This window comes from Pleurodeles waltl, chromosome 4_1 (genome assembly GCF_031143425.1).
Source record: "Pleurodeles waltl isolate 20211129_DDA chromosome 4_1, aPleWal1.hap1.20221129, whole genome shotgun sequence".
Taxonomy (NCBI): domain Eukaryota; kingdom Metazoa; phylum Chordata; class Amphibia; order Caudata; family Salamandridae; genus Pleurodeles; species Pleurodeles waltl.
The window spans coordinates 108,354,126-108,498,304 of record NC_090442.1 but is presented as its reverse complement, the minus strand read 5'-3'; the positions used below and the strand labels follow the sequence as shown (position 1 = coordinate 108,498,304).

The following is a 144,179-nucleotide window of genomic DNA, read 5'->3' as shown; positions in this document are numbered from 1 at the left end:
TACCGCAGGGAGAGAACAAGGTCATAATCCCCAAGGCACCGCTGCCCTGGCAGATTAGGACCTCGTCACCTCCAGACCGCCAGGATCCAAGATCCTGGTGGAGCTGGCGGTTACCTGGCAGTCTGACCGCCAGGGTTGTTATGTGCCACTGCGATTGTGGCAGTCTATAGACTGACACCCTCATAATGAGGCCCTTATTCTTTTTTCTTGAAGATTTTTCTCACCAGGACAAAGTCACTAATCCAATCCGAACTCCCTGGAGCCCTCTTCGGATACGCATTGCAAGAGACCTCGGTGAAGAATTCTACCTTCGTACTTGGATGATTTTTTAGGACAGAAATCTTCGTATGGGCAGAAGTTGAGATTGGATCCGATGCCCCTGGAGCTCTCCTCGGATACGCTGCGTGGGATGTCACGGTAAACTTTTTACGTTCTGACTTTGTCAATTTTTTTGAGCTTTTTCTCTCTGACGTCGGATGACCCTCCACAGCAAGCCGATTTTGAGTTGATGCCGTCGGATTGCCTTTCCGGGAGACCCTGTGAAATCCTGGAAGTCTGAGGCTCCGGAGATTTTCAGCGGGACAAACCTACAAGCCGGGCCGGGTCATGGTTGAGGTAAGCCGGCTTGACTCATGACATCGGGTTGGGCCCCTTATGGAGCTTTTTTCCAAAAGTTCTCCAAACTTGTGGATCTTCTCCTAGACGATCTCTGAAGGTCCTTTAGGAGTCCACAACTCAACTCAGAGTTCCAGAAGCTCTGAGTTGCTCTTTGAGGATTAGGACTCCAATTCGCAGAATGCACCTGGCTCAAACTCCAAAATGACCACTGGACAGTGGTCAGCTGTTCAGTTTCTTCAGGATTTGATGCAGAGGACTCTGGTTAGCTATTTTGTACCTGTAGCAAGCAGGGAGTCCCTTCTTGAAGCAGGTGAAGCCCGGCAAAGTCATGTTTGTGGTAAAGCCCAAGCGTGCAGCTGGTGCAGTCCTCCAGATTGCAGTGTCCAGCTGCAGGTCAGGGGCCTAGCAGGGCCGTCCTTCTTCTTCTGTTGTTGTTCCTTGTATGGATCTGAGGTGTGGGTGCAGCTTTGCCTTATTTATTCTTGCTCCTGGGGTAGAACATTAGGGGGTCCAAATGTCCAATCACAGGCAGACCACCACCCTCTTTGATGACCACTTCCTGGAAAGTGTGGCAAAAATCAATTCCAGGGAGCAACATTCTTTAAAAATCCAAAATGGCAGAATCTGAATTGTGGAGGTTAGCTCTAGCTGAGTCCACCCGCCAGTGTGTGCTAAGTTCCCTTAACACACCCCTCACCAGCCCTCTCCTAATTTAATCAGGGGGGCACCTGGCTGCCTGAGTCTGCAGGAAATGGGGGAGGTCCTGAGCTGCTCCAATTGTCCTGCCCTCCTTTTCAGACCAGTTTGGCTGCTTTCCCCAATCCTATGTCACCATCTACGGAGGCAGATATCCTCCCCCAGGGACTTCCTTTGTCTTAAGCCCAGGCCGGTTCACAACTCATCAAGGCAGCCTGGCCAGGCTGCCAGAGGCTGGCCAATCAGAGAAGGGCACTACAGAGCTGAAGCTGGCAACGTTCAGGTAACATTGTAAATCTCTTTTCCTGAACTAGTTATATGAAATTCAGCAATGGCAAGTTGTTGGATTTATTATAACAATAAGTATCAAACTTGACATATTTAGCTCCTTTTGGAACTTTATTAATTTAAAGTGAATTCTCCCCATTTTAGCCTTTGGAGCCGATTTGCTAAAATGAGGGAAAATTAATTTGGCTATTTTTCCTTACCAGGGCTTATAAAACATATTTTACAAGTTCCCTGCTTATAGTTATACTGCACCTAACCCTGGGGGCACCTAGGGAACACCTTAGGGGTGTCCTATATGTAAAAATAAGGTAGTTTAAGATTTCTGAAGTACTTTTAATTCCAAAGTCGAATTTGAAGGTAACTTTAATTTAAAAGCAGTCAGCAAGGCAGGCCTGCCTTTAAAATGACACTGTGCACCTCTGCAGTGCACCTATGGGTGCACCACCTATGCTGGGGTCCCTAAACCTACCTGCCCTACCATATGCTAGGGACATATGGGTAGGTTGATACAGCCAATTATAATTAGACTAATTTGGATTCCCATTTTACACCGAACACAGGCCCTGGGACTGGTCAGCAGTGCCCAGGGCACCATCAGAGTCAGGAAAACACCATCAAAAATTGAAAAATGGGGGCAAAAAGTTAGGTGGCTTCTGCAAGCAGCCCAGTTTTCTCACACACAACATTTCATCTTGTGCACTGTCCAAGACTGTACAATAATTTACAGAGTATTGCCTGTCCGTGAGTACGATATCTACCTTGCACAGAAAAGATGCATTATCATGTCAGGGCAGGTCTCAGAACAAACACATATGGGGCCAGATGCGTCAAACTTGTTTGCATTTGCAAACAGTGCGAATTGCAAAAACCCAACGTTTGCAAATGCAAAAATGGTCCCTACGATGTATGAAAGGAATTCGCAGTGTGAAAATACGGAATCGCAAAAATTGCAAATTTTTGCAAAATGACATGGTTTTGCGTGTCGCAATCAGCATATCGCAAATAGCAACATGAAATACCGAATCGCTATTTGTGAGACGCAAACTGTGACACAGTTTAGCGAATCGAAGATAGCGACCCGCAAAATCATGGCGCAATTTGCGATACTCTGATTGCGACACACAAAACCATGTCACAATGGGATGCATCAAAAATTTGCAAATTGCGAAAATTCGCAGAATGGTCTTTTGCACATGCAATTTACTATGAATTGAAATCAGGTGGTAACCAGGTGCAACCTATATAATGAGGCCCAGAATGCCTCATTCGCCCTTCCACAATGGCTGCACTCTACGTGATGGCGAGGAGGATGAGGATCTTAGCAGGTTTGAGGAGAGGGAGGAGGAGACAGGAGCACATTTTGAGAGTGTGCAGAACCCTTTTTGACCAGACAGAGGAAGAAATCTATGAGAAGTACAGGTTAAGCTCATCCATGATACGTTACCTGATAGCAGATCTACAACCCCTACGGCAGCGCACTACACACAGGACCAATAGCATACCCACCCATGTGCAGGTATTATGCTCTCTGCAACTATTAGCCTCAGGGAGCTATCAAGGAGCCATAGCAGCAGCAGGAGGGGTCTCACAGAGTGCTCTCTCACGATTCTTCAAAGCATTTCTAAATGCCATGCTGAGCAAAATACAGGAGAACATAAGATTCCTCAACACCCCACAGAATTACAACACACAAAAATAAATTTTTATCAGATTGCACAATTCTCACATGTCATAGGTGAAATAGATGGGACACATGTAGCTATCTGTCCACCATCGGCCACCGAGTATGTTTATCGCAACCGTAAAAACCATCATTCCATGAACATATAGGTGTTTAGCAATGCCTCTAATATCATCACCGATCTTGTGGCCAGATACCCAGATAGCACACATGACTCCTACATCTTTCGCCACAGCGGGATTCATACAAGACTGCTAGCTGGGGAGTTTGGTGAAGGATACCTACAGGGTAAAGTAATAGATGACTATGTTGCATTGAAGTAATAGTGACTGCAGACTCCAATAGTACTCATTTTACCCTCTGTTCATTCCAGGAGACAGTACCTACGCAGTGCGCACCTACATAATGCTGCACACAGGGCAACCCTCAGTGTGGTGGAGCGGACATTCGGTCTCCTGAAGAGCCACTTCAGGTGCATCCATAAGAGTGGAGGGGCACTACCGTACAGACCAGAGACGACATGTAAAATTGTGGCCGCATGTGCAATGTTGCACAACATAGCAACGAGTAGTGGCATACCTGTTGAACCAATGGAGCCTGACTCAGAGAAGATGATGATGCCTTACCACCCCATCACCCAGTAGACAGGACCAGTGCAGCAGAGGGCAAGAAAAGACGTGCTGACATCACGCACAACCATTTCTAATGTAAGTAATGACAACACCAGTGCAATTTTATGTCTTTCTGTAGTTAGCAACTTTATTACCTTGACTTCAGGTAACGTATGTGTCAATAGGACATAGCCATGAAGCATAGGCTAACATCTGCAAATAACAGTGTCACACTATTAGCATCATAGTATAAATGTACAGCTACATGTTACGGTAGTCCCCTGTAGGCCTTAACATTACTTCCTATGTCCACGCACTCCACTTGAGTGCTCAGTGGCCTCACTGGCACCTCTTGTAGCGGGTTCACTGGCAGTACTGTGTCTGGTACTGTGACACCTAGGATCCATCACAGGGGCTGTAAGACTGCTGAGGATAGAGGACTCCTCACTATCTCCACCACCCAGTTCGCTGTTTGTAGCACTGCGTGCTGTCTGCATTGCATCCAGGACATTAGTTATTTGCACCAAGCCCTGTGCAATGTCCCGACTGCAATGTGCCATCTCAACCTGTATGCCCACAGCACGTTGTGACATCATGGCAGTTGAGCTAGCAAGCTGATTGACCGATCTGCAGAACCCATCAAACCTTCTCATAAATTGGTGATGGCGCCTACGGTGGCTGACATGCTCCTGCTGAGTCTCAGTGCAGAGGTCCCTAGTGGCATTTGTCAAGTCCTTTGTGTTTTTGGCTGCTGTTTGCTGTCCCTCTTGCAGCAACTCCAAATGCTCGTTCATTGCGGCCATGTTCTGATTGAATGACACCAACTACCTGTGCATTGTCCTCATGTGTTTGCATTGCAGGCGCTGCACTTTCAGCATGGAAGCTTCAAGTCTGCCAAAGATTAATGGGCCCTCTCTCACCTCTGTGTACTGTCTGCCTGCATAGTGATACCTCCTGAGGGGAGTTGACTGACGATGGGGCAGGGAGTTCTGTGTTCCTGTTGATCTATCCTCTGGGGGTGGTGTGGGGAGTTCATCTGGCATCAAGTTGTTTTTAATGTGGTTTATTGACCTTAGGAATTGTGGCCTATTACTCCCATAAGGCATTGTTATGTTGTATGTAAAATGTGGCATGGAAAGAAGTAGAAAATGTGTCACTCTCCTATAGATTTCGTAGACCTACTTAGTCTAAATAAAAGAAGGCCTTAAATGATGTACAAAATCTTTTTTCCTTTTAATAATCAAATCGTACATAGATATGTGTATATATGCATCAGAATTCAATTTTATACAAAATCTTAAATAAGAAACATATAAAAACGCCCCCCTTCACCACACAATAACTCATAACAAATATTCAAATAAACAAACAAGGACCATAGACAACCAATCACACATACAACATACACGTAAACAAAACCCAAACACCGAAATCACAAATGATTTTACATACATACATGTTTAAAAACACAATATATATATCGCAACAACTTTACTCAAAAACTATTACGAATCCTATGTATCAATAGAAGTAAATATATGGGTAATGTGCAGATCGTATCCACATAGTCTCCAATGATAAGTTCTGAAAGAGTCCATACAATAAAATGTTATGATTAGAATCACAGGATTCAATGCTTGTAGTGCCAATGTAGATTCTAGCTGACATGACTCGGTCCAGTACGGCTTTAGAATGATGTTCATTATTAGAGATGTTACTCCATATGTTTATGTGTCATCTTTCCTGCTGACAGCGTCATATTTTCAAATCTAATAGTTGCCAAAGCAAACCGAATCCACTGCCACGAACGATAAGGGACAGGAGCCCAAAATACTAAAACTTACAAGAAGAGAAGAGGAGGATAGTCCGGCATCAAAATGTAGGGAGCTGAATTGCTGTCTCAGTACTATGTGGCATTCACGGCCATTCTACATAGCCGGAAACTGATAGTCGGCAAATGCTTAAGAGAAGAAACAATGAGGACAATCCGGCATGGAGAAGTGAGAAGCTGAACGGCAGCAAATGTGGCATGGACTACTTTTCAGGCTGCATCAAGCTAATAGCTATTTCTAGGGGACATTTGTACATGCACATATGGGGATATGCATCATTACTGGCCTTACCTTTGATGGTGCTGAGGTGTCAATGTCAGTGACACAACTGACAGCTTACGGAAGCAGTGTGGACTCCACCATGTCTCGGTGTCTGGATGGGTGGTCCTCCTCCGGTGCTCCTTGCCTCCTTGCCTCCTTTAGCCTGATGGCTACCCTTTCTTTGGCACAGGAACGCAGGTCATACCATCTCTAGTGAATTTCCTCCACAGAGCACTGAGCAACACCCACTGCACAGATTTTTGTCTGGATTTCCAACCAGAGTTTCCTTTTCTCAATTTCAGGGACATGTAGTGAGTTCTTCCCAAAGTGTTTGTCATGGCTCCTAACAACCTACTCAGGGAGCACCTCCAATTCCTGCTCACTGAATTTGAGCTTGCACTTCCTGTCTCCCTTGTCCTTCACCTTCCCATCAGTGGCCATGTTGCAATTTGGTCCTGGCTGGATCACAAAGCTGGCTGCCTGGTGCTGGGCTCTGTCTCCCTGCCAGCTCCTGTGGGTGTGGCTCCTGGAAACAGCATGGGCTGACTCATTTCCTGGTTGTGATGTCATCAGGCTGTTCCAGGTTGCCGTTTTCGCAATTTGCGATTTTCAGATACTGAATAGCAAATGATTTGTTTTTCGGTATTTGCTAATCGCAAATAGCGTTTCCGAATTTTAAGAAATCGCAAATACCGACTCGCTATTTTGATACATCCCATTTTGCATTTCTAAAATAGCGATTTCTTAAAATTTGCTATTTCAGAAATGCAAACTGGAAGCTTGATACATATGGCCCATGGTTATTAAACCAACACACTGCCACAAATCAGGTTAGAAGGGACATTCCAGTCAGCCATCTCGCCCTCTACCATGTCGTTGCAGCTCTGCTAATCTTGGCCTCATTGCTCCATCCACCTGGGAGGGCTGCCAGCACATCAAACCCTTGCTTATTATTCAGGTATGGGGCTTTCATGCAGTGACTAGTATGGGCAGATTAGGGCTAACACTGTTAACACTCTCATGTAGATTTCTAGTAGTGCAGGTAGGTATTTTAGATTCACTAATGTGACAGGATGTTGGGATTTTTTATCTGTTTCATATTCCTTGTCTCAATGATAACTGTGTTGTATTTCATCTCTCTAATCATCACAATTCATGTCTTTTTTATGTAGAACACAGTTGCTTCAATACATGTATTGAACCAAATCAAGCTTTTGTTTGTCTGTGCATGTATGAGACTTATGTAACTGAGAGAAAGGGGTAACATCTGTTCTAGCACAACTTCCCTGAGGAGTCTGAGTGTCAGGCTGCCACAAATCACCTTCACCTTTGGGTTTGGGTGAGATGTTGCTAGATAATCAAAAGGGTTAGGCTGACAGCTATCACACAGTGTGGGATAGTCTCTGTCACCCACGTGAAGTGGTCCTGCCGCCCAAAACCAGCAGTCTCGTCACCATGACGAGAGTCCTACGACACCTCTCTGCAGTGCATACTTCTACTTCGACTTTGTACAGGCCTTCTGTCTGCCCGTTCTGTGGGTGATGTCTCTTCTCTTGTGCACTGTTGGAAAATGGGTTATTGGTAAGGGCAGGTAAGTACCTACACTTAGCAAAAGGCCAGTAACCTCCACTTAAGTCCAGTTAGGTGTCAGTAAATTAAACCCAGCTCAACCCTTGGTAGCTTGGCAACGACCAACAAGGCTTAACTTAGGAGATAGAGTGTAAAGCATTCAAATATCACAAAACAGTAATTAAATGAAACACAGAAACAGCTTAAAAATCCAGAATCGAAAATTTCATATGACAAGACTAGAGAGGAAGATCATTGGGAGAGGTCCAATGATCCTTACAGATACCACCATTACCTTGTTGAACCAGAGGACATCTGGTATGACAAACTGGCGATGTCAGTGGTTTGGAAAGTCTCACCGGGCAGGTCTTTTCCCCTGCCATGGCTATGGAGCAGAGTGCTTCATTTGCAATTGTGGTCAAGAGGACAGCTGAGGTCTTGGACCTTCAGTTGCACTCAGTGGCAGTCAAGACAAATCTCTTGCGAGAGGTGCTTAAGCCAGGCATCGCCCCCTCCGAACCATCACTCTCATTAACTCTTATAGATGTCCTCCTTGGTGCTTGACCCAATCCCTGCACAGTGGCTCTTGTGCACAGGATAGTTGCCTGTTGCCATCACCCTGCTCGTGGGGACCCCAGTTTCCTTACCCAGCATCCCCCACCCCCCAAGAGCTTGGTGGTCCAAGCTGCCACTTCCAGGATCACTCCTGGTGCATTCCCCAAGATGCCGGAGAGGTAATCCAAAAGACTAGGTGCTTTTGGCAAGAGGATTTTCTCTTCTGCCAGCCTAGCACTGCAGTCAGTAAACATCTCATGCCTTTTGGGTCGATACACCCACACTATGTGTGATTCGGTTGTGCAAGTACTTCTTATAGTCTCAAATGAAGCCCAAGCCATACTCTCCCAAGTTATTGCTGATCTGCAAAATGCAACAAAGTTCACTGTCAGATATTGACTTGAGACGACAAACCCACTGGGTAGAGTGATTTCATTGACACTGTCACTTAGATGCCACACCCGACTGAGAACCACTGGGTTTTTGGGGGATTGTCAAGCTTCGCTCATGGACATGCCACTTTGGTGAAAAGGCAAACTTAACGGTGGAGCACTTTAAGGACAGCAGAGGTATGGCTATGTCCTTGGGCCTATTCATGGTGCCATGCCAACAACAGTCCTCTTTTTGCCCCTTCTGTGGCTACAGTAGGGGCTATCAACCACATCCCTTCTCGCACAGCCACCAAGACTAACAGGCTTCCCAGCCTTTTCCTGGACATTGACACGTTCCCACAGAACACATGGGACCACCAACCAGAGGTCGACTCAATCCATCCCCGGCACCTACAATCTACAAACCCCATTAGTTTATGCTTATTGTAGCACAGGTACCCAATGGGAGGAAGGATCCACCATCACCTGTCTCACTAGCAGTCAATAACATCAAACATGTGGGATTTGCTAATAGTCAAGAGGAGATACTCCAGCCCCTTTCTGGAGACTCACCCACCAATGCCAACCACTTATGACCAGCTGACAGAGGACCATCTCTCCTTGCCCTGCCAAGTGGTATTAGCCCTTTTGGCCAAATGGGGCACAGAGAGGTTGCCAGCATCAGAAGTAGGTTGTAGTTGCTATTCCTGCTACTTTCTGGCCCCCAAAAAGGATGGAGGCCTTCATAATATCTTAGACTTGCACCTTCTTCCTGAAAAAGTTCAAGATGCTCATCGTGTCTGGCCTGGACCCTCAAGACTGGATGGCGTCATTAGACTTACATGACACATATATCCATATCCCTGACCTACTTGCCCACAGACACTACCTGCAATTCACAGTAGGCCAAGAGCACTTTCAGTTTGTCATACTCCCCTTTGACCTCAACAGTGCCCCTCAGGTGTTCACAAAGGTGAAAGCTGTGGTTGCAGTACATCTGCGAAGGCCAGGGTTTCCAAAATTCCCCTACCCTGACAATTGACTATTGAAGGTGTGCTTGTTCCAGGCAGTCGTCTTCCAGCTCTAGACTATGGCAGACGTCCTGCATCTGCTAGGGTGCTCGTTCCAAGTAATCGTCTTCCAGCTCTAGAGTATGGCAGACCTCCTGCATCTGCTAGGGGTCACTATCAACATGACTCTCTCTCAAATGTACCCTTTCATCAGGGCCATTCTAGACACAGTGCAGTTTTGGGCCTATCCTCCAGAATGGGGATCCAGGATATTTAGGCTATGATACTGATGTTTCAGCCTCTATCCTGGATCTCGATGAGGCTGACTCTCAGGCTGTTGGGTCTCATGGCCACCTGCATCCTTCTTGTGACATATGCCCGTTGGCATATGTGGACTCTGCAGTGAAACCTGAAGTTCCAGTGGGCATAGCATCAGAGGAATCTCTGCGACCTTGTCCAGATCTCAGTGGGAACTTCAAATGACCTGTGGGGTGCCTGACAAACCACATATGGGTCAGTGGCAGATCCCTCTCCCTTCCCCAACCATAGCTCACTGTAGTGACAGATGTGTCACTCCTGGGCTGGTACAGTCATCTGGGAGAGGTGGAGATCAGAGGACTCTGGTCTCCATTGGAGTCTGAACTTCACATCAACCAGTTGGAGCTCCAGGCGATTTAGTTGGCATTGAAAGTCTTTCTTCCTTCTGGCAAGGGAAGGCTGGTAGAAGTGTTCATGTACAACACCAAAACCATGTGGTACTATAACATACAAGTCTGGGGACCTCTTGTCAAGAGATCCTGTGTCTCTGGACATGCCTGGAATATCAAGACATTTCTTTGGCGGTCCAACACGTGGCTGGCTCTCTGAACACCAGGGCAGACAAACTCAGTCATCGATGACTGGCAGATCACAGGAGGTGTCTTCATCTGGAGGTGGTGAAAGGTCTCTTTTAAGAGTGGGAAGATCCTTGATTGGATCTGTTCACCACCACTGAGAATATACAATGTCAGAAGTTTTGCGCACTGGAGTTTCCAAGGTGGTTCTCGCTCAGAGACACTTTCCATCTCAAGTGGTGTTCTGGCCTCCTTTACGCTTTTCCACTGATACCATTTCTGCCCAAAGTTATCAAGAATATCAGGAATACCTGGACCCAAGTCTTTCTTGTGGCTCTGGACTGGACACAAAGAATCTGGGATCTCGTGTTTCTGAGCATGAGCATTGGTCCTCCATTTTGGCTGCCCCTTCGGGAGGATCTTCTGTTGCAGGAGCAGTGCTAGGTCCTGCATACAAACCATCATGCTTGAATTGAGCTACGACAGTTGACAGCTTTCAACCTGCCTCTTGAAGTCTGTGATGTTGTTCTGACAGGCAGGCATCCCTCCATCAAGAAAGTACATGCCTGCCATTGAGACACGTTTGTGGCATGTTGTGCTTCCAAGGACATTAATCTTCTTTCTTCATCCTTATTCCAATTTCTATTGTTTATTCTTTCCCAGCAGGGCTCTGGTATGGGCACTGTTAAAGTTTACTAGTCCACCATTTTGGCTTTCCTGCGGTTGCCAGATCGACCTTGTTTGTTCACATCAACCGTTATGACTAGATTCATCAAAGGTCTACAACACATGTTCTCTCCCTTTCTTATGTGTGTGGCTTTGGAGCCACTGCACACCAGCCCTCTCTGCCTGATTACCATCAATGGTTTTTCTAGTGGTAATAACATCTGTTGCAAAATGTACTACTCTGGCATAGCTCTATAAGGGTTGCTTTCACACCTTGGGGTGACCTGAGTGAACTCAGTTCAATGCACCAAGGCTAAATGTGAAAGACAGGTTATTTTATAGTACCACAGAACTCCACTCACTACATCGGTGAAGTGAAATCATTGATTTGAGTTACTAACAATCCCCAAAAAGGGATTAGGGGCATTGTGGTAACTTTAGACCTATTTCGCTCTTCACAGTACCATACACACAGAACTGAAACGTTTCACTATAAGCATTTATTACAACAAGGTACACCTGTTTCTCAGTACATCTAAAATAACCACATCAGATATCATAATAACAACAAGTAGATATATTGTACACAACAAGAATAAAGTGAACATTTCTAACATGATTAAAATGTTATCTAGACACTGTAAATCTACGTCTATGTGCTACATTAGGAGAGCATGTAGTTGAACAACTTGCAGACTAATGTTTCTTGAGAAGAAGCAGCACAAGGCATACCTTTTTGACAGCTCAGGCTATCATTATCAGAAGGGGCATGAATGGTATGGTAGCTGCTCTCCTCGAGTTCTTGACTCTTATCAGTTTCACGCAGGATGCATCTGCTTCTCTAAATGCTGGCAATGACCATGATTGTCTTTGAAAGGTATCTTACAGGATAATTTGAGATAAGAGACCTCTCTACCTAAGGGACTGAGTGGTGGTCCTTAAATACTAAACGTTATCAGGAGTGAAGACTTTTGACATAGTTTTAGGAATGTGGTATATAGATTACAGGCACGAGAGAAGGGGTCCTAGACATATGGAAATGGGAGACAAGGTGACATCAACTTGAACTACACCTCTTTGATCAATCAGGGTTTATAACGCACAGCTACTCACCCGGGGCCGGGGAAGGTGTAGCGTGTACCCATGGTGGATTAAAAAAGCCATGTCTTCAGTTCCTTCGTGAAGCTGGGGAAAGAGGTTGTTTGTTTGATGTGGATGGGTAGGGCGTTCCAGGTGGTGGCGGCGAGGTAGGAGAAGGAGCGACCTCCTGTTCTGGTTTTCCTGATGCAGAGTACTTCTGCGAGAGAGAGCTGGGCTGATCGTAGGGTCCTGTGGGGTACGTGGAAGTCGAGTAGCTGGTAGGCAAGTCCGGTGTTGTGGAAGGCTTTATGTGCGTAGGTGAGGATTTTGAAAGTCATTCTTTTCTCAGTGGGGGACCAAGGCAGTGTGCATAGGTGTTGTGAGATGTGGCAGTGTCGGGGTAGGTCGAGGATCAATCTGGCGGTGGCATTCTGGATGTTTTGCAATTTGCAAGTGAGTTTTTTGTTGATTCCGGCGTAGAGTGCGTTGTCGTGGTCCAGTCTGCTGGTGATGAGGGCGTGTGTGACAGTCTTTCTATGCTCAAGGGGGATCCATTTGAAGGTCTTGCGTAGAAGGCGGAGGGTGCAGAAGCAGGTGGAGTTGACTGAGTTGATCTGATGGTTAATGCTGAGGTCGGGGTCCAGGATGATTCTGAGGTTGCAGGCTTGGCTGGCGGAGGTGGGTAGGTTTCCGAGGGTGGGTGGCCACCAGAAGTCGCTCCATGCATGGGGTTGAGGGCCCAGGATGAGTACCTCCGTCTTGTTTGTGTTCAGTTGAAGGCAGCTATCTCTCATCCAGTTGGCGATTGCTTTCATGCCCTCCTGGAAGTTGTGTCTGGCCTTGTCTGGTTCGTTGGAGACGAAGAGGATGAGTTGGGTGTCGTTGGCGTAGGGCAGGGTTCTGCAAAGTCGGTCCTAGAGAGCTGGTCCATGCCAGATTTTTACCATTTCCACATTTAGAAAAATGTAGATTTCTGAAACATTTTTTTTTTAAATGTGGATATGCTAAACATCTGGCATGGACCCGGCTCTCCAGGACCAACTTTGCAGAACCCTGGCGTAGGAGATGATGTTTATTTCGTAGCTTCTGACGATGGTGGCTAGTGGGGCCATGTAGATGTTAAATAGCGTGGGCCTGAGGGAGGATCCTTGGGGCACTCCGCAGGGGGTGGGTGTGGGTCTGCAAGGAAGGGGATGAGTCTCACTTGTTGCGTTCTGCCGGAAAGGAAGGATTGGATTCAGTAGAGGGCCTTGACTCTAATGCAGGCTTCATAGGGTCTTCTTATCAGGGTGTGATGGGAGACTGTGATGAACGCTGCCGAGAGTGCCGCCATCTCTCCCTTGTCCAGTAGGGATCAAATATCGTCTGTTGCAGACAGGAGGGACGTTTCGGTGCTGTGGTTTGACCTGAATCCGGATAGGAAGATGTCGAGGATGTTGTGGCTTTCTAAAAACATGGTGAGTTGGCTGTTGACTGCTTTTTATATGACTTTCGCAGGAAATGGAAGTAGGGAGATGGGCTGAAGTTTTTCAGGTAGGTGCGGTCAGCCGAGGGTTTCTTGAGAAGGGGGTTGATCTTTGCATGTTTCCAGTCGTCGGGGAAGGTGGAAGCAGCTAGTAGCAGTTGATGGTGAGGCAGAGCTTGGGGGCGATGATGTCTGCAGCTCTGTAGAAGACGTAATGGGCATGGGTCCGTGGGGACCCCGGAGTGTATGGACTTCATGGTTTTCAATGTATCTTCGGTGGAGAGGGGTGTCCAGGTGGAGATTGTGACTTTGTTGGTGTTGATGGTTGGACAGGGGGGGTTCTGCCCTTGTTGAAACTGTTGTAGATGGTCTTGATTTTGTGGTGGAAATAGGTGCTGAGTCTGTCGCATAGGTCCTGTGTTGGTGGGATGTCCCTTTTCTCGCTGTTGGGTTGGGGGAACTCCTTGATGATGTTGAAGAGTTCCTTGATGTTGTGTGCTTGTGAGGAGATCCTGTCTTGGATAGCCTTCTTTCTGGTGTTTCTGATGAGTTGGTGGTGTGCGGTGGTGGCGGCTTTGAAGTTGCTGTGGGCTTCTGGGGATTTAGGCCCATATTTATACTCTTTGCGTTTGCGCTGAATTAGCGTCTTTTTTTTATGCTAATTCTACGCAAACCTAACTCCATATTTATACTTTGCTGCTAAACACTTCTAGCGCCAAAGTTATGGAGTTAACATTGTTTTATGGATGGGAAAACCTACCTTGCATCAATGAGATGCAAGGTAGGCATTCCTGTCTAGAAAAGGATGATATGGCCTTTGAGGCATATTTATCCCCCGTGCTAAAATCCAGCACTGGGGGATGGTGGCCTTAAATAATGGCGCTAAGCTTGCTTTATTGTCTGGGTATGGGCAGGCGTAAGGGGACCTGTAGGCAATTTCCCTGGTCTGTGCACCCTCCTTGTACCAACTTTCACCAAAACAAGCTTGTTCTGAAGGACTGTGCTTTCTTTTTCCCAAAAGTATTGACACCTTTTCACATAGGTCAAAACATCATCTTGCCTACCTTTTTTGCTCCACCTCACCCTTCTAAAGAAGAGCATGCACTCCTTTGTGTGGACCCAAAAAGAAATTTACCATTTGATCTAGATCGCACAAAAGAGCTCCAGGTGGACGATCAACTCTTCGTGGGGTATGTCAAGGCTAAGAAAGGGAAGGCCATGCAGAAAAGGACCATATCATGATGGATAGTACTCTGCAAAATGATCTGCTACGCCCTGGCCAAGAAGCCCCCTGAGGGCCTATGTTCTCATTCTACCAGAGTCAAGGCTGTAAATTCTGAGTTAGCTCATGGAGTCCCTTTCCTGAATATCTGTCAGGCAGTAACATGGGTGTCACTACACACATTCATCAAACATTACTGTCTTGGTAGTCAGGTCTGTTTTGGCGCACATTTTGACCATTCTGTTCTGCAGGACTTTTTGGTTTAAATCTGTATTGCAGAACCACCTCTAGGGAGGTACTGCTTGGGTATATATTCTAAGATAAGGAATCTACTCTTGAAGTCTTCATCAGATGAGCAAGCTACTTACTTAAGGTAACGCCTTATCAGGTAAAGACTCTATCTAGCTGCAGATTCCTTATCGACCCTCTCATTCTCCCTACTCTAAAAACTGATTTCATAGGCTCACCCTTCTAAGGACCTCAGCACTACATCCCATTGTGTCAGCATTCTCCTTGGCTTCGCGTTTATGATGTGAAAAGAAACTGATGTAATTTCACTAGAGTGGTGCCTATACAGGCACTGTACATGTCACTTCTGACACGGACAATGCAGATTCAGAGTCGAATGATGCCACCCACCGGTGTGCAGGGGTACTGCTTGAAAATTTCCAGATTCATTCTGATCCCTAGGGAATATTCTAAGGTAAGGAATCTGCTGCTAGATGGAGTCTCTACCAGATAAGGCTTTACCAACAATAAGTAACTTGTTGTTCACTACAAGGACATGTAAAGTACTAATCCAACTTTTTAAATACAATGCACACTGCCCTATAGGCTGTTTAGGGCCTACCCTAGGGTGGCTTGTATGTATTAAAAAGAAAGGTTTAAGCCAGACAAGAGGTTTATTTTGCCAGGTCGAAATGGCAGCTTAATGCTGCACACACAGGTTGCAATTGCAGGCCTGAGGCATGTTTAAAAAGCTACTTAAGTGGATACCCCAATCTGTGCTGCAGGTCCACTAGTAGCGTTTAATTTCCAGGCCCTGGGTACCTATAGTACCACTTTACTATGGACTTACAAGTAAATTAAATGTGCCAATTGGATGAAAGCCAGTTTTCCATGTTTAGAGTAGAGAGCACAAGCATTTTAGCACTGGTTAGCAGTGGTCAATAAAAACAAATTCAGCGAAACAGGAGGAGTGAAGGCAAAATGTTTGAGGGAAAACCACCTAACACTGACAGGTCTAACAGGTATGTTAATAAGATGTCAGGTTACGTTACAGAGTCTGAAGTACCCCCCCCCCTATTCAAAATGGCCACTCATGTCTCTCATCAAATGCAATTTTGTTCTTTTTCTTTAGCTCGAAATGTACCAGGTGTCAGAATGACATTTCACAAAATGAAGTGCAATTTTGCATACTTTTATGGGGATATATATCCTAATTTCATTCATCACATAAAATTATGCAATTTTCAAGTTAATAAACTCTCAGACCTGCTTCTGCTGCTTTTTCAGTCATGGCTCTCATCGGACGAGCAAGAAGTATTTGTAGAGTCTTTTCCTATGTCAAGGCAAAACTTTTGGATCAACCATCCACCCATCTTCGAATGGTTCTTAAAACTTGTGTTTCTTCTTCCCCTGTGAAATAACTTGACTTTCCTTCTTTTGCTTGTCTGATAGCACCTGGATACCACCAAGGTCAATGTGGACTTCAGAAATATTGCTCAATGTTTCAGCTCTTCTTTTTTAAAGAAAAGAGAATCTGCCACTGCTTGTATCAGCGCTTTACAGCGCCAGTAATAGAGATTTAAATCCGTGTGGAATAAGGCTCATCGCCTTTCAACAATAGGGCCAAGTCTTATGTGCTTTTTGGCATCCCTCATTTGTTCTTGGAGTACTTGTCCCGCTGAAGAAGACCTCACTCAAGATTAAATTAAGAGGATTTATTGGAATAGATAAGAGAGCAGCTTCCAACATATGCAAGGGCCCAGGAGACACCCTCAACTTACAATCAATTGAATGTAATTGAAAGGTACCGGACACCGTAATCTTGATTGAAGTAAGGTTTATTTAAGATTCATTGTAACAGCTTTTCCTCACATCTGTCCACCTCCTTTCCCCGTTGCAACTGCCGCTCGCCCAACATTCTCCACCTACATTCCACATTCCTCTCATTCCAATGTTCCGTCGCGCGGAATGCATGACAGACACAACCCAACACATCTTCTCCCTTACATTATTTGGTAACAACAAAACAATTTATAATAAATTTGCTTATCTAATAACTTCGTTTCCTAATGATGTCTTATGGTTATTGGCTCCCAAAAATGACAATTACATCAAGAAATATTACTTAACTACATCACATAGTCATCAAATTTTTTAGGCATTTTAACAGTTCTGGAAGAGCGAACACCATGCAAAACAGTCGGAACAGGTGATCTAGAAACATTATCATACAGAATCCGCTTATTGACATTTACACAGTGTTCACAATTTTTATCCTCAACCTTTGGTACAGAAATTTTGTTCTTGTTCCACCACTTGCCATCGTCCAATTTGACAGCGCTATCACCCACCTGAATTATTTTCTTCCAATCACTAAATTTGGACATACCTTTGACCATAACCCTCGGAAATTTCTGTCTTACCAAATCACCTTCCTTCCATACACCTTTGCGGTTACACATTTTTTTAGAATTAGACGTATATCTCTGTTGAGCAGTCAAGCGTTTGTCTGCCGCACTGTCAACCTTATACCATGGGACACTGAAATGACCCATCCATTCCTTGGACAGTTTTGAGGACGGAACGCGACCACGTAACAAAACAAATGGTGGAACATGCGTTTCAGAGTTATTCGTAGTGCGTACTGCCCATAATAACTTTGCCAATTCTGACTTACAATGTAATCCGCTTGCTTTGGATAACTGAATATTGTTCTTCAAGACTCTATTGAACCTCTCAACAAGGCCATTACTTCTTGGATGGTACAATGAGGTCTTCACATGTTTGATCCCTAAAAATTGCATAAACTTCATAAATTGCAAAGAAGTAAATTGAGGACCATTATCTGTCAGAATTTCATCGGGAATGCCCTCTCTGGCGAAAACTTCTTCTAGCCATTGGACCACATTATTAGTATCAGAAACCTTCACAAATTTCACTTCGGGCCATCGGCTGTAGTAGTCAATTAAAACCAACCCATATTCTTGGATTCCGTGAGACAACATCATTGGGCCAATGATATCAATTGCCAGCTTACTCCACGGTTTGTCCGGCACACACACTGCTTCAATTGTGCTTGGAATAGTAACCTGGGACTTATCACTGGAGGCACAATATATACAATCCCTTACAAAATGTTCAATACATTTATCAACTCCTGGCCACCAAAAACCTTCTCTTATCCTGCGTTTCATGGCTCGCATCCCTATATGACCTTCATGTGCCAAAAATAAAACTTTGTTTCTCATCCCACTTGGTACCACTAACTGATTGGACCTATACAACAAACTTCCAACTACTGACAACTCGTCAAAGATATGTTTGTACTTATTCTTTATCTCTTCTTCAGAGGTCCAATGCGACCAACCAGTGATCACAGCATTCATGACCGATTTCATTTCGTGGTCATATTCACAAGCATCCCTCCACTCTTGTTCGCACAAAGCACCATCCAATTGCTCATTGATAGAGCAAACAACAATATCATTATCATCGTTCTTAGAACCATTCTCAGAAGAAAATTCACCTAACGAGTTTGTGCTAGGCAACCTCGACAAACAATTGGCCAAAACATTTTTTTTACCCGGCACATATTCTATTTTGAAATTATGATCACTCAAACTATATTGCCACTTGGCAATCCTAGGAGTAGCTTTCTCAGCACCCCTAGTAGTAAACAATTGAACCAGTGGTTTATGATCTGTTCTCACTGTGAATCTTGAGCCCCAAACAAATTGTTTAAAATGATTAATGCTCCACCAGCATGCCAAAGCCTCTCGTTCAATTACCGAATACGTCGCTTCAGCGCCCCTCAAACTTCTTGATGCGAATGCTACCACTTCTTCCCTGCCATTCCTCCTTTGTAATAACACTGCTCCCAACCCCTTTTGGCTGGCATCAGTCATGATGATGGTGTGATCCCTAGTATCAAATGGTTTCAAAGGAATAGCTTGAGCAATCTCATGTTTAATATGTTCAAACTCACCATTACAATGTTCATCCCATACAAACTTGACATTCTTTTTTAAAAGATTCCTTAAATTATACATTTTCTCTGAACAATTCGGGATAAATCGGGCGTAGAACTCTACCAAACCCATGAAAGACCTTAATTGGTCTTTGTTCTCAGGACTTTCAAAATTCCGGATAGTTTCCACTAAACATCCTTTGGGTTTGATACCATCAGCCGACAATTCAAAACCCAGATAATTGACAGCAGATACTCCAAAATGACATTTTGTAGAACTTAGGGTTACTCCCTTCGATTTTAACATATTTAAAACACAACTTAATCGCTCATCATGTTCCTGCTCATCCTTCCCATAAACTAAAATGTCGTCCTGGAAAGCTTTCACACCATTCAGTGCCCTAAACATACTATCTACAGTCCTCTGAAAGACGGCAGACGCAGATGCAAGACCAAATGGCATACGTTTAAATTGGAATAAACCAAATGGCGTTATGAAAGCAGTGTAGTGTCTAGAGTCTGGATGTAAATTGATTTGGTGATATGCTGATGTCATGTCGAGTAGCGAAAACACTTTGGCACCCTTAATTGAAGATAACATTTCAGAAATGTTCGGAAGGGGAAATTGATCCACCCAAATTTGATCATTAAGATCGCGTAAGTCAACACACATACGCAACTGACTATTCGATTTGCGAGCCAGAACTACAGGTGCAACCCAATCAGAAGATTCAATTGGTTCAATTATGCCCTGAAAACACAATTTATCCAGTTCTTTCTTGAAATCATCTTTAAGGGTGAAGGGAACTTTCCGTACTTTATGAACTTTGGGTTGAGCATCCTTCTTAATCTTAATTTTATGAGCGAATCCTTTATACAGACCCATACCACCTTTAAAGATTTCAGGATAACGCACTTCCCATTTGTCACTCATGATGGTCGAAACTTGCATTAACTCATTCCTCAGTATAACTTGTTCCGGATTGTTTGGATCTAGTATTAATTCTAATTTGCCTTGGTCAAACCAACCTAACAAACACACATCATCTTTAGCAATATATACAGTTGATCGTATGGTATTGTTCTTAAATTTAAGTTCAGCTTGAAATTCTCCAAGCACCTCGATAGAACTTCCACCATAACCTATTGGCTGAATATAAGATTGATTCAAAATAGCCCCTTGGACTTTAAACAAATTGTTCCATTTACTCTCACTCAAAAGTGTGAATGGTGACCCGGAATCAGCCATCATATGGATTAAGACTCCATTAATTTCTACTGAACAAAATGGTCTTTTCTTATGAACACTATGGTTTTCTTGTACTAAAAACACTTCCCCTTCATCACTGCTGGAAGAAGCACAACTGTTAGTAACAACACTGTTAACCCTATTAGAGTTAGATCTATCAGCATTGTTAGCTTTGTTAGATTTGCACACTCTCGCAAAATGGCCTTTCTTATAACACTTGGCACACATTTTATCAACAGCAGGACAAAACTTAGCATTGCCCAAATGAGAAGTGCTACCACATCTGTAACATTCTAAACATTTAAAAGGTTTTCTCTCAGTTTTAGCCCCAGTAGATTGTAAACCCTCACTCTTCTTGTTGTTTTTCTTATACTTTGGTCTTATGGCTAATACATCAGAACGTGAGGTTTGATTCTTGACCTCAGAAATCGACATTTGTTCCATGAATGCAACAGTACTTTCTATTCTGGTGGCGATTTCCAATGCCTTTTGTAAAGTTAAATTTGGGGTGGATAATAAAGCTTCTTGCACCTTCTTGTTGTTGGTTTCTTCCACAAGCTGATCCCTAATCTTTTCCTCTTCAAATTTTTTATACTCACACGAAACTGCCAACAGTCTCAAAGCTCCAATGTAACTGGATGCAGATTCTCCCTCGGCTTGTTCTCTCTTATAAAACTTATGCCTTTCCAGAGTGACATTCCTACACTTCTTAAATCTTATGTCCATAGACTTAATAGCAGTGCTATATTCATCTTCAACACCATCACCTTCACCTTCAATAGTTAATACTAACACTTTAGGAATATATTTCAAAATTTTCAGCCCTTCACTGCCAAGGCAATGTCTTAAAATCGCATATTTCCTCTTGTGAGTGAAAGTTTCACCCTCAAGAGCATCTAAATATGCTTCAAATGCCTCTTTCCACTGTTCCCAATCAGCATCCGGGGAAGCCGGATTGGGGACAAAAGGAGGAGGCGGAGTAATGGACTGCTGCATGGATACTGCGTTTATAAGGTGAAGTACAGTAAAATTAATAAGTAAAGTAAAATTAATTAACTGAGAATTGGTGTTGAATAACACGTTAACACTTATTAAAGTGTAAGTATGGCGAAAACAGAACAACAAAGTGTCTGAAATTGCACACAACAAATGTACCTTCTAGAGAAAAAGAATTAATTGGGTGTGCGCATCACCGTGACGCGCTGTAAAACATGAAAATGGCCGCAAGAGGTGTGCGTGTCACCGTGACACGCAGTAATATGGACGCAGGTAGACTACAAAATGGCCGCTGAAGGTGTGCGTGTCACCGTGGCACGCAACAATATGGCCGCTAAGTACACACCCAGGGAACGCGGTACGCGATGACGACAAAAGAGGAAGGGAGGTTCCTCAAAATGTTACCCTCTCCCTGCGGCAGCAGTTCCTCAAAATGATATCCTCTCCGTCGGTACGAAACTTCCGATCGCAATGCGACGACACCAAGAAGCACCGAATGAAGAACACCAACGTCAATGTAGGAAAAGCTGCACACGATCTGAATGCGGCCACAGGAAGATGTACCAGGACCCTCGTCGCCACTGAAAGGTACCGGACACCGTAATCTTGATTGAAGTAAGGTTTATTTAAGATTCATTGTAACAGCTTTTCCTCACGTCTTTCCACCTCCTTTCCCCGTTGCAACTGCCGCTCGCCCAACATTCTCCACCTACATTCCACATTCCTCTCATTCCAATGTTCCGTCGCGCGGAATGCATGACAGACACAACCCAACAGTAAGCACCTAAACATTCTAACCAGGAATGCTGAACTGACCAATGAGAGCATCCTAAGTAAAATATATTGTCTAATCAGGGAAACGGAAGACTAGAGCAATACATAAATCATAACAGATACCGCAGTACTTTATTCTTAGGACCATATATACAAGGCCCTTTGTGCCGCCGGGACATCACTTTTAGTGCGTGACTTTTCATGGCCTTATAAATATGGACTGAGTCAACACAGCGTAAGTTGCTGCATTGAGTCATCCTGCAACAGGGAGGTGTGGCCATGGGAATTACGGTGAGTGATCCCAAGTAATACCCATGGCATTTGACACATTCCCAGATTTACAAGAATTCATAAACCTGGGAATGCGTCAAAAGTTTTTGCCTCCCAGGGGAGGCATAAGGGAGGTGCAACGAGGAGAAATACTTTTATTTCTCCTTATTTTTCTTTTTTCTGTGTGTGCTTCATTCTGCAGCACTTATAGAGGAAAACAGCTCTTGTGATGGTTTATGTGCAGGAAGGTGTCCCTTCCTGCACAAAAACAATCATCCCTTCAACACAGACACCTTTGCACCATGGAGCAAGGGTGCCTGCATTGGCGCATGGCAGCCCATTGTGTGGCAGTGCAGGGGAAAAAGACAGGAATGCGTCTTATCGCTGCACACAACCTCAAGCTATGGATCAATGACTGCGCCGACCGCCTTGCTCCACTCAGAAAACCCTCCAACAACCACATCAACAAAAAAGCCACCTGGTTCACTGACGACCTCCAAGCCTCCAAACACCACTGCTGAAAACTCAAGCAAATATGGCTACTCAAACGCACTCCAGACAACCACACGGCACTCAAGGATGCAAACGCCACCAACTCATCAGGCTAGCAAAAAGATCCTCCTTCAAAACCCGCCTAGAAAACAACGCCCACGACTGCAAATAACTTTTCAGCATCGTAAAAGAACTCTCCAACCCAAGCGCCACCGTCAACGACATCGCACCCTCTCAAGAACTATGCGACGCCCTAGCAACCGCCTTCCACTGAAAAATCACGGACATCCACGACAGCTTCAACTCCCCTCATACTTCGGACGCTCCTACCCTACCCTCCACGAAGTCCACCCGCTCCAGCCGACTTACCTCCTGGGCCAGGATCAGCAACGACGAAACCCGCAAGACCATGAACTCCCTCCACTCCGGATCACCATCAGACCCCTGCCCACACCACATCTTTAACAAAGCAGACACAGCCATCGCACCACACCTACGGAAAGCCATCAACATCTCCTTCGAAACTGCAAGATTTCCGGAAAGCTGGAAACACCCCGAAATCAACGCCCTTCTCAAGAAACCAAAGGCGGACCCCAAGGACCTGAAAAACTTCCGGCCCATCTCCCTGCTCCCTTTCCCTGCAAAGGTCATTGAGAAAATCGTCAACACTTAGCTCACTCAGTACCTCGAAGACAACAACATCCTCGACCCCTCCCAGTCTGGCTTCAGATGCAACCACAGCACTGAAACCGCCCTCCTCGCCGCCAGAGACGACATCAGAAGCCACCTCGACAATGGAGAAACATCAGCCCTCATCCTCCTAGACCTATCTTTGACACCATCTGTCACCACACCCTGAAAACCCGCCTCCACGCAGCAGGAATCCAGGACCAGGCCCTCGAATGGACCGTAGCCTTCCTCGCCGGAAGAATCCAAAGAGTCCGCCTCCCCCGTACCAATCCAAAGCCTTCAACATCATCTGCGGCGTACCCCAGGGCTCACCCCTCAGCCCGACGCTGTTCAACATCTACATGGCCCCCCTCGCACAAGTGGCCCGTCAGCACAACCTCAACATCATCTCCTACGCCGACGACACCCAACTCATCCTTTCCCTCACCAAGGACCCGCACACCGCCAAAACCAACCTCCACGAGGGACTAAAAGCCATCGCCGACTGGATGAGAGACAGCCGGCTAAAACTGAACTCGGACAAAACAGACGTCCTCATCCTTGGGCCCACCCCCTCCGCCTAGGACAACTCATGGTGGCCGACCACGAGGGTCCCCCACCGACACCTACTGACAGCACACGAAACCTCGGCTTCACCCTCGACTCTTCACTCTCCATGTCAAAGCAGGTCAACGCCATCTCCTCCTCCTGCTACAACACCCTCCACATGCTTCTCATAGTTTACAAATGGATCCCAACAGAAACAAGATAAACAGTAACCCAGGCCCTAGTCAGCAGCAGACTCGACTACGGCAACGCCCGGTATGCCGGTATCCCATCCAAACTCCTACAACGCCTCCAACGCATCCAAAACGCCTCAGCCCGACTCATCCTCAACATCCCTCGGCACAGCCACATCATGCCCCATCTAAGAGACCTTCACTGGCTCCCCGTCAACAAGAGGATCACCTTCAAGCTCCTCACCCACACACACAAGGCACTCCACAACACCGGACCAACATACCTGAACAACAGACTCAGCTTCTACACCCCCACCCGGCAACTCCGCTCCGCAAACCTCACCCTCGCCTCCATCCCCCGCATCCAGCGCAAATCTTCCGGCGGCAGATCATTCTCGTACCTCGCCACCAAGACCTGGAACACCCTCCTGTCGGATCTATGACAGACCCAGGGCCTTCTTTCCTTCAGAAAACTCCTCAAGACATGGCTCTTCGAGCAGTAGCAGCACCCACCCCCAGCGCCTTGAAACCCTCATGGGTATGTAGCGCACCTTACAAATAATTTGGATTGACTGATTGATTATCCTATAGATATGGTTCATTCTTGCCTTTTTCTTTTGACACAGGGCAGTGCAGCAAGAAGGGTTGCAATGCTAGCCTGCGTCAAAAAATTGTAAACATGGCCCGTAGTTTCAGTGATGTCTTGAAGGATTGACAAGTTTTTTGGGCACAATCTGTCCTGTATAAGAACTCTCTACCATTTTATGACAAGCCAATAACCTTTTAAATCATAAAGTAATAAAAATGTACTTCTATCAAAACTCTAGTTCCTTGAGATATTTTTACACATCTTTATCTTTTAGCACCAAGAAACCTCAGGCTTCTGTGACAGACATGCTCTACAAAGAAATATATTGCTTAATTTAACAACCCATCTTTATAAATTTATGACACTCTAATCACCTTTCAATACATAAAATTTAAACACTTTACTTATATCAAAACTCTAGTTACTTGAGGTAGTCTCCCACATCTGTATGTTTTAGCACCAAGACCCCATAGAGTGTTGTAACAGATATTCTCTACAAAGAAATATATTACGTAAATTAAGAAACAACTTTATTGGATTTATTATCATTTTACTCATGCGGTTGTCATTTTCAGAGTTTTCGTATGTCCATCTAATATGCTTGTTATTAGTTCTTTGCTGTTTCTGTTTGTGTGGTATGGATATTCTCCTCCAGAGGATCTGAATAATAATTTATAAACTCTGAACAGTTCCGCTCATACACGGATTCCTGGAGAACGTTTTTATGAAGCACATACTAAACATAAATGTATGCTTTTTATTTTTATTTTTTTTAAAGCCAATTATTTTAATGAAAAATACAGCTTTTAGAATGGCCCATCATGGGCTATACTGGATAATTTTAGAGTATTGGCTTTAAAGAAAAGTAACTGTTTCTGAAATATTTATTCAAAGTAGTGTAGCTTGATAGGGCTGGGAGAGGACTGCTGCTCCTTTAAGGCACAGATCACCTTCAGCATCCCATCATACCCTGTAGGAGGCAGGTGAGCCATTTCAGTTTTTCAGGTTCCTACTGACACGATCCTGTAGCACTGAGCTAGAATTGTTTTTAAGATGTTCCTTTGGAAAACTTTCCAAGCTTGACCAAAACACTTTTGCTCTGCATCTTTCAAGATTAGAAACACATTTTACCTGCTTTCTGACAGGAAAATATTTTAATTTCACAAAATGCCCTGCCTTTTTGTGAAATGTAGGATGTGGAGAAGGAGTCCCATCGACCTCTTCTCTTCCACAGTCTCCAAGAACCCATTGTGGGAAAGATCCAGGGAGGGATTCCACATCAGGAGAAGAAAGCCTGCCCAATGTTGAGGTCTATGATCTCAAGGGTGGTCTCAGAAAGGATGGCTGATGTTACTGGGCAGGAGGGGCGTCACCCTACCACTCTGGGGGAGAATCTAAGGATAGGAATTAGCACAGAGCAGCTAGCAGCAAGCTAGCAATACATTTTGCTTGATGCTTTATGGCAAAGTTGTGTAAATCTGTAATGATTTTTTTCGGGGGTGGAAGAGGATGGCCGCTGGGGGGCTCTGTACATGTGCTGGCTAGGCAATGTTTCCCTCAACCTGGCGGCATAAGCTAGGGTGGTGATGACACACTGGTGGGCATAGCGTGTGATACTGCCAGAAACAGATTTTCATTTTGTCCATAGTTTACATGGCTCAGTGTGGGTAATGGAAGACCTCCATTAATCTCAATGATCGGGGGCAGGGCAAACTGTTTGGGGCAAAGTAGAAGTGGAAGCATCCTTCACTTTAACCTAAAAACTCTTATTATTGTTAGAAATGGGGTCTCTAGTTGGCAGAGGTAGACATCCTTGTCTAAGTAGAGACCACAATCCTAGTCAGGGTAAGTCTCACACAATCCAAATTATCCTGTGCCCACCCTCTGGTAGCTTGGCATTGAGCAGTCAGGTTTAACTTGGAAGGCAATGTGTAAAGTATTTGTGCAATAAATCATGCAATAACACAGTGAGAACACTATAGAAAGAAACCACACAGCTTAGAAAAATATAAGATATGTATCTGATTGAATTAAAGTAAAAACAATCAAGATTTGATAATCATAAGTTGAAATATCACTTTTGTAATGATAAGAGTCCTTAGTTCTTAAAAGCAACAATTGTCTCTTGCATTGCACAAAGTACCTGGTTTGCATCAAAATTACACACACGGAGACCTCAGAGGAGGAGATGCATCGAAAAAGGAAGGTGTGCGTCGGTTTTCTGGGCGAACACAGACAATGTGTCGATACTTTTCCATGGGACAAGGGCTATGCGTCGAATTCTGGCATGCAGACTTGAATCCTCTTTGTGATGCGGGGTCTTTTGACACCCAGGGATGATGCAGGGAAATCCTCGGCGTGCAGGATGAAGTCACAGCTGTTGAGTCAATCAAGTGGGCGATGCGGCGGAGTTTCTGTCACATGGCTGGTGCTGCGTCGATTCTTCTTGCAGGAAGTTGGGCTGCGTCTTTCCAGCTTGGCAATGCATCAATCCGGTGGGCTGTGCATTGAAGTTCCGGTCGCAACTCGGGGAGCCGGGCTGCGTCGTTCTGGTTCAGCGATGCAGTGATTTTCTCACCGCTGCAAAGGCTCTGCATTGATTCTGGCAGGCTGTGTGTCGATTTTCGCCGTACAAGGAGTTTCTTTGCAGACATGAAGTCTTTTTGGCCCTCAGACTGCAAAAACAGGAGGAAAGCTCAATCCAAGCCCTTGGAGAGCACTTCTCAACAGAGCCAGCGGCCAGCAAGACAGCAGGGCAACAGCAAGGCAACAGTCCTTTTCAGCAAAGCAGACCAGGTGAGTCCTTTGGGCAGCCAGGCAGCTTCTCTTGGCAGGTTGCAGGTTCTGGTGCAGAGTGTCTGTCCAAAGCATTGTGTGAGTTGGTAGGGTCAGAGACCTAGTTTATACACCCAAAAGTGCCTTTGAGGTGGGGGAGACTTCAAGGAGTGGTTTTGAAGTACACAAGGTCCCCTTTCAGTACAGCCCTGCCTGCCAGGGTACCAGTAGGGGGTTTGGCAGTTCATTGTGTGAGGGCAGGCATTTTGAAATTAAGTCAGGCCCTCCACCCTTCCAGCCCAGGAGGACCCATTTAATATGCAGATGTGTGCAGGTGTGACTGAGCATCCTGTGTTTGTGGTTGTCTGGGTGAAATTCACAAGGGAGCTGTCAACCAGCCCAGCCCAGATGTGGATTGGAGACAGGCTGTAAGGCACAGAAGGATTTAAATGCAGAGAAATGCTCACTTTCTAAACGTAGCATTTCTAAAATAGTAATATAAAATCCCACCTCACCAGTCAGCAGGATTTTGTATTACCATTCTGGCCATACTAAATATGACCTATTTACCCCTTTCTAATCAGAATCTACCACTCAAACAGTTTATGAGGGTGGCCTTAATCTTAACCTATGAAAGGAGCAGGCCTCACAGCAGGGAAAACGAAATTAGGAGTTTTTCACTACCAGGACATATACAACACACGGATATATGTACTGCCTTTTACCTACACTGCACCCTGCCCAATGGGTTACTTAGGGCCTACCTTATGGGTGACTTATATGTAGAAAAAGGGGAGTTCAAGGCTTGGCAAGTACTTTTAAATGTCAAGTCGAAGTGGCGGTGAAACTGCACACACAGGCCTTGCAAAGGCAGTCCTGAGACATGGTTAGGGGGCTACTTATGTGGGCGTCACAACTAGTGCAGCAGACTCACTAGTAGCATTTAATTTACAGGGCCTGGGCACATGTAGTGCATTTTACTAGGGACTTACAAGTAAATTAAATATGCCAATTGGGTATGAGCCAATGTCACCATGTTTTAAGGGAGAGAGCATATATACTTTAGCACTGGTTGGCAGTGGTAAAGTGCGCAGAGTCCTAAAACCAGCAAAAACAGTGTCAGAAAGTGGAGGAAGGCAGGCAAAAAGTTGGGGGTGACCACCCTAAGGTTGTCAGGTCTAACAAGTATCTTCCTGATAGTTGGACTGGGCCTGGAGGAGAAGTCTATGTGTGGGTTCATAGTGCGTGCCAGTACAATCCAATCACCAGGCCACAGGGAGAATAAATCAGTGATTTTTGGGTGCATTATGTTTAGTTCCACTTTCAGAAGCTATGGTTTGTTCAAAGCCACAATTTCTGAGCTCCACATTTAATCACATTCTGTGCTGGACTGACTCATAAAAATAAGCAAATCTTGTTTTCTAACCTTTCTTGACCCTAAACAAGCTGAACGTCCATGGGAGTCAAAGTGGCCAAATGACTACAGCTGCCAACCATGTATCAAGGGAAACTGAGTTTGAAAGCCAGCCTCGGCTCATCATTCAACAAACCTCCTGACGCTGAAGGCTCTGTCTCTTGTTTTGTGAAGAGCTGCTATGCAGAATCCACATTATATATTGGAGCTAGGAGACTGAGACCTTCTAGAGCAATATACAGATCTCTGAGGAGGCATTCTAGAAGTAGGAGTAGATAACACAATTCTCATTGTTGGACTCCATCATCATTCCAGTCACCCTTGTAGATATACTCATCAATTAATGTCAATGCATCAGTCCAAATCTTCTCAACACTCTTAATCATCTCATCAAAATTACTATACTATGTCTTCTTCAGTTCTACACTACTCTTCAACTCTTACGGATTCACGATCAACAGGGTTTTCCCCTGTTGATGACATCTCCCATCATCAGAACTGACTGTTCCGCAAGCATCACCTAGAACTATTTAACTTATAACTTCTCCTTTATCAATGCTACCTATGTCAGCTATGCTTCCTCCAATCTTGCCTCCTCAGATTGCTTCTGTACCACCTCCTCAGTGTCTGTTGACACTAGCTAGGAGACTGAGACCTTCTAGAGCAAAATCCAGATCTCTTAGGAGAAATTCTAGAAGTAGAAGCAGTTGTCAGTAATATCGCTATTGGACCAAGGCCAACGCATTTGCTCAGCTCTTCGAGACACTCAATATCTCATCATCACACTTACTAAGCTAGGACTTCTTCAGGCAGCACTACTATCCAACTCTTACGAATTTGCCACCAGCCAGTTTCTCCCTTGTTGATGACATCTACACCTTCACTGAGATTCTGATAATAGAGTCCAACCAACTTAATGTAACAGTTCCCATGGCCCAACCTAAGTCTCCAGTCATCTTTGAGATGCTACATCCTTAGTCTTAAGTTCGCCCTTTGGGGCCATTGGTTCAAGGACGTCTTGAACCTGCAATGGAGTTATTCCTAACTCAAGCTTTGACCAGTCTGGCTTTTCATGGTTACCAAAGAAGTACAAGACTCCCAAGCCAGACGCTCGCTTCCTGGGTACAGATCCTTTTCCTGACTCTGTCATAATGACAGCATCAAGAAAACACTATTGAACGTCATCAATCTACACAGTGCCGCCTGAGATGGAAAGTAGGAAGATGGGTTTAATCGCTGTGAGACAGCAGTCGCTGCTACAAAAACAGCCAGCGCCATTGATGTGGGAGACTCCTTAGAGATTTCTACACACCGTACCTCAAATGGACAGACTGAACCTCTCAAGAATATACTCCAAGAGGGAATGATATTATCTTATCATGTGATTAGTGTAGCTGCCGACCTAGCTCCCCATGTCTACTGTCATGTTCTGGTTGTTTGTGGGTCTTCATGGGTGTGCCTCACAGGCTCAAAACTGGAAGCTCAACAAAGAACTTTAAACCTTCCTTTCTCTGGAACAACTGTGTTGGGAGCACTTGCAAACCAAAAAACATAGGTGAGTTGGAAACATTAAAAGCACTTGGCTTGAAACAATGTAAGGATTACAGAAGATATTCCGTTAAGGCTTATGACAGATGGTTCCAACATCGCAGGGTTTAAGCCTCTCAGTGGCCCCAGGAGAACCATTTACACAACACTGTTCAACCTTCCAGCAGAAAAATCTATGAAAGAAAGAGCCAGTCAGCAAACATCAGTAGCCTTAGGAAAGCCTTCCAAACAGTAGCTCCCTTCATCCCCCTATTCCGTAAGCCACTCTAGTACTGAGGGAAGAATCAGCAGTCATCTAATAGAGCAGAACAAGTAGGAGAAGTTTTGCATGTTGGCACTAAACCAAATATATCCACAACGCTCATCAGGGGGACTGGATATGTGCCATAGGTCCTCAAGATGCGTACTATAAAATTCCTATAGTTTGTTTATTTAAACATTACGGTCAGGAGAACAGTTATAGAATCGGGATCAGAGGACTGTCTCAAAGTACACTTGATTTTAGCAATGTTTTTTACATTTCTCTGGGTTCCATAAAATAACTGCAACATCTCTTTTTGGGTAAAGAAAGTGAGCGTTTGTTTTAGAGTCATAAATAAGGTTCTGATAACAAACGCAGGTGGACCTCGACCTTGTGTGGTTACAATGTGGGCCAATTTGATGTGGGCCAGTGAATACGTGTCCAGATGTCTGGCTTGAGGGGCACGTGGTCGCTACCTGTTGCTGTGCATGCTGTGTTCTGATTAGCTAAGTGTTCCTAACTCCATGTGGCATCTGACTTTATAGTGTGTTGGGGAATATGCACACCCCTCTGCCCATGTGTGTTTTATTGGGGCCAATTTCCTTGGACCATTGTGGAGTTGTTGTATCTATCTGTGGAACTGATCTAAGATTCCTGTTCACGTGTTTGTCTGCCGGCTACTCTCCACCTCAACTGTGACCTGTTAGTCAGTAACCTCAGGCCTAGGTCTCAGATCCTGCCTGACCAGGTACTTTTCCGTCCGGATTGAAGGAGAGTTCATGACGGGTGAATTTAATAATGATGATGCAACTTCGTTCCCATATATGAATGTATTGTTGTGTGCATTGGCTTCAATTTTTCCAATATTAATAGCAGTAGCATCAGTACACCTCACAAAAACAGGAATCTATACCTACTCTGACGTAAATCACTGACTTGTAAAGGCTTCAATATCTCAAGAAACCCAGCGTCACTTCAATGTAACTTTGACTCTGTTTCACTAGTTGGGCCTCAGGGTTGATTATTCCAAGTCTACAGCGACTCCAGTTCAGTCCGTCCATTACCTGGAGGCTCACATAGAAATAATACCATCAAGACTGTATTCTTTCGAGGAGAGGTTGTTTTCTGTCCTCCTGAAATGTCAGAGCTTTCTAAAGGTGAAACGCCTGATGGCCCATCAGATATTGCCACCCTTGGGCTCAAAGACTTCCTTCATCTTTCTGTTGCCAAGTGCCCATATGCACGTGAGACCTGTTGGAGTGTGACCTTTTGTAATCAATATTAACATGAAAAGTTTGCAAAATAATGTAGAATGAAGCTGCACAGAAAATGTGTTAGAATAATACTAATGCACGCGTTTGAAATGTGCCCACGGGGAGTGGCCACCAATGTATACAATAACTAATGAAACTGACTTATAATGAATTAATAATGTATTCATGTATGATTTTGTATTAGCATTAAGAGTTATGTATGAAGGTTTTGCTAAATTACTCACTAGGCCTTAGTTAGCAAGGGTCTGGGCCTAGCTGCCTGGTCTCATATTAACTGTGTTTTCTAACGTGCAATGTGCTGCTTTCCTGAAGGACATGAAGCTGTACTTTTCCAGAAGTTTGAGTTATGTGTTTAGTCGTAGTAAATTCTTTCTCATGGGACCTGACTTTGTCAAGGAGACATTCTTGCCGAATGCAACAGTGTAATTCGCAACAGGTACAAGGTCGCCTAAACCAAGGGAAGACAATGGAACTACTGACTGGAGTGACTAGTGTAACTTTTCCTACCAGACATTCTATCCGTTGAAGACGTCAATCACAGGAGCCAATAAACTGCATGAGAACTGTCTTAGATGAAAATTCTAGTAAGGTGTGCGACGGATTATTGGACAGAGATAACGATGCACCAAATATTGCCCAATGGAAAATTAGAGACTTGTTCGACAATTTTAATATAACAGCGTGACACAAGGAGAAGTCAGCCATTACTCGCCTTTACCCTGCCACTCTTGAAGACGTTATTCTTCTTAGCTATCCAGAGAGACTTCGTCTTTAGCTGTTTGATACCCTAAACCATCCTCGCCGTGCCCCTTGCCTGATTTGAACTTCTCCTCCTTATGAGGGAAGAGCCCTTTGCTATACCTTGCTGAGCCTTACCTGCTTATTTTGGCTGATGGCGAATCGACTGATGTCCTGAGGACGAAGACTGACGCTGTATGCCGCCCCATTTGGATGGGTAACTATCTGATGATAAATTGTAATTGTGTGTTTGCCTTTTCTTTCTAGGTTCCAACTGCTCTTTTGATAGAGGCCATAGTTAGATGTTTTCTAAATTCATGTTGCTAAATTGTTTTGCATGAAGCCCAACATACTGATACTAATTAGAGGCTAGTTCAGGAGTTCACTAAATTTGGGTGCAAATAGACAAATTACTAAATCTTTGCTTTGTTGAATAATGTACTAATGATACTCTGCTAAAGTTTGGTTCATGTTGACTTCGAACTTTGTCCTAATGTTCATGATCTTTGCATTGATAAAATCTTATTCCAGTTGCCATATTGTAGTGTTGTTGATGTTGATATTGAGACTAATAAATATGGTAGTAGATTGTAAGTAATAGGGAATAAATATCTAAAATCTTACTAGATTTGTGTGGTTATTCACAGATGAGAGATCATGGTGTGTTTCATTCCTAATAAATGTTATTGATTAGTTTGAGTGATTAGTTATTGTGGATATTGATTAGATTACTGATCTATTGATTGAAATGCTAGAGAGACATCTCGTTCTGGGAAGTCCCCAATCAGGGTCAAAAGATTCATTGGCCTAAAACGAGTCCCATTGTAAGTAAATTATCAAAGCTTGGACGCATTAACAGTTCTGGTAGCAGAGGACGGTTTAGGCCCTTTGGGGGCCCTGGGACGAGGGACCATTGTTTGAAAATTGATTCTGAGATATTGCAAATTGGAGAGATGATGTGCCCCTAAGTCCCAAATGGCTTTCCCGGAATCTCGGAGCTTGCCGAAGTGAGTAGGGTGTGCTCTCGGCGTTCTAGTGATAGAGTGAGTGACGTAGGGTTTGCGATTACACAGCTTATGCATACCGCAGGTGAATTGTGAAGCTTGTGAGAATTTCAGGCCAGGTGATGTTTTAGTAGGAGTGGGCGTACTCCGCAGTATGAGAGTAGGGAAGACGGCGAACTTCATGTGAGTGTGGCGTTTGTGCTAAAAAATTGGTCACGTGGTTGTTGATGATATACGGACCCTGCGTGGTCTAAGACTCCGGAGTATATTGATGGTTTATGTTTTAATTTGCGCGGTTTAATAGGTCAATCGGGTGTGGTTGACGACTCGAGTTTGAGTCAAAGTGAGTGAATGAAAACTTCAATGGAGATTTGGTAAGTTCTAAAGTGCACTAGGATGAACCATTGACAAGTCGAGAGTAGAATTTGCGGGTCAAATTTTGCTTGCGAATGCAGGAGCTGAGAAGGAGACAGTAGCGGCCGAGGCTTAAAGTGAAATCGCTGTAAAGTTCTGAAGCGATTGTGTTACCCTTCCTGTAGTAAACCGGCAAATTTGAGTTTGTTAGTGCTCGCAATATATTGCATTAGTTTTTGTGTGAATCAAGAGTGAGGGAGACAAGCCGCAAGACTTTGTCAGCCGCAGTGTGTGTGAGTGTGACGTCACTGGAGCCGCGCTGGGATAGGTCAGTTAGTGAGAAGGGTCGAGCACAGATTAGTAGCCATCTGTGAGAGGCAATTGGTTGAGAAGGTAGGCAAAGAGAGTTCTGGGAATTAAAGTCACTTCCTGATTCAATTGTAAGCAAAATAAAAGACGCAAAAATGAAGTTTTCCAAGGCTCTAAGGAGCGCTTTGAGGGGAAATGTGTATATTACCACGAGTGTGGGGGAGCCTACACCGCCAGAGGGTACTCCGGCTTATGCCGTAATGGAGGAGAGGAGAGTCGTGCCATGCCTTTGGATAAAAGCAATGGTGCAAATTAACAGAAAAAGATGGGTGTTTGGCGTTTCCGGAGAACGGATCGTTCAATATTATGATCTTAGAGAATTTGCGGAAGGCGTTAAGGGCCAGATGTAGGTACAAAACAATTTGCGACTTGCAAATTGCGAGTCATTCCGACTCGCAAATTGCAACTCGCAAACTGGTGTGCAGAAAGGTGTTTCAGACACCTTCTGCGACTCGCTATGGGGTCGCAAAGACCCACGTCATGAATATTCATGAGGTGGGTCGCAGTTTGCGACCCCATAGCGAGTCTAGGCACTCACGGGGGCAGGCCATCATGTCCGTGACTGCTTTTTTAATCAAGCAGTTTTTTTTTTCTATTTGCAGCCCGTTTTTCTTAAAGGAAAACGAGCTGCAAAAAGAAAAAATTCCAAAACCATTTGGTTTCGTTTTTTTCAGAGCAGGCAGTGGTCCATAGGACCACTGCCTGCTCTGAAAAAATATTTTTATGGGCATTCACAAAGGGGAAGGGGTCCCATGTCGATCCCTTCCCTTTTGCGAATGAGTTACCTTCTACTTTAAGTGGATGGTAACTGCGAGTTGCTTTGCGACCGCTTTCGCGGTCACAAAGCAACTCTACATTGCGATGCGGTCGCAAATAGGAAGGGAACACCCCTTCCTATTTACGAGTCGGAATCACATTTTGCGAGTCGGTACCGACTCACAAAATGTGATTCTGCATCGCGGAAGGCCTTTTGCGCCTCGCAAACTGCGTTTTTCGCCGTTTGCGAGGCGCAAAAGGCTTCCTACATCTGGCCCTAAATGAGCAAAAGCCGCCTCCGAGACCAGCACAGTTTGAGGCATTGGCAATTTGGGAGCTGGTGGCCATACTTCAACGGCAACAAAAGTTTGAGAGGAGAATGAGGAAGGCAGAAAAGACACTAGCGGAGGCTAGGTGGGATAGTGAGCACAGGATGTGGAGAAGGGAGATAATAGATGGAGTAAGGATGTTTCCGGCAATAACTCAAGAAGCCGGCACGCAAGGCAGAAAAGCCACTTGTAAGACGGATAAAGGGTCTAGCAAACAAAAGGAGACTAAAAAGTCCTGGGCTGAGGCAGAGGACTGAGATGATGATGAGTTCCTTAATCAGTTGCTGCATGATCGACCACCGCCATATGCCATAGATGATAATAGACCAAGTACAAGTGCAGGTCCTGTAAATTCGACACAGAATCAGGGAACCATAAATACAGCACAGGTAAATACAGTTGCAACACCAGCTCTGGTACAGAATAGAGTCAGTGTGTCCACGGCTCCAGAGATGCAGACAAAGTTGCAACTACCACCAGTTCTGAGGCTTTACCCTGATGTCCTGATATTAGAGACAACTACAAGTTTGATGGTACCGTCAGATCCGGCATATACCAGACCAAAATTAGTGCAGATTGAGCCAACTCCACTTTTACCTCCTCAAGCACAGCAACAGATGGTTCAGAATTACGCCCCGGTCACTGGAACATAGTTAGCCACAGCACCTACAATGAACCAGAATATGGGGGCTAATGCTCCCGAGGGGTTGGGAAGCAGGCAGTCGCCAGCCGCCATATCCTTACCGATTAAAGTTGGTCCACCAGTACCATTGTATGCACAGCCGAAGTCTAGTGTGTGCGATCAGGGAGTCATGACCCAAGAGGTGACAAGAGGAGGATTCACAGGAAACTCTCAAGGAATTACTCCAGTGGTACAGACAATAGACAGATCTGGATCACTGTTAGACTTCAGTCCGATAGAGGTTCCTCCAGATGCCATGAGACAATCAGGTTTGGGTCTGCTGACTCCGCAGATCTCAAGTGCGAATGGACCACAGACACCGATGATGCAGCCTGGTAACATCTCATCGCAGGGATTAACGGCGCAACAACTGAATGAATGGTTAGACAAGTTAAATTCACCACAGACTACTCCTGCAACAGCAGAGCGGTCGGAAAGAGAAGAGTACATGAATTTTGTGAGGTTGGGCATGGAAGCAGCCGAGCTATTAGAGGGGAGCATGGGAGTGAACAGACTAGAGTTGTACACTGAAGCAGAGTTGAGGTATTTGTGCCAAAAGATAACTAAAGAAGTGAGCAAAGTGCACCAGAGATTGGCGAACCTAGCAGATAAATACGACATAGACCTAGATAATACTAAACATTTGAAGAGGAGTTACAGGTTAGACTTCGAGCCTAAAGATTTTGATCACATGAGGTCTACTGGAATGATGGCACACCTTAAAGAAATACTGCAGAGTGCACCAGTTTGGGGAGCCCTAGAGAAATAGGAAGGCAGATGGGAAAAGAAGAGAGATAAAAGGAAAAGTGACTGCTTGGAGCAGCAGCAGGCCAAACCAGCACCGGATACCGGTAAAATAAAAATGTTACCCATGAGAGAGACAGCTGGAGGGGTTCTTGTCCACGTGCCATGGTCTAGAGGTGACATTCTGTCATTCACGAATGACTTTCCCAGGTTGAGGGAGAAGCCAATAGAGTGGTATCAGCAGACAGATAGATTTGTGAAGTTTGCGAAGTGTCTTTGGGAAGACTTGAATACCCTGTTTGAGATTATAGTACCGGCTGATTTGTGGATTGAATGCAAGAGAAGTGTTGATTGGCCGACAGCGGAACCGGCAAGGGACAGAGCTACAGGAGCCCCGTATCCTGATGTAATGAGGTACTACTATAAGGTGATTGAGTTTTTGAAGCAGAAGGTGTCGCCGCAATATACTGATTGGCAGAAGATTGATCGAACGGCGCAGGAAGCCAAAAAGTTGATACATGCCTACTATGAGAGGTTGTTGAAAGCGTTCAGGCATTACAGTGGCACAGAGGTCATAGAGGCAAAAGACATGAATCACCTTGTGTTCAGATTTGTTGAGGGATTGAGACCCGAGATTAGCCAGATGATCAAGAATCATTTGATCTGTTGGCACGCGAAGCCGATTGATGAGGTGTTGCAATATGCGAAATACTGTAGTGACGAAATTTAGTTGAAGCAGAGAAAGTTGAAGGAGAAGGTAATGGTGATGCAAATTAAGGCAGCGCAAGCAGGGATGCAGGGAAATGGTTTACAGCAGATGGTGCAGCAGCTGCAAGGAAACTGGATGTTTCAGATGCAAATGAGAGTCAGAGGTCGAGGAGGTTTTGTGAACTGTGAGCCAGACTTGAATACTGTAGTAGCTCAAAATGATGTGCAGGGGATGAAGAAAGTGTTACTGTGTCATGCTTGCGGGGCGTTGGACACTGGAAGCGGGAGTGCCCGATGGTGGTGCAAGAGGGTGTAATTCAACAAAGCAATGATGTCAATGTGTTCCAAAATGTTAAAGGACCAAGGATGAGGGGTCAAAATCCGAACTTCCAGAATAATATGGTCCAGATGCAGGGTCTTAAACCCATGCAACAAGTGCAGATGCCACGTGTATAACCAGCACAGATGCAGCAAATACAACAGCAGATTCCCGTGGTACCTAGACAGCAAATGCAGTTGCCCTTAGTACCAATGGGACAGCAACAGGTGATGCTTCCTCAACAGGTCACAGGCCAAGGAATGAATCAAAGTAACACAGTACAGCAGTTCCCATTGATTGGTGAGAATGGAATAAACGATGAATGGTCAGATGAGAGTTGAGATAGTGAGGAGTGTAGGAGTGTAGACTTGCAGCGTCCCTAAAAGTAGATCAGAGAGGGCCCTATGTGCAAGGGAAGGTGATAGGTCACAAGGTTTCATTCTTGGTTGACACAGGAGCTACGAGCTCTACAGTCCGAAGTGCAGAGGTTCCGAAATTGCCCCTTTTGGGACGCACAATAAAGGTAGTAGGAGTGGCAAATCAGCTCCTGACTAACCTGATTACTGATCCCGTTCAGGTTGAGATTGGTACCTTTCAGGGACTGTACAGATTTGTGGTTTGTGACTCAAGTCCTGTGTCCCTACTGGGAAGAGACTTACTGTGCAAGACAAGGTGTTCTATCACCTGTTCCAATGATGGAATTGAGGTACAGACAAACAGTGACGATGAAGGGGATGACAGAAAGATCTCCAGAGCCTGAGACAGAGACCACAGATGAGGAGTACCCCCGATAAGTTTTTTCCCAATGTTCACAGTGACTGATCTGCCAGCCGATTTGCAGGGGACGGTAAAGGAGAAAGTGTGGGACTCGACAGGAAAGGAAGTGGGACTGATAAAAGGAGTAGAACCAGTTAAGGTCAGTGTGAAGTCAAATACTGTGTTCCCCCAGGTACCTCAGTACCATATGATGCAAGATGTCCTCATACAGGTAACGCAGATAATTGCAGACTTCGTGAAATAAGGGGTCTTGAAAGAAGTGATGAGCAGTACATGTAATTCACCTATAATGGGACTGAGAAAGCCTTGTGGGAAAGTTCGAATTGTACAAGATTTGAGAAAGATTAATGACATAGTGGTGGAATGTTGCCCAGTGGTGCCAAATCCATCTGTGATCATGTTCCAGGTTCCATGTGATGCAGAATGGTTCTCAGTTGTTGATTTGTCCTAAGCATTCTTTTCGGTGCCTCTTCATGAGGACAGCCAATTTCTCTTCAGTTTCAAATTCTTGGACAATGTCTACAGTTGGTGTCGAATTCCCCAAGGGTTTTCGGAATCACCTTCCATCTTCAATCAGATACTGAAGAAAGATTTGGAGTCATTGGAATTGCCTTTTAATTCGACTCTAGTGCAGTACATTGATGATTTGTTAATTGCATCCAAAACGAGAGATGACTGCAAGTATGATACCATTGCCTTACTAAACCACTTGGGAAAGAATGGGCATAAAGTGTCCCTAAAGAAGCTGCAATATTGTCAGAAGGAGGTGAAATACTTAGGTCATCTGATTGAGAAGGGATCGTGGAAAATATCCAAGGAGAGAGTGACCGCCATATTGCAGATGAGTCCTCCAACGACACGGAGAGACGTTAGGATATTTCTGGGAATGGTGGGCTACTGTCGTCAGTGGATCCCGAATTTCTCAGTTATCTCCAAGCCATTGGTAAGACTGATGGTTAAGGAGGTTAAGGATGGCCCAGATACCATAACTATGTCAGAGAAAGAGATGAAAGCATTCATCGAGCTAAGGGAGTGTATGTGCAGGGCTCAAGCTTTAGGTATTCCTGATTACACAAAGCTTTTTGTTCTGTTTTGTCATGAACGTGACGCATTTTCTTTGTCTGTCCTGACACAGGTCCATGGAGGTGCACACCGACCAGTAGCATATTTTTCAGCTACTTTAGACCCAGTCGCAGCAGCCTTGCCAGGTTGTCTGCGTGCAGTAGCAGCAGTTGGTCAAAGCCTCACACAGTGTGAAAGCATAGTGATGGGACATCCTTTAACAGTTATGGTCCCACACTCAGTCGAGATTTTGTTAACCCATACCAAAACACAGCACATGACAAATGCAAGACTGACGAAATATGAAACAATCATATTGGGGTCACCAAATGTAACTTTAAAAAGATGTACAGTGCAACTTTGCTTCCCAATGAAAATACAGAAGTTGAGGATGCTGATGATGTAGAACATGATTGTCTTGAGGTAACAGAACTGTGCACCAAACCGAGACCTGATATTAAAGATATCCAACTGGAAGAGAATGACCACATTATCGTTGTCGATGGCTCATGTTTGAGAGACTCAGTAAGAGTGCTGAGAGCCAGATACGCTGTGTGTGCGATCACTGGTATCACAGAAGCATCCTGGCTTGAAAGAGTGTACTCTGCTCAAGTGGCTGAGTTGGTAGCTCTTACTAGAGCTTGCCATGCCGCAGCCAAATTAAAAGTGACTATCTATACTGATAGCAGATACGGATTTGGAATTGTTCATGATTTTGGCCAGCTATGGTCACAGAGGGGTTTCCTGACCTCTTCTGGTTCCCCAGTGAAAAATGGTGAAAGAATTAAGGAGTTGTTGCACGCGATTCAGTTACCTCATGAAATTGCCGTGGTAAAATGTAGCGCTCAAGTGAAGTCACAAGACTTTGTTTCAATGGGAAATGGATATGCGGATCAAGTCGCAAGGTTTTGCGCATTGGACTGTATATCATTCAAGGATCAATGGGAATTGTTACCTGAAACAGAAAATGAGACATGCACAGGTTATGCATTAAGGGTGGTTGACATGTTGGAGGAATTGAAATTGTTGCAGGGACGTGCCAGCAGAGATGAGAAACACACTTGGGTTAAGATGCAATGTGTACAGAGACCAGATGATTTGTGGGTTTCCGATGAGGGGAAAATGGTTTTGCCGAACAGCCTTCTGTCACAGTTTGCAAGGTTTTACCATGGACAAGCACATATTGGGAGAGATGCCATGATCAGGTTGTTGAAAATTGATTGGTTTAACCCGAAGTTCAGACAAGATGCAGAAGTAATTTGTCAGCAGATGAATGCGGGGAAAGGGACAGTGGTGAATTTGAGCTACATTGGGAGAGCAGGAGGTCCATTTAGCAGAATGCAATTGGATTTTATCGAAATGCCTGTGTGTGGAGGTTTGAGATACGTGTTGGTGATTGTGTGTATCTTTAGTCACTGGATTGAAGCTTACCCTACACGCAAAAATGACAGCCTTACGGTAGGAAAGCTGCTACTTAGGGAGTTGATTCCACGTTTCGGGTTTCCGATCTCTTTAAAATCAGATAGAGGAAGTCACTTCAACAACGAGGTGGTTAAGCTCTTGTGTGCAGCATTAAACATTGAGCAGAAGTTGCATTGTAGTTACCGCCCTGAAGCCTCAGGACTAGTGGAGCAGATGAATGGTACGTTGAAGTCGAGAATGGCAAAGATGTGTGCAGCTACGAATTTGAAATGGCCTGATGCGTTGCCCTTAGTGCTAATGTCAATGAGAAATACACCCAACAAGAAAAACAGGACTGTCTCCTCATGAAATTCTCATGGGCCGAGCTATGAGACTGCCTGCAGTGCCTGCAAAAGCTCTTGTGAATATCACGGATGAATTGTCGAAAATAACAGCTCCAGAAAAGGAAGTCTCAGGGCCGGAGAGTAATCAAAGGGGAACTGAGACAGAAGGAGAACCCGTTGAAGATGGCTTGGTCACTTCAGTAAGAGACGAGACCCAGAGGGGTGACAGTGACAACTGAGGCGCCAGGAGGACCGACCCAAAGAGAGGTTCTCCCAGAAGCAGACGGATATGGGTTTGAAGTAGAGCCCCTGACAGACCCAGAAGGCGAAGGAGTTGAGACAGGAGAAAGTCAGAGTGTTCAGACTCCTCATGAGAAAATTGCAGGTCCATCAAGAGACAGCACCATAGAGTCAGAGGAGGGCCACGAGCTGCCACAAGAAAGATCAAAGACCAAGGAGACACTGAAAGGAGAGAAGTGGCCAGAATCGCAAGTGACAAAAGGAAAGGTGGTTGTTGAAGAAACGAAGGAGGAAGAAGTTGATACTACAAGGAAAGAAGATCTGAGTGAAGGAGAACTACAGGGCGAGCGTAAGTTGAACAGAAAGACAGTAGCAAACAGAGGTACGCAGGTCCTGAATGGGCATATGCAACATCAGTTGAGTAGCAACAAGAGTTCTTGGCGTTCGGCTTTGATCGAGAGGTCCCAGGTCAATACTAAGGTATCTGAGTTTGACCAGAAAGAAAAGAGACTGTGTTAATGTGAAAATTGAGCTAATGGAAGGCTGAGAAAAGAGACTGATAAGTTACCGGATGTGACACTGTTTACCTGAATTTACTTTTGAGAACTGAGTTGACAAGCTGCTAACCGGAATTGACAAAGATCCTGGGAGTGAATGTGGAAGCTGTAATTAATTGCTGCAGAAAGACTTTCGTTTGCTTTAACTTGCTGGGGAAAAAAAAAGAGAAAAGAAGAAAAGCTTTAAACCATCCTCGGTTGTTGTTTGCACTTATAGCACTTTACTTTCTGATTCTTTACAGATCATGGCTAACACTAGAGATGATGATAGGGGAAGTAGGCGTTGTAAATGTTTGGGTATTTGTTTGGGTATCGTGTGTGTGATATTCATTATAGTTCTGATTGTGGGTAAGCCTTTGATAGATAAGGACGAAACTAATAATGCTACAACTCCTGAGACCACTGCTTCACTAACAGCTTGGGAGAGGTTCAAGCAGGACACAAGATATTTGCATGAGGGAACTAACACGAAAGGGGAACTATCCACTAATGTTTTCTATCGCTTGCTGAGTGAGTATGTTGACACTATGGATGCGAAAAATTGTTATGTGTGTACACAAATTCCTGTTTCGGCGCAAGAGGGAGTTACCTATCATAGTTTACCTTTAACCTATGGGATAAGCTGTTGTCTGTTACTAACCGATTCTATAACCAGGAGGAGATACAATACTTTTACTCTAACCATGATCTTGTGTTTTCTTACGTGCCTATCACAGAAGATCTAAATAGTGTAGCAAAATACTATGCCATAAAGTTAATTAAAGGGTTAATCAAAGGGTTCTTTGAAGCTACGTTAACAATTACTACATCTTATGCACAACGCAATAATCTGACATGTTTGCATACACCCGCAGAGAAAAGCTTTTTAGATCACACGGAAGATAGAAGAAGGGCTTTGAAGGGGAAGTTAGAGAAGGGATTGCAACAACGTTCCTTTATTAGTAGTGAGAGCTATAGTGCAGTTAGGGAGCAAGGGAAATTAGCTTTAGATGCACTATACGTAGGCAAGCTTTGCATAACGCGACCTAAGTCATATTATGATAATATGTTTGTGGGAACGAGTGAATGTAAGCATGTATTTTTGTTTCAGAGCAAGTGGACGTTCATGTTAAATGGACAGGATCCGGCGATCCCTGGGATCTATTATATATGTGGACTTAATGCTTATTACCGTCTTCCAAGGGGATGGTATGGGACATGTTATTTGGGGATAGTTTTCCCAAAGATATTTCAGTTAGAGGATTTGAAGAAGTTTCCGAAATTGTCTGAATTACATCGTACTAGACAAAGGAGAGAGACTGCTGCTGGTGTAGTAGGAGACATATTTGGAGCAATAATTCCTTCAGTGGGAGTTATCTTGAATTCAATAAAGATTTGAAAGTTGTCTACTATTGTGGATACCATGCTGACAAACTTTACAGGAGCTATACTCCTGATGGATACTGAACTTGCTGCGGAGAGGGCTATGACTCTTCAAAACAGGCTTGCTTTAGACATTCTTTTAGCGAAAAATGTTGGAGTCTGTAAGATGCTTAATGAACGTCACTGCTGTGCCTACATACCTGATAATAGTAATGAAATTAGAAGTATGCTTACTAACCTGACAAGAGATAGTACAGATTTGAAGGAATTGAAAGAGCCTGGTGTCTGGGAAAAGGTTGGAAAGGGATTTGCTAAAGTGCAAAGCTGGTTTAGTAATATTTGGCATGGGATATTGGCAAAAATAATACAGGGAATATTGATTGTTTTAGCTTGTTTATTTGGATTATGGTTGTCATGCAAAATTAGTAAAAGAATTAGAGCGATATTGGCAAAACATAATACGAGGAGGGAAGAAAAGAAAAGGGAGAAAATGTTCAGAGCAAAATATGGAAAGGCGAAGGTGGGGGAAGAAATTGAGATGAAGGAACTTAGAAGATGAATAGATTGTCAAGGAAAGGGATTTGTGTGATGACAAGAGTCATCAGAGGAGGAATTGTTGGAGTGTGATCTTTTATAATCAATATTAACATGAAACGTTTGCAAAATAATGTATAATGAAGCTGCATAGAAAATGTGTTAGAATAATGCTAATGCACGCATTTGGAATGTGCCCACGGGGAGTGGCCACCAATGTATACAATGACTAATGAAACTGACTAATAATGAATTAATAATGTATTCATGTATGATTTTGTATTAGCATTAAGAGTTATGTATAAAGGTTTTGCTAAATTACTCACTAGGCCTTAGTTAGCAATGGTCTGGGCCTAGCATATTAACTGTGTTTTCTAACGTGCAATGTGCTGCTTTCCTGAAGGACATGAAGCTGTACTTTTCCAGAAGCTAGAGATATGTGTGTAGTCGTAGTAAATTCTTTCTCATGGGACCTGACTTGCTCAAGGAGACATTCTTGCTGAATGCAACAGTGTAATTCGCAACAGGTACAAGGTCGCCTAAACCAAGGGAAGACAATGGAACTACTGACTGGAGTGACTAGTGTAACTTTTCCTACCAGACATTCTACCCGTTGAAGACGTCAATCACAGGAGCCAATAAACTGCATGAGAACTGTCTTAGGTGAAAATTCTAGTAAGGTGTGCGACGGATTATTTGACAGACATAACGATGCACCAAATATTGCCCAATGGGAAATTAGAGACTTGTTTGACAATTTTAATATAACAGGGTGACACAAGAAGAAATCAGCCATTACTCGCCTTTACTTTGCCACTCTTGAAGCTGTTATTCTTCTTAGCTATCCTGAGAGACTTCGTCTTTAGCTGTTTGATACCCTAAAACATCCTCGCCGTACCCCTTGCCTGATTTGCACTTCTTCTCCTTATGAGGGAAGAGCCCTTTGCTATACCTTGCTGAGCCTTACCTGCTTATTTTGGCTGATGGCGAATCGACTGATGTCCTGAGGACGAAGAGTGACACTGTATGCCGCCCCATTTGGATGGGTAACTATCTGATGATAAATTGTAATTGTCTGTTTGCCTTTTCTTTCTAGGTATCAACTGCTCTTTTGATAGAGGCCATAGTTAGATGGTTTCTAGATGCAGATATTGCAGATATTGAGTTTTGTCTGAAAGGCCCCTTCTTAAGAAGACACATCTTGATGTTACCATCTTAAGAAATATCAGGCCCATCCCTCTCCTGCTTCATGTATGAATTTGTTAGATAGTTGAGCCACCTTTTAGCGTCAAACTTTGTGGAAAGCAAGAACACCCCTGTCTCGTTCCCAACAGGTTTCAGACAAGGCAGAAGCACAATGTTCAACTATCTGTTTGCCTTGGATGATCTGTGCTGATAAAAGGGATGTAGGAATTCTCATGATCTCTCCTCCTCTTTTGATACCATCCACCATTACCTCACCTGCACAGACTACACGACATTGGCTGCAGTAGCACAGTAGCACTGGTTTAGATTGGCTGACCCCCTTCCTGCGGATTATTCACAGAGATTTGTCCTGACACAATTTTCTTCCCCTGACTGCAATCTTAAGTAGGGTGCCCTTCTAGAAACTACTCCCTGCCTTGTGCTTTTCAACATATACTTGAAAGCCCTTGCACTCCCTAAGCTTTAGGCCCCGTTAAAATTGTTCTTAATTTTGGTATTATCTTGGATGAGAAGTTAACACAAGAACTCCAAGGCCCTGATTATACTTTTTTTGCACCACATTTGCGTCATTTTTTTATGCAAAAGTGGCATAAAGTTACAAAATACAATTGTGTTTTGTAAGTTTGCACCGCTTTTGCATCAAAAAATGACGCAAATGTGGCGCAAAAAAAGTATAAATCAGGGCCCAGGACTCAACGGTAATCAATTCCTTTTTTTCATTTACCACATTAGGTTGATTAGCCGTTTAATGGACAGAATGACTACTTGGCTGTGAAAATAATTGTGATCTGATGTTCAGTAAACGGAATCCAAGGACTGGAGAAGAGGGCAGTAACTGTAGGTGATTATCAAAGGACATAGAAGTGATGCAGGTTTGAAACCAGTTATACCCAGAAACGCGAAGCCATGTAAAGCCATTTAGAACTGACAATAACATAAAGTGGACTTTTTAATGATTTTTGTGTCATAATTTTTCTGTACGTCAATAATATGAGAGTTAAGAGCAAGTATTTTTCATATACAATGTGAACTCTGGTAATTTTCACTCCTTGAAGTAAACCCCATTCGTTTAGATTGAATCATCTGAAGCATATGACATTTGTTTCGGTACATCTAGTCATTATAATGATGGTATATGGTGCCAGAAAATAAACAAAAGCATAGCCTAAGTCACAGTGGTTGCTAGAGGAATGATCACTCCATTATACATTTTTTGTTGCCGTTATAGTTGATCTAAAGTGAAAAATAGATTTCTTTGGGGTTCCCATTAAATAGTTGTGGCACCAGTAAGCCATTTACACGTGACCCAGGCTCTGTGTGTCAGCTATTCATGAGCAAGTGTGAGACACCAAATGATGTTGCTTCGTCTTAGACTTCGGGCCAGGTATACAACCCTGTCACACAACACAGTGCAGCACCCAAAGTTGCTGTGCTGTGTTGCGTGACAGGGAGAAATGAGTAAAGCACCATATCTAGAGATATGGCACTATCCTCCCTTCTTCCTAGAGCCGTCACACTCTGAGGCAGCAAAGACCCACGCACACACCTTTGCACTGTAGTGCAGGGTGCCTGCGTGTGTCTATCATAGGTTTTGTACTGAAAGGGTACCCTTCCAGTGCAAAACACTATGCCTAGACAACCAGTAAAACGTTTCCTACTTTGTATGGTGCTGCACAGTACCATACACATGCAAACGTGGTAAAACAAGGAGAAATACAAGTATTGTTTCTTTTAATGCCTGCTTCAAAGTAGTTATTTTTTGGTGCAAAGTCCTGTCTACTATTGCTAGTAGATAGCGTTTTGCATCAAAAAGCATGACTGGTTGCATGGAAATGCCTATGTACCTTCCATGTAACACCTCTCTGACGCACAGTAACACAAAATAGCTCTTTGCATTGCTTTGCGTAAATTTTAGGCAACAAATAAATTAAAGTAAAGTAAATTTAAAGAAACATTTTGCGTTGCTTTGTGTCACTTTTGTGATGCAAATGCAGCACTACATTTTTGTACTTCTAGGCCTTGGACTCAAAGTCATCAGCATAGCATCAAACTCAGCAGAAACATAAGCGGATGCTAGACAGGGTCTCTCCTTTTGTAATAACCCACCTTGGCAGGTTAGTTGTTTCTGCCGAGGACGACAGATCCACTGAATGTATCCACAAGGTGAGTTTTGGAGACCCACTTTTTTTGCCACACTCTGAGCTTGCACATTGTGTTCACTGGTAATATAGTAAAATGGGAAATCATCCTGCTGTATGCAGAGGCTGACCATGAAAGAACTGAGGAGGCTGCTGGAGAATCCTTGGCATCGATAATAAGGAACTGTATACGCCATCCTCAACTCTGCTTTCTGGTCCATGACGTACCAAGAGATGGGTTTTCCTTCTGAGTCCCTTATGCAAAGCGATGGCAGTTTGGAGATACATCGGTGGACAAATCTAAGACTGGCCTCAGTTCCACCTTTTACCCATGCGGCGTTGACCAGCTCAGCGTCAGCGGCACTGACAGGGGAGCATGGAAATGCTGGCTGCTTATCCCTGCAGAAATGATACAAAGTAATATTTGCAAAATTCAACAGGCAGTATAATGGATGACAATCAGTTATACATATGTAAGTCATATATATATATATATATATATATATATATATATATATATATATATATATATATATATATATATATATATATATATATATATATATATATATATATATATATATATACATTTAATTTAGAAACTTTATGAGCATAGACATCTCGCTACATGCAAGTCGGAAGTTAGTAATTATCACTAGTGAAGATAGTCAGTGAGCCCAATTCACAAAGATAAACTAAGACCTGAAGTTTAACTTCAGGCCTGAAATCTAGGTTCAGACCCGGGGAGGCGTAACAAGGAAAAATAACTTTATTTCTCCTCATTTTTTCCTCTTTACATGTGTGCTGAATTCTTCAGCACACATAGAAGGAGGCAAAGGCCTCCATTGGTTGTTTTTGTGCTGGTAAGGTGTCCTTTCCTGCTCAAAAACAATAATTCTTACATTCGAGATACCCTTGCACCATGGTACAAGGATGCTTACGTTGGCACAGGAATGTGCTGTATCTCATAGATACGGCGCATTCTTGCCCTTTTCTTTTGATGCAGGGCAGCACAGCAAGAAGCCTTGAAGCGCTTCCCTGTGCCAAAATATTGTAAATAAGACCCTTAGTTTAGATCTAAAGTCTATTGTTAGAACTGAAGTCTAAGTTGAGGCCTGAAGTCTAACTTTAGACCTAAAATCTAGGGGCCTCATTTACAAACACTTGGCGTAGGGCAGCGCCTCAAGCCTTTTCAGCTGTGCTGCCCTACACCAATCGAGGGGACACCTTCCTGCACAAAAACAAGTGACGTGTTTCCACATTCGATGTGTGCTCCAGAATGCAGCACACATAGAAAGAGGAAAAAACAAGGAGAAATAAGTTATTTCTCCTTGTTACGTCTCCCCTGAGGAGGCGCACAGTTTTGACACATTCTCAGATTTACAGATTCTTGTAAATCTGGGAATGTGTCAAAACTCATGGGTTTTGCGTGGGAAAATCTACTGCAACAGTCATGGAATGCTTCCTTGACATACAGTAAGGCAACACAGTGCTTTGCGCTCCCTTGCCTTACTCCATATCTATGAGCACATGCAAGTCACACAGGGTGGCTTTGCGTCACCTCATAAATATGGTTGAGAGGCCTACGCCACAGGAGCATCATGAAAAGTGATGCTCCAGTGGGCAGGCCTCTTGTGAACGAAGCCCTAAGTCTAGACCTAAAGTCTAAGAGGCATATTTACAATATTTTGGCATGGGGCAACACAGCAAGGATTCTTGCTGTGCTGCCCTGCATCAAAAGAAAAGGGCAGGAATGTGTTGTATCTATAAGATGCAGCACATTCCTGTCCTCTTCCACTGAGTTGTCTCACAATTGGCTGCAATGCGCCAATGCAGGCCCCCTTGCATCATGGTGCAAGGGTGTCTGCGTTGTAGGAATGATTGTTTTTGTGCAAGAAGGGCTACCTTCCTGCACAAAAACAGTCAATGGAGGCACTTTCCTCTTTATCTGTGTGGTGCAGAATGCAGCACACATAGAAAGAGGACACAATGAGGAGAAATTGAGATATTTCTCCTCGTTTCGCCTCCCCTGGGGAGGCGTAGACTTTTGACGCATTACCAGGTTTACAAAATCCTTCTAAATCTGGGAATGTGTCAAAATCCATGGATTTTGCATGGGAAGACCCACCATAGCGCCCAAGGAATGCCTATTTGATGCAGTGTAAGGCAACACAGCGACTTGTGCTGAGTTGCCTTACTACATATCTACAAGGCCATGAAAAGACATGCAAAGTGGCTTTGCGTGGCCTCGTAGATATGGGCCAGCAGCCTGCGCTGCCAATGCGTCACAGAAAGACGGGTGGACCTAGGGTTTGATTGACAGGGTGCTCCATAGCATTAGTGACAAAGCTCCCTGTTGACCAAACTCTAAAGCAGGTCCATTATCTGGTGTACAGGAGGACTATTAGTGGATTAAGGAAGTAAGAAACTGTTATATTGTGATGTTTTGTAAATACCTGGAAACGGTTGGGTGGATATTCGCCTATTCCTTTTGAAATATTATGAAAGTCGTGAACAATGCAAACAGCATAGCACCTGGCTGAACTTAAACATTTTGAATTGCACTAAATTAATTGGCAACCTGTTGTAAAACACCTGAAACCTAATGTTTCAGCATGTTTGCCACTGATTTTTTTTCACTCTTTACCTGACTACTTGTCTTTGGTGCAGCGCGTTGCATTAAGAGTCATAGTTGCCAAGTGCCCTCATGTCAGGTGTGACACTTTAATCCTGTCCTGACTTTTTAACCAAAATTACGTTGCCTTCTAGAATCTGAACTTTCCATTCCTATATTTTTAGGTCCTCATTTTTAGGTATGGGCAAAAAAAACAGTAAATCACTGTTGGCTTAAAATACAGGATTAGCCAAATGTGTCATACATAACAATGGGACACCTTGCACCTATGATTTTTTGTTTTTATGCTGCTTTGGTAGGCTGAAAGTCTTGTTTTATGTACAACACCTTGTGTGTCAGTACTATCCCATGTATATTGTGAGAGTACACTTTTCACAGGTATCTATCACTACACCTTGCATTATATGTGTAAAGCCTGGTCTATTTGCCAGTTAACCTGCTATCAATACTGACTTGTGAGCAAAGGGGCCTGATGTATAAACACATTTTTACCTTTCTGTGCTCATGGAAAATGTAATAAAGATTACCCATGCTTCCTTTCAGGCAGGGGCCTGATGTATCAACACATTTTACCTTTCTGTGCTCATGGAAATGGAAAATGTAATATATATTGGCCAATATTCCTTTCAGGCAGCAATTTCAGAAGTCAGTGAAAGAATTAAACACTGCCATAAAATCAGATATGATGTTAACACTCCCAGATTTTCTGCAGTGCATCAGACATGGACATATTCTAGTGATATCCCTAAACTACAGAATAAAACCAGAATACTATTAGATTAGTCTTTTTTGCTGCTGCCTTGCGTAACAAAGTGTTGACGTCTTGAGGAAGAAATACAAAATAACTGATTTTGTGCCACCTAATTTACTTTGAATGGAATTTTAGTTTGGGAAAATACACGTGTTTGTCAATGCTTATATTTTTACACTGATATGAGGTATTTTCCTTTCAGTGGGGCTTCATGAGTTACTATAGGTTTTAACCTAAAACATGAAAATCTGCTAAAACATTTGGCACTGGTATGCATAAGTTGGCCTATGGCAGTAGGTTGAACACAGGGCCTGGCCTGAGGGCAGATGTTGCAGCTAAACCTCCTCCGCATGACTCAAGTCTGTGTGTAGCACAGGTTGTCCACCAGTGGCTTGATGGGTAAAGAAACTGACCACAGTCTATGATCTGTGCACAACGCCCACTCCTCATGGCTGATGGCATTTTGGATGCAAGGCCTGGCTGGATGTCAAACCCTTCACCTATCTTGAAGGCTGTGTGCAGTAGGTTTGGCAACCAGCAAGGGATGGCCACCTGTGAGGTCTGGCCTTGGTATTGAAAATAACAATTTATGAGGGATCTTTAAAATTTATTTTTTGTTGTTTTTGCTTTTTTTGGGCGGAAAACAAAACAAAAATGCAACTTGAAAAATTAAAAAAGGTTCTAAAAATGTTTTCAACGTCTTTTGGTGAAGATCCTCAATGGAACCAAGGAAATAGACCTGGTTGGTCAGACAGTACCTGGAACAGCATTTGCAGTTAATGCGGCTCTCAAAGAGCGAAAAACATGGAAAAGTTGAAAGTTTAGCTGAATACAGTTAACCTCTACTTTCACACAATATAGTCCAATTCATTTACAAATCAAACAAATTACGGTGTTTCCTCAAATCATTTCTAGATCTGACGAATTCAGAAAGGATGTCCTGTCTCTGTGATCACGCAGAAGCCATGGATCCAAAAAGTGCCTTCCGGAAACATACTCTTGCGTTTATTGACAGATGCATGGAGGATTCACAGGCCCTTACAAAAGCAAATAAAAATAATGAAAGTAGTGTTAGACCTGGCCTCCCTAATTCTTTTGCCTTTAGACCTCCTGATTTTGCAGACTTTGTTATTGCTATCCTTAAGACTCTGCACACTATACCACTGTGAACACACGCTAATGTTCTTGAGCTCTTTCCCTAAAACCTGGTAACATTGGTTTATACCCAATTGCCATATTTAATTTACTTCTAGTAAAGTTGTACCACATGTGCATAAGGCCTGTCAATTAAATTCTACTAGTGGACCTGCAGCACTGGTTGTGTCACCCACTTAAGTAGTCCTTGAAATATGTCTCAGGCCTGCCATTGCAGAGCCTGTGTGTGTAGTTTAAACTGCCATTTCAATTTTTAATGTATTTGTCATCCCTAGGGTAGGGCCTAGCCAACCCCAAGGGCAGGGTGCAGTGTATTTAAAAAGTTGAATATGTACCTTTCAGTTTTACACGTCCTTTTGGTGAAAAAGTCTTACATTATTTTTTCACTACTGCAAGGCCTACCTCTACCAAAGGATAAAATTGGAATTACCCTATTACCTTTTACAATTTCAATGTCCAAATGGGAACAGATGACCCTTTCATGTTTGGTTTGTCTAGAATCACAATTTAAAATCCTAAATTATGTTTAGATTTCAAATTTCAGTTCTGACAATGTCACTTTTTGAAAGTTGTTGTTTTCTTGCCTTAGCCCTTTGGTGCCTGCAGCCTGTCTCTGGGTCACATGACTGGGTATGTGTGACAGTTGGGCTTTGTGTATTCCTCCTAGACTGCCACACACAATGGGAGCTTAGGTGTGACTGGATGGGCCATCACTGGCAGGATAGGAGGAAGGAGCTGGGTATAGCCCCACTTACACCTGAATAGGCTGTGTCCTGTTCCCACACAAAGAGCTGCCTAATTCCTCTAGTTAGTCTGGAGCCAGGGCGGGGAGGGCAGGGCATCTATGCTCTTCAAAGGCATGCCTTTGAAGCCCCCCCATATCAAAGACACCACTGGGTATCAGAATTAGACCTCAGACACCACCACTTCAGTACATTTCTGGACCTGTGGATACTCTGCCAGGAAGAAGGACTGCTGTGCTGCTGAAAAACTGTCACTCTGCTGAATTACCCTCTGCTGGACATCTGCCTTGTGTTTCCCTGTTGCCTGCTACCCTCTTGCCTGGGAGTGGGAGGGATTGGACTTGCATCTCTCTAACCCAGAGCCCAGAGCCCCTCCTCAAGCTAGTTAAATGGCCTTCTGATCTGAAGTCTAAGGGACACAAAAGACTTCCAGCCACCCTTCGTCTGCGCATGGTCTCTCCCATCTTTGATTCTACTCTACCAAGTGGCGCCATCCCAGTTCTGGACCCTTGGGAGTGGGCCTAAGGTGCTTGCCAGCTGAACCAATGCTACACCTCTGTTGAGCAGTGCACCCCGAGCAGAACCGACCCATTTCCTTGTCTGAGTGGCTCATACTTGAGCAGAACTGACACATTGCTGCAGCTGCATGAACTTGACTCAGCGCAGAAGACTTGCATCACCACTGCATCCCTGCATCTTGGGTTTGATGCATCCTCTTTGCAACTGCTGCTGTGCGACATTTCCCCAGAGCAGGTCCTCACATCCCTCGTTGACAGCAGCCTCAACAACGCTACCAAAGTTCACCATTGCACCTTCACGGCTCTTCAGAACAAACGCATTACCTCAGCTGTGCAACACATCCCTGACATCCATCTTCACATCATCAGTCTCATCCACGGGATCCTCAACATCGATGCAACAGAACCTTACACCACAGTCTCACTGCATTTCAGAACCAAAGCATCACATCAGCTGCTCGATGCATCTTCATCTCGGATTCACGCAACACTACACAACCAGGATTTAAGGTACTTTGCTCAGCAGCCCTAACTGGGTCCTAGTAGCTGGCCTGCACTCCATTGCGGTCAGCCTGAACTTTTGACTTTGTCCTGGTTCTGCATGACCAGATATCCCCAGTTGGCGCTTTTTAATTTTAGCCGCTATACTACAGTTTATTCTTTAGAAATTCATAACTCAAGTTCTACTGATTAGAATTTTGACATTTTGGTCTTGTTTTATTTATTAAATTAAGCTTTGCTTTCCTGACTTGGTGTGGGGTCCTTTTTGTGTGTTGCTTTCACTGTGTTACTGTTTGAAGTGTTCCACAAGTACTTTACACATTGCCTTCAAGGTAAGCCTGAAGGGGTGAGCACAGGTTAATTTGGGGTTTGCTTAAGCCTTACCCTAAAAGGAATTGTGGTTGGTATTTGACCATGGCTCACACCCCAATCAACTAACAACCCAATTTATAACACTGATGATCAGTGGTGAGGATAGAATTGTGTAGTGCCCTATGGTGATTTGGTGTAAACTACATCCCGTATCTAAGAATAATTTGAATATTATATTCTCCTTAACTGGCCTTTTTACTTTTTCCAAGTTATTTCTTCCTCTACCTGACTATTTGTGCCTGATACTTCACCGGCACCGATAGAGTTTGAGCTTGTCAACTTGGAGAGCTACACTGTGTCTCAGGTCAAGAGTTTTGCCAGGAGAAACTGCTGACATCCAAAAGGAGCACTAAGAATGGGAGCCCCAAAAAGCCTTGAGCAGTATGCAGAGGTACATCAATTGCCAGTCACAACAGATGACCAGGATGATGTGGATGGTGAGGAAGAATCAAATCAAGACTCTTACAGTGCCTGAACAGCCCTGTGCATAAGGGTCAGGGTTTTGTACATGATCCTTTTTTTGACAGGTAACCAGTTTGATTCTTCAAATGAGTCGTCATCAGAACTTGCCTAGGTAATTGAAGTACCAAGCAAGCTGCTGCATTCTGGACAGTTTGTAGTTTCTGCAACGGGTATTGTGGAAGTCCTGCATAAAGGGAATTGGCATAGTGTAATCTGGACACTACCAGGGCAAGGACAACAGTAGTCGTAACAGGTAGCGAAAGGGATTGTAAAAAATCTCTGCCCATGCACATTAGACAAAAACATGTGTAAACAGCTGTATTGATTTCAGATTGAAGAATCAGCTGTTTGTCAATCTTAACACCCAGGGTCTTTACTACTTCGACTGGGGCACTGGGTAGAGGAGTCTCATCCGACCAGTGAACTTGTAGGTTCACAGTAATATTATGGCCAAAGCTGACAACCTCAGTCTTATCTGGGCTACATTTGAGTTGATTAGAACCCATCCACTGAAAGACCAAAGATAGGCAGGGTTGATGGCCTCTTGATCCATTGACTCGTCCTTCTTAAAGGGGAAGTGCTACTGAGTGTCATCAGTGTAGGACACTATTTTGGCTCCAAAGGACATGACCAGAGTTCCCAAAGGAGTCATGTAGATATTAAACATTGTAGGACTAAGGGCCAAGCCCTGGGGGACTCCCACCGGGACACTAATGTTACTGAAGGGAAAAGGAGGCATCCAGACCTCTTGGTATCTGTCCTCGAGGAAAGATCTTAACCAGTTTAGCGCCCCTGATGCCAATATCACAGAAATGGGCAAGCAGTCTGGAATGCTGGACCATATCAAAGGGGGCCGAGAGATCTAGGAAGACCAGGACAGCTTTGCTCCCAGCATCTAAAGTATATTTAATTTTCTCAGATACTTCCAAGAGGGGGGTTTCGGTGCATAATTTGGGTCTGAACCCTGAGTGGCTGGTGTGAAGGAGCCTGTATAAAGTTTGAAAGCTGACAATTCACAAACTTCTCTGCAATTTTTGGTGAGGCTGGTAACACGGAAATAGGCCTGTAGTTACTTAAGATACTGGGGTCAACATTGGACTTTTTCAAGAGTAGCAATTGCAGTGAGGCCTCTTGAGCGTTTTGTGTCCCTGTAGCTCAACCAGGAGGTAGGCCAACTGACCTCTGGAATTACTCAGGCTATCCTGGATGAATATAAGCAGGCCCAATCTTCCTTCTCAGACAGCAAGCAGTCCTCAAGCAACAGGGCACTCTTCTAGCGCAGAACAGCCCTCCTTCTGTAATGCCCCCAGGTCCAGAAGTGTTCTGATGCATGGCGCTGAGGGTCCAATATTTACACCAGGTGCCAACCTTATCCCCAGATCGGGTGCTGGAAAGTGCTTCCTTCCCCTGTCAAGGCTCCAAACTGTGTGGAGACTGAAAGGCTGGTGTGAGGTCTCTTTGTGTGTGCTGAAGGAAAGCCCTTTGAAGAGTAAGTGGGGCAGGGTACAGTTCAGCACCCATCCATCCTGGCGGGATGGCCCATGTTGCCTACACCTAGTCCCCTTTCTGTTACTCTGTGGGAGGAATCATTCACATTCATGTGACCCAGGACACTGTGACTTCAAATCCAGAGTTACATTAAAACATTTTTTAAATTACAATTATTTTGTGTCTAAACAGCAGATCTCTGGCTGCTCCCAATCCAAAGTTAACATGAAATAAGGTAACACAGTGTTATTCAATGGGAGTGATAGGCCTTATAGTAGTGAAAAACAGCATTAGATGTTTTTCACTACCAAGACATGAAAATTTTTAAACCCACGTGTCCTGCTTTTTAAATACCATGCACCCTGCCAGATAATCCTTTACGACCTACATTAAGGGTGACTTATATATATTAAAAATGAAGGTGTAGGCCTGGTAAAGGTTGTTTCAGCAAGGTCGAAATGACAGTTAAATCTACAATTAAAGCTTGCAGTAGGAGGCCTGAGAGAAGTTTTGACCATGCTACGGTAGTGTGGGTTGCACAATGAGCGCTGCAGGCTCACTGGTAGCATTTCATTTAAATACTCTGAATACTAGTAATACCATTTTACTATGGACTTAAAAGTAAATTAAGTGTGCCAATCAGGTGTAATACAGTTTTCCCTTGTTTGAAGGAGAGAGCACTTCAGCTCTGGTTAGCAGTGGTAAAGTGCAGAGAGCCAGCAAACAAAAATTCAGCATAACAGGAGTGTTTGACATGACCCTTCTTGGGTGATTTCCCTGAAACTTTTTGCTTTTTACCTCCCAGTTTTGGTGACTCTCTGCATGTGGTCTTAGGACTCTGGGCACTTTCCCACTGTACCGCAGGGGGAAAGTTAGCACATCCTTCCTACTCATGCCATACTATGTGATTAGGTTCCCAATGACAAACCCTTTCAAATGGTAAAGGTAGTTTTGTCAGTAATAACTTGGATATGCCACTACTAGAAAGTGGGCATTTCCATGTTCTAAAATCCCTTTTGTATGCCTTTTCATTTCAAGATTAATTTCACTGGGAGCTGGGGGAAAGCACATCTGTGCATTAACCAGCAACAACTATAAGACTTGGACAACCGAAACAACAGACCTCTGCCATCTGGAAGCCTGGCTGAACAGAATGGAGGGAGAGTTTTTGACACTTGGCCTCTCGGAGCAAGATCATGGCCCCACTAAAGATAAGAATCTACATTCTAAGGCCCCATGGCAGACAGGAATAACATTTAGGAGAGACAGCTGTGGTTCAATGGGGAACCCTTTGAACCACCCCCAACTTTAAAGGTCCACTTCAATATAACTAGAGGGACCACACTTCAGAAATTTAGAGATACACTTGTGGGAGCGTAGGACAGAGTCCCCGTATTGCAGGTTACACACTGCCAGAGAAATCTGATGTGCACAGGAGTATTTAGTGTCCTGGGGAGGGATTGTGCACCCTTCCTGCATCATGGCTAGCCTGGGCACACTGCTTGCTGCAGATTGACACTCTGAAGTATGCTGTCAAATGGCTTATTGGCTTGCCCCCTGATCTGCATGGAGGTCTCAGGGACATTAAAGACCTCCTGCAAGGGACCTACACCATCTACGGTGTCATCTGGAGAGCAGTGCCCTTCTATGTGTCTACGTGTTCTGCTGGATTCCACTTGGTAGCACTGGTGTGAGTGTTAAACTAAGTATTGAACCTGGAGACCGGATTTGCCTGGTACATGACATGCCAAGTACAGCCCGCATTCAAGGAATGTGGCCCTTCATTGTGGGGGCCACGTCACGTATAAGCATTTGGTTGGTAGTGAAGGGATAACTGGTTGCAGGACCGCTTGTGGCCCGCTGTTGTTGAGCGGGCCACATTTCTCTTGTGCGACCACCGACTGTACACTCATTACGTGTGCTGTCCATGTCACTGGTTGCGATCCTCGGAGATAGGGGAGTAGCCGGACCAGTGTTGGATTCTACCTTGTGTGGTACCACTGAACTAGGAACCGGAATTGTCAGGTGTGGCTCAAGTCATCGCGCATCAAGCCTTGTGCCTCATTCCAGGGAGGTACAGAATGGGAACTGATTGTGTGTTCAGAAGTGCCTAGTGCGACTCAAGTCATCATGCACCAAACGTTGTGCCTCATTCCAGGGAGGCATAGCACTGGCAACTTTTTGTGTGCAGTGGGATTGCCTGGCGAGACTCAAGTTATTGGGCAGCAGACGGTGTGCCTCATTTCTGGGAGGTACTGCATTGGTAACTTGTCGTATATAAGCGGAATTGTCTGGTGCGCGACCCTAGTCATAGCGCACCAGTCACTGGGCCTCTTCTGAGGGAGGCCCTGCATTTAGCATTTTGCTTCTGTGTTCAGACGTGTCTGGTGTGACTCAGGTCATTGTGCACCAGACCGTGTGCCCATACAAGGAGGGCAAGGAATTTGATAAACTCTTCTTGTGCAACCAGGATGCCTGGGAAGGCCCAAGTCAATGCGCCCCAGACGTGGTGCCTCCTGTCCTGGGAGATGCCGATTTGGTAACTATCTGTGAAGTGGAGTGTCTAGCTTGGCTGGAAGCCACTGTGAACAACATGTCACCAGGCTACCCTCCCCCTGGGCGTTGCAGACCAGGGCCTGCTTCAGAAGGCCGGTGTGATAATCCATGAGTGAACTTCCCAAGTGGGGACCAACCCTCCATTTGCCGACTGTTGCCTGATCAGTCATTCTCTCCTTCTTCCCCCGTACCTTTGCCCCGGGAGCTTGACTGAGTGTAACCAACGGCGAGTGACCTAGTATCTGGGGAAAGGTTGCTTCACTTCTAACCCTGAGGGGGGCAGGAATTGGTTGGAGGATGGAGGACGATTTGGGTCCAGGAAGAGTCTGTGAGCTCATTTACACCTCACATGCTGGTTGTCAAAGCATTGCATTAGGGTGCTGGAAGCGAGTGTGTTATAGTGCATGGAAGCAAGTGTGGCTTACATCTGTGGCACCACATGGTGGTGTGGAGTAAGTGTGTGGGAGTAAGCGTCTGGGGCTTAATTTCACAGTGCAGCAACATTGCTCTGCACATTGTTTACTATCTGGGTTGACATTGATGTTGCCTTGGCCGCGGAGCTATTTCAAAAGTGCTGTAGTCTCTGTACGTATACATTGCTGCTATCGTTGGGAACCGGGATGCATCCTACTACTGTTTTACATTGAATTGGGTTGATCGTTGGAGTGGGTCGTTTGCTGCCAACGTGGTAGTACCGCATATGGGTGCTGGATGGAAAATATTATTTTTCTCACATGTAAATTGAAATGATTTTGTATTAACACTGTTGCGCCTCATAATATTAGTGATATTTCTGAATGTGATTGATGCCCAGATTTACATGATGTTTATGTGGTGTTAATGAATGTGTGTGTTGAATATAAACTTTATTTACATGCACCTTGTGTGAAGTCTCATTTGTGATGCTTAGTGTACCTATTGTGCGGTTGTGCTGTGCCAAGGTGTAGGAAGTTGGCTCTGTATATACTATCTCAAAGTGACAGATAGTGTGCACAGAGTTCAAGGGTTCCCCTTAGAGGTTGATAGTGGCAAAATTAGATAATACTAATGGTCTTTTTTGTGGTAGTGTGGTCGAGCAGTAGGCTTATCAGAGGGTAGTGTTAAGCATTTGTTGTACACACACAGGCAATAAATGAGGAACACCCATTCAAAGACTTAACTCCAGGCCAATAGGTTTTTATATAAAAAAATATATTTTTTAAATTTATTTTTAGAACCACAAGATTCAAATTTGAGGTAAGTACATAAAATGCAAGGTACTTCACACAGGTAAGTATAGAACTTTGATTTAAAACAGTAGTACACACAGTTTTGGTTAAAATGGCAATAAGCTATTTTAAAAGTGGACACTGCAAAAATCAACAGTTCCTGGGGGGGGGTAAGTATTGATTAGTTTCTCAGGTAAGTAAAGCACTTACAAGTTCAGTCTCCTGGGCGAAGGCAGCCCACCATTGGGGGTTCAAGGCAACCCCAAAGCCACCGCACCAGCAACACAGGGCCGGTCAGGTGCAGAGGTCAAAGGAGGGCCCAAATAACATAGGCGCCTAGGGAGAACAGGGGTGCTCCGGTTCCAGTCTGCTAGCAGCTAAGTACCTGCGTCCTCAGGGAGCAAACCAGGGGGGTTTTGTAGAGCACTGGGGACACACACACAGGCACACAACACACACCCTCAGCGGCACAGGGGCGGCCGGGATCAGTGTGCAAAGTAGGTGTCAGGTTTGTCATTGAAAACAATGGAGAGACCTGGGGGTCACTCTGGCAATGCAGGCAGGGCACAGGGGGGCTTCTCGGGCCAGCCACCAACTGGGCCTGGATGAGGGCCGCCTGCTGGTCACTCCTGCACTGGTAGGTGGTTTCTCTCGGTCCTGGGGTCTGCGGGTGCAGTGCTTGGTCCAGGCGTTGGGTTCCTTTGTTACCAGGCAGTCACGGTCAGGGGAGCCTCTGGATCCTATCTGCAGGCATCGCTGTGGGGGTGCAGGGGGTCGACACAGGGTGTCCACATCGTTGGAGTCGCCTGGGAGTCCTTTCTGCAGTGTTGGTTGTCCTGAACTCGAGCCTGGGTGTCGGGTGCAGGGTGTGAAAACTCACGCTTCTGGCGGGAAGTTAGAGTCTCTTTAAAGTGGCTTTCTTCGCTGTTGTTTCTGGTCAGAGCCGCTGTCCTCAAAAGGTTCTTGGTCCTTCAGTTGCAGGTCAGTCCTTTGAGTCCTCAGATGTCGCTGGTCCCGCTGGATGCGTCGCTGTGCAGATTCTTTGAGTCTGCAGACAGGCCGGTAGGGCTGGGCCAAGTCAGTTGTCGTCTCCATTGTCTCTGCGGGGCTTTCAGGTCAGTAGTCCTTCTTCTTGTTGTACGTTGCAGGAATCTGATTTCCTGGGTTCAGATTTGCCCCTATATACTGAATTTAGGGGTGTATTTAGGTCTGGGGGGCAGTAGCCAATGGCTGCTGTCCTGGAAGGTGGCTACACCCTCTTTGTGCCTCCTCCCTGAGGGTCGGGGGGCACATCCCTATCCCTATTTCAGGGAATCTTCCAAAACTAAGATGGAGGATTTCTCAAGGCAGGGGTCACCTCAGCTCAGGGCACCTGATTGGTGGGTGACTCCTCCTTGTTTTCCTCAGCATGTTTTAGGCATTTCCCTGCACAATGCTTTACACATTGCCTCTGTGATAAGCTTAACTGCTCTGTGTTACGCTGCCCAAGGGTGAGCGAAGGTTATACAGTGAGAGTAATCACCCACCCCTAATTGGAGTGGCCGGTTCTGCCTGCCTAGGGTCTCGCCTCAGCTGACCAGAACATGCTGCCTTCAACAAGGAGAGAAGCTGAAAAGTTTAGGGGAATACTCTGCCAAAGATGTCAGGTCTAACAATCAGTAACCATTAAGTTAGACAACAAGATTGCTGCAGTAATGAACTCCATAGACCACTTAAGTACAGCCTCCCCAAGCCTGGACAACACGCTGCCTCTGTTCACTGGTTGTGGGTTCATTATTAACACTGCTGCTCACATTGCAATCAATGATTGTTGACCTTAAACAAGATGTCCTGTCAACTGTAAAAAATATATCAACGTCTCCTCAAGACAGTACAGTGACACATATCAATCCAAACCCAAAATAGGATGCCAAGGAAACACAGATTAGGTGTAAACAAAGTCCAGCTTCAGATATAAATAAAAAAAGCAACTGTTGTTGTTGGCAACTACAAACCACAGCCTGACAAAATATTTGTGCAGTTCTTCTCACAGATGAAATAGAGGTATTAATTGAGATACACTTAACAGAAGCAAAAGTAACTATTGATGCCAAGAAGAAAGAGCACCTACCTAGCATTCATGCCATGGGGAAAGAACCGTGATAGAGAAAGCCACAAGCTGTGCCCCAGATACAAGCAAATTGTTATAACAAGGGGCCTGGAAGTAATTTGCCCAGATCTACCAACAAAAAGAGACATCAACTCCTGACGTACCCTGAGACTGTGGTGACTACAAGAAAACCCCCAATACTGAACACAAAGCAGCTCACGCTAGTTCTGCTAGACCTACGCCGCCTCAAATACATCTTTAAAAAAAGAGCCGCAAATTCTAATAAAATTAAACAGGGAAAAAAAGATAACCAATTATCTATGCGAGACATAAGGCAGGGAAATGACTTAAACCCTCAGTAATGCAAGTAAGGTGTTCACACTCGAGCATAATAAAAAATATCAACCTGCTGCATTGACACAGGGTAAGTTAACTCCTCCCCTAGGCCCTCGACTCAACAACATACCCATATTATTGATTCCTCCACAACAGAAGTCTACTATTATACACCAAGTACAAATATGCTGCCAGACGGTGACAGAACACAGTTGAAATCAAGTGATGGGGATAGTAGGGTCAGTGAGTATCACAATTCCTGATGCATCTGTCTCCATTAGTACCACAGACCATTTTAAAAATCAGTACAGCACACACCAACACAGCATCATAAAGAATATACAAGTTTTCAAGATTTTCAGCTGACCAAAGCTTCTACTGGACGGTCTGTTGGCACCCAACTCTGGCTCTGCACCGATCTTAGTTGAAACAAATTAAAAACAGAGCCTTTGGACTTAAGTATGCCTAATGAACCAAACTGCCACAGCAGAGCAAACCTTGTGTGAATAATGACAAATTCCCAAACAGCAACTACTTACAGTAAAACTGAATTGACTGTGAGGTCATTAACTACTGTCGCTGCGTGTTCAGTTCTGTATTACACATATAGCTTGGAACATGGCCTCGAGTATAATAGGAATAATAAAATATGTGCCACACAGTACTCCTGCCAATAGCCATGGCCCGACAGAGACACCCAACCTTTTACGCAACCTGGGCCTATTTACCAATCTCTGACCACAAAGACCGCCTTCAGGCCAAAGGTCATGAAGGTCATATCTGACAACAGTGTGAAAATCTCTCAAAGAGAACTGTCAGTTCTGAACCACCAGGTTCACCCATCATTATTGCAAAGCAGGCCTGTCTCAACCGTAGAACCCACATGAATGCTAACTTGCGTCAGTAATTCAAAGGGAAAAATTCAGAACTGAAGAAATTTGTTAAGAATATTTAAAACCCTCCATCGAGAAAGTGAGATTTACCATCTCACAGATTGATGGAAAATCAGAAATCCCAGTGCTAAAATGTAAACACATCAATCTGGTGTTATTAAAGGCCCACTTGCTAGGGATAATGCCAGAATGTTCTCTAATATTGGCCACAAAATATAAGGACCTGTTACATCCTTTCTGCAACTGCAAGCACAATACAACTTACCAAGCACTTTTGTCAATGAATATGTTTTAATATCAAATGCTGTTCATTCCTTTTTATATAGTCACAATTCACATACTCAACTTGTTTCACCCCCCCCCCCCCCATGACATCAGTTGACGAAATTCAACAGGACACTATTTCTAAAGCTGCTCATATATACAAACTTCTATTGACATCTACCTATGAACGTACTAAAACTCCGATTGAGGTATTATTGGAAACTGACCTCTCCTTATCATTCTCTGTTCAATGCTGCAATACATTTTGGCTTAAAGTCTTCAATACTTCCGAAGCTGCCTGTATTGCATAATCAATATTTCTTATTTATAATAGAGCTATTATTACCCCAGAATGTGTTTCTGAGTTTGACCCATCTGTTTCTCAACAATGTTGGTAGTACTCCATTTCCAGGGGTACTTTAACTCATTTACTTTAATATTGCTCTCAGGTATTTACTTTTTGGAAAGCAATCTGGTCTAAGTGTTTAACAATTTTCTACTGTCATGTTCCACTAACATTTCAAAATGTTTTCTAGGATCAATGTCACCTGATTTGGAACACTTCTCCCCTAGACCCTTATTATTGGATTTTTTTATTGCACTTGCTTTTAAAGTCATACTCTCCTGTTGGAGGGACACCTCTGAGTTGACATAGGGGAATTCTATTTGTGATGAACATAAAATATCTACTGTATCTACATTATCACTGCACCATAAAATCAAATTACATTGATACTGGTTACCATTTACAATGGATCTAGCTTTGTACTCATCAACACCTTAAATATTTCTTCTCTATACCTTTCTATATATTGATTTATTTTCTTTATCCTGTTTTTGTCCTACTCTACACCCCTGCTTTCTCCTTCTCATATTTCTCTTCCTTTCTTCTTTTTTTATAAAATAATACTATTCTTCTTATTTCAAGGTTTTTTGTTTTACTATTCAACAGCTGATCTAGTCTATAACCACATTTATTAATTGGATAATGGGGGCATAAGCTTAAGCAGATCTGTCAGCCATAAAGTAGGGTTGGACCTCAGGGCAATCAGGCAGTACCCGAGGGGCTGATCTGAAAGGGCACTGTGTGGGCTGTTTTATTGGAGGTTTGTGGGCCTGTTTTATGGTCTGGTGGGCAGTTTTTTCTGCTAATTTCCACAATATAATCACAAACACTGCCTGTAGCAAGCTCAAATCCATGCACTTTCCTATACCTTTGAAAAAACACCTATGCAGGTTGTCTTTACAAGTTTCTAAACTAGCCTATTTGCAAATGCAGGCCACTTTTTTTAGCTATCTGATTCGCTAAGCTGGGCCACTTTTATTTTGATGCCAGGACTTATTAAGTGTCCCAGTCCCACGCTGAACCTTAACCGACTCCACTTATACCATAAAATGTTTGACTTGGGACAACCGTCCAGTATCACTATTTAGATCATCAAAGGGCACCTCAAACAGTTTACTAAATTTCAAACCACACAGGAAGGTTAACTGGAATCGTGACTCAGAGAGATCATACCTCCTGCCACAAGACCTAGGTCCTAAAGGTCCTTAAACAATGATCCGGGTAGTATCAGCATTTCCTTATTATTCCAAGCTCAACCTCCACAAAACATCACCCCAAAGACTCTAAATCTGGAGAGGGAACTATCAGAACAGGACAATGGAATGTTGTGGGTTTACAGCGATTAGTTCACCGCAAGACTACTCTTAATCTAAACGAAAGTTATGTCATCTTCTGCTACCTGAAGACTGGGAGCACGTCCTGGGATCCCATTAATGGATTCCTAACCTTTCGCAATTTAGCTTGAGGATGAAGAAAATGGAGCCGGGCAGCGGAGTGTAGAGTGATTTATATGACAGCCTCTCTTAACATCTCCATAATTGAAATTGCGATCAATCTGCCGGGTATGAAGGCCATCTTCATTACGCAAAGGCATTACAACCTCAGGCCAGGTAAACTCATTATTAGCAACATCTGCATTAACCCAGAGGCAAAGATAGACAACGAAATCTTAAGCACAATCATGAAGGAATTGATCAAATTGAAAGCCTCACATAAGGCAGCAAAACTAATAATCACTAGGGATTTTAATATGAACTCAGCAATCCCACAGGTGAGATATCAGTCATTCAAAATTCACTAGATCCGGTAATGTGTCTTTTGGAACCAATCAAATACTAGCCTAAGTACAAATGCCTTGACCCATCTAACCACATTGGGTGTATGCTGATTAAATAGAAAATTATCTTTAAACAAGCCTGCCAACTTTACCAGATGTACCAAATACAGCGCTAGAATCCGTGACTACACTTTTGCTGGTTGCTCCACAGTTAGGAATATGAAAGGGGTTGAGATCATTTAGATGGCCAAGAGCAACCATTTTGCAAAATGTATGACTGCAGAAGTCAATATCTCCTGTAAAGATGACATCATTAACCTGGGCAAATGGTCTGGCACACAAAGTCTCTTTAAAATTGCATGTGGAAGGAGCAGAGACATTTCCGACTTGGTGTCAGGAGAGAATAGTGATACGATTTCACAACCAGCTGGAGTTCGGTCAAGGTGTAACTCCAAGAACACCCTCTTTCCTAGATGAGAGTAACACCCATATTACCATCTGGCGCATGGTACCTTTGCAGTTAATAAACTGCAAAAAGGGCTTCGCTCCATTTAAGGATGAATTTTGGCCCAACCAGAAAATCAGGTGAAGGTCTGCAGAGTTGAGACCACTGAAAAGGGAAATAAATCACCCTTTAGGTACTGCCGCTAAACCCAATGCAAACTGCCAAATGTACGAAGGTTGTAAAAATGGCAAAAAATGGCCAAGAAGTAAGTTTGAGAGCGGAAAAGCGACAACAAAGAGAGAAAAAGTGGCTTGCATTGTATGAGACATGTAAGAAGAAGGATCCATGGCTGTTATGGCACTATATATATTTAACTAAAGATGGGCACCAAGCAAAACAAGTCAACAGCATCTTAAGAAGCTTGTGGGAAATGCATGCTAAGGCCAGGAAACAGCTTCTACCCAGGTCGGCAGCAAAACTCAAGCTGGTGTAAAAACCAGCATGTAAGATCTTATAGATTCCAACCCTTGGTGCCCAACCAGGCTGTAGTCATTGACATTAAGAAAGCTAGGCAGACACAGCACCTGGCTCAAACTGCCTCCCCGTTAACCTATACAAACTGGATTAAGAGTACTGAACAAGCTGGCTGCAACCACTATTTAATATTGGCTATTTTACAGGCCTGATACCACCATCTTGGAAGGGCACTCTTCTGTGTCACATAAACAAAAAAGGTACCCGCCTATGTCCGGCTAGTTAAAGAATGATAGCCCTTTTAGATACTGAAGCTGTGCAATGTGCCAGCCTGCTCCCAAAAGATCTACACCAATGAGCATATAATTTAAATCTCATCCCATGGTGCCAAACAGGCTTTAGAGAGAACCACTGTACACTCGATATCATGACAGCTATGCTTGTAAAAATATATGCCTGGCACCCACATCCTCGGACTTATTTGTGTGTTTTATAGAATTAAGCATTCAGCACTATAAATGTCAATAAGCTCTGGCACATATTGGCAGAATGAGGCATTAATAGTACTTTACCAACAGCCCTTCAAGTACTGTACCCAGATTCATGAGTCAGCAGAAAGTTGGGAGATTGATACTCCCTAATCATAAAAATATGGACAACCAGAAGTTTAAAGCAGGGTTGCATCCTTGTCTCTCTACTTTTTAATCTCTATGTAGTGTCATGAGGATATTTTAGTAGCCTTTGCGGGCATGTTATTTTAGCCATAGGCCTGCAGCTTGTGACTTTTAGCTCAGCAATAATTCATTTTTATTTGTCATTCTATTTCCTGAGCAGAAGCTTCATTCTGCAGTGGTTTTATTTTCCTTATCTCATACGCTTTTAGTCTAGAAGCTGTTTTCAATCTTTTTAGCTTGACATTCTCGTTCTGTGCTCTGCTTAAGGCTGTACCTGATTGTGTTGTCAGTACAAAGTGTAACACCACAATCTTTGCCACTTTACAAGAAACATACGTGTTCTTACACTAGGGCACCTTTCTCAGAACACCAGCTGCTTTATTATAAAACATCCCTCTGCCCCTATACGTTAGAGGGAGCGTTTTCCAGTAAGAAATTTGACTCTGCATGCCGTTGCTTCATTGCAGCTGTCTGCTGAGACTTAATGTCTTTAATGCCTACCTGGGAGAGGACTCGCAGTAGACCAACAGCCCTCTTTCCTACTACCATATTCTGGTATGGGGGATGGTGTCTTCCTAGGGATCCTGAAGGGCAGATTAGGGCTAACACTGCTGTGCTCTAGTAGTTCTTTAGTGGCGTGGGTAGGAATTCCAACACATAGCATTCTGACACAATTGTGGGACTTTCCTTATGTTTCAGTTTCTTTGTCACCGCTGTATTATTATTAATATTATTATTATAATTATTATGTTTTATTATCCTAATCATAGCAGTACATGCCATTTTATCTAGAACACAGTTGATTCAATAAACCATGTTGAACCAACTTCTGTTTCTTTTTGTCTTTGCATGTGTGAGATGAATATAACAGAGAGAAAAGGATGAGATCTATTACACCACGATTTCCCCTGAGAAATCAGAATGTCATGCACGGCTGCCATAAATCACAGCCACTTTCAGGTGCTGGTGAGGTACTGCTAGCTGATCGAATGGGTTAGGCTGACAGTTGTCACGTGGTGTGGAATTGGACTCAGTTCCCCACAAACTGGTGCTGCTGCCATCGAATCCAGCAGTCTCATTGGTACAATGAAAGTCAACACAACAGTAGCAACATGGCTTCCAACCCCTACACCTCAAGAGCATGCCCCCCTAAACTTGGAGGAGCAAGCACCCAAATCCTAGTGTATGAGGATGCCACCATCATATTTGATGAAAGCACAACTGTCCTGCAACACACATTACACCAGCTGGGATTCTACTGTGCAGATAGCAATCTAACCAAGGCAAGCCGGTCAATGCCTGGAACATGCCTAGAGCCAGGAACGCTGGTCCTCCTTCTGTTACTGTGACCCTCCAAGGCCTTAGCCCTGGCCGCAGCTCCACACGCTGCTGCCTCCCTGTACCACACAACACTGAGGGAGTTTTCTCCTGTGCTTCCTGCAAGTTTTCTTGTGCTTACTCACACCCAACACTCACTGCACCCGAACAGATATCACCCAACACCCTACTCCCTCCCATTCACACAGTCCTGCAACCACCCACACAGCACTCCACACACGCATGCATGCTCCTCAACACCCAGTCACTCACCAAACATGGCACAGAGATGTGGAGCCTGCTGCCTGACAATGCCTAGGACCTACTTTTCCTCATGAAAACCTGTCTGAATCCCATACTGACACCTGGCATCGCCATGGTGATCCCTCCAGCTTCAGGATTACCAGTCAAGATAGACTTCAGAAGCCTGGAGGCAGAATATGCATCATCCACAAGAACGGCATCAGCTGCACCATCTCCACCGACACTCCATCCTCCAACATAAACATCTGTTTTTCAAGCTCCACCTCACATCCAACAACATCCTAAGGGAACTTGCACCTACAAACCACCAGGACCGTGCACCAACTTCACCAACACTATCACAGACTTTGTTGCATCACTCACCCTTGATGCTAGCAATTTCATCCTTCTCAGACACCTAAACTTCCACCTGGAAGACCATGCTGATCCCAACTCAAAGGCACACGTGCCTCACCCAATGAGTAAAGGGCCCTACCAACATCACTGGACACTTCCTTGACCCTATTGTCACCACCTTTGACAACATTTGACAAGCCGACAAAAGTCTCCTGGCCAGACCATGCCCTCATCAAGTTCAGTATCCCCGTCCCAGTCCACCGCACACAAACCACTGGCAGATCAGTCCCCTGGAACAGCATCACTGATAAGGACTAGAATACTGCTCTCAACACACACCAACCCAGACACACTAACAGCCTCCCTAAAGCCATCAAGATATGCAACAACTGATTCCCCTCCTGTGCCGACTCCCTGGCTCCCCTCGAACACAGCAGTACAAGAAGATTTAGAGCCCAACCAGTTAGTACAGGTATGAACTCACAATGATGAGAGACCACTGCACACAATTGGAGCACAAATACAGAATGAGCCATAACAATGCAGACTGGAGCACATTTAAATTCGGCCTGAGATGCTATCACCAAACTACATCGATGCCAACACCAACAGAAGTAAATAAATCTTCACCATTGTGAAGAAATTCACTTCACCAGTGGCTCCCTCCAACTCTATCATCCCCTAATAGGACCTCCCCAACAATCTCTTTTAATTCATCACCAACGTATTCACCTCCATTTATCACAACTACAACCAGCAACTGGACCCATCAGACCTCACTAAACAACTCTCGATCTTATCCAAAGAACCAATGCTTACCGCATGTCCTGTCATCACCCCAGAAGAAACAGCTGCCACCATGAAGTCTATCCACTCAGGGGCCCCATCCGACCCCTGCCTCCCCCACACCTACTCTAGAGGATTGCAACCCATCAGCACGATTCTCATACATGTTCTGCATGCCTCCACCTCTTCTGCTGCATATCCAGATGCTTGGAAACATGCAACTGTCCTCCCCTTGCTGAAAAAACCCTCAGCAGACCCTTCAACACTCACCAGGGTAAAGTGTTGAAGGGAAACAGGAAAATTTAGGGATTAACCCAACCTTCATCAATATCTCAGGCCCAAAATGTATTAAATTTTAACCTAAAAAAACACAATCAGTATCCCAGGCTGGCCACTTGATTTCATTCTGGCAAGAGAGCTGAACAGGAGTTGCTAAGATCATGCCTTTGGAGAGATTTGTGGGTTTGTCAGTACCTAAAATATTTTTATCAAGATCCCCTAAAAAGTGCAATCAAAATGTTTAATATGGAAAAAGTCTTGGAACCAGCAGTTTTGTACTACCAACTGAAACTTACTAAAAAAAACAAGAGTGCACCTGCTAGTTCTGTCTGTCTAACCCTCAAGCACCTCAGCACTGTATTGCTCTTTATCTTTACGTTATCGCTCAAAATTCTATTCAATCTTACCTGACTGAAGTAAATTTGCTAAAAACAAAGCAGGAACTAGCAAGATTGAGATTTGGGCAATTTGATGCTGTACAAATAAACCATATCCCAGCAGGGATTGCTGCACAGTCATCAAAAGTAGTTAGGAGAAGCAGCGTGTGTGGTTTTGCTGTCTTGAGCAGCAGCCTTCAGCCATCTCCAGCTCCCTGCTGCGCTCCATACAGCAACTAATGTTTTGTCATGCAGGAGGTGTTCTGTTTCAGGAAATTGAAGGCCCACTTCCTCTAAATGATGCATAAACTATTCTGCAGTGGCAATCTTAAATCTGGAAAAATTACACTGCATTTGCACATTTACAGTACTTTCTACATGTCCCTATGCATTGCAGCGGCAATAGGCTTACCTTTTGATGATTAATTTGGCAATTGCATCTGTCAGTGACAGGCACGCTTTGCATAGTTAGTGCCTGCGCATCTCAACAGTGATAGGCACAGCTTTTGACAGTTTTGTCTGTTCCCCACACAACATTTTTGAACTTTTTGACCAACCAATAAACTCCCAAAGCCTCCCTCTCAATAGCTAAATATTTCACTTCTGCCCCTGTAAGTACCTCAAAATATATGCAATTGGCCTTAACTCATCTCTACAGGTTTTTTTCTGCATTAGCATAGCACCAAGACACTTTGTACTGGCATCTGTCATGATAAAATATATCTTGGAAGGCTCAAAACAGCTCAAACTATCAGCTCTCCCAAGCTCTATTTAATGTTCAGAAACTCTTTCTCCCATTCCTCATTCATTCTAAGAATATTCTGCTCCCTTCTTAAGCAGTTTTCTCATGTTCAATGTTTTGGCAGCTAAATTAGGTACAATCTTCACATGGCGCTCTAGCATGCCTAAAAAAGATAATAATTCATTTTTTCTCTTCATGCTAGGCAAGCTCAACACATTTGTAATTACGTCCTTCTTTGGGTAAACACCTTCAGCATTGATGCTATAACCTAAGTACTCTATTTCTGACCTTGCAAATGCACATTTACTCAGCTTATGGGTTAAGAGTGAAACCATTTTCTCTGAATATGCCCAACACCTGCCACACTCTTTTATCATTAACTTGCAAAGAATCACCATAAACCAAAATATTATTCTAGAAGCATATGACTCCTTGAATACTTCCGAACAGGCACTACATCACACACTGAAAAACAGCAGCCATGTATGCTAAGCCAAATGGCACACATGCATAACAGTAGGTTCCAAATGGTGTGATAAAAGTAGTGAAGTCCCTGGACCCCAGATGCTACCTTTTCTGGTGGTATACCACTGTAAAGTCCAAAGTGGTGAAATACTTTTGCCCGTGCAGCAAAGAGACCATATCCATGAAATTGGGAAAAGGAGAATGATCACTTATCAAACACCTATTAAGGGACGTCAGGTCCACACATAGCCTGATTTCACCTGAATGCGTGTGAACCACTACAATGAGTGCAACCCACTCAGAACTTTCAACATACTCAATTATGCCCTCTACACACAACCTCTTTATCTAATTTTCAACTAAGTCTCTCATAGAGATAGGGATGCGACACACTCTTGCTGCCACAGGTGTTGCTCCAAGTTTTGGCTTAATTTAGTGTACATAACCTCTCAACTTGTCACTGAATACTTCTGGAAACTCATCAGCAAATTTGACACCACTCTCACCAGCTTTAACAGTGAGTTCCTGTACCACACACAACCGTTGCTCCTTTGGTAATATTCTCTAATCATAACAGGAGAAGAAGAGTTGAGATCCAGTATGACACCTAAATCTCTCAGATGTGGCCAACTCAACACACAATCTCCTTTCACTGGAACATATGCTTTCCCATGGATGGTGTTGGTTTTCTACTTGATGTCAGTTTTAAAACATCCCCTGGGTTCAATGGTATGACCCCCATACACTCCAGTAATCAGATCCGATTACATCAGGAAATGCAAGGCCCATTTCCTCTAGATGATGCATAAACTACGCTGTGGCAGCCATCTTAAATCAAGAAGGTCTACATTAGATTCTCACTGCAGGGCCTTAATAAGCCATGGATTTCCGAAGAACTGATGTACACATAGCTGACTCACCCTGGAAAACACATACTTCATCAGTGCCTGTCATCCGGTAAGGTCCTTGTGGCACAAACCTACATGTACCCTTTAAATAGTAAAAACTCACCCTTACGTTGGCCTTAAATGCCCATAAGTGATGGTGCATGATACTTAAAAGTAGGACATGTAAAAGTTTAATGTAAACATGCCCTTAGAGTGAAAAGGCCTAAAAAGCTATTTTCACTGTAGCAGGGCTAGCTGCTCCATAGGAAAGCATTGGGGGTCATGTTAAAATCAAATGACGTTATCTCTGTCTAAGAACCAGATAAAAAGTTACTTCTTGGACTTTTTAAAAATGTGTGCGGGGTGCTCCGCTCTGCTGGCGGAGCTAATGGAGTTTTTTAACCTCCGCGCTAGTTGTCTGAACAACTCTGTTAGGTCTGCCAGTGGAGCAGAGCTCACCCGGTGGGCACTGCAGCCTAGAATGCAGAGGAGGGAGGCAGCCGCGCTGAGGAGGACTCGTCCGGGAGGAGGACCCCCTGGTAAGACCCAGGTTAGTCCTATTCTCTTTTTTCTGTCCTTGTTTGTGCACACTAGTGCACAAACAAGAACTGAAATGGCAGCTTTTGCTGCCTACGTCCCTGGCCTGAAATCAGACCAGGGCCGTAGACAGTGAAAGCTGTCGTTTGAGGCCTTTTGTGCACCGGCCTGTCCTGTGTGCAGTGCACATGGGGCAGGCTGCTGCACAAGAGGCCTGGCAGTTTTCACTGCCTACAGCCCTGGCCTGAATTCAGGCCAGGGCTGTAGGCAGCGAAAGAAGGTTGGCGTTTCACTGCCAAGGCCCTCTCCTGAATGTGCCCGATCTCATAAGCGCAAAGCATGGTCGGGCCTGGCTGACCAGGCCTGACCCTTCTTAGCACTTCCAAGATCCGACGCATTCAGGACGCTGTGGGCCACAAAATTCCACTATTTCTTTTTTTATAACTCCACAGAATTCCACAGAGTCGGACTCAGTGAACTCCGCCCAGCCCTATTTTAAAGGTCAAGTAGGATTTGTAACAAATATTTGACAAAGGGTGCTTTTAAACATTTACAGTTAGCCTGCCTAAAACCTCAAGAAGCCCATATGCATGAGCTTCCAGCTGTCACCCAGGAACTGAATGGCTACTTGATTAGGTGTAATTCGGCCCCCAGTGCTGAGATAAAAGGCTTGTTTGTGGCAACGTGTCCTGTTCCCCAGACCGGGTGAATATCTGTGCAGTTCCCAGGAACGTAATTATCTTCAAAGGGCCCTCCCCTGTAACAGGCAGTTGCAGCTCACACCTGGGCCTACCCCCTCTTTTGTCCAGCTAGCCAGCCCTGCTCCAATCTCAATGAAAGAAGATCTGTCCCGAGCGGCAGTTTCGGGAGACTACAAGGGAAAGTTTGCTCATTTCCATGGCTACTCCTCTAGGGGAGGGGGCACAGAAGCTTTGCACAGTGAAAAAAGGGTTGCGCCATCTTGGTTTTTAGGTAGAGAAGGGAACTATGGGGTTCTATGTAGTAGGTACCCTACTACATAGAATCCCCTAATTCCCTTCAGGAACAGAAATTGCTGCTACTGAGAGTAGGAGTAGGCTAGTAGCAGGCATAAATGTGGCACCCCTGGGTACATTCTTCAAAACACCCCTAGACCTGTGGAAGTCAAAAGTACTGTACCAGCTGTTGTGGTCTGTGAGGAGAACCATAAACAATCGACCTGCTCCCACTTGTACCCAGGACTGAGAAGTGGGCTCCAAGGGTCAGTTGACAGTCAAGTTTCAGGAGCACAAAAGCTACAAGAAGCCCTCTTTCTTGAGAGAACCCATCTGAACAGTTACAACTACACCTGCTCCGGACCCTACTAGCGAGTTAAGGTCCTGTGGTGCTTAGATAAATGTCAGCGTATACTCCTCCTGCCTAAAACTAAAATTGGGACTTAAACATGCTATTAATGACTTTTGCCTGGAGAACTGACAGAAGACCAGTACTTGCCTGCCAATCTGATTTTCTGAGGGTGGCCTGACTTTGCCACATCCTCTGCTACATTCTTCTCCGAACAATCAAATCCATTTTAGCAGGCTCGACGCTGACCGACAACAGATAAAGTTGAGCCCTTCCAGCTACAGCCTGCAGCCTTGCCCCACTGAAGGAATCCAACTTACAAAAAAAGAGACTAAGTCAGAAGGTAGAAATCTTCACCGGACCTGATGCTGAGCAACACCTGAGTCATGTTGATGGTTTCCTGGGCGCAAATCCCAGATTTTTTTCCGCTCTGAGCTTTTCCCGCTTCGTTGATGGCCTCACTAATACCTCATCCTTCAGCATCCTGTCGTTGATGAACCTGCCTTCAGATGCAGCCTGCTGCCTTGCCCCGCTGAGTACTCATCTGTGTAATTTTCTTAGCCTCTATCATGGCCGGCCTTAAAACGTACCTCTGCTCCAGTCTAATGCATCCAGTTTCCCATGGCGTGTGCTTTGTGCTTTGCACTTTTTGGGACTATTTTAAAAAATCATATCTTTGGTTCTACTTATTGGATTTTCGTCAGTTTTCACTCATTTTGTTCCTTAAAATCTCCTCCATCTTATACACTGCAGTGGGATGTTTATTGTGCTATGTTGTCAACTTGTTTAAACTGGTTTGGTACTTCTAAATGCTTTACACATTTACTTAAGTTTTCTCGCCTATCAGCTATGTGCCATACTTACCAGGGGTTAAGCTTAGGTTTAAATTGCTAAAACATTTACTGGACCTGACAAGAATACTACCATTCACCCCAGCTAACAATACACTTTCTCACACTCAGAATGCAAGGTGATTCTGATTTAAAGGGCAACACTAGCATGTGTAGATAGATAGATAGATAGACAGACAGACAGACAGACAGACAGACAGACAGACAGACAGACAGACAGACAGACAGACAGACAGACAGGTAGATAGATAGATAGATAGATAGATAGATAGATAGATAGATAGATAGATAGATAGATAGATAGATAGATAGATAGATAGATAGATAGAGAGATAGATAGATAGATAGATAGATAGATAGATAGATAGATAGATAGATAGATAGATAGATAGATAGATAGATAGATAGATTCACAAAAAAAAAAAAAGGTTACAGGGACGTTATAGTTAGATACTGAATTTACTCGCACAAAACCATAGAAATTCAGCAGTTATAGTTACCAGCCCTATCTATAACCTATGCTCCCGCAATGCACTGCTACCGACCTCACATATTACATCACTCATGACATAGTTAGTGACATAACTAATGACATCTCAAATTACATTACTGATGACATCATCCAGACTGTATAAGTGTGTAAGTGAGATTTCGAGCCCTAAGGTAAGTATAATTCACACCCTCACCATGCACTGCTAATTACCCCTTATAATGCATCACTCAAGACATCTTTGATAACATCATTGATAATATCAATGTAACATTTGCAGTAAAGTTATTTGTCAGAAAACTGTGCATGGCGGGGGCATGAGTCATAGTTACCTTAGGGCACGAGTTATAGTTACTTGAGATAACTCTAACTATAACAGGTGAATTTCTGTGGTTTGGCACGTTTAAAACGTGAGCCTAACTATAATGTCCCAGTAACCTTTGTTCTTTTAACTGAATATATATATATATATATATATATATATATATATATATATATATATATATATATATATATCAAATGAAATCCTGCAACAGCTGACTACAACCGCCAAGGGGGCTGGTGCCAGGCTCCGGATGCAGGCTCCGTAATTATACCCAGTTTTTTCCTTCAGTTTATAATCTTGAAAGAGAACGCCGGCACTCTGTACTGCTGCACAATAATTGATTTATTCCTCTATTTCAACCAAAACATCCAAAAACTCCATCATTTGCCTATCCATTGTATATGTGAATTTCAAATTAAAGGCATTCCTCTGTAAGCCCTCCATAAATTCCAGTAGGACATCCTCCGGGCCATCCCATATCATGAAAATATCATCAATGAATCTTGTCCAAAAAATCACATGCTTTATCCATCTATCATTTTCTTCTGTCATTACATTTCGGGTCTCCCACCAACCCATAAAAAGACATGCAAAACTTGGAGCGAAACAGCTCCCCACCGCAGTCCCTGATATTTTCATGATATGGGATGGCCCGGAGGATGTCCTACTGGAATTTATGGAGGGCTTACAGAGGAATGCCTTTAATTTGAAATTCACATATACAATGGATAGGCAAATGATGGAGTTTTTGGATGTTTTGGTTGAAATAGAGGGGGACAAGGTCCAGACAAGGTTATATAGAAAAAGTACTGCAGGAAATAGTATTTTGCATGCCAGGAGTGCCCACCCCGCTAAACTCAAATGGAGTATACCCTATGGGGAACTCTTGAGAGCAAGAAGGAATTGTAGCACAAAGACTAGATTTGAGAAAGAACAGAGTAACATGATTGCAAGGTTCAGATCCAGGAGTTATCCTGGTACCGTTATTAGGGATGCTTGCAGCAAGGTAGCAAATATTAATCGGGAGAGTATCCTATTTCCAAAAAAACGAGAAAGTGTTGAGAAGGTGATAAGATGTATTACAACCTACAATGCCGGTTCCAAAGCAATGGTGGATATCTTAAAGCAGTATTGGCATTTGATCATAACGGACAGGGTGATAGGTCCGTTAGTGGGTCCCTGTCCGAGGATAACGTATAGGAAGAGTCGATCTCTACGGGATATATTAGTACACAGCTATGAGAATAAAAGTAAGAGTGAAAGTATGGGATTTTTGAAAGATAAAGGTTTTTATAAATGTATGAGGTGTGAGGCGTGCAAGCATAGCAAAAATTGTAAGACGTATATGCTGCCCACAGGGGAGGAGAAGGAAATTAATAGATTTATAAATTGTAATTCGGATTATACGGTGTATGTTATTAAATGTCCATGTAACCTCTGTTATGTAGGCAGCACAATTTTTCCTGTGAAGAAACGGATATTGGAACATTGGCGGGCAATTAAAAATAATGATTCCAATTATCCCATAGCTCGACATTGTAGACGATTTCATGAGGGGAAAGTTGATGATATGTTATTTTTTGGGATTGACAGGGCGGTGCTATCCCCGCGAGGAGGAGACAGGGAACGGATGTTGAGGAAAATGGAATCGGAATATATCATCAGACTCAATAGTAGAGCCCTGTGGGGGCTGAACCAGGATGAAGAACTGTATGTACATGTGGGTTAATGGGTAATATAGGAGAACCAGGCGCTGTTTATGTAAGCTGGCACCAATACCCTCGTTTAGGAAATTAATTTAAATGTTCTTTGTTATCATTAATATGCAGTATATATAATTTTTGATGATAATGGGAAAAGTAGATATCATAGTGAGTAAAAAGTCTTGAAAATATATAATAATGAAGAAAAGAGGAAAAAGAAAAAAAGAAAGAAATAAAATGGAAAAGTTTTGTTGATGTTATTAGGAGGTAAAAGAAGTCGGAATAAGAATGGAAGATTAGGGATATCAAGAGGATGGTTGGAAGAAGGATATTTGTATTTAGTAGAAATTATGTAAAAGTGATGTTATTGGGAAATTAATTATAGTTATGAGATTGAGATAATGAATTAATGATGGAGAAAATACTTTAAAAATTATAGTGGTTTATTTAGAATTTTTGGTGTTGAGGATTGTTAACTTGAATTATAGGATTTTTTCTATGTCTAATGGGAAACAGGATATAATGAGGGGGGGAGGGGCGGTGCAGCTTGTATATGTTTAGTTGTAATAAGGTGGGCTTTGACAAAGACCGTTTTGGTTGAAACGCGTTAGCCCAGAACCTTTGGATTGATGTGATCGCGTTTTCGGTGTGGAATAAATCAATTATTGTGCAGCAGTACAGAGTGCCGGCGTTCTCTTTCAAGATTATAAACTGAAGGAAAAAACTGGGTATATATATATATATATATATATATATATTTATATTTGTTGCATGTATATATGTGGTACTTGTACAGTGAGAGCCTAACTTAAAGGCAGGTGAGTGCTGTACATGATTAAAGTGATATATACTGCCAATTGATTGGAGAGGAGTGTGGCAACCAGATATGTGAAAAAGATGTGCCTTTCTGTGCTCCTCAAACACACTGTCTAAAATGACTGGCACTATATTCCAAGCAGGAGGGAGTGAGAAGTGAGACAAGGTTCGCTCACCTTCCCAAACATCTAACCATACAAATACATCAAGAGGGAATTCCTACCATGTTTAGCTATCGCTTCATGCCAGCCCAAGGGGATTACCTTATGGAATTAAATAAACTCTCACTTGCTGTGATTCCAAGTGGCATGCTTCATCATGGGGTCCACGTCTAGATACCTGGTGTATCTGGACGGGCTCAAACTTGGTAGCCAAGAGAGTTCTTTGATTATTGGGTGGGATCCTAGATTTAAATTAGTCCAGGGTGTCCAGAGGGTTAATTTGATTTTCAAAGAGTACCCTGACTGAGTTAAAGACAGGTGGGGAAGAACTAAGGAAACTAGTATCCTCTGTATCCCTGGGTCAACATGTTGCAACTATCACACCAATGCCTTGCTGTGCCAGTTGGCTTTCGTCAGGACTTCACAAGGATACAGTTAATATCCTCTTTGTATGCATTCAATTGTGCAAATCCCATTGACCGTACTCATACATGCCATTCATACCAACCCATTTGATCTCTATGTTCACATTTCTTCATCTTCATCTGTGAAGATGTGTGGGATAGAGGAACCAAATAGTTTAATGGCCGGGAAGAGATTTTTAATTAAAGTTTTACTATAAGGTACACCTGCCTCTTTAGCCTCATGGAGCTCCACATAGAACCAGTTGCGGCTCGTGCGTAGCAGAAGGGGCGGGGTGGTGCGGGGATGGGTTTGGGGGGAATTAAATTAAATATAATTTTTAAAAAACACTTACCTTACCAGCGTGCCGCTCCTCCGTCTTCTCGCTGCAGGCAGGCACAGGCTGCCAGCCTGCCCTTTACCAACCCTGACGCTGCTTAGAGCCCTGGCTGGGCACTCCCAGGCAGACTGGGAGCCTGTGCAGACGGCCAGCCAAACACACATGCGCTCTAAGGGGGAGTGAGCACTCCACCTCACTCCTCATCACCCGTGTGGCCCCGCCCCTTTTCCCAAAAAATGATAATAAACACCATTCATTATCGTTTTTTGGGAAAAGGTTTGCAGCTGCCGCTGCTGGCGGGGGAACGCTCCTCTGCCCTTATGGAGGAGCCATCCCTCTATAGGACACTACTAAACAAATGCAAACAAATGGGTCGGTATGTATGGCATGTATGAGTACTTTGACTGGAAGTACGAGCAAAAAAAAAAAAACAACACACATTTATATTTCCCTTGTGTGCACACATGGCTGAAACTGCGCTGACGTATATATTTGTGGATAAGGCATCACTGAATATTTCAATAAAAATGACATGCTCCCACCTTAATTTCTTAATGGACATTTGCAGTGATTAATTTGAACCAGTGGTTGCCTTTGGGGGCCACCAGCACTTATTTAGGGGGTCTGGCACTTCTTTTTCCACATCAGATATTTACGAGAGCAAAAGAGAGAAAACACACAAATCGGAAAAAAGGAAAAAGAGAAATATGGACAAAACATCTTAAAATGAAAAAGTAGGAACCTGCAAAGTGGGATGAAGGGACAGGGAGTGCCTTGTAGTGGATTAAAGAGCCATGAGATTAATTTAAGACAAAGTAGCCTTGGCATTGAAGGTGCAAACATTTAATTACTCCAGCTGTGGGTTTTTGTGCAAAGCTTCAGACACTGGTACTCTTTCTTCTCCAAACTAAGCACTAGATATTTGGTGCACTCACTCATTAAGTAATTCCAGGGCTTGTTTTTAGACGTGCTTTAATTGTAGTAGGTTAATGCCCCAGGTCAGAACCTCAGTAAAGTCATATTCCAGCACCAGTGGTGAGGAGGAACAACTAACTACTAAATGGTCCACACTGCTGACAGAAACCCCAAAAAGAGACCCTGAAGTGGACACTTGGAGTATGCTGGGCACTTTAGAGGGCTGTGCCTTTGGGCCACCAGCATGGAATGTGGCTCCTAGGGAGCTACCTTGAGAGACTCCAGCACAAGGCGGCCGTTACCACCCTGGCGGTCAGTGTGTTAAAGTGGCGGTCTTAGATGGCTTCCCGCCATGGTCAAAATCCCATTTTTTTTACCACCGACCTGTTGGCGGTATTACTGCCACTTTAACACCGACCGCCAGGGTTGTAATGAGACACTGTCAAAAAAAAGAATGATTATGAGAGGAGATCTAGGGGCAGCAGTGACACGAAAGGCTCTGAGGGAACTACTAAGGTCTGAATACTGTGAGTTGTATCCATGGTGGCTTCAGGTAAAGAGCTGGGACTGTGTTAAGGGGTCAGGAGGCAGTAGGGGAGTGGTGCAAGGACATTCAGTGGAGGAGTGACTGTAGGTTTAGTTACCAGGATATGAGAAGATCTCAATATAGAATGACGAGGATTAGCGGAAGAGGCTCTAGATCGATGTATGAAGTGAAAACCATTTGAAAGTAGCAGGACATTTAATTGGGGAGAGGCAAAAGTTGTTCCGGTGTACATGAGACAGGGGTGGGGTGTAAGATGTCCACTTTCTAGAAAGGCTCTGCAAGATGAATACTGCACTCAGGGAAGAGAGCTCACAGAATTGAAGAGAGTTATGCCGGAAAGGAATTTCTGCTGTGGTGAATAAAGGTTTTGGGTAGAGCTTGAAAGTACAGACCTGAATATACAGTTCTGCTACGCAGCATAGTTTTCTGAGCATCCAGAGACCACTAAGAATATTCTGATGCTGCACTTTTATTGTGAAGAGCGGTAATACTGGACAAGCTGAAACCATGTACACCCACATTGTCAATGACAGAGCGTGGTTACAAAAGGGCCAATAACCATGCAGCATTCTATAAAGCTAAAAGGTGGTTGGCTATGTTTTGCATTCCCGAGCTTGTATTTAACCTCTTTGTGAGAGCAGGACCACAGGAAAATAATTAACGCCACTATAGTGCAACCAAACACCACAACCATTAATGTCTTTGCCACAGTCCTTTGGGCGGAAGTACTCATACTTATTCAGAGTTTGAATCTCAGCAAGACCAACTCAACCTTTCATGCTTCGAAAGGCAAAAAATTGAGAGGATAGTCAAAGTGGGAAACAGTAACAGTGCCTAAATACTATGAAACTTAAGTACCTGGTGCTATATAAACAAAAAAATACTAATTTTGAATAGCCATAACAGCATTGTTGTAAGCTCTTGGTTTAGAATCCGTTACCATCAGTCTGACACTGAAAGGTGTAAGCTTTGGGAGTTGACTCACCTCTATCTTGTAACTCAGAAGCAACGCCCAGAACAAAAATGGGGTCACCACCTGAACGTGGCTGGTCTCACCTCGATGCCAGCCTGGAAGTGATCTTTCAGAATGATGTGACATGTTGTTACTGATAATCTCTTGTCCTGAGACACTCACCTTCCTTTGAGATGGCTGCTGGTTTGGGCAGCTGCCTTTTCCATCATGGTCACATGTGGACTCTCCTCAGAGACTCCAAGATGTATATCCCTGACAAACAGGAGAGCTTTGTCTCTTTCCACTTCCAACCCTTTAGATTCAGCAATGCTCATAATCACAGGATCTAAGTACTGCTGCAGTCCTAGAGAGGAATAATAATGATAATGACATTTAATATTCATTCATAACTATTAATAAAGTGCAAACATTGCCAAAATGTCACCAGGGTGTTGTACCGGAAACATATCACACCAACATCATAAAATTACAGCCTAGCCACTACTGAAAACTTTGCTTAAAAACAGCAAGCACAGCAAAGTTACCATGGGGGCATATTTATTAATGTTTTGCTTCGCCCTTGCACCAAGCAAAAGCATCACAAAACCTAGGTGAGATTTACCAAGCCCCGCAAAGCCACCTTGTGTGGCCTTCCATGGCTTGGTAAATCTGTAGTAGCACAAGGTAGTGCAAGTCACTGCCTTCCATTACTTTGCCCCACAGAGGAGTTCCATGGGTGGAGTGTGGGTGACCTGAGAATGCATCACTCTCTGACCCAACAGTTATACAGCTGAAGTGGGGCTTAACAAGAAGGTATGCTTGTCAGTAATGGTACCAAAGGTAACCGAATGGATCAGTTGGATGAAAAGTGTGAGAAAACAGGGCTGATTACTGAGGCCCCCTAACTTTTTGCCCCCATTTTTCACTTTTTGCTGGTGTTTTTCTGACTCTGATGGTGCCCTGGGTACTGCTAACCAGTCTCAGGGCCTGTGCTCTGTGTAAAATCAGTATGCAAATTAGGCTAATTATAATTGGCTAAGTCAACTTACCTATAAGTCCCTAGAATATGGTAGGGCCTGTAGGTTTAGGGACCCTAGCATAGGTAGTGCACCCATAGGTGCACTGCTGAGGTGCCCAGTGTAATTTTAAAGGCAGGCCTGCCTTGCTGGCTGCTTTTAAATTAAAGTTACATGCAAATTCGACTTTGGAATTATAAGTAGTTCCAAAGCCATAAAATACCTTATTATTACCTATAGGTCACCCCTAAGGTGTGCACTATGTGCCCCTAGGGCTGGGCGCCATGTAACTGTAAGCAGGGACCTTGTGAAAATAGTTTTATAAACCCTGGTGAGGTAAAACAGACACATTTGTTTTTCCCTCCTTCTAGTGAATGGCCTCCATAGGCTAGAATGGGGAGACTTTATTTTATTTTTTTTAAAACCCTTAAGTTACAGATACAACAAGTTTGGTATAGAGTTTTAAACTTTACCTGAAAAGTTGCCAACTTCAGCCCTGCAGTGTTTGTGCTGCTTTGCTCTGATTGGCCAGCCTCTGGCAGCCTGGCCAGCCTGCCTTGATGAGGTGTGAAGTGGCCTGGCTCAACACAAAGAGATGTGCCTGGGGGAGGAGATCTTCCCTCAGCAGATGGGGTAGTAGGAAGGGGGAGGGCTGCCCAACTGGTCTTTAAAGGCAGGGAAGGACATTTGAAGCAACCCAGTAACACCCTCACATCCTGCAAACCCAGACAGTTAGGTGGCCCCTTGATTAGATTAGGAGAGGGGTGTTATTAAGATTTTTAGCCACACCAGTGGGTGGGCTCAGCCATGATGGATTTTTTTGGAATTTTGCTTCTTGCGACTGATTTTTGCCACACTTCCCAGGAAGTGGTCATCACAGGGGGCAGGACCCTGCCCCTGATTGGAAAACCAGGACCCCCTGTTTTTCACCCAGGAGCAAGGATAAAACTGGCAGACCTGCACCTACACCTCAGTTCCCTACCAGATCCCTATCAGATTCCAACAAGGAAGAACTACAGAAGAAGAAGGACTGCCCTGCTGGACCCCTGGCCTGCGCCTGGACACTGTACTCTGGAGGACTGCACCAGCTGCACACTTGGGCTTCACCACAAGAAGGACTTTGCCTGGCTTCCACTGGTTCAAGGAGGGACTCCCTGTTTGCCACAGGTGAAAAGTTGCTAACCCGAGTCCCCTGCACCAACTCCTGAAGAAACCAACCAGCTGACCACTGTCCAGTGGCCAAAAAGGAGTGTGCGCCAGGTGCATTCTGGGAGTTGTAGTCCGCACCCCCAAGGAGCATCTCAGAGCTTCTGGAACCTTGTGGTGAACGGTGGACCTCAAAAGAACCTTAAAAGAATATCTGGAAGAAGATCCAGAAGTTTGGAGAACTTTTGGAAAAAGCCCCATAGAGGGACCGACCAGCCGCAGCAACTCTAGCCGGCTTGCCTCAACCGCGACCCGGCCTGACTTGCAGGTTCGTTCCGGTGAAGAAAATCTGCCAAAAATTGACTACGTTCGAACATAGGAAGTTGACCGGGACCTCCCAGGCAGTGTATCCGAAGAGGGCTCCAAGGACGTCGGATCAAGATTCAGGTTTGCCCCGGTCAAAAGGATTTTCACCTCAGAAAACCACCTAAGTCCGAAGGTAAAAATATCCACGAGGGCTCCCGCGACGCGTATCCGAGGAAGAGTTCCAGGAGGTCGGATTGGACTGGCAGGTTCGTACCGCTGAAGAAAATCTCCAGAAAAATGACTAAGTCCTAAGGTAAACTTTTAACCGAGGCCTCCCGCAGGCTGTAGCCGAGCCGGGCTCCATCGCGGTCGGCCTTAAACTTTTACTTTGCCCCGGTCAAGGTGCGACCAGATGACCAGATTAGCACTTTTTGGGCCAGATGTAGCAAGGGTTTTGCGAGTCGCAAACGGCGAAAAACGCCGTTTGCGACTCGCAAAAGCCACTTTGCTATGTTGAAATGCATTTTGCGAGTCGGATCCGACTCGCAAAATGCATTTCCGAATCGCAAATAGGAAGGGGTGTTCCCTTCCTATTTGCGATTCGCAATGGTATGCAATTCCATTTGTGACCGCGTATGCGGTCGCAAATGGAGTCGCAGTTACCATCCACTTGAAGTGGATGGTAACCCATTCGCAAACGGGAAGGGGTCCCCATGGGACCCCTTCCCCTTTGTGAATGGACCCCAAAACATTTTTTCAGGGCAGGGAGTGGTCCAAGGGACCACTCCCTGCCCTGAAAAAACCGAAACAAAAGGTTTCGGATTTTTTTAAATGCAGCTCGTTTTCCCTTAGGGAAAACGGGCTACATTTCAAAAAAAAAAAAAACTGCTTTATTTAAAAGCAGGTCGCTAACATGGAGGCCTGCTGACTACAGCAGGCCTCCATGTTAGCGAGTGCCTATACTCGCAATGGGGTCGCAAACTGCGACCCACCTCATAAATATTTATGAGGTGGGTCTTTGCGACCCCATTGCGAGTTGCAGAAGGTGTCTGAGACACCTTTCTGCATAGCAAATTGCGACTTGCAATTTGCGAGTCGCACGGACTCGCAAATTGCAAGTCGCAGTTTGCTTTCTTCCTGCATCTGGCCCTTTGTTTCGATGCGCTAGAAAGCATTCATTTTGTTTTCATTCATATCTTCGGTTCCCCTTATCCGATTTTATTAGTTTTGGTGTCATTTTAAAGCTAAAAATAGTTCCTATTTTTATAAATTGATTTAGGAATTTTAAACTGTTTCCTGTGTTTTATTTAATTACTGTTTTGTGATATTTGAATGCTTTATGCTTTGTCTCCTAAATTAAGCCTTGTCGTTCGTTGCCAAGCTACCAAGGATTGAGCTAGGTTTAATTTACTGAGACCTAACTGGACCTAAGTGGAGGTTAGTGGCCTATTGCTAAGTCTAGGTACTTACCTGCCCTTACCAATAACCCATTTTCCAACAAAAAGGAACACGCAGGATTGACATGCTGACTGCAATGACAGACAAGTTTGAAAGATGAACTGAAGGGAATCCAGTGGTTTTAAGGGCTGATCAACTGACGGCAGAGTCAATAAGGCAGGAAGCGGTCTTGTTACTAATCATACTTTTTATGTAGGGGCCATTTGTTACAACAGTGATTAGGGTATTCATAACACAGTCAGCACCTCTTGGACTGTTTTAGTAATCTGGATACAGATTTTGCATGACCTGAATAAACTCAAAAGGGTTGAGTGGGGAAGGCAGATCTGAAGTCAACATTGGACAGTTTCTTTGACAATGTCTTAACTGAACACAATTGGAACATAACCCTTTTGAAGAGTCTCAGTCACCTCTCTCCCCTCTATTATTCTATCGCGTGATCTCTTCTTCTGATCCACCCATTCCCATGTGGAGATCGGGATTACCCTACATTCCCTGTTATAGGCTGCTGAACCTACCGCCTTAGCAAAGGCATCTGTTTATATTCATTTGACTCCTTTTTCTTTTCCAACAGAGACATCCAGAGATTGGCCACTGAGATCAACTTTACTAAATTCTTAGTTACCTTCCAGGGTGCACAATTGATTTTGCACATTATGTATTAATCCCTGCACCTACAGCATCCAGGGCTTGTTCCGTAGAGCAAACTATGCAAGAGTAAGGTTCAGAAACATCCTTTAGCCTATACATAATCTGCCAGTGACTTTCCTTTGTTATTTTTACAGTTAGAAATGTATGTCCTCTCTGCCCTTATTGGCAGACCTTCATTATAACATTCAGCAACATCTCCTTTGCCTCCCTTAAAATTGTAGTGACTTCTTACAGACAGTCACTCTTTCCTACCAACCTGTCTCTCACTCACGTGACACAACCAATCTCAACAATTGATTCCTAATTTGCACACTCCAAAAACATTTTCAATTATTCACTGAGTTTTGAGTGATTGTCACATATGCTGGGGAGCTGTTTCTTTATATTATTCTCCTCAGCTGGTGACCAAGGGACCAGTGGTCAGACGTGTGAACTGTTTTTGAGATCGAAAATGGCCAATTAGCAGAACCAGACTTGTTGGTGACCCCAAAATGCTTTTTGGTATGTACAAACATCAAACAGCGATTCCATAGAATCACAGTTTGGAGTGGCAAACAAGGGTAAGGGGCATATTAGGGTTTTTATTAACTGAATTACAGTAGGAAGACATTATTTCCTACAGACTAATAAAAATAGTGATAATCATTCACAAATGGGAAGGGGCGCCAATGAGCCTCCTTCCCCGTTGAGAATTTAAAAGCAAATATTTTAAGAGCAGGCCTACTATTAAAAAATGAATTAAAAAAATTCTCTTTTTTTTAAATGAATTCCATTTTCCTTTTTTTCTTTTGGAATGCATCCAATTTTCCTTTATGAAAACGGACTGCATTTAAAAAAAAACATGATTGATTCATATAAAAGCAATCACACACATGGTGGTCTGCTTACCTCCAGCAGGCCCCTATCCCTTTGATGGCTAACATTCCTAATGGGTTGAAAACGCCCACCTACCTCACTAATATTCATTGGATTTGTGGCCTTTTAGAAAATGCTTATTTAAAAATTAAAACTTTCATACATTAGAAATAGTGATTTTCCAATTGCTATTTTCTGCTATTCGCTATTCCTATTGCTGGTAGGTCTGGCCCACGGACACTTAGGCCCTCATTCTGACCCTGGCGGTCAAAGACCGCCAGGGCGGAGGACCGCGGGAGCACCGCCGACAGGCCGGCGGTGCTCCAATGGGGATTCCGACCGCGGCGGTAAAGCCGCGGTCGGACCGGCACCACTGGCGGGCTCCCGCCAGTGTACCGCCGCCCCATTGAATCCTCCACGGCGGCGCAGCTTGCTGCACCGCCGCGGGGATTCCGACCCCCCCTACCGCCATCCAGATCCCGGCGGTCCGACCGCCGGGATCCGGATGGCGGTAGGGGGGGTCGCGGGGCCCCTGGGGGCCCCTGCAGTGCCCATGCCACTGGCATGGGCATTGCAGGGGCCCCCGTAAGAGGGCCCCTACATGTATTTCACTGTCTGCTGTGCAGACAGTGAAATACGCGACGGGTGCAACTGCACCCGTCGCACAGCTTCCACTCCGCCGGCTCGATTCCGAGCCGGCTTCATCGTGGAAGCCTCTTTCCCGCTGGGCTGGCGGGCGGTCTGAAGGCGACCGCCCGCCAGCCCAGCGGGAAAGTCAGAATTACCGCCGCGGTCTTTCGACCGCGGAACGGTAACCTGACGGCGGGACTTTGGCGGGCGGCCTCCGCCGCCCGCCAAGGTCAGATTGAGGGCCTTAATCTGCCTCTGGACTGGGTTACTCTCTGAAAGGAAGAAGGGCATCAGGGTAGTATGAGAGGGATTACTTATCTCCATTATCACTGGAAGATGGGCGGAATTGATCATCGTGGCTGTTTCTATCTAACTATCAGACTTCAAACCCTCTACTATATCTCAAGGATTTTAGATAATCAATCAATCAATCAATCAATCATAACATTTGTAAAGCGCACTATGTACCCGTCAGGGTTTCGAGGCGCTGGTGGGGGTGGGGAGCTGTTAGCGGTCGAAGAGCCAGGTCTTGAGGAGTCTCCTGAAGGCGAGGAGGTCCTGGGTCTGGCGCAGTGAGGTGGGGAGAGAGTTCCAGGTCTTGGCGGCGAGGAAGGAGAAGGATCTGCCGCCGGCGGTCTTGCGCTGGATCCTGGGGACGATGGCGAGGGCGAGATTGGCAGAGCGGAGTTGACGAGTGGGGGCGTAAAAGTTGAGTCTGGAGTTGAAGTAGGTAGGTCCGGTGTTGTGTAGAGCCTTGTGAGCGTGGGTGAGGAGTTTAAAGGTGATCCTCTTGTCCATGGGGAGCCAGTGGAGGTCATTCAGGTGAGGGGAGATGTGGCATCGGCGGGGTATGTCAAGGATCAGTCGGGCGGATGCATTTTGGATACGCTGGAGTCGTTTGATGTCTTTTGTTGGGATGCCTGTGTAGAGTGCGTTGCCGTAGTCAAGTCTGCTACTGACGAGGGCTTGGGTCACCGTCTTTCTGGTTCCTGTTGGGATCCACTTGAAAATTCTGCGGAGCATTCGAAGGGTGTTGAAGCAGGAAGAGGAGACGGCGCTGACCTGTTTGGACATGGTGAGGGCTGAGTCCAGGATGAAGCCGAGGTTTCTTGCATGGCTGGCTGGGGTGGGTGGGGGTCCGAAATCGGTGGGCCACCAGGAGTCGTTCCAGGCCGAAGGGGTGCGCCCGAGGATGAGGACTTCCGTCTTGTCGGAGTTGAGCTTCAGGCGGCTGTCGCTCATCCACTCGGCGATGGCTTTTAGTCCCTCGTGGAGGTTGGTTTTGGCGGTGAGTGGGTCTTTGGTCAGGGAGAGGACGAGCTGGGTGTCGTCGGCGTAGGAGATGATGTTGAGGTGATGGTGGCGGGCCAGTTTGGCGAGGGGGGCCATGTAGACGTTGAACAACGTAGGGCTGAGGGAGGATCCTTGGGGGACGCCGCAGATGAGGTTGGTTGCTTTGGAGCGGAAAGGGGAGAGTCGGACTCTCTGGGTTCTGTCGGAGAGGAAGGATGAGATCCAGTTGAGGGCTTTATCCTGGATGCCGGCTCCATGGAGGCGGGTCAGTAGGGTGCGGTGGCAGACTGTGTCAAAAGCGGCTGATAGGTCGAGGAGGATGAGGGCCGAGGTTTCGCCGTTGTCCATTTGGGTTCTGATGTCATCTGTGGCGGCGAGGAGAGCAGTCTCGGTGCTGTGGTTTCGTCTGAAGCCGGATTGAGAGGGGTCTAGGATGGAGTTGTCTTCGAGGAAGTGGGCGAGTTGTGTGTTGACGATCTTCTCGATGACTTTTGCTGGAAAAGGGAGGAGAGAGATCGGTCGGAAGTTTTTGAGGTCGTTGGGGTCAGCCTTGGGTTTCTTGAGGAGGGGTTGGATTTCTGCGTGTTTCCAGCTGTCTGGGAAGGTGGCGGAGTCGAAGGAGAGGTTGATGATCTCGCGGAGTTTGGGGGCGATGATGGCGTTGGCTTTGTTGAACACGTGATGAGGGCATGGGTCCGTGGGGGAGCCTGAGTGGATGGTGTTCATGGTTGTTATTGTTTCGGTGTCGTCCACGTGGGTCCAGGCGGTGAGGCGGCAGGCGTCTGTGGAGATGTCAGGGGTGGGGTCTGGCGGTGGAGTGGCGTTGAAGCTGTCGTGGATGGTTGTGATTTTCTGGTGGAAGAAGGAGGAGAGGTCGTCGCAGAGTTTCTGGGAGGGCGGGATGTCGTTGGAGTTGGCGTTGGGGTTTGAGAGTTCCTTCACGATGCCGAAGAGTTCTTTGCAGTCGTGGGCGTTGTTGTTGATGCGTTCAGTGAAGTGGGCGCGCTTGGCGACTCGGATCCGTTGGTGGTGTTCACGGTTGGCGTTTTTGAGGGAGGCGAGGTTGTCGGGTGTGCGCTCTAAGATCCACTTCTTCTTGAGCTTCTGGCAGAGGCTTTTGGAGGCGGTCAGTTCGTCTGTGAACCAGGCTGGTTTTTTCTTTCCTTGGTTGGCGGTGGGTTTCTTGAGTGGGGCTAAGGTGTTGGCGCAGTCGAGGATCCATTGATGGAGGTTGATGGCGGCAGTGCTTGGGTCGGTTGAGCCGGGTGGAGGGTCTTTGACGAGGGTGCTGGTTAGTTGGTCTTGGGTGATTTTTCCCCAGCGGCGGTGAGGAGGTCGAGGGATGCGGTGGTGTTCGGTGATTTTCGTATAAGAGAAGTGGACGCAGTGATGGTCGGTCCAGTGGAGTTCGGAGGTGTGGCTGAAAGAGATGTGGTTGCTTGAGGTGAAGAGGGGGTCCAGAGTGTGTCCGGCGATGTGGGTGGGAGTGTTGACCAGTTGACGGAGTCCGAGGTTGAGGAGGTTGGAGGTCAGAGATGCGGTGTTGACGTCGTTGTTATTTTCCAGGTGGTAGTTTAGATCTCCCAGGAGGATGTAGTCTGGGGACGCGAGGGCGTGGGTGCTCGCGAGGTCTGCGACGGTGTAGCTGAAGGGAGCTCTAGGTCCTGGAGGGCGGTATATGAGGGTTCCTCTGAGGGTCGTGTTGGGGTCCGTGTGGATCTGGAAGTGGAGGTGTTTGGTTGTCTTGAGGGTGTCGTCCGTGTGGGTGTGGATTTTGAGGGTAGACTTGTGGGCGATGGCTATTCCGCCGCCGATTCCGTTGGTTCGATCTCTTCTGGTGATTTTGTATCCCTCCGGTATGGCGATTGCGATGTCCGGGGCCGAGGAGTCGTTCCACCAGGTTTCGGTCAGGAAGGCCACGTCAGGGGCAGTGGTGTCGAGTAAGTCCCAGAGTTCGATGGCGTGTTTTCGTGCGGAGCGTGTGTTGATGAGGATGCAGTTCAGGTGGTTGGTGTTGGAGGTTCTTGTTGTTGGCTTCGCCGTTCTGTCGCAGGAGAAGTTGCAGGTGCGGCAGGAGAAAGGTCCTTTTGTGTGCTTTGGGGTTGCAAGGAAGCACTCTGCGGAGGTAATGGTCGGGGTACTGCCTCGGCCCCAAATGCATCTAGCGGGAATATAACTGGCTCGGGGTCTAAACTAAGAGTGTGGAGAAGTGTAGTCGGCATTGATCTACTCACCACCTTCTAGCACTTCACTGCCTGCTTCCCATCTTATCCTGCTTGCTGTGACGCTTCCATGGTATTTCTTTGTGCCTCTCTCAAAAGGTGTGTTGCAGCAATTGTCCTGTTTCCTGGCATAGTGTTTCTTGTAAGAAAAGGGAAGCACAGTACACGCAAAACTTCCTCCTTATTGTCATCATCTTTCTAAAGTAGTCCAGTCATTTTGGGGGATAGTCAAAGTGGCAAGGAGAAGTGGGGGTAGAAATCCTAACTCTGTCCCGCAAGTGAATTATTTAGTAATAGAGTCTATTGTGGGTCTGCTTCATTTCCAGACCTGAGATTCTTGCTTACACCTATTAAATTCTTCATATCACTTAAAAAATACTGGCAATTGTTATGTACTGATCCTAGTTTTTGGATCTTTTAATCTTTTTCTCAAATTGGTTAAGTGTAATAGATCAAAAATACCTTCCTCAAAAAAAAGTCCTTTTCCATCATCACTACTGATTCCATACTATTGTTTCAAATATCTTCACATGCTTTTTCCATTGCATTGGCAGGAGTCCCTTTCTCTAGGCTTGTCTCTCTTAGATTTCGTAGCCCCCTTTCTGCTCCATAATCACACACAGAAAAACATAACTGTGTCTGCATGGTCTTTGCCGCAGCTCATCCCATGAAGGAAAGAAGGGAAATCTAAAGACTGGAAAGGGAGGGACACTGAGGTACTTCCTTCTAACTGATAATGTGGCGAGAGGCAGGAAGTATTTATTTCTCACACACACCTATATCCTTGCTTTTGGCCATTTTCCAGTTAACACAGTCATGCTAATAGAGGAACTGGGAAGGTTTGATCATACATCCTCTTTCACTCTCATGTTAATTCTCATACTGTCTGTGCCAGAGTCTTAGCACTCCTGCCTATTTTTCCCTTTCCATTTTTGCTTTCTTGTGGTTGCTGGGTCAACCTTGTTTGTTAATGTCTCCTGTTGTAACTCTGTTTCTCAAAGGACTCTAACATATGTTCCCTCCAAAATCATTCATTATGCCTCAATGGGATGAAACCAGTGCCAACAACACCAAGGAACTTTTCAACATCGTTAAGGAATTCTCCAACCCAGCTGCCAGTGAAAACAACATCACACCTTCACAGGAGCTGTGTCACTTCTATGACAAGAAACCAATCATATACTAAAAACTATCTCTTCGACAGACACGCCACCACCATAATTGACACGAACCACATACTGAACACCTGGAAAATCCTCTCCACCCAGGACATCACCTCCACCATAAAATCCATCCACTCGGGAGCTTCCTCTGACCCATGCCCGCACTACATCTTCAACCTTGGAAACCAAAGGATTGGCCAGGAACTCACTACCCTGTTCAACACCTCAGTCAATACTGTAAAATTTCCCACCACCTGGAAACACACTGAAGTCAGACCACTACTCAAAAAAACCATCCGCCAATCCCAGCTAACCCAAAAACTACCGGCCAATCTCCCTGCTCCCATTCCTAGTGAAGGTACTTGAAAAGATAATCAACAGGCAGCTTATGACATACCTCTCAATCCGGCTTTCGCAGAAATCACAGCATCCAAACTGCCCTGATCACAGCCACCAATGACATCTGGACCCTCTTCGACCAAGTGCAAACAGAGGCTTTGATTCTCCTTGACCTCTCAGCAGCCTTCAACACTGTTTCCCACCACATGCTGATCGAAAGACTCCACCACATCAGCATCTAAAGGCACGCACTCAGATGCATTACCTCCTTCCTCACCGGAAGAACCCAGAAGATCTACCTCCCACCTTTCATCTCTGAACCCAAGCAGGACACCAGTGGTGCCCCCCCAGGGCCCAACACATTCATGACCTTGCTGGCCAACATCTTCAGATTCCACCGTCTCAACATAATTTCCTACGCAGATGACACCCAACTCATCCTCTCACTCACCAAGGACCCCTCTACCACCAGAACCAGCTTCCACAGATGCATGACAAGCATTGGTGATTTGATTAAGAACAACAGCCTGCAGCTGAACACAGAAGGTTGAAGTATTGATCTTTGGCAACAGCAGCAACACATGGAATGACTCCTGGTGGCCATCAGACCTAGGACCCACACCCACTCCCTTCAGCCATGCCAGAATCCTCGGAATCATCACTGACAACAAGCTCACCATGAAATCACAGATCAACGCCATCTTCTACGCCTACTTCCTCACTTTGCACATGCTACGTAAGATCTTCAAGTGGCTACCTCTACACACTAGACACACCATGGCACAGCCCTCATCACCAGCCGACTGGACTATGGCAACATCCTCTACATAGGAATTGCCATGCACCTCCTACAGAGACTTCAGACCATACAGAACGCCGCAGCCAGACTCCTCCTCAGTTTTCCCTGACAAACCCACATCATACCGCACCTCAGGCAACTCCATTGGCTCCACTACAGAAGAGATGCCAATTCAAGCTGCTGACCCACGCACATAAGGCTCTACACAACCAAGGACCCGGGTACATTAACCAACCCCTGAACTTACACCAGCTGATGAGAAGATTACACTCTACCTCCCTTTCACTTCCCCCTTCTGCCCATATCTACCAAAGAAGAAGTGGAGGACACTACTCTCACATTGCAGCAAAAACCTGGAACAATCTCCCCACACACCTCCATACCATCACCTCACTTCTGGAATTCCAAAGGGCCCGCAAGACCTGGCTGTTCTAATGAGTCTCCGGGACCTGCAAGCGCCTGGATACCCTATCGGGTGATTAGCCATAATTTATAAATCCTGATTGATTGACTGATTGGGGCCTCAATCTGGTCTTAACATTTTTTATGCACTCACCATTTGAGCCGCTGCACAACTGTCCGTTACATTTGCTCACCGTTAAAACTGCTTTTCTGGTGGCCATAACATCAGCCAGGAGGGTCAGCAATTTGCAAGCACTCTCTGTGCACCCTCCCTGCAGGACTTTCTACCCAGACAAACTGGTTCTGAGAACACGTACCTCCTGCCCTCCAAAGGTGGTGAATATCAGGGTGCCTACCTTCTTTGCTCTGTGTTGTGAAAGGAATCACGACCTCTCTCCAGAAGTAAGTATAAACAAGAGTTTATTCAGCAAAGCGACCTAGCGTCCAGCCACTCTGGAAAGGCAGCAGCAACTGTCTTCCCCAGAATGTTTGGACCCGCACGTTCTACAGAACGATCACGATCAAAACACAACACTCTGCCTCACTCATCTAAAGAAGATGAGCGACTACACTGCCTGGACCCTAAAAGAGCATTGTTGTTCTACATTGATTGTACTGAAGACTTCCAGGTGGATGATCAACTCTTCATTGGGCACATCAGGGCAAAGAAGGGAAAGACAGGGCTGAAATGCACCATCTCATAATGGACATTGCTCTGCATAAAAATCTGTTATGCATTGGCCAAGAAGCAAACCCCAAGGGCTTTCCCTTCTCATTCCACAATAGCCAAGGCTGCGACCACTGTGTTAGCTCGTGGAGGTCCTGTGCTGGACATTTGTCAGGCAGAAATGTGGGCATCCTTGTACACGTTCACAAAGCACTACTACGTAGACAGTCTGGTCTATCATGACCACACTTTGCCCATTTGGTCCTGTAGGACTTTTTTATCTAATGGGTTTGCAGACCTGTGCCCATGTACCCAGGGCCTGTAAATTCATTGCTCCTAGTGGGCCAACAGCATTCATTGTTCCAACCACCCAAAAAGCATTTTAAATGTCTTAGTCCTGCCATTGCAGCCTGTAGTGCAGTTTTAAACTGCCATTACATCCTGCCAAAATAAACCACTTACCAGGCCTAAACCTGGTTTAAATTTTAGGTAGGTCCTAAAATCCCAAAGGGTAGGGTGCAAGGTATTTAAAAAGTAGGACATATAGGTTTACATTTTACATGTTCTGGTAGTGAACAACTCCTAAAAATGTTTTCCACTACTGTAAGGCCTTTTACTCTCATTGGCTAACACTGGGTTACATTATTACATTTAAAACGTACTAACTTTTAATTGGGAGAAGGTAGAGATCTGCTGTATAGACTCAAATGAACTGTAATTTAAAACTCCCTTTAATGGTAAAGTTGGATTTAAAGTCACAGTTCTGAAAATGCCACTTTTAGAAAGTTGGCACTTTCTTTTTCTACTATTTGTGCCTTCTGCCAGTGTCCTGGGTCACATGACTGAGAATGACTCTGCTCTTTGGGTTTGTGTATTCCTCCCAGACCGTGATACAAAGGGGACTAGATGTGGGCAGCATAGGTCATCCTGCCAGGATGTCTGGAGGTAGAGTTGCACCCTGCCTCACATGCACTTCAAAGGGGTTTGTCTCCAATAAACAAAGGAACCTGATTCCAGCCCATTGTCACCACAGACAGACTGGAGCCTTGACAGGAGAAGAGAGGAACTTTCCAGAACCAGATGCGGGGGTAGGCCAGGGTGCACTGCCACAAGCAAATGCTTATACCAGGTTTATATTTTGGACCTTAAACCCCCTCTGCAGTACACTCCAGAGCCTGTGGAAGACTCAGAAAAAAGACTGCCCTGCTAGCAGAAGTACTACTCTGCTTTCTTGCTGCTAGAAAGACTACCTTGCTGCCCTGCTGTCTGAAGTAAGACTGAACCTGCTCTTTTTACCCAGGACAACCAGATTGACTCCAAGGGTGAGCTGGCTGGTGTCCCGCGTGAGTACACAGATATAACAAGCTTCTTGAGACCTGCTGCTAGCCTCTGCTGAAGTGAGCCCAGTCATCCAAGTGGTGCCCCTCACATCTTGGGCCTTTGGTGTGGTGCTGGAGTGGCCTCCTCCTATTAGAATCTCAAATGTGGGAGTTAGAAAGATTTCACCAAAAAATACTGTGAGAACAGACCTGTGATCATTACCTACCTGTAAGTAGGTTCACCGAAGGTGCAATGTGGTATTGACTTCGCTGCACCTCCCGCAACACTGTTCTCCGCAGCAGCCGTGGTATCTAGCCTTGTAGAGCCCTCTTCGACTACAGCCTGCAGCTTTGTCCTGCTGAGTGAATCTGAGCTCCAGAAAAACGTCCACATCCGAAGGTAAAACATTTCACTGGGCTTCACATTGACCATCACCCCATTAACAACCCCATTAACGATCACCTCAGCCTGAAATCCAGGTTTTCCCAACCGGAACTCTTCCTGCCATCATCAACAGCTTAACTGAGACCCCCCAGCGGCTCTCCTTTATTGACAACCTCCTTGTGGTGACAGCTTACTGCTTTGCCCCGCTGAGACTCAACCTTCTCTAGAACACTTCCTTGAAATTTCTTCCAAGTCCGAAGGTAAGACAAGATCAAGGCCCATTCCACACCTTGTATTCGAGCCACACTCCATTGTGGGCGCAATAACATTTGACTTTGCCCTGGTCGCACATGAATCTGTGGTTGGCGCTTTGATCTTTTAGGGGTGAGGTTTCACTAAAAACGTACAAAATTTATAACTCTGGTTCTACTGATTGGAATTAGTATGTTTTGGTGTCATGTTATTTATTAAAATGTACTCTATTTTTCTAAATTGGTATGGGATTTATTGCGCTGTTGTTACCGTTTATTACTGTTTGTGTGCTGCACAAATCCTGTACACATTGTCTCTAAGTTAAGCTTGACTGCTTTTTTACCAAGCTTCCAGAAGGTTAAGGACAGGTTAATTTAGTAACTTTTTGTGGTTTACCCTGACATGGCTTGTGGTTGCTGCCTGAGTGATGCTTCTACTCTCCTCAACCAATGACCAAGTTTCTAATAATTATGCTATCAGAGTATCTTGACAATTGTGCTCTATGTAATGACAGATATGGAGGGAGAACAAGGTATCAGTTCCTATTGATTTCTGGCAGAAAATATTTGTGTTTAGTCTACTGTTCATTCCATTCATATTTCTCATGTAAAGCCAGATGGTCATGAGAAGACTGAGGGGGTCATTACAACCCTGGCGGTCTTTGACCGCCAGGGCTGTTTTGTCAGAAGCACCGCCAACAGGCTGGCAGTGCTTCACTGGGATATACGACCACGGCGAAAACACGCGGTCGCACCGCCGGGACTGGCGTTTTCCCGCTGCTTTTGCCCTGGCTGTTTAAATCCCAAGCAGCGCTGCCCAGGGGATTACGAGTCCCCCTCCCGCCAGCCTTTTCCTGGCGATTTGAACCGCCATGAAAAGGCTGGCGGAAAGGGGAGTCGCGGGCCCCTGGGGGCCCCTGCACTGCCCATGCAATTGGCATGGGCAGTGCAGGGGCCCCCTGCCACAGCCCCATGGAGATTTTCACTGTCTGCTATGCAGACAGTGAAAAGCACGATGGGTGCAACTGCACCCGTCGCACAGCCGCAACACCACCGGCTCCATTTGGAGCCGGCTCCCGTGTTGCGGCCAAGATCACCGCTGGGCCGGCAGGCGGGGATCTCCAAATAGGCCCAGCGGGAGTGCAGCTGCATTGGCGGCCGCCCGGCGGATTCAACTTGGCAGGCGGCAAGGGCCTGAGTCTCTAGAAATATTATCACAGTGCACTAACCTAGAAATCTAGATCTGGCACAGCAACCTCCATAACACTGTTGTGGAGATATACAGTAGGCCTAGGAAAAGGGGAATGAGGCAAAATGAAGATTGAGAAACCAAGACACTGGGTATTGTCTCATGCTTGGTTGCACAGCTAGGCACAATCTGAATTACTAGAGAGCTAATATCTAAAAAGCAAAGAAGAGCTTTAGTATAGCTATGGTTTGAACTTTGATGTTTTAACCATGAGAGTGTTCTTTAAAACTTGGGGTTCAAGATGATAGTTGGTAACTGTAACATATCCAGTATTGCATGTGTGGTTTCTAACTCTGGTATTATATCTATTTGCTCTGTTTGCTATCAACATAACATGCAATCTGTGTTGATATACTTCTACTTCAGTTTGCACAGAATTCATAATGTGATGGATGACTGTTAAGAAACAGAAGCAAGTTGTAAAGTGTTTGTAATTCGTATGTACGACTTATTTTGAAACAAACGTGTTAAAGAGTTTATAATTTATAGAAACAATTCCTTTAGAAACAAACAAGTGCTAAGAGTTTGTAATTTCAATGAATGAATCCTTTCAAAACAAGCAAGTGCTACAAAGTTCAGAACCTTTATGAATGATCCCTTGTGAAACAAATAAGTGTACAAATATTCACTGCAAGATAACTTTCTAGTTCCCAGATATCTTGGTTGATTTCACGGAAGACGTGACAACAGGATTTCAGCAACAAGTTACGTCTCAGTACCTATGTATCACATTTACTTAGGAATAAGACTTAAGACCACAAGGCATTGACATCCTCTTCTTCAAGATGGCCACCACCTTCAGCATATCTCGTAAGACTCCTGTTGGTTCATGGGACACGTAGTCCTTTTTGATAGGTTGACTACAGTGTAGAGGTGAAATGCCTGATTACATAAAACATACCACCTGCCTCAGTGAGTGCTACCTTTTTCTGCCTCCAAGATAGGTGGTAAAAAGGACATGCTGTTCATTTTTGGGGTCCGTGACAAAAATATCGCCTACAGGAAGATGGGAGCTCTGTGGCATCCATCATTTGTTTTCAGCTTCTGTTGAATCTGCTGTGTGGCCAATTTGTGGTGCCTAGGACCCCTCGTTCCATGTATCAAGGAGTCTAACACAGACCTGTTAGTGCCTGAATGGGAGTCCAGTATTGTGTGGCATCACCCTTTATGCTGCGAAAAGCATGACCCTGAGTTTTCTTTATTTGCAAGCACAATTATGGAGTAAAGAACACTTATATGAGACACACTGTAGTGCAAATGTGGGTCCACCTATCAACCTGTTTAACAGTGTTAGGCTGTAAGTGCTGGTGGCATGAGTCATCATCTGATACTGAAGAATTATTCTATGAATTGCAAGATTTGATGTGATCTTTGAATTCTCTGCTTTTGAATCCCCGTTGTGTTTCATATATTTGTATATCCATGCCTTGAGTGCATATTTTTCATTTATAAATGTGTACTGCATTTAGTGTTGATTGCACATATATAATAGGAAACAACATTTACCACACAGTCATTACCATGCGTTTGGGGATGGGTATGGGATCATAAAGGTGATTTTAGGTTTTAGGGTGAGTAGGTGTATTTTGGTGGTCAGGGTATGTTTAGGGTTTTGAATGGGTAAGGTTATTTGGGATGTAAAGGTATTTTTGGGCTAACAGTGGGTTGGGGTATTTGGGTGGTAAAAGTATTTTTAGGGTTTAGGGTGGGTAAGTGTATTTGGGTGGTAAGGGTGTTTAGGGTTTAGGATAGGTTAGAGTATTTGGGTGGTAAGGATATTTTTAGGGTTTAGGGTGGGTAAGGGTATTTGGATGGGAAAGGCATTTAGGGTTTAAGGTGAGTAAGGCTATTTGAGTGGTAAGGGTATTTTTGGGTGGTAAGGGTATTTGGATGAGAAGGGTGATTTTAGGGTCTAGGGGTTGTTAAGGTTATTTGGGTGGTAAGTATATCTTTAGGGTTTACAGTGGGTATTGGCATTTGGATGGTAAGGGCATTTAAGGTTTAAGGTCGTTAAGGGTATTTTTTGGGTTAGGGTAGTTAAGGGTATTTGGCTCGTAAGGGCATTGAGGGTTTAGGGCGGGTAACAGTATTTGGGTAGTAAGGGTATTTTTAGGGTTTAGGGTGGTCATGGGCATTTGGGTGGTAAGGGTAAGCTTAAGGTTTATGGGTGGTTGAGTTTAGGGGTTAGTGTTTGTTAAAGTAATATATTTGTATGTATGTGTGTGTGTATATATATATATATATATATATATCTATGTGTGTGTGTATATATATATATATATATATATATATATATATGGAGATAGATATACACAGATATTAGTATCTCTCTTTCTCTCTCTCTCTCTATATATATATATATATATATATGTATATACACATATATATATATATATATATATATATATATATATATACACACAGTAGGTAATTATAGTTAGGACCATGTTTCCTTAGGAAAAGTGCTTTTTGACTTGCCTATATCTTTGGCACTTTTGGATGAATCTTCACAAAAGTTTCTCAAAAAAGTGTGCCGGTGATTCTTGTTGCGCAGGGGAATTTTCGGGGTGATCTGTGAAGCGGGGGTTGAGAAAAAGGGACAGTCAAAAAATGTTAATTCCTGTAGGAGTTTTGAACACAACTGCAGTCTGAAACACTGGACAGAATTATACCAAATTTGGCAGAACGGTAGGCTTCAATACACAGATTATGCATTTTGTTATTTGGTGTAAATCCATTCAGTAGTTTCTGAGATATAAAAGGGGAAATAAACTTGTACATCTATGGCCACGGTCCGTCGCAATGTTTTTGCGACTGTCATGGCAAATTTGCAAATGAGTGCAGTAAAAGGAATACTGTGATTCTCTGGCTGCAACCTGACCAGAAAGCGGCCACCATTTTAGGTAACAGGACATGGCCCTTAATCATACACTAATTAATTCACTCATAGTAGCACTCAGATACTCATGCAGCTACTGACAGAGCCACTCAGACACTCACACACCCACTAACAGACCCACACAGACACTCACGCACACAATCACACACTCGCTCAAACACTGACACACCCACTCGCAGACGTACTCAGAATATGACGCACCCACTCGCAGACCCACTCAGACACTGACACATCCACTCACAGACCCACTCAGATGCACCCATTCACAGACCCACTCAGACACTCATGCACCCACTCACAGACCCACTCATACACTCATGCACCCACTACCAGCCCCACTCGGATCCTCACTTACAAACTCACCGACCCACTCAGACACTCATGCACCCACTCACAAATCCACACAGACACTGGTTGTTAGAAATGGGGTCTGTAGTTGGCAGAGGTATACACTCTTGTCCAAGTAGGGACCACAATCCTAGTCAGGGTAAGTCTCACACAATCCAAACTATCCTGTGCCCACCCTCTGGTAGCTTGGCACTGAGCAGTCAGGCTTAACTTAGAAAGCAATGTGTAAAGTATTTGTGCAATAAATCATGCAATAACACAGTGAAACACCACTAAAATACAACACACAGGTTTAGAAAAATATAAGATATTTATCCGAGTAAATTAAAGTCAAAATGATCAGGATTTGATAAGCACAAGTTGAAATATCACTTTTGCAATGATAAGAAGAGTCTTAAGTCTTTAAACCTCAACAAATGTCTCTTGTGAGCACAAAGTACCTGGTATGCGTCAAAATTAAACGCACGAAGGCCACAGAGGAAGAGATGTGTGGAAAAAGGAAGGTGTGCGTCGGATTGTCTGACATGCACAGATGATGGGTCGATTCTTCCCACGCTGCAAGGGCTTTGCAGCAATTTACGGCATGCAGACTTGGATCCTCACTGCGATGCGGGGTCTTTTGACGCCCAGGGACGATGCGTGGAAATCCTGGGCGTGCGGGATGAAGACACAGGTGCTGCATCGATCTGGTATGGTTATGCGTTGGAGTTTCTGTTGCACGGCAGGCGCTGTGTCGATTTCTGACGCAGGAAGTCAGGCTGCGTCGTTCCGGCTCGGTGATGTGTTGATCCGGTAGGCTGTATGTCAAAGTTCCGGTTGTAACACAGGCGCTGCGTTGATCTCGACTCGGGGAGCCAGGCTGCGTCGTTCCAGTTCGGCGATGGGGGATTCTTTCACCACTGGGCAGGCTGTGCGTCGAGTCTGGCAGGCTGTGCATTGATTTCCATCACACAAGGACTTTCCTTGAAGAGCAGACGTCTATTTGGCCCCGAGCTTTCAGGAACAGGAGGCAAGCTCAATCCAAGCCCTTGGAGTGTACTTCTCAGCAGAGCCTGAGGCCAGCAAGGCAGCAGGGCAACAGCAAGGCAGCAGTCCTTCACAGCAAAGCAGTCCAGGTGAGTCCTTTGGGCAGCTAGGCAGCTCCTCTAGCAGGTTGCAGGTTCTGGTTCAGAGTGTCTGTCCCAGAAAGTGTCTGAGTTGATGGGATCAGGGACCCAGGTTATATACCCAAAAGTGCTTTAAAGTGGGGGAGACTTCAAAGAATGGTTTTGAAGTTGACAAGGTCCCCTTTCAGTACAGGCCAGTCTGCCAGGCTCTCAGTAGGGGGTTTGGCAGTCCATTGTGTGAGGGCAGGCCACTAGCCTTTGAAATCTAAGTGTCAGGCCCCTCCACCCTTCCAGCCCAGGAAGACCCAGTCAGTATGCAGATGAGTGCAGGTGTGACTAAGTATCCTGTGTTTGTCTGGGTGAAATGCACAAGGGAGCTGTCAACCACGCCAGCCCAGACCTGGATTGGAGACAGGCTGTAAGGCACAGATGGACTGTAAGTGTAGGGAAATGCTCACTTTCTAAAAGTGGTATTTCTAAGAACTTAATATAAAATCCAACCTCACCAATAAACAGGATTTTGTATTACCATTCTGGCCATACTAAATGTAACCTGTTTACCCCTTTCTGGCCAGAATCTACCACTCAAACAGTACATGAGGGTAGCCCTAATGTTAGCCTTTGAAAGGAGCAGGCCTCACAGCAGTGGAAAATGAATTTAGGAGTTTTTCACTACCAGTACATATAAAACACACAGGTATATGTCCTGTCTTTTACCTAGACAGCACCCTGCCCTGTGGGTTACCTAGGGCCTGCCTTAGGGGTGACATATGTAGAAAAAGGGGAGTTTAGGGCTTGGCAATTACTTTTAAATGCCAAGTCGAAGTGGCAGTAAAACTGCACACACAGGCCTTGCAATGGCAGGCCTGAGACATGGTTAAAGGGATACTTATGTGGGTGGCACAACCAGTGCTGCAGGCCCACTAGTAGCATTCAATTTAAAGGCCCTGGGCACATGTAGTGCACTTTACTAGGAACGTACAAGTAGATCAAATATGCCAATTGGGTATGAAACAATGTTACCATGTTTTAAGGGAGAGAGCATATGCACCTTAGCACTGGTTAGCAGTGGTAAAGTGTGCAGAGTCCTAAAACCAGCAAAAACAGTGTCAGAAAAGTGGAGGGAGACAGGCAAAAAGTTGGGGGATGACCACCCTAAGTCTGTCAGGTCTAACACTGATGCACTCTCTCACAGACCCGCTCACACACTGATGCACCCACTCACAGACACACTCAGATCATCACATATCCAGTCACAGAACCACTCAGACCCTCATTTCACACCCAGACAGACACACCCAGAGACACCCTCTCACAACTATTCTCACACCCAGAGAGACAGACCTTTTGGCCATGCATGGCCGGGGTTGGATGGTTATAGGGGGTTGGCCGCAAGGCCTGGCCAGTGTAGCTGGAGGGGCTGTGAGGAGCTGTTAATCCCAGTCCTCATCCACCTTTCTCAATGGGGTGAGCTATAAATGCTCTTTCCTCACATGCTAATGGGGAACTTTCTACACTCCACCACTTGCTACACTCATCACAGCCCTCAAGAAATTCATGTACCCATTTACTCTATATATGTGTGCATTTATAAGTATATAAATAATTTCATGAAGACTCGTCAAGTGGCTGCGCCAAAGTTATTGGCAAAACAAAACTGCTCTTCTTATGGAAACTAGCTCCTGACTATAACTACTTACTGGCGCCCTAGGCTCCTCCAGCTGCACTTGTGAGCCTGAGGTGTAATGTTATATTATGATTATTTGTATAGCATGCTAATCACCTGTGAGGGTATCCAGGCACTTTGCAGGTGGGTAGGAAGCTATCTCCTTGGTGGGTTTAATCGAAGAGCGAGGTCTTCAGCTACTTGCAGAAGTTGAGAAGCAATGAGGACGCTCTGATGTGATGTGGGACGTCATTCTATACTTTGGGGGAAATGTAAGAGAAAGCGTGCCTTCTGCATTGATTTTGTGGATGCAGAGTACTTGTGCTAATGGCAATCCAGCTGAGCAAAGGTGCCTGTGTGGTAGGTGGAAGTGTATACGGCTGTTGAGGTGGGCTGGACTAATATTGTGTAGAGGTTTCCATGTGTTTGTGAGAAGTCTAAACTGAGTGCGTTAGTGCATGGTGAGCCAGTGGAGCTCTTCGAGGTGTAGGGTGAAGTGTTTGTGGCGAGGTAGGTTTAGGATGAGTTTTGCTTTGGCATTTTGGATAGTTTGGAGTCTGTCCAGAAGCTTCTTGATGATTCCTGTGTAGTGTTTTGCTGTATTCCAATTTGCTGGTAATTAAGATTTGTGTAACTGGTTTCCCAGTGTTCTCTGGTAGCCACATTTTGCAGCATCCTCAGGTTGTAGAAGGAAGTGGAGGTCACTCTATGTACCTGGGCTATCATGTCAAGCTTGTCGTCCAGGATGATTGCTACGTTTCTGCCATGTCTGGTGGTGGTAGGTGTTGGCTGAGATTTAATGGTCACCAGATAGAGTTCCCAGCAGAGAACTGCTTCAAAAGATCACCACTTCAGTTTCACTTGTGTGGAGTTTGAGGCAGTTGGATCTCATCCAGGTGGTTTCCGAGGTCATGTAGGTGGAAAAGTTGATTCTTGTTTAGGGAGCCTTGTCCAACAGGAAGAGAAAGACTGCCTAGAAAAGTATGTTGATGCTGTGTGATCTGATGAGGTCAGCCAGGGTGGTCATGTAGATATTAAATAAGGTCAGGCTGTGGGAGGGTACTTGGAGGGCTCCACAGATGATGTTCTTGGCTTCCAACAATTAAGGTGGCAGGCTGACTCTTTGAACCTGAATCACAAAGGTAAACTTACACTTTAGTGTGAGTTAATTACTTTTTGGTATCCAGTAACAAATTTTACTAGTGGTATCTTTAATACTGCGGAGTCTTAGCACTCCTGGCGGAAACTCCACACTTAAAAACATAGGTCTGTCCTATCTTTTATTTGCAGAGTCTCCACCATGAGTGTGGAGACTCCTAGTAAGCTTTGTTCATGAATACCAAAAAGTTGTAAACCCACACTAAAGTACAAGTTTACCTTTGTGAATCAGGCCTTTCTGTTCTACCTGTGAGGAAGTATCTCCCAGGAATCAGAAAATCTGGACATTGAGTTTGAGGACCTGGGATTATTGAGCATGGTATTTGCTGACTCTTTAATTCAAGACCCGGAGACACTGCCTAACTTGAAGTGACCAGGAGGAATATAGCCTCTGGAAATATTACTCCAGGCCATTCATAATGAGACCCTGAGTGTTTTACCTGTGAGTTGGCCTTATATATATTAGCTGTTAGAATTCCTTTTGATTATGGTTCTTTTATGTTTCTTTATGGGTTTTCTTTTACGCTTACAGGATACTCTCTGTATTCCCTGAAAACTAATAGGGTATTTTATGTACACTGTTTTTAATTGTTTTTAGGTAAGTATGTTGATTGGTTGTTTAAAATGTGTTTGTTTAGTGCTAGACACTATAGCAATATACCATGCAGTCAACAGGCTTCTGAACCATAAACAGTGCCTTGTTTTGTGTTACAGGTAACCCAGCATCCTTTGCACAAATAACCTAGGTATTTGTAATCAGTTTATGAGACAGATTAAGGTAGGATATTGGCCCACATAACCACGGTGACAAGTATAGAGTAAATCACAGTGACTTGGGTAACTGTGCTATTTCTTGAGCTAAAACATACCAATGGTGGCTGAAGTCTAGAGATGTTGAATGTAGCAACACAAGACCAATTAAACTAATGGACCTGCATTAGTGACTTTAGTTAACCTTAGGACAAAAACACACCCCCTCCACAGCAATAACCCAATCAGGTGCTCCTCTTCCAACTCATGATGGTACCTCATCAAGTAATAAATAGAAATAGAGACAGAATATATGTATACTTCAGCAGAAGTTTTGCCTCCATGGTTCCTAAACTTTCAAATTTGGTACTCCTCTGCAAAACGCAAAAGTGTGTCCTGCCAGCTATTGTTCTTCAGAAGATTGTGATCTATGACAGAAGTTAACGCTAACCAAGAAAAATCACTATTTATGGAAACAAGTCAAAACATATTATTGGTATCATCGCCAGTACAATCACCGATATCCAGTTCATAACTTCGACTGCCCCTACCTTCTATCTGCAGGCACTGATTCCAGTTGATGACATTGCTGGTCCGCAGCATCGCCCTCAGGTTCTCTGGGTCCGTAGTGAAGATAAAGTAGAGGTTTGTGTAGATATTAGTATCATCCACCATTTCCTAAACAAACATTTGGAAAATCACAAACAGCATTTAGAGACGTCAAGGTACAGCGATTACGACATATTTTGCTTCCATGCCAACCACTTTGCTCCTGACACTCCAAGCTTTGAGTTGTTATGAGTGACCATCACTCATGAGGATGGAGTTAAGAACACTTTGTGCACAAACCCTCTCTTGCAGCTATACATAAGGAACCAGTGGTTTGTAATTTTATGCTACAGTAACTAAAGACAGCCTCGTTACTTATGGCTCAACAAGGGATGAAACTGTGACGGCTCGGCTCCTAGTTTTACCCCATGCCCTAATATTTAAAAGATAGTTGTTTCAGTGGTATTTTGATGTTATTTATTCTGGATTTCCAAACGTTTTCGTGTGCTAAATCCATAAGACTCACCACTACAAAGTGTGACTGTTTTACGAATTGTACACGGAAAAAGATGAGCTCCATAACAAAGGCAACCTTTGTGAGCTATTGCAATGTGGTATACAAAGGGGTCAGAGTTGTGATTACCGCCAAGTGAAATCATCTTCACAGAGTATCTAAGCAACATTAGTATACTAGCTTTAAGCTGTCCCTATGGAAAAACATAATTAGCTATAAAAATGTATAACTTCATTAACTCAAATAAATTCTAACTGAAAAGTGTTGAACCTATAAATGGTTACAGCAGTTTTTTGCATTCTATGCAAGAATCATCATAAAAACAGTATGTATCAGAGCCCCTGCAGTAAGTGGTCTTTATTGTTCAAGTTAACTAAAATAATTTACAATATATTTAACCAATTTTTACATTTCATAGTTAAAACTTTAAATATAAAATAGAGAAGATGACAAGTTAATGAACAATATGGTGCTCCTGGAAGCCAAGCATTTGAAACAGAAAATGTGACATTATTAGTTACGACACAGCAACAAAGATAGCCTGTACATAAAAATGTTTATATGTGGAGTAGCTATAGTTTGCCCACGGTGCAGAGCAATCAAAAAAGAAAAGGAGATAAAAGAAACCATAGCAATATTCGTCCATAGATAAAAATGGTGATAAGAACTGTAGCATAAACCACACTGTAGAATTAACCCAAATCAAATACCAATTACCAAGTCCTGCAACAATCTGAAGAACTGTGGTGGTACAAATTGAACAGCTTCGTGCCTATGTTTGCTCAGTGTTTGGTCAAAAGAAATTGCCATCCTAGAGCAGCATTGCCGGTTGTCTGGTACAATTTTAGCATCTTGCTCCGTGAGAAAATCCCTCATTGGCACCTAATACTGGCAAGAACAAGGTACAAAATGAATAAAAGAAAGATGCGAACAGAAAGGGATACACGGTCCCCAAAATCCTGCACCCCCACTTAGCCTAAATTTGTTATGCAACCAGAATTAAGGGCTTAATTATGATTTTAGAGAGCGGCCGAGGCTGCCCGCCAATCTCATAACGCCACTATACCACCATTGCGGGCTAAACCCTGCTGGCCCTATTTTGAGTTTCCCATTGGGCCTGCGGGCAGAAACAGGGCTGTAACATTGCAGCCAGCTAGTAATCGAGCCGGCTGCAATGTGACGGTGTGGCGGGTGCAGCAGCAGCCATCACGCATTCCACTGCCCGTAATTTGTGCAGTGGGATGTGCGACAGGGCTGTGCATGGGGGCCCCTTCACTGCCCATGTCAAGTGAATGGGCAGTGCAGGGGCCCCACAACACCCCCATTCCGCCAGGCTGGCAGATGGGAACTCGTAATCTGGCGGTGTCAGCAGTCAGACCGTGGCAGCCCCGCCACGGTCATAATAGGGCGGTTGGACCGCCCTGTCTGTGGCGGTCTGACCGCCATCGCGAGTGTGGCAGTCTTGAGCCCGCCACACTTGTAATAAAGGCCTAAGTGTTTGTTGTGCGTATGCATCCTTGATGGTACCTGAGTAGGTCCCCCTATCAGGCAGCTACCTCTTTATCGGAACCCGTGCCTCTCCATCCCCACCCACTTCACCAGCTGTCCTTTAAATGTATTCAACAATTCACTGCTTCACACAAAAACATCATGTACTCGAAAATTGTGCATGCTCCCCAAGCTATCCTCTTCCAACAGAAATGTATAATTCCCGGGTATATATATATATATCTCACTTAAAAAACAAAGGTTAGAGGGACGTTATAGCAGCCAACCCCTATAACCACCCAACCCCATGCCACGCATGGCCTTTGGCCGTGGGTGGAAGGAGTAGGTGGCAGTGCCTAGCCTGCTGCAAGGTCCTGCAGCCAATCCCCTATAACCACCTAAACCCACACATGTACAGCCTTCACCCAAGCAAATATCACGAGTCATGAAAAAAATAAATTTAAGGTCATAATTTTACCCTCAAAGATCCCTATATCACAGCCTTGGAGTCACGGTACCTCCAGTCTGACCCCTTATGCCACTTTTCATTTCATTTTCCAGTCCTAGAGACCATGTCCTGTTACCAAAAATGGTGGCTGCAACTTTCTAGTCAGATTGCGGTCAGCCAATTACAGCATTCCTGTTGGCGTGCACATTCACAAATCTGCAGTCATTATTGTGAAAACGTCACAACGGATCCATAGCCCTAGATATAATTTGTTTTTCCATTTTAATGTCCAAAAAACTACTGAACCGATTTGCACGAAATATCCAAAAGCATAATCTGCATACCGAAGCCTACCAGTCTGCCAGATTTAGTGTAATTCCGTCCAGCGGTTCGGGCTATAGTAGTATTCAAAACTCCTATGGGAAAACACACATTTTTTGACTGCCCCTTTCTCCTACGGAAATGTGTATTTAGAAAATGTGTTTTGGGACCGCCCTTTATCTCATCCCCCACTTGACAGATCACTCCAAAACCTTCTAGGAGCTGAGTGAGCATAACCATTTTTTATGGAAAGTTTCATGAAGATTAATCAAATGGCCTCAAAGTTATTAGCAAAACAAAAATCAACACAGTCGTAACAGCTGTGTAATATACATATATGTTCCACCAAATAGCTTTGTTTATTAGTATTGTTTTTGCACTTTGTTTCTTCCTAACTATGCCTACAGCAATAGGCAGCAGGTTCTTTACTGGCAAACAAATAAAGTGCCATTCACAAAACAGTATGCCAACAATATGTTTGAAAGCACTTGACTTACTTGACAGCGACTGCTAGTACCTATGCATACTATGTTGGCTTTCTGAGTTTTCAATAGGCAAGACATTTATTCATCATCATGTGCTATCATTGGCATATTTACTTATCCTATAGAAAACAAGCACAATTCATTAGAGTAGCAAAAGTATATATTTAAATGTTTAAACCACAACTCCTCAACTTTAAGAAGGGTATTTTGAAGGAGTTGCATCTGACGTTAAAGGAGCATCTAATAAAGTTTTGAAGGGCTGCAGTCTTGATAAAGACTTCAAGCTGCTGCTTCTTACTCAAGAAGGACATCTAGTTATTATTTGCTTTGGAAGGCCATCATTCTCCTTCAGATGATGTGTGGCACTGAATATTGGAAAGGCGGAGAAATTAGCCCTCTGAACTGGATGACAGAGACAAAGAATTACAGAAATTGTTTGATAATGACACCATTGTTTCTTTCACTTATCCTAGAATGGATTCTGCCTTTGTCCAATTAAAGGTAATGCTTACGCTGGAACTTTCCAAGGTAAAATCACTGGTCCTTTAGATAACACACCAGACCCTAATTGAGATCCTAGGTGTAGTATTGTAAGGAAATGCCTCCTTGGCATGGTTGCCCCCTGACTTTTTGCCTTTGCTGATGCTATGTTTACAATTGAAAGTGTGCTGAGGCCTGCTAACCAGGCCCCAGCACCAGTGTTCTTTCCCTAACCTGTACTTTTGTATCCACAATTGGCAGACCCTGGCATCCAGATAAGTCCCTTGTAACTGGTACTTCTAGTACCAAGGGCCCTGATGCCAAGGAAGGTCTCTAAGGGCTGCAGCATGTCTTATGCCACCCTGGAGACCTCTCACTCAGCACAGACACTCTGCTTGCCAGCTTGTGTGTGCTAGTGAGGACAAAACGAGTAAGTCGACATGGCACTCCCCTCAGGGTGCCATGCCAGCCTCTCACTGCCTATGCAGTATAGGTAAGACACCCCTCTAGCAGGCCTTACAGCCCTAAGGCAGGGTGCACTATACCATAGGTGAGGGTACCAGTGCATGAGCATGGTACCCCTACAGTGTCTAAACAAAACCTTAGACATTGTAAGTGCAGGGTAGCCATAAGAGTATATGGTCTGGGAGTCTGTCAAACACGAACTCCACAGCACCATAATGGCTACACTGAAAACTGGGAAGTTTGGTATCAAACTTCTCAGCACAATAAATGCACACTGATGCCAGTGTACATTTTATTGTAAAATACACCCCAGAGGGCACCTTAGAGGTGCCCCCTGAAACTTAACCGACTATCTGTGTAGGCTGACTAGTTTTAGCAGCCTGCCACAAACCGAGACATGTTGCTGGCCCCATGGGGAGAGTGCCTTTGTCACTCTGAGGCCAGTAACAAAGCCTGCACTGGGTGGAGATGCTAACACCACCCCCAGGCAGGAATTGTCACACCTGGCGGTGAGCCTCAAAGGCTCACCTCCTTTGTGCCAACCCAGCAGGACACTCCAGCTAGTGGAGTTGCCCGCCCCCTCCGGCCAGGCCCCACTTTTTGGCGGCAAGGCCGGAGGAAATAATGAGAAAAACAAGGAGGAGTCACTGGCCAGTCAGGACAGCCCCTAAGGTGTCCTGAGCTGAAGTGACTCTAACTTTTAGAAATCCTCCATCTTGCAGATGGGGGATTCCCCCAATAGGGTTAGGATTGTGACCCCCTCCCCTTGGGAGGAGGCACAAAGAGGGTGTACCCACCCTCAGGGCTAGTAGCCATTGGCTACTAACCCCCCAGACCTAAACACGCCCTTAAATTTAGTATTTAAGGGCTACCCTGAACCCTAGAAAATTAGATTCCTGCAACTACAAGAAGAAGGACTGCCCAGCTGAAAACCCCTGCAGCGGAAGACCAGAAGACGACAACTGCCTTGGCTCCAGAAACTCACCGGCCTGTCTCCTGCCTTCCAAAGATCCTGCTCCAGCGACGCCTTCCAAAGGGACCAGCGACCTCGACATCCTCTGAGGACTGCCCCTGCTTCGAAAAGACAAGAAACTCCCGAGGACAGCGGACCTGCTCCAAGAAAGGCTGCAACTTTGTTTCCAGCAGCTTTGAAAGAACCCTGCAAGCTCCCCGCAAGAAGCGTGAGACTTGCAACACTGCACCCGGCGACCCCGACTCGGCTGGTGGCGATCCAACACCTCAGGAGGGACCCCAGGACTACTCTAAGACTGTGAGTACAAAAACCTGTCCCCCCTGAGCCCCCACAGCGCCGCCTGCAGAGGGAATCCCGAGGCTTCCCCTGACCGCGACTCTTTGAACCTAAAGTCCCGACGCCTGGGAGAGACCCTGCACCCGCAGCCCCCAGGACCTGAAGGACCGGACTTTCACTGGAGAAGTGACCCCCAGGAGTCCCTCTCCCTTGCCCAAGTGGAGGTTTCCCCGAGGAATCCCCCCCTTGCCTGCCTGCAGCGCTGAAGAGATCCCGAGATCTCTCATAGACTAACATTGCGAACCCGACGCTTGTTTCTACACTGCACCCGGCCGCCCCCGCGCCGCTGAGGGTGAAATTTCTGTGTGGACTTGTGTCCCCCCCGGTGCCCTACAAAACCCCCCTGGTCTGCCCTCCGAAGACGCGGGTACTTACCTGCAAGCAGACCGGAACCGGGGCACCCCCTTCTCTCCATTCTAGCCTATGTGTTTTGGGCACCACTTTGAATTCTGCACCTGACCGGCCCTGAGCTGCTGGTGTGGTGACTTTGGGGTTGCTCTGAACCCCCAACGGTGGGCTACCTTGGACCAAGAACTAAGCCCTGTAAGTGTCTTACTTACCTGGTTAACCTAACAAATACTTATCTCCCCTAGGAACTGTGAAAATTGCACTAAGTGTCCACTTTTAAAACAGCTATTTGTGAATAACTTGAAAAGTATACATGCAATTTTGATGATTTGAAGTTCCTAGAGTACTTACCTGCAATACCTTTCGAATGAGATATTACATGTAGAATTTGAACCTGTGGTTCTTAAAATAAACTAAGAAAAGATATTTTTCTATACAAAAACCTATTGGCTGGATTTGTCTCTGAGTGTGTGTACCTCATTTATTGTCTATGTGTATGTACAACAAATGCTTAACACTACTCCTTGGATAAGCCTACTGCTCGACCACACTACCACAAAATAGAGCATTAGTATTATCTCTTTTTGCCACTATCTTACCTCTAAGGGGAACCCTTGGACTCTGTGCATGCTATTCCTTACTTTGAAATAGCACATACAGAGCCAACTTCCTACAAGTATCACTACATATTGTGTATGTAAGTTGTCTCAGCTTGGGCAAATGACAACTCTGTCTCATATATTAAGCCATATGTACAGCTTAAAGGAGAATTGTTTAGCTGGCCCATATGCTTACTCATGAAGGTAAGCTGCATAATGCACAGTAACTCATACACTTCATCATGAAGTGCCCTCCTTATGGAACTGACTTATCATCTCACCTCTTGGTGCCTGGATCTGCCACTGTCTTTACAGAGATGCTCCCTGTTTCAGCTTATGCTGTTGCACACGTAAATTCCTCATTTTGTCTGCTTCAATTGAAGTGCTATCTCCTCTTCCACAGAGTACTGCTCATGGATGGAGATACTCTTGCCTGACCCTTTTTTATTCATCATCATCTCTGGATTCTGGTGAGTGCTTCTCCCCTTTTGTTCACATCTACCTTTGATAGTCCCAATCAATTCAAGTCATTTTACCATTGTATGTGTGAGGATTTGGGTAGTTACGGCTTCAAGCAGCAAGGCTTGTGCAAAGAAACTTAGTGTAAAGCATTTATTAGTAGCAAAGAATGAAATAAGAAAGTCACACAACACAAAAGAAACAGGACATCAATTTATAAAAATAGGGTATACTTTTATGAATGTCTACAGACCTTGATGAGCAGAATCCATCACAGGGTTCCAGAGATCCAGATCTGTAAAGATATCACTTTTGAATTCAACCGCAAACAAGCATTGGTCAACAAAATGTTTCTAAACTTTTGAAAAGTTTGAAAGAGTTTGTTTGGCAACTCCAGCCTGACTTAGGCAACCACGTCTGACAAGACAGAGGTCTAGGGGACCGGTATGGCTACTTTGAGCAGTCACAGGCATTTTCTAGCCCTGTTCCAACCTTTATGGCCCAACTGCTATAAATGACAATAGATTGGTCCTGATGTTGGGAATAAAAAAGAAACGTTGCTTAAAGGATTCTCTAGTTGCAGTGCAGTTGATGGGGGTGTCCTTGTGGTTTTTCTTCAGTCCACTGCTGACTTTGGCCACAAAACTTGGGGACCCACAAAGCCCTCTTTGTAACAGTATAAGGCCAATTGCAGCTGGACTACCAATCATGAAACAATGGTCAGGGCAGCCCTTTATTGGAGGCAAGTGTCCATCTGGGGCAACCAACCCAGAGTCACATAGCACTCCCGTGTTCAGTAAACACGAGTCCAACTTTTGGCTATCTTGCTTTATTCTCTTGGGGTGCCTGGTGGCAGGTAGTGGCAAAACCTCTGTGGTTGCTACTAACTTGCTGGTTTGGGCTTCTTCAGCTTGTTTCTTCCTGAAGTTGTTTCCAGGGTATCAGCAAACTTAATCTTGGAGTCCTGCTTTCATCTGGGGCCCGGAATCAACATTTCCCCAAGCCAGGAGCCACAGGCACAGTTCAAAAGTCACTAGTGCAGCAGGTGCAGTCCTTCTGATGGTGCATCCTCTATTCGTGCACTTCCAAGGGCAACAGGGCAGTCCTTCTTCAGTCCTCTCCCCAAATCCAATGAGCACTGAGAAGCAGGGAGCCAGGGGTGCTATATTTTTCTTGGTAGAGTACCTCACGTGAACAAGGGGATCACTATCCCATGGGCTACTTGGTCCCCTCCTCTATGGTGCCAAAGTTCCGGCAATGTATAGCATTTGGCAAACCCAGAGTGCAATATCCTTGCCACTCTCAAAATACTGTGACCTTCCTGCAGCTGTGAAGAGCTTGGTAGTCCACCCCAGAGGTGTGGCTACATAAGGACTACACGTCCATAGACAAAACGGTTTGGACACTGGTCCTCCCTATCTGGCCTTGTCTCCTCCTTGTCTGCATGAACAAAAGCCATCCTCTAGGTAGTGTCATTACCATTAGTCCACCATTGAAGCTCACCTTTTGGGCTAACAACCCCAAGTGGCTTCCTGCAAATGGAAGGTAACATCTTGTCCTTCTGCCGGATGCCTTTGTTCCTAGCCTAGAAGTAGTTCACACTCCTCCCCAGGTGGGCAGAAAACTATCTGTAGGCCAGTGCCCATGTGAGGCTACTGGACCAGCTGTGTCACAGAGTAACACATTTCTACAAGTTTCAATTCTTTAATTGTAAATTCGACCTGGGCATCAGGTCAGGTTTAATACCACAACAACGTGATACCTTATAGTACCCAGTTAGGTAAACCCATTTAGATGTTAGCCAGGCTGGGGTGCCAGCTGCTAACCCTGTGCTAGCCAATGGGGCTACTAATTTTTCCACAGCAACAATGACAATTTTAAGTGTGTTGCTACTGAGACATATGAAAAATACATGCCTAACTTAATAATATACAACTTCCTGCCTCAGGGCTCCATAGGCCTTCCTTAGTGGAGACTTACATATATTGTTAAGAGAAGTGGTGGCCTTGCCATTAGTTTAAATGGCAAAGTCAAACTGCCATTGTAAACACTGTCCTTACAGGCTGCAGTGACCGGCTGGGAGCCTTTTTGTACTTTGTCACACACAGGGAGGCACCATCAGTACCGTAGCCCTAAGTGGACTCTGCATTACATGCCCTTGGTACCCTGGGAAGCATATACTAGGGAATAATAAGTAAGTCAGTATTGCCAATCGGGTATAGTCAATTCAACGTACTCTTTGTAAAGGGTCATAACACTGTCAATTAGGTCTGGTTAGTAGTCCTCAGTGCACTCTCGGAGTCGAAAACCAGCAGCTAGTAGTCCAAATGAGAGCAAAAACTGTGTGGGGGTCTGCAAAAAGCCTGTTTCCTTACACTATGGTGCTAATTTTCTTTGTGTTCTGTATTGTTTACTAAGGAATTAATAATAAGCCTGCTGTCTTCATTTTATCTGGCATTTCCTCTTTCTGATGTATTTATCTTTTGAGAGTCTATGAAAGGTTTGTGTTCTGTATACACTATCATTAGAGCGGTGTGCTGTATCTTCATAACTACCAATTTTATACATCTCTCGAACCAACCTATCATAGGGAGCATGTTTCAGATTTCCATCCAGACCTATGGTCCCTTGCACTGTAACCTGCAATGCTTTTTTCCATATTGTAATCATGCAGTATGGGTTCTTTGTTTCAACTTGCTATGTTGCAAATTTTTACTTATTCGCAATGTTTTTGGAATATTTGATATTGTATGGGTTTTCCTTTAGAAAATGCTCTGTGATTCAGAAAACCTAAGTACGAGCAGAATAGTGATTCTCCAAATGTTATGCCAAGAGAATCTGAATTTCATTAACAACACGGAAGCTAACATTATGCATTATTCCTTTAATGCCACTACATGCAGAGTTTGAAAGATCTTTTACAACATAAAGTAAACATTCTAGAACAGAACAATCATAACATCTAATAAGCCCATGCACATAGCAATCTGCCTCTTTGAAATGCGAAACTCGCTTCCTCCTCCACGGATGAATAAACATACAGTCTTCGATGGGAACACTAAACCTCAGCGGAATGAAGCTCCTTAAAGGAAGCAAACTATTGTTTTTTATCTAAAAGAAAGGGAAAACATTAATACGCCACCATAAGAAAGGCTGAAGAGCAAGAAAGCACAAGATCATTGACAATTAAATGTTAATCTAAAAGCGTAACATTTACTTAACTTTTTATTTACACTTTTAATTATTACTTATTATTTTCTCTTTTTTATTTTTTATATATACCGTCATCTAACATAAGTTAAATCTTCACAACCGGGCTGGGAGGGTGGCATAATGTTAGCCTCCTTGTCTTTAATGAAATTACGATTCTCTTGACATAACATTTGGAGCATCCCTAGTCAGGAGGCTACCATTATGCATATTAGTAGCCCTCCAGTACCACATCAGACGTGTTAAATTGGTTTACAGTAATGTTTTTCAAAATTAGAAGAATTTATCCAGTCAGTGGTCCTCAAATGTCCTCCAACCTGCTGCCTTTCCAAAAGCACTGACTAGCCATGGCTTCCCTCATAGAGCGAGCTTGAAACTTCACCAGCACCAGCCAGATGCATAGTCCCTTTCACCCACCTTGACATAGTGCACAGGTAACTGCTTTAAAGGGTTTTATAAACCAAATCAAAAGTTGGTCAGTGCCATCACGACGGAACTCACTTACTCTGGAATCATACCCCTTCATGCAACTCATGACACACAGTTTTTAGCAAGAATCAAACTTTGGATAAAATATAGTGTCAGACATTGTTTTTGTTCTCCTAATGATCTCAAAGGTTACCCCAAAGGCAGTGTATACTCTGTTACTTACGTCCGAAGCTTTGACTTCCAAGACTTGACGACAAGATGCTAAACAAAGTAAGTGGGCCAACTTCGTTGAACGTTTTTTCAGGTCTAAATTTCCAGTGGTAGCTGGTAAAGTTTAAAATTGGTGGGGAGTAAAATGAAACCATAAATTTGTCAAAGCAAGTAAGCCTGTCCAAGAATGAAAGAAAATAGGCTAATATGGTGACTTTTCCAGCATTTTCCACAACATTTGTTTTGGAAATGGCCAAAAAACAATTGTTTTCACTGGGATTTGTGAATTTGCTTTGGGGTTTGTTACAGGAAAGCGTTTTTCATATTAATTGATTAGCAGCAATCGAAAAACAAAAATAGACTGAAATCGTGGCCATGAAAACAAAGTGAGAAAATACTAGAATGTATGGCAATTTAAAGTTTTTCAGAGCACTTAATATAAGGTCAGCTCATATCACGATCCTTGCAACAAATCCTTTGTAAAGTCAAACGTCAATGCATTGACAGTCATGCAAAGGAGAACTTTAAACTGCACATTTAAAAAAAACAGTTTGCTTTTGCCTCACAAATAATATACTGCTTTTTCTTTGTTAGCTGAAAGGTCTTTACTAATCAGATACTCTCAAGCTGATTTAAAATGTCCCTTTTATGTGATACATGCTGCCTGCAATCAGATCTGTGCTTGCTGGTTAACTCATTCTCTGTAGAGCTAGAGCTGGTGAAGCTGGCAGAAGTTGTTCAGTGTCAGAAATCGAAATAATCCCCCCAGTACTGTATTATTATTTTACCTTAAGCACGGCAGAACTTTTTCTTGGTCTCTGCTGTCTGAGACACCGTATCGCAATGAACTCCAGTGGAGTCTCGTTAGCTGATAACTTCTCATTTTTGCAATATTATTCTCTCTGATATCATTGCCAAACGCTTTCAGTGAAAATGTAAGAATGGGAGGCAGGTACATTGTAAAGAGATGCATGTAGTTTGCCCACTGACTCCCACATGTGGATATTTTAGTAAGGAACTCCTGGTTGGAAGAACCAATCCTGTGTCTGCTTTGATTTTTTTATAGGTAGGAACAGGCAAAGATGGGCAGACTGTCTATAACTGTAGCCAACATCCTTGTTTCACTGGCCATGGCTCTTTAGGGCACAGAAAGCGAGATCTGTAACTTACCTTCCCAGCTGATTTGACTGCAAAGGGCACTGGAGAGGTGCGCAATGGGCTTGAAGCTACACAGTTTACCAGAACTCTGAACACAGTACGCACTTCTTCAGTGTCTGTTCAGACTCACTTTTGGTACCAGTGCACTCAGTATAGTGCGGGACGGTGTGAACCGGATTTTGTGCAGTGAGTCATTGAAACTCAGGGTGATGCACTGCACAGACTCCAGTCTCCACCTCATCACAGATTGCGGCGGAGGCACTGACCCCACCCACTCTGTGACAAGCTGGGGAAGGTGGGGGGCCTGGCTCCAGTTCTTGATTGACATGAAGCCCCTGATGCTGCAGGGCTTCAGCCTGAAGTGCCCAGGGCTAATTTTCACAAAGCGTCAGCAAGGGGCAGAGCTTATCCTAGGAGTCTATTGCTTTCCAGGGCTGATGACATCATGGACCTCGGGCTGAGAGATCGTCAGCTCTGCAATCATTTGCAGCCTGACAGCAAAGGCTATGAATGGCCATTTCAAGATTTGGCAATCGCCTTCATTGCCTTGGAGAGACTAAGAAAAACTGTGTATGTGTGTTTTTTATGATCCATCACATTTACTCCAACTCGAAAGCAATTTGGGGCAGAAAAATAAAGGGGGCGGAGCCCCAGAGCCCATAGAGAGAAACTGCCCCTGCAAATATCTATTATTAGGGAAAGAAGAAAACATACTGAGAACTACATTTACATCCCATAGGGTCTTGTATCTAGATCTAAGGGGACCACTCAACCTGATGATCTTAAGAACGCTACATATCAAAACATTTTTCCCACGCTCCTGTCATTGACTAGATTGTGTCCTGCAGATACCGCAGACCTATTGCAGTTTAGTGTTGTATGGCTGGGATTGCTATCAAACTTCTCTACTAGGAAATTAACCACTTCATTTATAGGAGCCTCCACGGGATCCAAATCCATTTCCAAACACCAATATATCCACATTTTCCATACTCCTTTATACCTATAGCGGTTTCGTGGAGCCCAGTAATCCTCAAGGAGTTCTTTAGCACTTTCCTAAAGGCCTGACATTTCTCTAGATCTCCTGATATTCTCCAAGCAAGAAGGCCCAAAGTCCTTGACAGAACCAGAGGATATTCTTCTCCACCTGAATCTTTCAATAGACCTTCCAAGGCGGGAAGAAAAAAGGGAATGTCATGAGCTAAAGCTAAGGTAATTGGAATTTATGCCTGTGATACCCAAAAGGGAGTTATTGGGACTAGTGAGCATCTCTCCTGCCTCTGATTCTGAAGAAGCCTCTGAATCATCAAGAAAGGCGGGAATGTATAAGCGTTGGTCCCCTTTCCAGGTCTGAAGGAAGGAGTTCACTGCTAGAGCACCCAGGACTGGCATCCAACTAAAGTACTTCTTCAGTTGAAATGTCAACCTGCTCGCAAAAAGGTCTAAATCTAGTGGTCCACAAATCTGAGACAGTTTCCTGTAATAGGCTCCGTTCAAGTTCCAGTCGCTGAAATCCCTTAACAACCTTGAATTCCAGTCCACAGTCACATTTGCCTTTCCAGGCAAATACTCTGCCTTCAAGCTGATTTTGTGCAAAGCATCCAGAGTTTCTTGGCTAAGTCTGATAGGTCTAAGCATCTCATTCCTCCTATGCAATTATATCTGCTACTGCTAAAACATTGTCCAACTTTAACAAAACCGCTCTGCCTAGCGAACAATGTTTGAAACTCATAAGGGCAAAGAGACCTGCAATCAACTCCAAACAATTTATGTGATGTGATTTCTCTTTGTATGACCACCAGTGTCCAGTGCACCAAAGCATGCATCCCACCCATGTAAACTCACATTTAACTCCAGAATGAATTGTGGGGTGCATCCAAAGTTCGCCCTGCCATTCCAGGCATCTAAATTCTCCAACCACCAATTCAACGCCAACTTGGCTTCCTGATCTATTGATATCTTGTCTCCATACCTCAATCCTTCCTGCAGTGCCTTTGCTTTTATTCTCTGCAAAGCACGGTGGAGCAAGGGGCCTAGACAGATAGCCTGAATGGAAGAAGGTAGAAGACCCAAAAGTGAGGCTAGTTCTCTCAGGGTTACAGACTCATGTTTCAAAATATATCTTATCTCTTTCTGAATTTTGGTAATCTTCTTTAAGGGTAAAAGCAGAACCACATTCACTGTATCTACTGTAAAGCCTAAAAATTCAAAAGACCTGGAGGGACTGAGAATAGATTTCTCCTTGTTTATTATGAAACCCAAACTCTTCAAAAGAGACATATCCATATTCATATCCTTCAAAACCAGTGTTTGGCATTGGGACATGATAAGGATATTGTTCAAATAGACGATCATGCGCACACCTCTTTCTCTGAGGAAGGAACCTACAGTTCTCATCACCTTAGTAAAGCACCATGGTGCTCACGAAAGGCCAAATGGGAGGTCCTCCGGCAGAAGTCAGGACTGGGCGCTGCTGCTGGCAGCAGTGCCACCTTACCGCTTTCCACCACCATGGCCGCAGTTGAAATTCCGCCATCCTCCTGGCGGAATTATGGCTACGGTCATAATATGGCGGATGGTAGTAGACCCTTGGGGTTTTCAAAGGGTTCTTCTCTGCAAGTTCTCCAAGTTTAAGTTTTATCTTCATACGTACTTCTCTACACCTCTTTCCATTGAGGCCAGAGTTGACATTCCCCAGAAGAACCAATGCCCTTTGGCTCCAACCCCTGAGGAGATTTATATCCAGTGGGTGTTCATTGACATGTGCCTACTCAGCCATGTCAATGATCCTTGCCAGGGGCCCCACCACGTCAAGCAGTAGCTCCTGGCAAGCCTTAAGGGATCTCTGAAGCTGTTTTCTGGGATCTTTACCTAGTTTAATGAGGAAGGTAAGGAACTCTAGATCTAGGTTTGGAGTATTTGGCCTTTAGAATATTTTATGCTTCTTTCACAAGTGGGTTTCTGATCCACCTTTTTATGAATTCACCCACATGGTTCAGGGGCTACCACTTGGCACTCCTGGGATGCTTAATGTTATGTGGGGAAAACATTTCTTCCCCCAATGGGTCTCTAACTATTCCCTTGGAGGTAGAAGGGGGTTTCCGTCTCAGTAAAGAGGTCGTCCATATAACAATCCCCCGGTTCAAGTTCTAATATGTATTCATCTAAGGGTTCTTCCCTCTCATGTTACTCCTCTCTTGTATCGTTATCCTGACTGCCATTGGGGCCGTAGATTCCATTGTGCTGGATCTGACACCTTTCAATTTCACAGGGCCAGATGTATAGGTAATGGCCGCACTCACAGGGATGGTGGTCTGCTGCGGCCAGCAGACCACCATGTCTGTGACTGCTTTTTAAATAAAGCAGTTTTGTTTTTGAAGGAAAACAAGAGGAATTTCAAAAAATGTAAATTAACATTTCAGTTTCATCTTTTTAAGAGTAGGCAGTGATATGTGGGACCACTGCCTGCTCCAAAAAAAATTTTGCGCCCACCACTTACCACCAATTTCAAACTGGTGGCAACTGCTATTGTTTTGCGACCGCCTTCACGGTCACAAAATAATCAAACATGGGCCTGCGAGTCGCAATTAAGAAGGGACGCCCTTGGGATGCTCTTTCCTAATAGTGAGTCATAATCCCTATTTTGCCAGTCGTTAACAGGTTACCGACTCTCCAAATAAGGATTGTACATGCTACAAGTAGCAAAAGGCAGATTTCCCCGTTTGCGACCGCAAAATAGTTTAGTCCATCTGACCCCAGTTCCTTTCGAGGTGCTTAGACCTCCCATTCCTTTTGAGGTGCTTTGACCTCCCGTTCCTTTTGAGTGCTTCAACCTCCTGTTCCTTTTGAGGGGTATAGACCCTGTCTTAATATGTTTTGATTTTTTCTTTCTCTTATCTCCTTTATTACTATAATCTGAATCTCCCTCTGAGATAGAGCCACATTCAAACTCATTATTTGATCCTAAAGTTCTTTTATTAACCATTACTTGATCAAGAGTTTTGCATACGCATATACACATTTCCTCTTGAGTCAGCCTCTTCATCAACCTCTGAATTATTTAAAATGGGCACAAATACCCTGTAGGTCTTAATTAAAATTAAGTTTAAATAGAGGAATATTAAAGTTTAAATAGAGGAGAATTATTTAAAATGTGACTTTGAGATTTGGTGGGAGGCAAGAGCAATATTCTCTAACTCTGGACAGCTGATCACAGAGACACCGTAACTGTGAACTGCCAACGTGACGGTACAGTGTCTCTAGCAGCTGTTGACTTCTAAGGCAATCGTGAAAGCCTGGACTCAAATGGCCACACACTACGCGCTGGGCTTTGCCCATCTCCTTCCTCTAATATTTTGCCCGACATGTCATTCCTAAGGGACACGTCAGGTGAGTACGGGACTCCCTTGCAAAATTCTTGCTGTACTTGGGGCAGTTGGGGGTCTGCTCCGGAGTATCCTGCACACGCACTGCATGCCCGAGGAATGTAATGGTACTCTGAGGCAAGCTTGGCATTCATGCCTCGCAAAGGCGGAGGAGCTTGAAAAAAATATCCATGCTCCAGCTTTGCAAAGGATTACATGTGAAATGTCAGGCCAAGCGCACCTCATCTTACAAGTGTTCAGGCCGAGCTAAATTAGGTATGTGCTTCCCAAAAATAGCCCTCAAGCATCAACACTGTTTAAATGAAAGCCTGTATAGCTAGAAATTGTTTCCATAGATTGGAAACCACAGATATTTTGAATATAGCATACAATATCAGAAAATATCATACAACATCACACAATTAAATATACTTAATAAAAGGAAGATAATTATCTGAGAGGAGCAGCATTTAAAAGAGGCGGATTCTTATGTGCATGGAATTATATGCTATGATTGTTCTGTTCTAGAATGTTTACTTTATGATGTAAACAAGCTTTCAAATGCTGTGTGGAGTGGAATTTAAGGAATAATGCACAATGGTAGCCTCCGGTGTTGTAATGACATAAGAAACTAGTGTGCTCTATATGTATACAACCTTGAACACTCAAACACATCATAGGATACAGTTTGTACTAGCACTGATTCTACAGCCAAGAGTTGGGAAAATTGGATGCACATTGTTGCAGAAGCTGAAGATATGCTGCAGCGTTTCATCACAATCTCCACAGACAAACATCTATAAAATATGACTGGTACTTTAATCATAGGTCTGGGGGAAAGGATGAAGGGAAACAGTCATTCACAGCCAGTAATCCTGGGCACAGTAATGAGATTTCCAACAGTATGGTACCTATAGGCTGTAGGATTTCAGAAAAACATGCCACATCCTCTACCAAAAAGCTGCCATATGCTATTGTATTTTGTTCCCTACCAGTCACAGACTGGTGACTAGTCATGCGTCATCTCCAGCTTTGATGGTGTCCTGGCCATCCATTATCTTTACCTATAGATATTCTACCGTTGGTAAAAACACAAATAGGTACAGGTTGGCCCTAGTCATACAGAGCCCATTATTTTACTCACCTCTGGCCGTGGTTTGCAAATCACAGTTTTAAAGTCAGGCCAAGAGTCCACCAGAACCTCCATATTTAAAGGATTCCCGCGGTTTATATGGAAAACCGAACCATAGACCTGGAATAGAGATGAAAAAGGGAAGTCAAATCGCACCTTGAGTTCATGTCCTGGATACCAGAGAAAAGGTAAAACAAAAAAAAATAGTATGTATGAAATATGGAGATCATATTCCTTGAAAGTAGTTCCCCATACAGAAGACAATTAATGTGGGCATACACACATGGGATTCAGTTCACCGACAGAATGGTGTAGCAGCCTATATACATTTGCAAGAGATAGGCATATGTTGAATCTAAAGCTATAACTGTGGGTGCAAAGTTTATCTTACATTACAGTGTCACGATACAAACAAGCATTTGCAAAGCAAAAAGATTTTGCCTGTGCTAAATACATTGGCTTTGTCAATGTGTTTTTTAAAGATATGTTGCACAGCATGAGGAGGGCAGGTGTACTCAAGTTTTATGTTAGAAAAATACAAGGTCTTACATCTTTTCCTTTCACACTGGCACTCATGCAAGGTTATCAAAAAGTTCATTCTACAAAAACCTCTCACTTTGTGGTCATAAAAGGCAATGTAAACACCAATCTCCATGTTAAATGAGGAATTTGTCAGAAGAAATTTGTCAGAAGACATTGCCTGACATTTGACCTCTTGTTTTGAATGTGCAGCAAATGGATAAGAGCGAGGAGTAAATTAAAAAGAAAAGGTTTTCAACAGGCTGCTTTGGAAAGAACGCATGGCTGATTCATGTCCATTAAAAGCTATCCATGCATGTACATGATATAAGGTGTGCATTTGCTAGTCAGGGAGATTGTATTTAAATGACACAGCATATCATTCAGTGAAAGCAAAACTATCAACAGCTTCCTTTAGGCCAATGTGAAGGAAAATGGATTTTCTGAATAGCCAGAATATATACGGCATGGGCGCCCCACACGAGCTACAACCATTAGATATGAATGTTTTACTGTCATTGATGCCCCCTAAACAACGTACAGTGATGAAGCAAACAGCGCGACAGCAGAAGGGGCTCATCTGTTTAATAAAGCAATACCCTTTAGTCAAAGTAAAAACGCAGCCAAGAGTGGGAGGAGGGAGGTGTGCAGGTGGCTTGCTCACTCAGTAAATGTTAAAAAAGTACTTCCAGAGTGATGTAGCCAGTGGCAGGACACTGGCCAGTAGCCAGCGGCCAGTGACTGGAAGCATTTCTAGTCTAGGCACCACACAATGGCACAAACGGTGAAGCAGAGCAGGAAGTAAAAGTAGATGACATGCTGGCCAATACGAAGCACGTAAATTAGAGCGACGTTGCCATAAACCAATGGTAAGCTCAGCTAAGTAAGGGGTGGGTTCTAAGCCCGTTTTTTTTTTTTACTGACAAAAGATTTTGCAAGCACATTGCACAATCTCACACATACAGGGGAAAGCTAAAACTGAGTGCTTTAAGTGCCTCACTCATATGATATCAACACAGATGGGATAAAAATCTGTGGCTAATTTGAATGACAAATGATTGCAGTGTTTGTAGTATTTCAACACACTCCCAAAGGGAATACAAGATTGTTATCTTTCTTTCAATTTCTAAATCTGTCTGTTCTTTTCTCTGTAGCTCACTTAATTATTCTCCTTTCTATATCAAACTGTTCTCCTGTAGAAATGTATTAGGAGTGGCTAGGCTTAGAAGCTGCTAGTGCTGACATGGCCTTCGGCACACCTGACATTGCCCTTGCTACCCCTGGTCTCAGTAGTCATGAAAGCAGCAGCTGAAAAAGAAAGGAAACAGGACTCTGTTTACTTTCTTTATTTCCCACTGCTTGCCTTTTTTTAGATGACCAGCAGCTTTCGGAGGCTAAACAAGAGACAAGTGATCAACATTGTCATTATTTCAGGGGTCAAAAAATTGTTGATGTCATATTCGTTAACCCATTGCATTTGAGTGCATCAACTCCTTTACCTCCTCTCTTGCCAGCGTCACTTATTCCAGCTGCGCTGCCATATATGGATGCGTTTCAAACTGCCTGTGTTTCTCTTTTCTCTTCACAACATCTTCTTTCACCTGATAACTATCCCCTTTTCACCAGTTTGGCCTACATTGTTTCTACAGAAGGCTATCATCTTTGTGGTCTGCTCGCAACAGTTTAGTCTAAACTGGTTGCTTACTTGACTGGACTGTGCAAGGTTAAATGTTGAAGAAGAAACCAGAAATAATCCCTTTTTGTCTTACCGTCAGTGACTCAGGGACACTCTGGGCGAGAATTTCCTCCACTTTCTTTCCATCCTCAGTGCTCTCTAAAACCAGCATCATAAATCAGGAACCAGTGCAGCAGAATAAAGGTTTCTAGAAAAAAGATTATACAGATCACAGTAGACTGAGGTACATATGTAAGATTCAAATTCTGTTTACCTCCTGCCTAATATGCGGCCTTCCATTGCATTTTCCTCAAATTTGGCAAGCTACTTCTCTTGACCACATTTTATGTGGTTCCACAATTCAGAGACAGCATAGCTTTGTCACCATATTCGGACAGTAAGGACTGGGAGGTAGAAACTTTAATTCTGGCCAATATGAATTTAATCAGGCTATATTTTATCTTAGTGGAGAACAGAAGAATATTTCACCACATTTTGAAAATGAAGATTGCAGTTATGTAATCTCACTATTTGGGCTGTGGGTAGGCTCTTCCTTAATATCCGATTGGTGTCTTTGTGGCATATTAGTCCAGTTCTAGGTTTGACCTGTGCAAATTGTTATTTTATTGACTATGAGGCTAGGACTCCAGTATCTGACCAGAACATGATCCAGGATCAGTTTTCTAATCATGAAAACCATTGATTATTATTTCCACTCCCTCACCCACTCATTAAACGATTAAAGAGCCTCTCCTCAAAATTTTCAATGGCAATTGCTTATTTTAGTTGCCTCCTAAACCAATCACAATCAGAGTAGAGGTAGCCTAATGGGGTTTTGGGTAGATTAATTCATCCTACAGTATACATGGGTGCAGCTTCACATTTGATTTTAATGCCAGATTCAATGTCCAACAAGCATTAGCAAGCCAATGGGTCTGGGCTTGGCAGAAGAGCTACTGCCTTTGACAATTCCTGTTTCCTATGGTCAGAGCTGTGTCTGATTTTCAAACCACAGACCACCTCCCTGGGGAAGCTTTGGACTGCTTCTTAATCTTTCTGCACTCAGATGTACACAGTTCTATTTCTGTTCTATTGAAATCCAACACTGCTTTTAAGGGCATTTAACAATAAAAGCAAACGTATTGTGGTATAAAATACAGAGTGCCCAGCCATAAAATGTGACAAAAAGTGTATGCTACTTTCAGAATTCAGATGTTGTCTTGTGTTCAGAGATGCTCATTATTATGCATTAAATCATCAACAAGGAGATGCCCAATTCCATCAGAACAGACGCAAAGCAACAACAGATACACACTGGACAGAGCAGGAAGTTTAGGTATTCATATAACAAAATCCAAAAAACAAAGAGTCAATCACTTTCACTTTTTAATTTTGGATGCAATTCTGTTTACATTCTGTGATACATTTTGCTCCATAGGTCCTCTCGGCAAATTACCCAAGAGTGCCTCACTGGGGCCGGATGACACTAGTGAGGCACTCTTGGGTTAATTAGATGAGACAAGACCTTGATGCAAGTGTGACTACAAGCTCACCTTGCCACCGGAAGACCTATGGAGCAAAATTCTTGCTTTTTATTTGTATCACAGAATATAGTACCAAGTAGGTGAAAAGTGTATTTGAGCATGCAAAGTGTATGAAGTTGCTACACCTTGCTGTTATTGGATAGTCTAATTATAAATGGTATCGGGAGTATATTCCTTGTTCCTGACAAAAGCCACAGAGAAGGCTGGCTTGAAACATGTACACCTTGTAGAAAGAAGGATCATTAAAACCACACATACTTTCTACTTTTTTTCATTACCATCTGGAGGACATAATACAGCTTAGCTTTCGTACCCAGCAGGTATTTTTAATTCATAAAACAATCTCTCCAACTCCTATTTACCATAATTTGGTGTATACCATTCAGTGCTCCTACGTAACTCACAGGTAGGAGCATGTGACATACTGCAGCAGGAAGAACCCTATGATGAAGTATGCCACCAAGTGGTAACCCTGGTGGGTGAGGGTTATCCACAAAATGCCTTGTGCTTTTTTCTCCCTTTCAGGAGGTGTAGCACACACTTCAGAGTAGGGCTCCAGTGTTTTTTGATGTGTATGTAACTAGGAGAAATTCCCCCCTGGGGAAAATCCTTTTTCTCCCCATATTTCTTTGCTACAGGGAGAACAAATCATTAATTTTTTAATTTTTAATATTCAACGTATTGCTCTGTAATGGAATCAATATACAAAGCAATATATATATATATATATATATATATATATATATATATATATATATATATATATATATATATAATAATGTTATAAATAAGCATGCATTAACAGAGCCAATAAGTCTAGCATCTTTTTGCAATCCTTGAGTGTTTTTGGTGTCAAAAGGGCATGCATCGAAATAGTACTCCCTGGCACTGAAGGGAACTACTTTGAGTGTGGATGTGTGCCTTGTGAAGGGGAAAAAAGCTGTAACTCATAGTGAAGTCAGGTAATGGCTGAAGTGGGCTGGCACAATGGGCAAGGATGCATGCTGTAGTGGGTGGACGAAAAATGTGAATGACAAAACCACAGACTAATGGACAAAGGGCCTGATTTATAGTTTGGCGGAGGGGGTTACTCTGTCACAAATGTGACGAATATCCCGACCTATGTATTACAATTCCATTGTAGCCTATGTAGCCTATAATACAGCGGCATGGATATCCGTCACCTTTCTGAGGGAGAAACCCTTCCACCAAACTCTAAATCAGGCCCAAAGTCTGTCTGATAACCCTTATAGGTAATTGTGTTATGCACGCTATTTTACTAAAAATAAAAAGGTCTTGAATGACACAGACTTAAAAAAGCCAATAAGTCTTGGTTGCCAGCCTCTTACCTAAGAGAAAGGAAGAAGGGAAGAATGAAGGGAAGAAAGAAAGAAAGAAAGAAAGAAAGAAAGAAAGAAAGAAAGAAAGAAAGAAAGAAAGAAAGAAAGAGAGAAAGAAAGAGAGAAAGAAAGAAAGAAAGAAAAAAAAAGAAACAAAGAAAAAAGGAAAGGGGAAGAAAAAAGAAAGGATAAACAAAAAAAAAGGAATGAAAGAGGAAAGAAAGAAGGAAAGAAACAAGGAGGAAGGGAAGAAGGAAAGGAAGAATGCATATCAGACAGGGCTTCAAAGATAGGGCACCTTTATAAGCTTTTATTCAGAGTCCATGTGAGCTACTGGTATGGTGTGAAAGTCAAGGAGCCAGACAAACAAGGCTACTTCAAAAGAAACGTGCAACAGAATTGGCAGGAGACAGGAACTGATAAGGATGGAATGTTCCCTGTGCTCTCATCTGGTAGAAACCGTCCTGCTATCACATCAGAGTCTACAAAGAAAAGAAACGCAAGAGTAATAATAAAGTAAAAATAAAAACACTGGCATTGAAGGGAACTACCTTGTGTGCAGATAAGCTCCTTGTGAAAAAGCTAAAAGCAGTAATTTAAAATAAAGTTAGCTAGTAGCTGAAGTAGGCTGACCCATGGCCTCATGCTCTATACTTTAGTGGGCGGTAGCAAAATGGGAATGACACAAGAAGAGACCAAAGAATGAAGAGAGATGGCAGAAAGCCTCTTTGTATAAGTATATCATACATTTAATTTCAATGAAAGCAATCGGTTTCGGCTAATGTTTAACCAAACATTTAGCCTTCACATTACCATCCATATGGGAAAACTTTACTAAAGGAATCCACACAATCCACCCAGGTGTGTTGGGCAGTTTCTGACTGTTCATAAACTTCTGTCTGTACTTTTCTGGGGTGAGGACATATTTCCTGACAAGGGCTTTCTTCATGGGGGGATACCTCATCCTTTCCCTTTTCTCTAGGGCTTGTAGGGTGTCACTCCCCCATTCCTTCTCAGGGATCCTGTGCATCTGTAAAGCAATCTCAAAAAGCCTCAAACCAGTTGTCGATGTCATCACACACGTCAGGCACCAGACCTTTAGCGATATGGACCCTTTTGTGTCCAGAGGGCATTGTAGGCATGCTGCCATCACCTGCTCCACCTGCTCAGCTATGATGTCTAGCTCGCTGAGACTTAGCTCATGGGCCATTCTTCTTTCCTCCAAGGTTAATCTCCTCTCCTCCAATCCCTGTCAGCCTCAACCTTTTCCTTTACCAAGGACCTCTGAGCTTCAGCAGCCTTCTTTGCTTCTATGGCCAGTTTCTTCTCCTCCATGCTGAGTCTGGCCATTTTCAGCCTGGGCTCTCTCTCCTCCCTCCTTTCTGCCAGGGGACAGGCTGCAGGAAAGCATGTTGCTCCCTTCTCTGGCAGGGGGTTCATCTCCAGAGGTCAAGTGATCTCCCGCAGCTGAAGGATGCACCTCAGGGAGGCCCTCTCCTTGTCCTTTCATCACATCATCCCTTCTGTGGTTTCAATCACTGACTGATGGGGTTCCACCCAGACCTCCAGCGCATTTTGGAGCACCACATTCCTGGTGGTACATCTAGCTGGAAGTCCCTCTCCTCTCCTTGCAGAACTCCTTGAACCGGGCCACAGTGTGGATCTCCATGTTGGCCAGCTCAAATTTCATCCTTGAAGGCACTGTTTCAGACACAACAGTCAGTGTAAGAATTTGGAAAAAACTAAAAGTAAGCCATCAAGGAGAATTTAAACTCAAACTAGTCTTACATATGGATTGATAGTGTACACAGGTCAATGTATGGCACAGCACAACACAAGTCCTAACCTTACCGCTAAGCACTTACTGGTTGACTGTGGTCTGAGCGCTGGTCAAGCGCAACCACATTTCTTGTCTGGGTAAGGCACAAGCAAACCCTAAATTAACCTGTGTTCAATCCCCTTATAGCTTGTCACATAGCAGTCAGGCTTAACTTAGAGGCAAGCTGTAAAGTATTTGTACAAACAGTAATACAGTGAAAGCACTACCCAAAAAGAATCCCAGGTTAGAAAAATAGAGATTAATTTAATAAATAGCACAAGATCAAAATGAAATGATGAAAACAACAAAAATCAAACTGAGATATAAATTTTTAAATAACTTACTGAAAATAGTGCCAAAAAGCAGGAAGCGTCAACTCAGGATATCTAGTAGTGCTAGACCAGGTCAAAGTCACAAATTCAGGCCAACCGCGAAGGAGCACAGGTCGGCTACAGTCCAAAGATTAGCCCAACTGAAGTTTTACCTTCTCAAGACAACCCCAAGAGTCCAGTTCATGTTGGAGAGAGCCACAAGGAGAGCATCACGGGAGGGTGTCAGCAACACACAGACAGCAGGCCAGGCATCGCGGACTGAGCTCAGGGTTGGCAGTCCCCTAGGAGCAGTTGATCCTGGATTGTGAAGAGTCAGGCTGCAGGCACTTTGTGTAGAATCACGTGGTGATCGGCGAAGTCTTCGTGTAAACGTGGCCTTTCGTGGTTGCGAAGAGCCCAGAAGCTTGATTTGAGCTTGCTGACCCACACAACACGTCCAGCACCTGAGGTGCACCGCTTAGGGGTCAAGAACTCTCTGATGGTGGTTCCAGGGGCTGGTACTGGATGTTGTAGAGCCTTTTATGTCCCTAAGGCTCAGGTCAGGCGGCCGGCAGACTAGCCCTTGGAGTCCCTTTGCTTTTCTAGGTTCAAGATGAAGTTCCCCATGCAAGAGGGCAGCAGGACTGCACAGTATCACAGCATTTCCAGCAGCACAGCAGTCCTTTTTCTTGACAGAGTATCCACAAAGGTTCAGAAGTGTACTGAAGAGTTGGTGTCTGTGGTATGGTATTTATACCTAGTTGTGAGTGGACAGGTGCCCTCAGGTTAGCCCAGACTAACAACAGGGCATATGCAGCCCTTCGTGTGGAGACAGGACACAGCATATTCAAGTGTAAGTGGGGCTGGACCCATCTCCTCCCTCCCATTCTGTGAATGATGGCTCATGCAGTCACACCTAAGCTCCCCATTGTATTTGGCTGTCTAGGACAAATACACAAAGCCAAACTGTCACATATACGCAGTCATGTGACCCAGCCAGAGACAGGCTGCATGCACCAAATGGCTAAGACAAGAAAATGGCAACTTTCTAAAAGTTGCTAAAAAAAGGGTGTTGGGCCCATTTAACAGAAGGGTGTAGGGCCCATTTAACAGCAGTAAGGCTGGGCCACTAACTAGTAAGGAAAAGGGAGAGTGCCAATAATGACATAATTTCTAGAATATCTTAGACTAATGTGAACACCTAATTTAATTAAGGTAGTAACAAAGTTGTTTATGACCATTTACATAATACATTTATTTCCTATTTTATAAAAAATTGTCATCAACAGAAGACAAAAGCAGCACCTAGCAAAACTTGTTACTGGAACGTTGCTGATGAAACATCATACATACGTAGCCTATTGGAGCTTTTAATACACATATAAAAAAATACTATTAGTGAACAAAAATCCAAATCATGTGCAGATATCTCCGTTCTAGAATAAAAGGTTCATTCAAACAACCCACATGAATAAGAAGTGACCAGCCCTGCCGTTAAAATATGATCCAACAGGTTGCAACTGGGGAAGACACCTATGTCGAAGTTCATTCAGTTATTCTCTGCGTCTTACGCTGCCTTGCCTTACTCCGTATCTGCGAGACCAGTCAATCCCACCCAAAGTGGATTTCAGGACCTCATAGATATGATTTGTAGTTCGTGCTATAGGAGCGTCTCAAAAAGTGACGCACAAGGCCTCCTAAATATGCCCCTCAGTCTGTTAATATGTTGTATAAATACGGCAGCACTGGCATTTGCCAAACAAAAACGGTGGGTTCGAAAAAAACGCAATAGAGTTAGACTACAGAAAACTGACAGAGAGATGGGGATGGCGGGAAAACGAGAGTGAGAAACGGCATGGAAGGTAAAAAGACAACGCGGAGGAAAAGCAGCGAAAAGGCGATCGGTTGCGGAAGGAGGGAAGCAAAGTGGAAACCGGAAAGAGAGCCAGAGAGAGGCGGGGAGAGGGGTTTGGGGTCCAAATGGATTCTTTATTTTCTGTATGTACCTGATCCCCTACCTTTGATATCTTGAGTCTTCCGTGCGTCTCTCCAGCCCCCTTGTCCACAGCTGCTTCTTCACCTTGTGATGCTGAGAACTGTGGCCCGGAGGAGTGAGCGCCCACCTGGGGAGGGCACAAGAGGCCGTGGGCGCATTATTCAGGGTAGAGTCCTCGCTGACTCAGCAAACAGCGGGCACCCTGAGAGGTCAGCAGCTGTTGGACAAATGCCATGTGCTCTTAGCTAACAAACATGTACTACACACTAAATTCAGAGACGGCCTTGTGTGAGGAGGCTACTTTATCCCTCCAATTGATTGAGAAACATCGTTAATTGGTTACTTGTGGACGAAATTGTTGTGTTCAATTTATCTCGTTTATATCAGAGAACTAACTATTCACATTGGTATTTTTTTGCTCTGTAGCTAATAATTCACACTTAAATGTATTTCACTTTCACAGTCCTTGCAATCCCTGTTACTATGTGTGTGTGTGTGGGGGGGGGAGGGGGGGGGATAAAGGCTCCGCTTCTTAAGTGAATAATGCCCCTTTTTATTTTTCAGAAGAAGGTTAACTCTCAAAATCACAACCTTAGGTTCAGCATAAAAACTGTACATGCCCTGTTCACACTTTGTAGTTGAACACCGATTCACCGTTCAACCTCCAAACAACTCAGCCTTCCCCCCGGTTCAAAAGCCTCCACCCCTTTACTGTTTTATGATGACCTTACGCCAAAATCTTCCTTTCTTACTATTCTGGCCTGTCACACACCCCTCCCTCCTTTGATGCACAACACTTGCTCAGTGCTTAATTTGTAAATAAAAAGGTGCCGGTGCGCGGCTGCTGCATTTAAATGTGCGAGCACGGAATATTGAGAGAGCGTAATCCTGAAGCCATCTAGGGCCTCCTCAATCCATTCAGGGCCACTCCCCACCCCTTCAGCTCACTCTTGCAGCTTTCTGCTTTCTCCCTCTGTGACGCTTTTCGTTTTTCCATTCCTCCGTCTTTCCTATATGTGTCTTTTGCTCGCAGCAAATGCTTGAGGCAGAAGAATAAGCCCCAGCCCTCAAAAGCGAAACAATAAGCACAAATTAAGCACTGCACTTGCTGCTCGTGGCTTTCTCCAAGATCACAGCAGCCTACACACTCCAGGCCCAGGACTGCCTTGCAGTTCTCTTATTACCTCTGATCTCACTTCCCTTTTCCTACCCTTCAACTTTCCCTCCACCATAATATGTTGCTTACCCTGAGCTTTCTCGTCGCCACCAGAAAAATCCCACCCTGAGGTGCTCTTTCTGCCCTTCCACCTAAAGAGCTCACCCTACCCTCCTCCCAACCTAAACCTAGTTATTCATACACATCACAAACAGCGTGTTTCCCAACAGCCCCACGTGTACTCCGTCATGCCTGAACAAACTGGCTACTCCAGCACCTGGTTTAGAAAAACTTTAACTTACCCCATCTATTTCATTTCATGCCAGTAATGGCCCGTGGCTTACTAACTACTACTCACAAATGTCACAGACACATCGCTGTGCCCCCTCATCTCCTGCAATGGTGTCACATATATCTAGTTACACATAAAACATAATAATTGGAGAACTAAGCCACTTTTGCACTGTGTTAACGGCTCATGTCTTCAAGCCCCTATAATACTGGTCTGGTTGGTCCCCAACCTGTTCTTTCTATTACCAGATCCCCAAAATCCTCTCATCCATTTTGTTTTCTGGCACCCATATGTGCCAACTGTCTTAGCATCTCCTCACTACAAGCCCCATACCCTGTTGGCACCAAAATCCTTGTACCCGTCAATGCCTTCACCTAAGAACAAACACTGCATTTAATAACATGCAATAGAGAGTGATTGTTGGAAATGGCCCTTTCTGCAGGGTTAACCCCAAACTTTTTGCCTTTCTCCTCATATATTTCTAACCCTCTTTTTGTTGGCTTTCGGACTCGGGGCACTTTATCACTGCTAGTCAGTGTTAGAGTGCATGTGCTCTCTTCCCTAAAACTTTGTATAATTGGTTTACACCTGTTTGGCATATTTAATTTCCCTGTATGTCCCTTGTAAAGTGGTATAACAGATACCCAGGGCCTGTAGATTAATCACTACTAGTGGGCCTGCAGCGCTGATTGCACCACCCACAGAAGTAGCCTATCAAACCTGTCTCAGGCCTGCCACTGAAGTGCCTGCATGGACAGTTTACTACAACATTGACTTGACGTTTTAAAGTATTTGCAAAGGCCTAAACTCCCTTTGAATACACCTAAGTCACCCGTAAGGTAGGCCCTAGATAGCCCTATGGGCAGGGTGCTGTGTATGTAAACGGTGGTGTTGGACTTTTTTTCCTTATGCAGGGTCATCCCCAATCTTTTTGCCTCCTGCCTCCTATTTTTATGGACCTGTCTTTGTTGGCTCTAGAACTCTGAGCACTTTACCACTGCTAACCAGTGCTAAAGTGCATATGCTCTCTGTGTAAATTGTATGTAATTGGTTTATCCATGATTGGCATTTTTGATTTACTAGTAAGTCCCTAGTAAAGTGCACTAGAGGTGCCTAGGGCCTGTAGATCAAATGCTACTAGAGGGCCGGCCGCACTGGTTGTGCCACCCACATTAGTAGCCTTGTGATCATGTCTCAGACCTGCCACTGCAGTGTCTGTGTGTGCAGTTTTAAACTGTAAATTCGACTTGGTAAGTGAACCCACTTGCCAGGCCTAAACCTTCCCTTTTCTTGCATGTAAGGCACCCCTAAGGTAGGCCCTAGGTAGCCCCAAGGGCAGGGTGCAGTGTATGGTTAAGGTGGGACATATAGGCCCTCATTACAACCCTGGCAGTCAGTGATATAGTGGTGGTAATACCGCCAACAGGCCGGCGGTAATAAATATGAAATTATGACCACGGCGGAAACCGCTCAGACAGCCACTTTAACACACTGACCGTCAGGGCGAAATCAACAGGCACCACGGCGGAAACCGCCTACAGAAGACAATCTTCTGCCCACTGTATAATGACACACCAATCCACCACTTTTCCGGGGCAGTACCAATGACATCAAAAGCTTGGTGGAAACACTGCACAGAAGGGAAACAACTCACTTTGGAGACTTAAGGAAGAACCATGCCGCCATGGAGCCCGAGCTGCATATGTTCCCCATGCTCTTCTACGTTCTGCTCCACTACGAACACCAACGCTGGCGAAGACGACCACAGTGAGTACTGTCGCCTAGCACACAGGGGAGGGATGGAGGAAAAAGAGAGTGACACACATACGCAACACGCAACATCCCCACCTCAAAACCATACACATAACCAGATGCAGTAACATTACATATTCACCCCGTGCCCCTCAGGAATAATGCAAGGACAAAATGAATTGATTACAGTGAGTGTAATAAGATAAAATAGTATAAATATGTGCATCCAAATCAATAAGTATGTACATATTTACAAATGTAGTGACACTGCCCAGTCCTCAATGTCCGTGGGCCACAGGGCCACATCACAAAGTCCAAGGCCCCACCTCACTCCTGCAACAACACGGAGAGAACACTGCAGGGGCATCAGGTCGAAAATAGCCGGGCACCTCAGGGCGATGGGGAACAGAGGGGCACCTCAGCCGGAAGATGGTACAACGCCACTGGTCCTGGAGGGGACAACATGCCCATCACTCTGTCCTGGGGAGTGCAAGGCCACAGTCTCTCAAGTGGGTGACTTGCCCATATGCTCTGGAGGGGGCAACATGCCCTGTGCTTGGACCTGGGGAGTGCAAGGCCACAGTCTCTCAAGTGGGTGAATTGCCCACATGCTCTGGAGGGGGCAACATGCCCTGTGCTTGGTCCTGGGGAGTGCAAGACCACAGTCTCTCAAGTGGATGGCTTTTTCCACTGGTTCTGGAGGGGGCAATGTGCCCAGTGATCTTCATCCTGTGGAGGATGGAGTGAGTGGATGGTTACTCCACTGGCTCTGGAGGGGGCATTGTGCCCAGTTATCTTCATCCTGTGGAGGATGGGGTGAGTGGAAGGCTACTCCACTGGTTCTGTAGGGGGCATTGTGCCCAGTTATCTTCATCTTGTGGAGGATGGGGTGAGTGGATGGCTACTCCACTGGTTCTGGAGGGGGCATTGTGCCCAGTTATCTTCATCCTGGGGAGGATGGGGTGAGTGGATGGCTACTCCACCAGTTCTGGAGGGGCATTGTGCCCAGTTATCTTCATCCTGTGGAGGATGTGGTGAGTGAATGTTTTCTCCACTGGTTCTGGAGGGGGCATTGTGCCCAGTGATCTCCATCCTGTGGAGGATGGGGTGAGTGGGTGGCTTCTTCCACTGTTTCTGGAGGGGGCATTGTGCCTAGTGATGCAGATCTTGGGGAGTGCCAGGTCACGGCCTCTCACCTGGGTGTCAGACCCACAGGATTTGCAGGGGCCAGGCCACACAACAGCCCATGGACGCAGGACTACACACAGTGGTGACAGCTGCTCAGTGGTGGCAGTGGTGCTGCTAATGGTGGAGTTGGCAGTGTAGGAGGAGGCTTCAGCCCTTCCCCTGCAGCCTTGAATGGCTGCCCACTGGGGCTGCTGCAGCTGGTTACGGTGCTGGTGGCGGTGCTGGCAGTGGTGGGGTAAGGCTCCAGCCCTTCCCCTGCAGCCACGGATGGCTGCCCACTGGGGCTGCTGCTGCTGGTGGCGGTGCTGGTGGCAGTGCTGGCAGTGGTGAGGGGAGGCTCCAGGCCTTCCCCTGCAGCCTCGGATGGCTGCCCACTGGGGATGCTTCTGCTGGTGGTGGTGCTGGTGGCGGTGCTGGCAGTGGTGTGGTAAGGCTCCAGCCCATCCCCTGCAGCCTTGAACGGCTGCCTCGCCATGGTTGGTGGTCGGGGCCCCCGACTGAGTCCCTGCACCAGGCCCGTTGTCTCTACTGCCTGCTGTTGCAGGCCCCTTGCCCCTCCTTCCTGCAGATGGGGCTGCATCCTTGCCCTTCCTTGACGCACTTGGGGTTGGCACCCTGTCCATCAGGCTGGCTGGTGGCCGGGATCCTTTCCCATGTGAAGTAGTTGGGGACACCAATGTGCCCGTGGACTGGGTGGCTGAGGTGCTGGCCTGGGTTTTGACCACCCTGGCCTGACATGAGGGACAGGGGGGGCAGGGCTAGGGAAGAGGTCAATGTTGGTGAGGAAAATCTTCTTAGGGACATTAGGGCGGGAAGAGGGAGATGGTTTGGGAGTGGAGGAAGAGGGAATGGTGGTAGGAGGTGTCTGTCTGCTGTGTTTGGGTGCAGGTGCATGGGCTGGATGATGTTGTGAGGTGGATGGTTGTTGGGTGTCCGAGTGCTTGCGTTTGTGTACTTTGGTAGGAGGGAGCACAGACACAGTGGGAGAGGACACAGGGGACATGTACATGGATGTGGGAAAGATGACTGCCAGTGAGGGGTGTGTACTGATAGGTGTGCTGGTGATGGTGGTAATGGATGAGGATGTAGTGCATGCAGGTGTGAGTGTAGACGCAACTGGGAGGGAGGTGGATGACGAGGAGGAGGGGGCCGCAGTGGAGGCAGTGGATGTTAGTATGTCTGATTCTGGAGGGTGTTTATGTGAGTGCCTGTGGGATGAAGTGTGGTGCTTGTGTTTGCCATGTCCACTCTTGTGTGTTGTCCTGGGTGCCTGCTCGTCTGACTGAGTTCTTGGGAAGGGTTGGGGTTGAGGGGAATTGGATTAGGAAGAGGAAGTTGGAGGGGGAAGGGTGGAAACAGGGACAATGGCTGCCATCAGAGAGGAGGCCAGAGCCTGGATTGATCTCTGTTGGGCTGCCAAGCCAGTGTGAATGCCCTCCAGGAATGCATTTGTCTGTTGCATTTGGGCTGCCAGCCCCTGGATGGCATTCACAATGGTTGACTGCCCTACAGAGATGGATCGCAGGAGGTCAATAGCCTCCTCACTCAGGGCAGCAGGGCTAACTGGGGCAGGGCCTGTGGTGCCTGGGGCAAAGGAGATGCCCACCCTCCTGGGTGAGCGGGCATGGGAAACCCGCTGAGGGGCTGCTGGGAGGGCGGTACTGGTACGGGGGTGGCGGCTGTAACTGTAGCTGTGGTGGTCACAGAGGTGTCCGCCATCACTAGGGAGCTCCCATCGGAGGAGGTATCTGTGTCCGAACTGTCCCCTCCAGTCTCCACTGTGGTGCTCCCCTCGCCCTCCATCCCACTGGTGTCCTCACCGTCGGTGGATTCAGCCTCCTGGGTCCTGTGGGATGCAGCTCCCTCCATCGCCGGTGCCTCTGCTCCTCCGCCAGATGATGCTAATGCACATGAGGACAGGGTGACAAAACATAAAGGGGGGGGGGGGAGAGACAAAGGATACACTTGGTCAATGGCACCACCAAAACCTCTGTTGGCGTACACACCACTCTCACACACAGGGAACAGCCCTACGCACTAGGCAATGCACTACCAATCACAATGCTAGTCACCAGCCCATGGACAGGGACACCTAACGCCAATTGCGACATACGTGAGACCCACAGACCCCTGCCCAGTAGTGGATGCCTGCTAGCTTGGTTGGAGTACTTTCACATCAGAACCCTGCCCAACATCGGACCTACCCTGCAATGCCAGGCCTGGGCTAGGGGCACCCACAGGGCCCACACCCCCACCTGGAAACCACCTCACCAGGCGCAAGTTGTATATTAGGGGATTGCACTCACCCCCTTGTGGCTGCTTTGATGCCCCCAAGTGCCCATCTAGCTCCGAATAGTCCACCTCCAGTATGCGGGCCATCAGGGGGGTCAGGATTCGACAGGCACTCCTTCCTCGTTGGGAAGCCATCCCCAGCTGGGCCTCCGCAGACTTCCATGCCCAGCGTCTCAGGTCCTCCCACTGTTTGCGACAGTGGGTGCTCCGCCTGCCGTAGACCCCCAGGGTCCCCTCATCCTTGGCGATGGCACGCCATATACCCTTCTTTTGATGGGCGCTGACCTGCAGTGAAATCTACACAGGGAAAGGTAATAGTCTGACTGTCCTGCCTGTTACACTCATGGCCCACCATGCCCCTTCCCATCCCCATTAGCACAGACATGGCCCACCATACCTGCTGCATGCTGCCCAGGGCCCATCCACCACCCCACCCCTACATGAGGCCTTCACACACAGCACTCCATGCATTCACGCTGCATGCATCGTGCTCACAGTGTACTCATCTGTTGGTCTGGAGGCCCATACAGCAGTCGGTTCTGGGGTAGGACCTCATCCACCAGTTGCTCCAACTCTGCCGAGGTGAAGGCTGGGGCCCTTTCCCCAGTAACACGAGCCGTGGTCAGTTCCAGACACAGGTCGCAGTAGCACATGCAGTGTAGGTCCTTTCCTGTTGAAGGTCTGGTAGCAAGTGAGTGCACAGATAGAAAATGGCGGTCATGTCCGCGGCGGTGCGTACCGTCACTGCCGGCGTACATCACCATTGGCCACTGTACCCCACAGGGCTCAATGTTAACCAATGAGGAGTTGCACGGCGGTTCTCAACCCACAATGTCAGCGGAATTACCTCATTTCCACCTGTCCCACCATACAGGACAGGTGGACGTCATTTCAGGGGGTGGGTTGCAGGCCATGGATCTTAACTAGGTCACAGTACACAAATGCACCATTTGGACATCTCCAACAAAATACTGTTACAATCACAACATGCATTGAACTGTAGTGTTTGGAATGTAGAGATAATGACCAGCTGCTTACTCTTTTGGCCCATAGATTGCAGCCACTGCGGATGAATAGGAGAGGGAGACATCCCCCTGATTACAGACCCCTGGTGGACTTGGCAACAATGGAGGACAGGCACATTACCTCACCTATAGACTTGACAGGGCCACAATCACTGAGCTGTGTGCCCAATTGGAGCCTGACCTAATCTCTGCCATCCGTCACCCCACCGGGATCCCCCCTCTTGTGCAAGTGCTATCAGTGCCCCATTTCTTGGCAACTGGCTCCTTCCAAGTGACAGTGGGCTTGGCAGCAGGAATGTCAAAGCCAATGTTCTCAATAGTGCTGACCAGAGTGTTGTCTGCCCTGATTACACACGTGCAGCTACATCGTTTTCCCCCAGGTGGAGGATTTGGGCACAGTGAAAGCTGATTTCTATGCGATGGGACATATCCCCAACATTATTGGGGCTATTGATGGGACACATATTGCATTTGTCCCCCCCCTGGTGAAATGAACAGGTGTTCAGAAATCGAAAGAGCTTTCACTCCATAAATGTGCAGATGGTGTGCCTGGCGGACCAGTACATCTCCCACGTCAATGCAAAGTATCCTGGGTCTGTGTATGATGCTTTTATCCTGAAGAATAGCAGCATCCCAAATGTGATGGCTCAACTCCAGAGGCACAGGGTGTGGCTAATAGATGAGCCCTGGTTCCCACCCAGTATATGTTGGTGTATGGGTATGGTGTGAGCCCTAAGTGTTAGTGTGTGGCTAACAGTTGTCCCTCGATATTTGCAGGTGACTCTAGTTACCCCAACCTCTCATGGCTACTGACCCCTATGAGGAATGCCAGGACAAGGGCAGACGAACGTCACAATGAGGCACATGGGTGAAAAAGAAGGATTATAGAGAGGACCTTTGGCCTCCTGAAGGCCAGATATCATTGCCTCCATCTAACAGGTGGATCCCTGTGCTACTCACCCAAGAAGGTCTGCCAGATCATTGTGGCATGCTGTATGTTGCACAACCTTGCCTTGCATCTCCAGGTGCCTTTTCTGCAGGAGAAGGAGGCTGGCAGCAATGGACTCTGTTGACAGTGAAGATGAGGAGGCAGAAGCTGGAGACAATTGAAGTGCAATTATTCGTCTATACTTCCAATGAGACAAAGGTAAGACAGTGTTGATTCACATATAATTGACAGTTTGATGTGTGACATTGTCACTGGCAGGCTGTGTATTCCTACTTCTATGCCCACTCACTGTACCCTTTGGCATCTCTTTTTGCAGATGTTGGTGCCCCATTATTGCTCCTGGTGTGTTCAGTGCAGCCAACTACAGGTCTTTCCAATGTAAATATTACTGTACAGTTGAATTGCAATGTTTGAACTTTTGTTAAACGAATACCTTTTGAAAACATCTGACATACGCCATACTTGTATTTTATCAAAGTGTGTTTATTGCAGTGCTCTGAAGAAGAGGGGGTAGTGCAATGGGCTGGGGTCATGATGGAGGAAAGTCCAGGATAGAGTCTAGTCTATTTGTATCAAAGGTGCATTGTCCAAGGAGGCATAGGAAGTGGAGCAATGGCAGTTCAAGGTGGACAGGGTGACAGAGTGGGACACCAGGGTGACATTCAGGAGAGTCCTATTTCCTGGAAGGGGTCTTTGCAATAGTCTTTGGCTTCTGCCTGGATTGCAGGGAACGTTTGCGGGGTGGTTCTCCTTCTGCAGGGGAAGGGGTGCTGGTGGCCTGTTGTTCTTGTGGCGGGGCCTCCTGTCCACTAGCGGCAGTGGAGGTGGAGGGCTGTTCGGTGGTTTGGCTAGTGTCAGAGGCCCGGTGGTGTGCCACTGCCTCCCCCATACTGTTGGCCATGTCTGCCAGCACCCCTGCAGTGGCGACCAGGGTGGTGTTGATGTCCTTCATGTCGAGACGGGGCCACTCACCTGAAAAGCAGGATGTCTGCAGGGGCAATGGTATGCCCCCTGACCTCCTTGAACACCTCTCAGCACTTCCTGGTGGACACAGAAACCCCGGCAGGTGTCCCAAAAGGAAAGGGGGAGTGGAAGAGAAAGAGACAAAACACTGCCACGTCTTGCTGGTCCAGCCAGTCACCCTGTATCTTCGGGGGGCAGGTCGTTGTTGATAGTGATAATAGAGTTAGTGCACTCAACTTCCTTGAAACTGAATCTCTCTTTTTGATATGGGCACGGGAGTGGTAGAAGAACACCGGGATGCTCCAGCACTTTTCTTGGATAATAATAACTGTTGGCACAATTACTAACACTGCATTACCAAAAACCCAAACTGAGTACCATAACAATAAGTACTGGGCCACTAGGGCTTGCTTCACAGAGATTCACTGTTGCATACTACAATTATAACTGTGGTTCCACTTATCATGCGCAAGAAATACAAACAAGGGCATTAATTATATCACATATAACTTTCCTGCATTCATAGGGTTAAACTAAAAGGAACAAAAACAGTCCAAGAAATACAAATGTCCACACTGGGTTTAAACAGTTAGGGTGGCACAGTTTGGTTTGGTTTCACTGTGTGTGTGTGAAAAACCCTTCGAAAACAAATTCCTCAAACCTGAAACACAGGCATGAATGACACAATTTAAATCCAAGAGTTATGCTATTAGAGAAAGAAAAGTCACATAAATGCTCTTTTAAAATTGCACTGTCACTTTTTGTAGTACTTGAGCTCAAACAGATTTCCTGAAGCACATTTAGGCAAGTAACTACAAATAATAATGTAGAATGTTCAGAAATGCATTTGTCTCTTCAAGATAAGCACTCTGCCAAAATACAAGGTCTGAAATACACCAGCAGTTCTAGGAAAGCGCGGTGCTCAAAGAACAAACTCCCTGGAGAATACTAGTCACTTAGCTCAGTCTTTTCCGGAGTGCTGGAGGAATGCCTGGTGTCAGTTGGTACAGGAACAAAGAAAATAATTGCCTCAAAAGTCCTGAATATGAGGATGACAGCAGGGGCTGGACTGCCAAATCAGATGCTGAGATCAGGAAGCAAAACAAAGCCAAGCAGGGAGGCATGTTTCACTCTGCTATTTATAGCCAATCAGGAAAGCAGTTGACTTTCCACATGTGGATGAGTCACCACACCCAATTAGA

General features: G+C 44.8%; 1 protein-coding gene and 1 long non-coding RNA gene across 2 annotated transcripts in view; one reads left to right on the top strand and one right to left on the bottom strand.

Moving 5' to 3' along the window:
• LOC138288461 (uncharacterized) overlaps window positions 1-5,089 on the top strand; it is a 12,263-nt gene extending 7,174 nt beyond the window's left edge. Inside the window, exons 3-4 of the long non-coding RNA XR_011202404.1 lie at window positions 3,657-3,990; window positions 4,755-5,089. This is a non-coding gene — a long non-coding RNA (uncharacterized lncRNA). The remainder of the gene's footprint in view (window positions 1-3,656; window positions 3,991-4,754) is intronic.
• Window positions 5,090-46,406: 41,317 nt separating this feature from the next.
• On the bottom strand, window positions 46,407-133,465 carry LOC138288460 (glycine N-acyltransferase-like). Its single transcript, XM_069230016.1, has 6 exons — window positions 133,383-133,465; window positions 126,445-126,558; window positions 124,169-124,276; window positions 106,740-106,866; window positions 82,294-82,474; window positions 46,407-48,007 (listed from the first exon to the last, which is right to left on the bottom strand). The coding sequence occupies exons 2-6, from the start codon at window positions 126,523-126,525 to the stop codon at window positions 47,467-47,469; spliced, it is 1,038 nt and encodes a 345-aa protein (XP_069086117.1). The 5' UTR covers window positions 126,526-126,558; window positions 133,383-133,465; the 3' UTR covers window positions 46,407-47,466.
• Window positions 133,466-144,179: the final 10,714 nt, after the last annotated feature.

What these genes read in the sequence shown, in the direction of transcription:
- LOC138288460 (XM_069230016.1), bottom strand. Translation starts at nt 126,525, where the DNA reads ATGATGCTGGTTTTAGAGAGCACTGAGGATGGAAAGAAAGTGGAGGAA. An exon ending in GTGTCCCTGAGTCACTGACG is followed by an intron (nt 124,277 to 126,444) that starts GTAAGACAAAAA and finishes TCTCTATTCCAG; the next exon opens with GTCTATGGTTCGGTTTTCCA. An exon ending in TCAGTGCCTGCAGATAGAAG is followed by an intron (nt 82,475 to 106,739) that starts GTAGGGGCAGTC and finishes ATTCCTCTCTAG; the next exon opens with GACTGCAGCAGTACTTAGAT.